Genomic DNA, 129444 nt, shown 5'->3' with positions numbered 1-129444 from the left:
TTTGGTTGTTGTGTATCATTAGTGTTGGTGCTCTGTATTGTGAATGTTATGAAACCTGATTGTGTAGAAATTGACTGCAGGTGATTAATTTAGGTTCTATGTGTAGGTCTGCTCGAAAAATCATCGAGCAGATGTAATTGTGACCTGATGGTTGTGGTATCAGAGATGAAAAATATGTGAATAAAAGTGACAAAATTGAAAAAAGTGACATTAAACACAAAATTAAAAGTGCACATGTGAGAAAACACAAAACAAATGTTTGTGGGTGATAAAGATGTTACCTTGATAGGTAATGTCAAAAAGTGTACCTAGTTGTTGTTCAAAACGGTCTAAAGAGTGTGTATATTCAAATAATAAGAATACTAGTGAGTACAGAATGTGTAAGAATTATAGAAATAAAAATAATGATAATAATAGAACTGGTGAAAAGTGGGGAGGAAAGGGAAAGGACGGTGAGTCAAGGAGGACACCAAGGGGGGAGTAGGTTAAAAATTGGGGTAATAGTTGTATATTGTTGAAATATACTGGTGATTTAATTTGCTATTGCAATTATTATGTTGATACATCTAATGAAAAGTGGCCTGATACACAGCATGTAATGAAAATAGGTCTTGCAGGCCGGGGTAGCACGAATTTGTTGGAGCCTAAGGAAAGGTTGAGTTAAGAAAGGGGAAAGAGAGAAAGAGAGAGAGCGCATACATTGGCGCCATCGAGATCTAAATGGCGTGTCTCAATATCACATGTAAATAATCATCATAGGAACACCGTATAGTTTATGTGTTCGTTGAGACCTGATGGAGCTAAACTTCCCAATAGGTAGGTCCACTGGCTCTCCTTTTTGAGTAGTTCCTGCATTACATCGCCCCCTCTGATTCCAAGTTTGACCTTTTCCAGGCCAAAAGCTTGCATTCGATGGGTGTTGTCATTATGGTGGAGATGAAAATGTCTGGCCACCGTGGTTATTTGTCGGAAGTTCTGCATATCCCTATCCACGTTTCGGATTGTTCCTGCATGTTCCAAAATCCGTTGTTTAAACATCCGTGTGGTTATTCCCACATATCTTTTGCCACACAGGCACTGTAGGCAATACACCACATTGGTTGTTTTGCAGTTGAAGTAATCGGAGATCCTGTGTTGGTTACCAAATTTGTCTGTGATTTCTTGTGTTGGCTTCATATAGTCACAGGCCCTGCAGGTCCCACAAGGGTATGTGCCTCTTACTGAAGGAGAGACGGAAGGGAGTCGTTGGTAATGACTTTGTACCCAATAGTCCTTTAGGTTGGGTGACCTTCTCCAGCTCATCGAGACCTTGTCTCCCAGGCTAGTTGCTAGGTCTGAGTCAGACAACAGAACATGCCAGTGTTTTTGTATACCTTCTTTAAGTTGTCTCCACTCCTGACAGAAGTCTCCCACAAATCTCAGGTCATCTTGATCCTTCACTTTCTTTTCTTGGAAGATGAGGGAATTCCTAGTTGTTTTCAAAAGGGAGTTCCGTGCCTTTTTAATGGATCTATTGCTGTAGCCTCGTTCCTTGAGACGGGCCGCTACCTCCTCACTTTTGTGTCGGTAGGTTGCCTCATCCGAACAGTTCCTCTTTAATCTTAGGAACTCCCCTTTGGGGATGTTCGCCTCCTGTTAGTGCTTCATCTACACGTTATAGCCCTGAATTTTCCAATGCCTAGCTCTTTGCAAAAGAGAGATATTGGCAAGGAAAAGCTGTATTGTACCTTTGCATTTTTCTCCCAAACGAAAGACACTAGAATGAAAATTTTAAAGCCTCCTGTTAGTGCTTCATCTACACGTTATAGCCCTGAATTTTCCAATGCCTATCTCTTTGCAAAAGAGAGATATCGGCAAGGAAAAGCTGTAATGTACCTTTGCATTTTTCTCCCAAACGAAGGACACTAGAATGAAAATTTTAAAGCCTCCTGTTAGTGCTTCATCTACACGTTATAGCCCTGAATTTTCAAATGCCTATCTCTTTGCAAAAGAGAGATATCGGCAAGGAAAAGCTGTATTGTACCTTTGCATTTTTCTCCCAAACGAAAGACACTAGAATGAAAATTTTAAAGCCTCCTGTTAGTGCTTCATCTAAACGTTATAGCCCTGAATTTTCCAATGCCTATCTCTTTGCAAAAGAGAGATATCGGCAAGGAAAAACTGTATTGTACCTTTGCATTTTTCTCCCAAACGAAAGACACTAGAATGAAAATTTTAAAGCCTCCTGTTAGTGCTTCATCTACACGTTATAGCCCTGAATTTTCCAATGCCTAGCTCTTTGCAAAAGAGAGATATTGGCAAGGAAAAGCTGTATTGTACCTTTGCATTTTTCTCCCAAACGAAAGACACTAGAATGAAAATTTTAAAGTCTACTGTTAGTGCTTCATCTACACGTTATAGCCCTGAATTTTCCAATGCCTAGCTCTTTGCAAAAGAGAGATATTGGCAAGGAAAAGCTGTATTGTACCTTTGCATTTTTCTCCCAAACGAAAGACACTAGAATGAAAATTTTAAAGCCTCCTGTTAGTGCTTCATCTACACGATATAGCCCTGAATTTTCCAATGCCTATCTCTTTGCAAAAGAGAGATATCGGCAAGGAAAAGCTGTATTGTACCTTTGCATTTTTCTCCCAAACGAAGGACACTAGAATGAAAATTTTAAAGCCTCCTGTTAGTGCTTCATCTACACGTTATAGCCCTGAATTTTCCAATGCCTATTTCTTTGCAAAAGAGAGATATCGGCAAGGAAAAGCTGTATTGTACCTTTGCATTTTTCTCCCAAACGAAAGACACTAGAATGAAAATTTTAAAGCCTACTGTTAGTGCTTCATCTACACGTTATAGCCCTGAATTTTCCAATGCCTAGCTCTTTGCAAAAGAGAGATATCGGCAAGGAAAAGCTGTATTGTACCTTTGCATTTTTCTCCCAAACGAAAGACACTAGAATGAAAATTTTAAAGCCTCCTGTTAGTGCTTCATCTACACGTTATAGCCCTGAATTTTCCAATGCCTATCTCTTTGCAAAAGAGAGATATCGGCAAGGAAAAGCTGTATTGTACCTTTGTTTTTTTCTCCCAAACGAAAGACACTAGAATGAAAATTTTAAAGCCTCCTATTAGTGCTTCATCTACACGTTATAGCCCTGAATTTTCCAATGCCTATCTCTTTGCAAAAGAGAGATATCGGCAAGGAAAAGCTGCATTGTACTTTTGCATTTTTCTCCCAAACGAAAGACACTAGAATGAAAATTTTAAAGCCTCCTGTTAGTGCTTCATCTACACGTTATAGCCCTGAATTTTCCAATGCCTAGCTCTTTGCAAAAGAGAGATATTGGCAAGGAAAAGCTGTATTGTACCTTTGCATTTTTCTCCCAAACGAAAGACACTAGAATGAAAATTTAAAAGCCTCCTGTTAGTGCTTCATGTACGCGGTATAGCCCTGAATTTTCCAATGCCTAGCTCTTTGCAAAAGAGAGATATCGGCAAGGAAAAGCTGTATTGTACCTTTGCATTTTTCTCCCAAACGAAAGACACTAGAATGAAAATTTTAAAGCCTCCTGTTAGTGCTTCATCTACACGTTATAGCCCTGAATTTTCCAATGCCTATCTCTTTGCAAAAGAGAGATATCGGCAAGGAAATGCTGTATTGTACCTTTGCATTTTTCTCCCAAACGAAAGACACTAGAATGAAAATTTTAAAGCCTCCTGTTAGTGCTTCATCTACACGTTATAGCCCTGCATTTTCCAATGCCTATCTCTTTGCAAAAGAGAGATATCGGCAAGGAAAAGCTGCATTGTACTTTTGCATTTTTCTCCCAAACGAAAGACACTAGAATGAAAATTTTAAAGCCTCCTGTTAGTGCTTCATCTACACGTTATTGCCCTGAATTTTCCAATGCCTAGCTCTTTGCAAAAGAGAGATATTGGCAAGGAAAAGCTGTATTGTACCTTTGCATTTTTCTCCCAAACGAAAGACACTAGAATGAAAATTTTAAAGCCTCCTGTTAGTGCTTCATCTACACGTTATAGCCCTGAATTTTCCAATGCCTATCTCTTTGCAAAAGAGAGATATCGGCAAGGAAAAACTGTATTGTACCTTTGCATTTTTCTCCCAAACGAAAGACACTAGAATGAAAATTTTAAAGCCTCCTGTTAGTGCTTCATCTACACGTTATAGCCCTGAATTTTCCAATGCCTATCTCTTTGCAAAAGAGAGATATCGGCAAGGAAAAGCTGTATTGTACCTTTGCATTTTTCTCCCAAACGAAGGACACTAGAATGAAAATTTTAAAGCCTCCTATTAGTGCTTCATCTACACGTTATAGCCCTGAATTTTCCAATGCCTATCTCTTTGCAAAAGAGAGATATCGGCAAGGAAAAGCTGTATTGTACCTTTGCATTTTTCTCCCAAACGAAGTACACTAGAATGAAAATTTTAAAGCCTCCTGTTAGTGCTTCATCTACACGTTATAGCCCTGAATTTTCCAATGCCTATCTCTTTGCAAAAGAGAGATATCGGCAAGGAAATGCTGTATTGTACCTTTGCATTTTTCTCCCAAACGAAAGACACTAGAATGAAAATTTTAAAGCCTCCTGTTAGTGCTTCATCTACACGTTATAGCCCTGCATTTTCCAATGCCTATCTCTTTGCAAAAGAGAGATATCGGCAAGGAAAAGCTGCATTGTACTTTTGCATTTTTCTCCCAAACGAAAGACACTAGAATGAAAATTTTAAAGCCTCCTGTTAGTGCTTCATCTACACGTTATAGCCCTGAATTTTCCAATGCCTAGCTCTTTGCAAAAGAGAGATATTGGCAAGGAAAAGCTGTATTGTACCTTTGCATTTTTCTCCCAAACGAAAGACACTAGAATGAAAATTTTAAAGCCTACTGTTAGTGCTTCATCTACACGTTATAGCCCTGAATTTTCCAATGCCTAGCTCTTTGCAAAAGAGAGATATCGGCAAGGAAAAGCTGTATTGTACCTTTGCATTTTTCTCCCAAACGAAAGACACTAGAATGAAAATTTTAAAGCCTCCTGTTAGTGCTTCATCTACACGTTATAGCCCTGAATTTTCCAATGCCTATCTCTTTGCAAAAGAGAGATATCGGCAAGGAAAAGCTGTATTGTACCTTTGCTTTTTTCTCCCAAACGAAAGACACTAGAATGAAAATTTTAAAGCCTCCTATTAGTGCTTCATCTACACGTTATAGCCCTGAATTTTCCAATGCCTATCTCTTTGCAAAAGAGAGATATCGGCAAGGAAAAGCTGCATTGTACTTTTGCATTTTTCTCCCAAACGAAAGACACTAGAATGAAAATTTTAAAGCCTCCTGTTAGTGCTTCATCTACACGTTATAGCCCTGAATTTTCCAATGCCTAGCTCTTTGCAAAAGAGAGATATTGGCAAGGAAAAGCTGTATTGTACCTTTGCATTTTTCTCCCAAACGAAAGACACTAGAATGAAAATTTAAAAGCCTCCTGTTAGTGCTTCATCTACACGGTATAGCCCTGAATTTTCCAATGCCTAGCTCTTTGCAAAAGAGAGATATCGGCAAGGAAAAGCTGTATTGTACCTTTGCATTTTTCTCCCAAACGAAAGACACTAGAATGAAAATTTTAAAGCCTCCTGTTAGTGCTTCATCTACACGTTATAGCCCTGAATTTTCCAATGCCTATCTCTTTGCAAAAGAGAGATATCGGCAAGGAAATGCTGTATTGTACCTTTGCATTTTTCTCCCAAACGAAAGACACTAGAATGAAAATTTTAAAGCCTCCTGTTAGTGCTTCATCTACACGTTATAGCCCTGCATTTTCCAATGCCTATCTCTTTGCAAAAGAGAGATATCGGCAAGGAAAAGCTGCATTGTACTTTTGCATTTTTCTCCCAAACGAAAGACACTAGAATGAAAATTTTAAAGCCTCCTGTTAGTGCTTCATCTACACGTTATTGCCCTGAATTTTCCAATGCCTAGCTCTTTGCAAAAGAGAGATATTGGCAAGGAAAAGCTGTATTGTACCTTTGCATTTTTCTCCCAAACGAAAGACACTAGAATGAAAATTTTAAAGCCTCCTGTTAGTGCTTCATCTACACGTTATAGCCCTGAATTTTCCAATGCCTATCTCTTTGCAAAAGAGAGATATCGGCAAGGAAAAACTGTATTGTACCTTTGCATTTTTCTCCCAAACGAAAGACACTAAAATGAAAATTTTAAAGCCTCCTGTTAGTGCTTCATCTACACGTTATAGCCCTGAATTTTCCAATGCCTATCTCTTTGCAAAAGAGAGATATCGGCAAGGAAAAGCTGTATTGTACCTTTGCATTTTTCTCCCAAACGAAGGACACTAGAATGAAAATTTAAAAGCCTCCTGTTAGTGCTTCATCTACACGGTATAGCCCTGAATTTTCCAATGCCTATCTCTTTGCAAAAGAGAGATATCGGCAAGGAAAAGCTGTATTGTACCTTTGCATTTTTCTCCCAAACGAAAGACACTAGAATGAAAATTTTAAAGCCTCCTGTTAGTGCTTCATCTACACGTTATAGCCCTGAATTTTCCAATGCCTAGCTCTTTGCAAAAGAGAGATATTGTGCTTCCTAGCTGTTTTTTATAAAATCACTTAATTAAATCTAACTCTGATTACGTCAGAGAAGGCCAGGTACCCTACACCATAAGAGGGGGTTTGAAATTTTGACTTGTCTACTTAAAGATCACCAAAATCTGATGACAAGGTCAATTACATCCCTGGGTGGGATTGAACCTCCAACCTTTTGGTTAATAGCCCATGTAAGTGCAAGAAATCCTGAAGCACTCACTCATCATGGGGAAAGTACCAATGTGTATCTTGATTATTGACTTTTTAAAGTTTTTCTAGGAAACGTTCTAGATGAATGATTATTAGCCTTTGTCAGTATTGACTTTTGCAAGGTGTCTCTGTGGCGCAATCAGTTAGTGTGTAAGGCTATTAACCAAAAGGTTGGTGGTTCAATCCCACCCAGGGACTTAATTGACCTTGTTATCAGATTTTGGTGATCTTTAAGTAGACAAGTCAAAATTTCAAACCCACTGTTATGGTGTAGGGTACCTGGCCTTCTCTGATGTTTAGATTTGATTCAGTGATTTTATAAAAACAGCTAGGAAGCACAATTTAGCAGTGGGTTGCAGAGAAAAAGAAATATGCTGGCAGAAAAATCCAATTGAGTGATTAAACAGCTCTTCATTTTCTGGCTTTATTTTTATACTAACAAATTTGTTCTCTGAAAAGTGTCCACAAAGCCAAGTCTCTGATTAACACCTTTGTAGGGATGGTTTTTCACCTATTACTAAATTAAACTTGCTTCATTGGAAAGGCAGCAAGATGCATCCTCATTTCAATGTCTACTGAAATAATACAGGTTGACACCAGGAAACATTAACGCCACTGCATCCTTGCTGCTTTCGCATGTGGAAGTCTGTTTAATGTGAAAACAAGGTGATATCTAATTAGCACACAGGTAAGGAATTAAGAAAATCTTTATTTAAGGGTGAAGATGTTTCTCACAAAATCGTTGCCCCAATGCATCATTGAAATTCAAGCTGGAAAGATGATTTTAATATATCACTTGTACATTTTGCATTGCTCTTCTGGTGACAATGTAGTTTGTTTTGTCAATTACCATTTTAATAATCGGGTAAAGAAAATTAATTGGATTTTTGAAAGAAAACAATACTGTCAATATACTATTAAAACAAATTAAAATGGTAAAAGTTATTGTACTTTAAGTAAAAATAAAAGAGCAAAAATATCAATCCCAGTTTTTGATTACTTTAATTAACAAAAAAAAATGCACATAGCAGAGGATAGTTTCGATCAATCAACCTCTGGGTTATGGGCCCAGCATGCTTCCATTGCACTACTCTGCTGCTCATGGAAGTGTAAGAGATCCTGAAGACTAAATTGATTAAAGGCCTAAAAGTACTGGACTATAAGGAAAGACTTACTAGGCTGAATATTTATACACTAGAAAAGAGGTGCCTAAGAGGAGATATTATTAATATCTTCAAATATGTAAAGATACATAACAAAGAGTTATCAGAGGAATTATTTATTAAACGAACACGTGGTCACTCGCTGCGACTGGAGGAAAGTTCAGAACGCAATGGAGGAAAGGTTTCTTCACTGTTAGGGCAATCAGGATGTGGAATTCCCTGCCAGGGAAGGTGGTAATGGCGGACTCTGTAATTGGATTTAAAAAAGGAATGGATACATTTCTGAATGAAAAAGCTATCCAAGGTTATAATACTTAAAATATCAACATGGTTAATCCGGGGGTAACATGAGTTATAGTAGCTAACTAGTCATAAAACATTATTCAGCAAGTATGTAGAATCATCACAACTTAAAACAGGTTGAACACGATGGGCAATTTGCCTCTATTCAACCTCAAAAACTATGTTACTATATTACTATGTTATTGTAGTATACAGAACACCACAATGCAATGAGCAGTGATAGTGAGCACTGATGAGGATACTAGAACTGACACTGAGCAGCAAGATGCAGCACTGGACTATTAGTAATGTACTGTAGTATGCTGAGTACCACAATGCAGCACAAGACAATGAGCAGTGATACTGAGCACTGATGAGGATACTACTGAGAACTGACACTGAGCAGGAGAGACACACTACTAGTATTACTGAGCAGCAATAAGTAACCACTGATACTGAGCACTGATATTGAGATTTCCACTGAGAGAACATAGCCACGTCCTCTCCGCTCTCTCTTCAATGCACGAGTAAAAATGGCAGCAACGCGCAGCTCTTTATATGGAATCCGAATCTCGCGAGAATCCGACAGCGGGATGATGACATTTTCCCTTGTTCAGGTTTTCCGAGTCAGGCGGGAACAACCGAGCCTGCCTCGGACCAGTGTAAACAACGTGGAGTTCGTGGGGAATTCGGTTCTCGGAGAACCGAACCCGCTCCTCTCTACCTTATACCCATCAATTTTTTTATTTTCAATCTAAGCCCCTGCAGTTTTCTGTAAGCATCTGCTTCGCTATGATGATCAACAAGTCACAAGGGCAAACACTCAGGGTTTGAGGCGTAGATCTTAGGACCAGCTGCTACAAGCATGGCAGAGGTGTCACTATCACTGGTGACACCCAGAGAGGTGGCGAGGGAGATTGTAATGCAGTGCGCGCAGATAAGCAGCGCAATGGTAAAAAGGAGGCATGGTTTCATAGGTAGGGGCGTGGCCTGGTGGCCTGAATCTACATTTTGTTGCTCCGGGTGTCCCGGGGGTTGGGGGCTGCACCCGGGGACTAGTGTGTGAGCGGTGCTGGCTCCTGCACAGTGACAGGGCATGGCCACCCAGCATGACGCCTCCCTTCTTGACCATGCTGTAATTGCAGTCGCACTGCAGTTCAGCGTGATCATAAAAAATGGTGTAGGCTCCTGCTGGTGCAGACTGTATGTGCGCGCAGGAAGCCGCCACCATTTTTGTGATCACAGCGGCTGAATGTGATGTCATACAGCCGCTGTGACCACGCCCCCTGTGTCTCCTCCGTTGCAGACCCCATTTTGAAGCCTTGCCCCCGCACCGCTCCATCCCTGACTTGGAAATGGAGTGTTGCTGACCCACCTCTCCCCCCCTTCCCCGCCCCGATTGACAGGCAGAGGCGATCACATTCTCTGCGGGGTGCCGCAGAAAATGCAGGCACATGCGTATGCTCTTAGCAATTTTTGCAGTTGGATCGCTTATTGCGATTGCAATCCAACCTGAATCAGGCCCTATTACCTATCACAATGCGCTGCGGGCAGTACAAAATTGGGTTAATATAGGAGAAAAACCCCCAGACCTGTGCTCCTTAACTGTACCTGGTGGCTAGTGGAGCGGCTGCCCAGTAATCAGTGTCCACCGCAGTGCGCACACGGCCCACCCCCTACGGCCTCGCTCCCCTTCATCAGCAGCCTCGTGATCCGGAAGGGTGGTGTGTGTGTGACTGACCTTAGGATGAAACCGGAGCCTCCGCTGCAGTGACCCAGCAACCAGGGCACGGGAGTATACAGCGCCACTGGGAGTGATGAAGCTGCAGTAAAGATGTCTATTAGACCTAGCCTGCTGCAGCCCTTGTAGATTCTCATAAAACAAGTTCTTCTTTTCTTGTCAAAATTAATAGCTAAGAATAGGCTGCCTGAGGCAGGCCCCTGTTAATTGGCCTGCTACTGAAGGCACCAACTACAAACTGAGCTCCCTGTTCATGGAAGCGGGGTTATAGAGGAGAATGCACTGAGCTTCTTGGGAACAGTCAAAAGCTTTGAGCCGGTTGGTGCCTCAGATCAAGATCCTACTCTACACCCCAATGTGAATCCTTGTGGAGTCCAGTGTACCCCACAGAAGAAATTAATGTGTCACACCCATTGGCAGCAACCTTAGAATAGCTGCTGACGGGCACAATTGAGAAAGGAAGGGGGGGGGGACATTTGAATCCAGCACATAGATGCAATTCAAATATGTAATTTGTACCTTCCTATTTTAAAATATAATGGATGAACCTCACCCTGTGAGAACAATCTTCATGATCAAGAGATCTAATATGTAAAATAAGTATGAGTTGGGATAGGGCTGGGGAGGGTGGCAGCTCGGGCAGCCCCTCCCCCGTCAAGTTAAGGAGATTCAACTGAGGAAGCACAAGGGAACTCTCGTCTGGGGACAACAACTGCAGGGAGACCACATCTTTTCAGATGAACATGGGAGGGCGGAAGGCTGCCTAATACTGAAGCACCATCAAATATCAAACCATATCCAACAACTAGTACAAGCATTCCTGGGGGAAGGTCTGCAGCAGACGGATTTGCATACGGTGATGTCATCCAAGCAGTGGGCCAAAGTTGGCTGGAACCCTCATCTGCATATAAAAAGAGAAAAGGGGCATGCAGGGCATGGCGGCCTTTTGCAGTGCTTGGATGACCCCTAGTTCGCATTAAACACCCCCACCCTCCTTTGGTGTGGGGCTCATGTTGGCCATGCCCCATCCCCTGAAGCATTCATGCTGATTTCTTGCAGCAGCTGGGCACTGTAACAGCTCCAGAGCTGCTCTGTAAGGCAAGTAAAAGGGTGTGGGCCCTGCAGCACCACCTGTAGTTCGCATTGTGCGTTGGAAGGCACAAAGTAAGCAGACGGGAGGAGAAGTCAGGATAGTACACAAGGGCATCCTTTTCTCTTAGTCCGTAGAGGATGCTGGGGTCACATTAAGAACCATGGGGTATAGACGGGATCCGCAAGAGACATGGGCACTTTAAGACTTTCAAAGGGTGTGAACTGGCTCCTCCCTCTATGCCCCTCCTCCAGACTCCAGTTATAGGAACTGTGCCCAGGGAGACGGACATTTCGAGGAAAGGATTTATTGTTAAACTAAGGTGAGCATCTTACCAGCTCACACCTTAAGCATGCCGCAGAACGTGGCATTCAACAGAACACAAGCCAACGGCATGAACAATTGCAGCAAAAAGCTGACCAGAACCGTAACACAACATGTGTATAACCACAAGTAATAACTGCAGACACAGTATGGACTGGGACGGGTGCCCAGCATCCTCTACGTACTAAGAGAAAAGGATTTACCGGTAGGTATTAAAATCCTATTTTCTCATACGACCTAGAGGATGCTGGGGTCACATTAAGAACCATGGGGTTATACCAAAGCTCTTGAACGGGTGGGAGAGTGCGTACGACTCTGCAGCACCGAATGACCCAACTTGAGGTTATCATCAGCCAAGGTATCAAACTTGTAAAACTTAGCAAAAGTGTTTACTAAATAGCTGCTCGGCAAAGTTGCAATGCCGAGACTCCCCGACCAGCTGCCCAGGATGAACCCACCTTTCTAGTAGAATGGGTCTTCACCTAATTCAGTAACGGCAATCCTGCCGTGGAATGAGCATGCTGAATCTTACCACAGATCCAGCGCATAATGGTCTGCATGGAAGCAGGACACCCAATCATGTTGGGAGCATACAGGACAAACAGAGCCTCTGTTTTCCTAATCTGAACCGTTCTGGTGACATAAATTTTCAAAGTTCTGACCACAGCCAGAGACTTTGACTCAACGAAGGTGTCAGTGGCCAAAGGCACCATGTGGAAAGATGAACCACCTTCGGCAGAAATTGTTGACGTGTCCTCAATTCTGCTCTATCTTCATGAAAGATCAAATAAAGGCTCTTGTGATACTGCATGGTTTGTACTGTTTTCCATGTGCTCCCAGATCTTTCAAGCAAGTAGCATGGTCAAGAAAGTTCTGTTTGAAAAGAAACAAACATTTACTGTCATTGTTATGCAAATAAACTTACATTAAAGCTAACAAGAAAGCACACTCGTTCTGTCTTTAAACTGATAAAAGAAACCCCAATAATATGGGGCATGCAAAAATTGAGATAAAACTCAGTTTTGCTCCTCTCCACGGAAATCTTTAATAAAAGGCGAAATATTTGTTAGTTCTGAAGAGAAACCAGAGCATGACCAAGATTCCACCTGTCGCCTGAGTGCCATGCCAGCAGTTCTCATTCAGCTCAAAGTGAGCACCCAATTTGAATGAAAGAAAGCAGATTTCTCACCAGGCTTCCCCTTGCTATAAACATGGTTTGTACTCTTTTCCATGTGCTCCCAGATCTTTCAAACAATTAGTGTGGTCAAGAAAGTTCTGTTTGAAAAGAAACAAACATTTACTGTCATTTCTATGCAAATGAGCTTACATTAAAGCACACTCGTTCTATCTTTAAACCAATAAAATAAAACCCCAATAAGATGGGGCATGCAAAAATTGAGATAAAACTCAGTTTTGCTCCTCTCCACGGAAATCTTTAGTAAAAGGCGAAAGATTTGTTCGTTCTGAAGAGAAACCACAGCATGACCAAGATTCTACCTGTCGCCTGAGTGCCATGCCAGCAGTCCTCATTCAGCTCAAAGTGAGCACCCAATTTGAAAGAAAGAAAGCAGATTTCTCACCAGGCTTCCCCTTGCTATAAACATGGTTTGTACTCTTTTCCATGTGCTCCCAGATCTTTCAAGCAATTAGTATAGTCAAGAAAGTTCTGTTTGAAAAGAAACAAACATTTACTGTCATTTCTACGCAAATGAGCTTACATTAAAGCACACTCGTTCTATCTTTAAACTGATAAAAGAAACCCCAATAAGACGGGGCATGCAAAAATTGAGATAAAACTCAGTTTTGCTCCTCTCCATGGAAATCTTTAGTAAAAGGCGAAAGATTTGTTCGTTCTGAAGAGAAACCAGAGCATGACCAAGATTCCACCTGTCGCCTGAGTGCCGTGCCAGCAGTCCTCATTCAGCTCAAAGTGAGCACCCAATTTGAAAGAAAGAAAGCAGATTTCTCACCAGGCTTCCCCTTGCTATAAGCATGGTTTGTACTCTTTTCCATGTGCTCCCAGATCTTTCAAGCAATTAGTATGGTCAAGAAAGTTCTGCTTGAAAAGAAACAGACATTTATTGTCATTGTTATGCAAATAAACTTACATTAAAGCTAACAAGAAAGCACACTCGTTCTGTCTTTAATCCGATAAAAGAAACCCCAATAATATGGGGCATGCAAAAATTGAGATAAAACTCAGTTTTGCTCCTCTCCACGGAAATCTTTAGTAAAAGGCGAAAGATTTGTTCGTTCTGAAGAGAAACCAGAGCATGACCAAGATTCCACCTGTCGCCTGAGTGCCGTGCCAGCAGTCCTTATTCAGATCAAAGTGAGCGCCCAATTTGAAAGAAAGCAGATTTCTCACCTGTCTTCTCCTTGCTATAAGCATGGTTTGTACTGTATTCCATGTGCTCCCAGATCTTTCAAGCAAGTAGCATGGTCAAGAAAGTTCTGTTTGAAAAGAAACAAACATTTACTGTCATTTCTATGCAAATGAGCTTACATTAAAGCACACTCATTCTATCTTTAAACCGATAAAAGAAACCCCAAAAAGATGGGGCATGCAAAAATTGAGATAAAACTCGGTTTTGCTCCTCTCCACGGAAATCTTTAGTAAAAGGCGAAAGATTTGTTCGTTCTGAAGAGAAACCAGAGCATGACCAAGATTTTTATCTGAAAATATGTGTTCTCCCTGCAGTTGTTGTCCCCAGATGAGAGTTCCCTTGTGCTGCCTCAGTTGAATCTCCTTTACTTGACAGGGGGATGCTCGAGCAGCGACCCTCCCCAGCTCTAGCCCAACTCCTACTTACCTGCCAGGTGAGATACTATGATCATGAAGGTGCTTCTCCCAGGGCAAGGCTCACCCATTGCACTCTGGGTGTGCTGCTTCTGCGATTTCCCCAAATGTGGGAAACTTGACTGCATAATTTGTGTTTCCCCTGGTCGGCTCTCGTATAATTCAGATCTCTTTGTCTCAGGTCTCTCTCCAGCCTAGTTTGCTGTCTGTTTCTACTTCTCTTTTCTTGAGCCGCTCCCTTCTATGCCCTTGCGCACTATCCTGACTTCTCCCGTCTGCTTACTTCGTGCCTTCCAACGCACAATGCAAACTACAGGTAGTGCTGCAGGACCCACACCCTTTTACTTGCCTTACAGAGCGTCTCTGGAGCAGTTACAGTGCCCAGCTGCTGCAAGAAATCAGCTTGAATGCTTCAGGGGCTGGGGAATAGCCAACATGAGCCCCACACCGAAGGAGGGTGGAGGTGTGTAATGCGAACTAGGGGTCATCCAAGCGCCGCAAAAGGCCGCCATGCCCTGCACGCCCCTTGTCTCTTTTCATATGCAGACGAGGGTTGAAGCCAACTTTGACCCACTGTTTGGATGACATCACCATATGCAAATCCATCTGCTGCAGGCCTTCCCCCAGGAATGCTTGCACTAGTTGTTGCATTTGGTTTGTTGTTTGGGGGTGCTTCAGTATTAGGCAGCCTTCTGCCCTCCCATGTTCATCTGAAAATATGTGTTCTCCCTGCAGTTGTTGTCCCCAGATGAGAGTTCCCTTGTGCTGCCTCAGTTGAATCTCCTTTACTTGACAGAGATGTGCCTGAGCAGCGGCCCTCCCCAGCCCTATCCCAAATCATACTTATTTTGCATAGGCGATACCATGGTCATGAAGATTGTTCTCCCAGGGTGAGGTTCATTCATTGCATTCTGGGTATGCTGACCCCTGTGATTTCCCCAAATGTGGGAAACTCGACTGCATTATTTGTGGTAGTGGGGGACTGTGTTTGTGCTTTCCTCTGGTCAGCTCTGGTAAAAATCAGATTTCTTTATCTCAGATCTTCCTCTAGCCTTGTTCTTCTTTCGAGAGTTCCCTTGTGCTGCCTCAGTTGGATCTCTTTCACTTGACAGGGGGGTGCCCGAGCAGCGACCCTCCCCAGCTCTAGCCCAACTCCTACTTACCTGCCAGGTGAGATACTATGATCATGAAGGTGCTTCTCCCAGGGCAAGGCTCACCCATTGCACTCTAGTTGTGCTGCCCCTGTGATTTCCCCAAATGTGGGAAACTTGACTGCATAATTTGTGTTTCCCTTGGTCGGCTCTCGTATAATTCAGATCTCTTTGTCTCAGGTCTCTCTCCAGCCTAGTTTGCTGTCTGTTTCCACTTCTCTTTTCTTGAGCCGCTCCCTTCTATGCCCTTGCGCACTATCCTGACTTCTCCCGTCTGCTTACTTCGTGCCTTCCAACGCACAATGCAAACTACAGGTAGTGCTGCAGGGCCCACACCCTTTTACTTGCCTTACAGAGCAGCTCTGGAGCAGTTACAGTGCCCAGCTGCTGCAAGAAATCAGCTTGAATGCTTCAGGGGCTGGGGCATAGCCAACATGAGCCCCACACCGAAGGAGGGTGGAGGTGTGTAATGCGAACTAGGGGTCATCCAAGCGCCGCAAAAGGCCGCCATGCCCTGCACGCCCCTTTTCTCTTTTCATATGCAGACGAGGGTTGAAGCCAACTTTGACCCACTGCTTGGATGGCATCACCATATGCAAATCCATCTGCTGCAGGCCTTCCCCCAGGAATGCTTGCACTAGTTGTTGCATTTGGTTTGTTGTTTGGGGGTGCTTCAGTATTAGGCAGCCTTCTGCCCTCCCATGTTCATCTGAAAATATGTGTTCTCCCTGCAGTTGTTGTCCCCAGATGAGAGTTCCCTTGTGCTGCCTCAGTTGAATCTCCTTTACTTGACAGAGATGTGCCTGAGCAGCGGCCCTCCCCAGCCCTATCCCAAATCATACTTATTTTGCATAGGAGAGACCATGGTCTTGAAGATTGTTCTCCCAGGGTGAGGTTCATTCATTGCATTCTGGGTATGCTGACCCATGTGATTTCCCCAAATGTGGGAAACTCAACTGCATTATTTGTGGTAGTGGGGGACTGTGTTTGTGCTTTCCTCTGGTCAGCTCTAGTAAAAGTCAGATTTCTTTGTTTCAGTTCTTCCTCTAGCCTTGTTCTTCTTTCGAGAGTTCCCTTGTGCTGCCTCAGTGTGTATGGTTATTAATCAAAAGGTTGGTGGTTCAATCCCACTAAGGGACGTAATTGACCTTGTTATCAGATTTTGGTGATATTTAAGTAGACAAGTCAAAATTTCAAACCCCCTGTTATGGTGTAGGGTACCTGGCCTTCTCTGATGTAATCAGAGTTAGATTTGATTCAGTGATTTTATAAAAACAGCTAGGAAGCACAATTTAGCAGTGGGTTGCAGAGAAAAAGAAATATGCTGGCAAAAAAATCCAATTGAGTGATTAAACAGCTCTTCATTTTCTGGCTTTATTTTTATGCTAACAAATTTGTACTCTGAAAAGTGTCCACAAAGCCAAGTCTCTGATTAACACCTTTGTAGGGATGGTTTTTCACCTATTACTAAATTAAACTTGCTTAATTGGAAAGGCAGCAAGATGCATCCTCATTTCAATGTCTACTGAAATAATACAGGTTGACACCAGGAAACATTAACGCCACTGCATCCTTGCTGCTTTCGCATGTGGAAGTCTGTTTAATGTGAAAACAAGGTGATATCTAATTAGCACACAGGTAAGGAATTAAGAAAATCTTTATTTAAGGGTGAAGGTGTTTCTCACAAAATCGTTGCCCCAATGCATCATTGAAATTCAAGCTGGAAAGATGATTTTAATATATCACTTGTACATTTTGTATTGCTCTTCTGGTGACAATGTAGTTTGTTTTTGTCAATTACCATTTTAATAATAGGGTAAAGAAAATTAAGTGGATTTTTGAAAGAAAACAATACTGTCAATATACTATTAAAACAAATTAAAATGGTAAAAGTTAGTGTACTTTAAGTAAAAATAAAAGAGCAAAAATATCAATCCCAGTTTTGGATTACTTTAATTAACAAAAAAAATGCATATAGCAGAGGATAGTTTCAATCTGCCTACCTCTGGGTTATGGGCCCAGCATTTTTCCATTGCAGTACTCTGCTGCACATGTAAGTGCAAGAGATCCTGAAGCACTCACTCATCATGGGAAAGTACCAATGTGTTTCTTCGTTGGTTGATGGAAGAAACATCTTACAAAAACTCTCCAGATTATTGACTTTTTAAAGTTTTTCTAGGAAACGTTCTAGATGAATGCTTATTAGCCTTTGTCAGTACGTACGTTTGTAAAGTGTCTCTGTGGCGCAATCTGTTAGTGTGTTTGGTTATTAATCAAAGGGTTGGTGGTTCAATCCCACCCAGGGATGTAATTGACCTTGTTATCAGATTTTGGTGATCTTTAAGTAGACAAGTCAAAATTTCAAACCCCCTTCTTATGGTGTAGGGTACCTGGCCTACTCTGATGTAATCAGAGTTAGATTTGAATCAGTGATTTTATAAAAAAAAACAGCTAGGAAGCACAATTTAGCAGTGGGTTGCAGAGAAAAAGAAATATGCTGGCAGAAAAATCCAATTGAGTGATTAAACAGCTCTTCATTTTCTGGCTTTATTTTTATGCTAACAAATTTGTTCTCTGAAAAGTGTCCACAAAGCTAAGTCTCTGATTAACACCTTTGTAGGGATGGTTTTTCACCTATTACTAAATTAAACTTGCTTCATTGGAAAGGCAGCAAGATGCATCCTCATTTCAATGTCTACTGAAATAATACAGGTTGACACCAGGAAACATTAACGCCACTGCATCCTTGCTGCTTTCGCATGTGGAAGTCTGTTTAATGTGAAAACAAGGTGATATCTAATTAGCACACAGGTAAGGAATTAAGAAAATCTTTATTTAAGGGTGAAGATGTTTCTCACAAAATCGTTGTCCCAATGCATCATTGAAATTCAAGCTGGAAAGATGATTTTAATATATCACTTGTACATTTTGTATTGCTCTTCTGGTGACAATGTAGTTTGTTTTTGTCAATTACCATTTTAATAATCGGGTAAAGAAAATTAATTGGATTTTTGAAAGAAAACAATACTGTCAATATACTATTAAAACAAATTAAAATGGTAAAAGTTATTGTACTTTAAGTAAAAATAAAAGAGCAAAAATATCAATCCCAGTTTTGGATTACTTTAATTAACAAAAAAAAAATGCATATAGCAGAGGATAGTTTCAATCTGCCTACCTCTGGGTTATGGACCCAGCATGCTTCCATTACAGTACTCTGCTGCACATGTAAGTGCAAGAGGTCCTGAAGCACTCACTTATCATGGGAAAGTACCAATGTGTTTCTTCATTGGTTGATGGAAGAAACATCTTACAAAAACTCTCCACATTATTGACTTTTTAAAATGTTTCTAGGAAACGTTCTAGATGAATGCTTATTAGCCTTTGTCAGTATGTACTTTTGCAAAGTGTCGCTGTGGCGCAATCAGTTAGTGTGTATGGTTATTAACCAAAAGGTTGGTGGTTCAATCCCACCCAGGGACGTAATTGACCTTGTTATCAGATTTTGGTGATCTTTAAGTAGACAAGTCAAAATTTCAAACCCCCTGTTATGGTGTAGGGTACCTGGCCTTCTCTGATGTAATCAGAGTTAGATTTGATTCAGTGATTTTATAAAAACAGCTAGGAAGCACAATTTAGCAGTGGGTTGCAGAGAAAAAGAAATATGCTGGCAAAAAAATCAAATTGAGTGATTAAACAGCTCTTCATTTTCTGGCTTTATTTTTATGCTAACAAATTTGTTCTCTGAAAAGTGTCCACAAAGCCAAGTCTCTGATTAACACCTTTGTAGGGATGGTTTTTCACCTATTACTAAATTAAACTTGCTTCATTGGAAAGGCAGCAAGATGCATCCTCATTTCAATGTCTACTGAAATAATACAGGTTGACACCAGGAAACATTAACGCCACTGCATCCTTGCTGCTTTCGCATGTGGAAGTCTGTTTAATGTGAAAACAAGGTGATATCTAATTAGCACACAGGTAAGGAATTAAGAAAATCTTTATTTAAGGGTGAAGGTGTTTCTCACAAAATCGTTGCCCCAATGCATCATTGAAATTCAAGCTGGAAAGATGATTTTAATATATCACTTGTACATTTTGTATTGCTCTTCTGGTGACAATGTAGTTTGTTTTTGTCAATTACCATTTTAATAATAGGGTAAAGAAAATTAAGTGGATTTTTGAAAGAAAACAATACTGTCAATATACTATTAAAACAAATTAAAATGGTAAAAGTTATTGTACTTTAAGTAAAAATAAAAGAGCAAAAATATCAATCCCAGTTTTGGATTACTTTAATTAACAAAAAAAAATGCATATAGCAGAGGATAGTTTCAATCTGCCTACCTCTGGGTTATGGGCCCAGCATTTTTCCATTGCAGTACTCTGCTGCACATGTAAGTGCAAGAGATCCTGAAGCACTCACTCATCATGGGAAAGTACCAATGTGTTTCTTCGTTGGTTGATGGAAGAAACATCTTACAAAAACTCTCCAGATTATTGACTTTTTAAAGTTTTTCTAGGAAACGTTCTAGATGAATGCTTATTAGCCTTTGTCAGTATGTACGTTTGTAAAGTGTCTCTGTGGCGCAATCTGTTAGTGTGTTTGGTTATTAATCAAAGGGTTGGTGGTTCAATCCCACCCAGGGATGTAATTGACCTTGTTATCAGATTTTGGTGATCTTTAAGTAGACAAGTCAAAATTTCAAACCCCCTTCTTATGGTGTAGGGTACCTGGCCTACTCTGATGTAATCAGAGTTAGATTTGAATCAGTGATTTTATAAAAAAAACAGCTAGGAAGCACAATTTAGCAGTGGGTTGCAGAGAAAAAGAAATATGCTGGCAGAAAAATCCAATTGAGTGATTAAACAGCTCTTCATTTTCTGGCTTTATTTTTATGCTAACGAATTTGTTCTCTGAAAAGTGTCCACAAAGCCAAGTATCTGATTAACATATTTGTAGGGATGGTTTTTCACCTATTACTAAATTAAACTTGCTTCATTGGAAAGGCAGCAAGATGCATCCTCATTTCAATATCTACTGAAATAATACAGGTTGACACCCGGAAACATTAACGCCACTGCATCCTTGCTGCTTTCTCATGTGGAAGTCTGTTTAATGTGAAAACAAGGTGATATCTAATTAGCACACAGGTAAGGAATTAAGAAAATCTTTATTTAAGGGTGAAGATGTTTCTCACAAAATCGTTGCCCCAATGCATCATTGAAATTCAAGCTGGAAAGATGATTTTAATATATCACTTGTACATTTTGTATTGCTCTTCTGGTGACACTGTAGTTTGTTTTTGTCAATTACCATTTTAATAATCGGGTAAAGAAAATTAATTGGATTTTTGAAAGAAAACAATACTGTCAATATACTATTAAAACAAATTAAAATGGTAAAAGTTATTGTACTTTAAGTAAAAAAAAAAGCTAAAATATCAATCCCAGTTTTGGATTATTTTAATGAACAAAAAAAAAATGCATATAGCAAAGGATAGTTTCAATCTGCCTACCTCTGGGTTATGGGCCCAGCATGCTTCCATTGCAGTACTCTGCTGCACATGTAAGTGCAAGAGATCCTGAAGCACTCACTCATCATGCGAAAGTAACAATGTGTTTCTTCATTGGTTGCTGGAAGAAACATCTTACAAAAACTCTCCAGATTATTGACTTTTTAAAGTTTTTCTAGGAAACGTTCTAGATGAATGCTTATTAGTCTTTGTCAGTATGTACTTTTCGCAAAGTGTCTCTGTGGCGCGATCGGTTAGTGTGTTCAGCTATTAATCAAAAGGTTGGTGGTTCAATCCCATCCAGGGACGTAATTGACCTTGTGATCAGATTTTGGTAATATTTAAGTAGACAAGTCAAAATTGCAAACCCCCTCTTATGGTGTAGGGTACCTGGCCTTCTCTGATGTAATCAGAGTTAGATTTGATTAAGTGATTTTATAAAAAAAACAGCTAGGAAGCACAATTTAGCAGTGGGTTGCAGAGAAAAAGAAAAATGCTGGCAGAAAAATCCAATTGAGTGATTAAACAGCTCTTCATTTTCTGGCTTTATTTTTATGATTACAAATTTGTTCTCTGAAAAGTGTCCACAAAGCCAAGTATCTGATTAACATCTTTGTAGGGATGGTTTTTCACCTATTACTAAATTAAACTTGCTTCATTGGAAAGGCAGCAAGATGCATCCTCATTTCAATATCTACGGAAATAATACAGGTTGACACCAGGAAACATTAACGCCACTGCATCTTTGCTGTTTTCTCATGTGGAAGTCTGTTTAATGTGAAAACAAGGTGATATCTAATTAGCACACAGGTAAGGAATTAAGAACATCTTTATTTAAGGGTGAAGATGTTTCTCACAAAATCGTTGCCCCAATGCATCATTGAAATTCAAGCTGGAAAGATGATTTTAATATATCACTTGTACATTTTGTATTGCTCTTCTGGTGACAATGTAGTTTGTTTTTGTCAATTACCATTTTAATAATCGGGTAAAGAAAATTAATAGGATTTTTGAAAGAAAACAATACTATTAAAACAAATTAAAATGGTAAAAGTTATTGTACTTTAAGTAAAAATAAAAGAGCAAAAATATCAATCCCAGTTTTGGATTACTTTAATTAACAAAAAAAATGCATATAGCAGAGGATAGTTTCAATCTGCCTACCTCTGGGTTATGGACCCAGCATGCTTCCATTACAGTACTCTGCTGCACATGTAAGTGCAAGAGATCCTGAAGCACTCACTCATCATGGGAAAGTACCAATGTGTTTCTTCATTGGTTGATGGAAGAAACATCTTACAAAAACTCTCCACATTATTGACTTTTTAAAATGTTTCTAGGAATCATTCTAGATGAATGCTTATTAGCCTTTGTCAGTAAGTACTTTTGCAAAGTGTCGCTGTGGCGCAATCAGTTAGTGTGTAAGGCTATTAACCAAAAGGTTGGTGGTTCAATCCCACCCAGGGACTTAATTGACTTTGTTATCAGATTTTGGTGATCTTTAAGTAGACAAGTCAAAATTTCAAACCCACTGTTATGGTGTAGGGTACCTGGCCTTCTCTGATGTTTAGATTTGATTCAGTGATTTTATAAAAACAGCTAGGAAGCACAATTTAGCAGTGGGTTGCAGAGAAAAAGAAATATGCTGGCAGAAAAATCCAATTGAGTGATTAAACAGCTCTTCATTTTCTGGCTTTATTTTTATACTAACAAATTTGTTCTCTGAAAAGTGTCCACAAAGCCAAGTCTCTGATTAACACCTTTGTAGGGATGGTTTTTCACCTATTACTAAATTAAACTTGCTTCATTGGAAAGGCAGCAAGATGCATCCTCATTTCAATGTCTACTGAAATAATACAGGTTGACACCAGGAAACATTAACGCCACTGCATCCTTGCTGCTTTCGCATGTGGAAGTCTGTTTAATGTGAAAACAAGGTGATATCTAATTAGCACACAGGTAAGGAATTAAGAAAATCTTTATTTAAGGGTGAAGATGTTTCTCACAAAATCGTTGCCCCAATGCATCATTGAAATTCAAGCTGGAAAGATGATTTTAATATATCACTTGTACATTTTGTATTGCTCTTCTGGTGACAATGTAGTTTGTTTTTGTCAATTACCATTTTAATAATCGGGTAAAGAAAATTAATTGGATTTTTGAAAGAAAACAATACTGTCAATATACTATTAAAACAAATTAAAATGGTAAAAGTTATTGTACTTTAAGTAAAAATAAAAGAGCAAAAATATCAATCCCAGTTTTGGATTACTTTAATTAACAAAAAAAAATGCATATAGCAGAGGATAGTTTCAATCTGCCTACCTCTGGGTTATGGACCCAGCATGCTTCCATTACAGTACTCTGTTGCACATGTAAGTGCAAGAGGTCCTGAAGCACTCACTTATCATGGGAAAGTACCAATGTGTTTCTTCATTGGTTGATGGAAGAAACATCTTACAAAAACTCTCCACATTATTGACTTTTTAAAATGTTTCTAGGAATCGTTCTAGATGAATGCTTATTAGCCTTTGTCAGTATGTTCTTTTGCAAAGTGTTGTTTTGGCGCAATCAGTTAGTGTGTAAGGCTATTAACCAAAAGGTTGGTGGTTCAATCCCACCCAGGGACTTAATTGACCTTGTTATCAGATTTTGGTGATCTTTAAGTAGACAAGTCAAAATTTCAAACCCCCTGTTATGGTGTAGGGTACCTGGCCTTCTCTAATGTAATCAGAGTTAGATTTGATTCAGTGATTTTATAAAAACAGCTAGGAAGAACAATTTAGCAGTGGGTTGCAGAGAAAAAGAAATATGCTGGCAGAAAAATCCAATTGAGTGATTAAACAGCTCTTCATTTTCTGGCTTTATTTTTATACTAACAAATTTGTTCTCTGAAAAGTGTCCACAAAGACAAGTCTCTGATTAACACCTTTGTAGGGATGGTTTTTCACCTATTACTAAATTAAACTTGCTTCATTGGAAAGGCAGCAAGATGCATCTTCATTTCAATGTCTACTGAAATAATACAGGTTGACACCAGGAAACATTAACGCCACTGCATCCTTGCTGCTTTTGCATGTGGAAGTCTGTTTAATGTGAAAACAAGGTGATATCTAATTAGCACACAGGTAAGGAATTAAGAAAATCTTTATTTAAGGGTGAAGATGTTTCTCACAAAATCGTTGCCCCAATGCATCATTGAAATTCAAGCTGGAAAGATGATTTTAATATATCACTTGTACATTTTGTATTGCTCTTCTGGTGACAATGTAGTTTGTTTTTGTCAATTACCATTTTAATAATCGGGTAAAGAAAATTAAGTGGATTTTTGAAAGAAAACAATACTGTCAATATACTATTAAAACAAATTAAAATGGTAAAAGTTATTGTACTTTAAGTAAAAATAAAAGAGCAAAAATATCAATCCCAGTTTTGGATTACTTTAATTAACAAAAAAAAATGCATATAGCAGAGGATAGTTTCAATTTGCCTACCTCTGGGTTATGGACCCAGCATGCTTCCATTACAGTACTCTGCTGCACATGTAAGTGCAAGAGGTCCTGAAGCACTCACTTATCATGGGAAAGTACCAATGTGTTTCTTCATTGGTTGATGGAAGAAACATCTTACAAAAACTCTCCACATTATTGACTTTTTAAAATGTTTCTAGGAATCGTTCTAGATGAATGCTTATTAGCCTTTGTCAGTATGTACTTTTGCTAAGTGTAGCTGTGGCGCAATCAGTTAGTGTGTAAGGCTATTAACCAAAAGGTTGGTTGTTCAATCCCACCCAGGGATTTAATTGACCTTGTTATCAGATTTTGGTGATCTTTAAGTAGACAAGTCAAAATTTCAAACCCCCTGTTATGGTGTAGGGTACCTGGCCTTCTCTGATGTAATCAGAGTTAGATTTGATTCAGTGATTTTATAAAAACAGCTAGGAAGCACAATTTGGCAGTGGGTTGCAGAGAAAAAGAAATATGCTGGCACAAAAATCCAATTGAGTGTTTAAACAGCTCTTCATTTTCTGGCTTTATTTTTATGCTAACTAATTTGTTCTCTGAAAAGTGTCCACAAAGCCAAGTATCTGATTAACATATTTGTAGGGATGGTTTTTCACCTATTACTAAATTAAACTTGCTTCATTGGAAAGGCAGCAAGATGTATCCTCATTTCAATATCTACTGAAATAATACAGGTTGACACCAGGAAACATTAACGCCACTGCATCCTTGCTGCTTTCTCATGTGGAAGTCTGTTTAATGTGAAAACAAGGTGATATCTAATTAGCACACAGGTAAGGAATTAAGAAAATCTTTATTTAAGGGTGAAGATGTTTCTCACAAAATCGTTGCCCCAATGCATCATTGAAATTCAAGCTGGAAAGATGATTTTAATATATCACTTGTACATTTTGTATTGCTCTTATGGTGACAATGTAGTTTGTTTTTGTCAATTACCATTTTAATAATAGGGTAAAGAAAATTAAGTGGATTTTTGAAAGAAAACAATACTGTCAATATACTATTAAAACAAATTAAAATGGTAAAAGTTATTGTACTTTAAGTAAAAATAAAAGCGAAAATATCAATCCCAGTTTTGGATTACTTTAATGAACAAAAAAAAAAATTCATATAGCAAAGGATAGTTTCAATCTGCCTACCTCTGGGTTATGGGCCCAGCATGCTTCCATTGCAGTACTCTGCTGCACATGTAAGTGCAAGAGATCCTGAAGCACTCACTCATCATGCGAAAGTACTAATGTGTTTCTTCATTGGTTGCTGGAAGAAACATCTTACAAAAACTCTCCAGATTATTGACTTTTTAAAGTTTTTCTAGGAAACGTTCTAGATGAATGCTTATTAGTCTTTGTCAGTATGTGCTTTTTGCAAAGTGTCGCTGTGGCGCAATCAGTTAGTGTGTATGGTTATTAACCAAAAGGTTGGTGGTTCAATCCCACCCAGGGACGTAATTGACCTTGTTATCAGATTTTGGTGATCTTTAAGTAGACAAGTCAAAATTTCAAACCCCCTGTTATGGTGTAGGGTACCTGGCCTTCTCTGATGTAATCAGAGTTAGATTTGATTCAGTGATTTTATAAAAACAGCTAGGAAGCACAATTTAGCAGTGGGTTGCAGAGAAAAAGAAATATGCTGGCAAAAAAATCCAATTGAGTGATTAAACAGCTCTTCATTTTCTGGCTTTATTTTTATGCTAACAAATTTGTTCTCTGAAAAGTGTCCACAAAGCCAAGTCTCTGATTAACACCTTTGTAGGGATGGTTTTTCACCTATTACTAAATTAAACTTGCTTCATTGGAAAGGCAGCAAGATGCATCCTCATTTCAATGTCTACTGAAATAATACAGGTTGACACCAGGAAACATTAACGCCACTGCATCCTTGCTGCTTTCGCATGTGGAAGTCTGTTTAATGTGAAAACAAGGTGATATCTAATTAGCACACAGGTAAGGAATTAAGAAAATCTTTATTTAAGGGTGAAGGTGTTTCTCACAAAATCGTTGCCCCAATGCATCATTGAAATTCAAGCTGGAAAGATGATTTTAATATATCACTTGTACATTTTGTATTGCTCTTCTGGTGACAATGTAGTTTGTTTTTGTCAATTACCATTTTAATAATAGGGTAAAGAAAATTAAGTGGATTTTTGAAAGAAAACAATACTGTCAATATACTATTAAAACAAATTAAAATGGTAAAAGTTATTGTACTTTAAGTAAAAATAAAAGAGCAAAAATATCAATCCCAGTTTTGGATTACTTTAATTAACAAAAAAAATGCATATAGCAGAGGATAGTTTCAATCTGCCTACCTCTGGGTTATGGGCCCAGCATTTTTCCATTGCAGTACTCTGCTGCACATGTAAGTGCAAGAGATCCTGAAGCACTCACTCATCATGGGAAAGTACCAATGTGTTTCTTCGTTGGTTGATGGAAGAAACATCTTACAAAAACTCTCCAGATTATTGACTTTTTAAAGTTTTTCTAGGAAACGTTCTAGATGAATGCTTATTAGCCTTTGTCAGTATGTACGTTTGTAAAGTGTCTCTGTGGCGCAATCTGTTAGTGTGTTTGGTTATTAATCAAAGGGTTGGTGGTTCAATCCCACCCAGGGATGTAATTGACCTTGTTATCAGATTTTGGTGATCTTTAAGTAGACAAGTCAAAATTTCAAACCCCCTTCTTATGGTGTAGGGTACCAGGCCTACTCTGATGTAATCAGAGTTAGATTTGAATCAGTGATTTTATAAAAAAAACAGCTAGGAAGCACAATTTAGCAGTGGGTTGCAGAGAAAAAGAAATATGCTGGCAGAAAAATCCAATTGAGTGATTAAACAGCTCTTCATTTTCTGGCTTTATTTTTATGCTAACGAATTTGTTCTCTGAAAAGTGTCCACAAAGCCAAGTATCTGATTAACATATTTGTAGGGATGGTTTTTCACCTATTACTAAATTAAACTTGCTTCATTGGAAAGGCAGCAAGATGCATCCTCATTTCAATATCTACTGAAATAATACAGGTTGACACCAGGAAACATTAACGCCACTGCATCCTTGCTGCTTTCTCATGTGGAAGTCTGTTTAATGTGAAAACAAGGTGATATCTAATTAGCACACAGGTAAGGAATTAAGAAAATCTTTATTTAAGGGTGAAGATGTTTCTCACAAAATCGTTGCCCCAATGCATCATTGAAATTCAAGCTGGAAAGATGATTTTAATATATCACTTGTACATTTTGTATTGCTCTTCTGGTGACAATGTAGTTTGTTTTTGTCAATTACCATTTTAATAATCGGATAAAGAAAATTAATTGGATTTTTGAAAGAAAACAATACTGTCAATATACTATTAAAACAAATTAAAATGGTAAAAGTTATTGTACTTTAAGTAAAAATAAAAGCTAAAATATCAATCCCAGTTTTGGATTACTTTAATGAACAAAAAAAAAATGCATATAGCAAAGGATAGTTTCAATCTGCCTACCTCTGGGTTATGGGCCCAGCATGCTTCCATTGCAGTACTCTGCTGCACATGTAAGTGCAAGAGATCCTGAAGCACTCACTCATCATGCGAAAGTACTAATGTGTTTCTTCATTGGTTGCTGGTGAAACATCTTACAAAAACTCTCCAGATTATTGACTTTTTAAAGTTTTTCTAGGAAACGTTCTAGATGAATGCTTATTAGTCTTTGTCAGTATGTGCTTTTTGCAAAGTGTCTCTGTGGCGCAATCGGTTAGTGTGTTCAGCTATTTATCAAAAGGTTGGTGGTTCAATCCCACCCAGGGACGTAATTGACCTTGTGATCACATTTTGGTGATATTTAAGTAGACAAGTCAAAATTGCAAACCCCCTCTTATGGTATAGGGTACCTGGCCTTCTCTGATGTAATCAGAGTTAGATTTGATTAAGTGATTTTATAAAAAAACAGCTAGGAAGCACAATTTAGCAGTGGGTTGCAGAGAAAAAGAAAAATGCTGGCAGAAAAATCCAATTGAGTGATTAAACAGCTCTTCATTTTCTGGCTTTATTTTTATGATTACAAATTTGTTCTCTGAAAAGTGTCCACAAAGCCAAGTATCTGATTAACATCTTTGTAGGGATGGTTTTTCACCTATTACTAAATTAAACTTGCTTCATTGGAAAGGCAGCAAGATGCATCCTCATTTCAATATCTACGGAAATAATACAGGTTGACACCAGGAAACATTAACGCCACTGCATCTTTGCTGTTTTCTCATGTGGAAGTCTGTTTAATGTGAAAACAAGGTGATATCTAATTAGCACACAGGTAAGGAATTAAGAACATCTTTATTTAAGGGTGAAGATGTTTCTCACAAAATCGTTGCCCCAATGCATCATTGAAATTCAAGCTGGAAAGATGATTTTAATATATCACTTGTACATTTTGTATTGCTCTTCTGGTGACAATGTAGTTTGTTTTTGTCAATTACCATTTTAATAATCGGGTAAAGAAAATTAATTGGATTTTTGAAAGAAAACAATACTGTCAATATACTATTAAAACAAATTAAAATGGTAAAAGTTATTGTACTTTAAGTAAAAATAAAAGAGCAAAAATATCAATCCCAGTTTTGGATTACTTTAATTAACAAAAAAAAATGCATATAGCAGAGGATAGTTTCAATATGCCTACCTCTGGGTTATGGACCCAGCATGCTTCCATTACAGTACTCTGCTGCACATGTAAGTGCAAAAGATCCTGAAGCACTCACTCATCATGGGAAAGTACCAATGTGTTTCTTCATTGGTTGATGGAAGAAACATCTTACAAAAACTCTCCACATTATTGACTTTTTAAAATGTTTCTAGGAATCGTTCTAGATGAATGCTTATTAGCCTTTGTCAGTATGTACTTTTGCAAAGTGTCGCTGTGGCGCAATCACTTAGTGTGTAAGGCTATTAACCAAAAGGTTGGTGGTTCAATCCCACCCAGGGACTTAATTGACCTTGTTATCAGATTTTGGTGATCTTTAAGTAGACAAGTCAAAATTTCAAACCCCCTGTTATGGTGTAGGGTACCTGGCCTTCTCTGATGTAATCAGAGTTAGATTTGATTCAGTGATTTTATAAAAACAGCTAGGAAGCACAATTTAGCAGTGGGTTGCAGAGAAAAAGAAATATGCTGGCAGAAAAATCCAATTGAGTGATTAAACAGCTCTTCATTTTCTGGCTTTATTTTTATGCTAACAAATTTGTGCTCTGAAAAGTGTCCACAAAGCCAAGTATCTGATTAACACCTTTGTAGGGATGGTTTTTCACCTATTATTAAATTAAACTTGCTTCATTGGAAAGGCAGCAAGTGATGTCATCCAAGCATTGGGTCAAAGTTGGCTTCAAACCTCGTCTGCTTATGAAAAGAGAAAAGGGGTATGCAGGGCATGGCGGCCTTTTGCGGTGCTTGGATGACCCCTAGTTCGCATTAAATAATGCAGTCGAGTTTCCCACATTTGGGGAAATCACAGAGGTCAGCATACCCAGAATGCAATGAATGAACCGCACCCTGGGAGAACAGTCTTCATGACCATGGTATCTCCTATGCAAAATAAGTATGATTTGGGATAGGGCTGGGGAGGGCCGCTGCTCAGGCACATCTCTGTCAAGTAAAGGAGATTCAACTGAGGCAGCACAAGGGAACTCTCATCTGGGGACAACAACTGCAGGGAGAACACATATTTTCAGATGAACATGGGAGGGCAGAAGGCTGCCTAATACTGAAGCACCCCCAAACAACAAACCAAATGCAACAACTAGTGCAAGCATTCCTGGGGGAAGGCCTGCAGCAGATGGATTTGCATATGGCGATGTCATCCAAGCAGTGGGTCAAAGTTGGCTTCAACCCTCGTCTGCATATGAAAAGAGAAAAGGGGTGTGCAGGGCATGGCGGCCTTTTGCGGCACTTGGATGACCCCTAGTTCGCATTAAACACCTCCACCCTCCGTCGGTGTGGGGCTCATGTTGGCTATGCCCCAGCCCCTGAAGGATTCAAGCTGATTTCTTGCAGCAGCTGGGCACTGTAACAGCTCCAGAGCTGCTCTGTAAGGCAAGTAAAAGGGTGTGGGCCCTGCAGCAATACCTGTAGTTCGCATTGTGCGAGACCCCTAGTTCGCATTAAACACCCCCACCCTCCTTCGGTGTGGGGCTCATGTTGGCCATGCCCCAGCCCCTGAAGCATTCACGCTGATTTCTTGCAGCAGCTGGGCACTGTAACAGCTCAAGAGCTGCTCTGTAAGGCAAGTAAAAGGGTGTGGGCCCTGCAGCACTACCTGTAGTTTGCATTGTGCATTGGAAGGCACAAAGTAAGCAGACGGGAGGAGAAGTCAGGATAGTGCACAAGGGTATAGACGGGAGGGGCTCAAGAAAAAAGAAGTGGAAACAGACAGCAAACTAGGCTTCCAATGCACAATGCAAACTACAGGTAGTGCTGCAGGGCCCACACCCTTTTACTTGCCTTACAGAGCAGCTCTGGAGCTGTTTAATCACTCAATTGGATTTTTCTGCCAGCATATTTTTTCTCTTACGTCCTAGAGGATGCTGGGGATTCCGTAAGGACCATGGGGGATAGACGGGCTCCGCAGGAGACATGGGCACTTTAAGAAAGACTTTAGATCTGGGTGTGCACTGGCTCCTCCCTCTATGCCCCTCCTCCAGACCTCAGTTTACTACTGTGCCCAGAGGAGACTGGGTGCTTTTCAGGGAGCTCTCCTGAGTTTCCTGACAGAAAGTATATTTGTTAGATTTTTTTATTTTCAGGGAGCCTGCTGGCAACAGACTCCCTGCATCGAGGGGCGGAGGGGAGAGATGCACACCTACTTCTGTGAGTTGATAGGCTCTGCTTCTTAGGCTACTGTACAGCATTAGCTCCAGAGGGATCGGTACGCAGGTCTCACCCTCGCCGTCCGTCCCAGAGCCGCGCCGCCGTCCCCCTCGCAGAGCCGGAAGATAGAAGCCGGGTGAGTATGAGAAGAAAAGAAGACTTCAGAGGCGGCGGAAGACTTCATGATCTTCACTGAGGTAACGCACAGCAGTAAAGCTGTGCTCCATTGCTCCAATACACCTCACACATGGCAGTCAGTGTAAGGGTGAAGGGCGCAGGGGGGACGCCCTGGGCAGCAATATAGACCTCTCTTTGGCAAAATAAATATATATGCAGCTAGGCACTGTATATATATATATAAGAGCCCCCGCCATTTTTTTACTATATTTGAGCGGGACAGAAGCCCGTCGCTGAGGGGGTGGGGCTTCTCCCTCAGCACTCACCAGCGCCATTTTCTCCACAGCACCGCTGAGGGGAAGCTCCACGGACTCTCCCCTGCTTATACCACGGTAGAAAGAGGGTCTTAAAGAAGAGGGGGGCACATAATTAGGCGCATATATATATGGAAATACAGCGCTACTGGGTAAACATAAAATTATTGTGTTTTTTTCCTGGGTCATATAGCGCTGGGGTGTGTGCTGGCATACTCTCTCTCTCTGTCTCTCCAAAGGGCCTTGTTGGGGAACTGTCCTCAGATAAGAGGATTCCCTGAGTGTATGGTGTGTCGGTACACGTGTGTCGACATGTCTGAGGTAGAAGGCTCTCCTAGAGAGGAGCAGGAGCAAATTAATGTGGTGTCTCCATCGACAACGCCGACACCTGACTGGATGGATATGTGGAATGTTTTAAGTGCTAATGTAAACTTATTACACAAGAGATTAGACAAAGCTGAAGCTAGGGAACAGTCAGGGAGTCAACCCATGCCTGTCCCTATGTCGCAGGGACCTTCGGGGTCTCAAAAGCGCCCACTATCCCAAATAGTTGACACAGATACCGACACAGATTCTGACTCCAGTGTCGACTACGATGATGCAAAGTTACAGCCAAAATTGGCTAAATGTATTCGATATATGATTATTGCAATAAAAGATGTTTTGCACATCACAGAGTCCCCTGTCCCTGACACGAGGGTACACATGTATAAGGGAAAGAAACCTGAGATAACCTTTCCCTCCTCACATGAGTTGAACGAATTATGTGAAAAAGCTTGGGAATCTCCAGACAAAAAGCTGCAGATTCCCAAAAGGATTCTTATGGCGTATCCTTTCCCGCCAATGGACAGGATACGGTGGGAATCCTCCCCTAGGGTGGATAAAGCATTGACACGCTTATCCAAAAAGGTAGCGCTGCCATCCCAGGATACGGCTACCATCAGGGACCCTGCTGACCGCAAGCAGGAGGTTACCCTAAAGTCCATTTACACACATTCTGGTACCTTACTCAGACCGGCAATTGCGTCGGCCGGGGTTGTAGCGCGGTGGCAGCATGGACAGATACCTTATCAGCAGAGATTGAGACCCTAGATAAGGATGCTATGTTATTGACCATAGGGCATATAAAAGATGCTGTCCTATATATGAGAGATGCTCAAAGTGACATTAGTCTACTGGGTTCTAGAATAAACGCTATGTCGATTTCTGCTAGACGAGTCCTATGGACCCGGTAATGGACAGGTGATGCCGACTCAAAAAGGCATATGGAGGTTTTACCTTACAGGGGTGAGGAATTGTTTGGGGAAGGTCTCTCGGACCTAGTCTCCACAGCTACAGCTGGTAAATCAAATTTTTTGCCTTATATTCCCTCACAGCCTAAGAAAGCACCACATTATCAAATACAGTCCTTTCGATCACAGAGAAACAAGAAAGTACGAGGTGCGTCCTTTCTTGCCAGAGGTAAGGGCAGAGGGAAGAAGCTGCACAACACAGCTAGTTCCCAGGAACAGAAGTCCTCCCCGGCCTCTACAAAATCCACCGCATGACGCTGGGGCTCCGCTAAAGGAGTCCGCCCAGTTGGGGGCACGTCTTCGAGTTTTCAGCCACATCTGGGTTCATTCGCAGGTGGATCCCTAGGCAATAGAAATTGTTTCTCAGGGTTACAAGCTGAAATTCGAAGAGGTGCCTCCTCGCCGGTTTTTCAAATCGGCCCTACCATCTTCTCCCCAGGAAAGGGAGATAGTGTTAAATGCAATTCACAAATTGTATCTTCAACATATGCAGATGAGGGTTCCAGCCAACTTTGGCCCACTGCTTGGATGACATCACCGTATGCAAATCCGTCTTCTGCAGACCTTCTCCCAGGAATGCTTGTACTAGTTGTTGCATTTGGTTTGTTGTTTGGGCGTGCTTCAGTATTAGGCAGCCTTCTGCCCTCCCATGTTCATCTGAAAATATGTGTTCTCCCGGCAGTTGTTGTCCCCAGATGAGAGTTCCCTTGTGCTGCCTCAGTTGAATCTCCTTTACTTGACAGAGATGTGCATGAGCAGCGGCCCTCCCCAGCCCTATCTCAAATCATACTTATTTTGCATAGGAGATACCATGGTCATAAAGATTGTTCTCCCAGGGTGAGGTTCATTCATTGCATTCTGGGTATGCTGACCCCTGTGATTTCCCCAAATGTGGGAAACTCAACTGCATTATTTGTGGTAGTGGGGGACTGTGTTTGTGTTTTCCTCTGGTCAGCTCTGGTAAAAGTCAGATTTCTTTGTCTCAGATCTTCCTCTAGCCTTGTTCTTCTTTCGAGAGTTCCATTGTGCTGCCTCAGTTTGACCTCCTTCACTTGACAGGGGGGTACCCGAGCAGCGACCCTCCCCAGCTCTAGCCCAACTCCTACATACCTGCCAGGTGAGATACTATGATCATGAAGGTGCTTCTCCCAGGGCAAGGCTCACCCATTGCACTCTGGGTGTGCTGCTCCTGCGATTTCCCCAAATGTGGGAAACTTGACTGCATAATTTGTGTTTCCCCTGGTCGGCTCTCGTATAATTCAGATCTCTTTGTCTCAGGTCTCTCTCCAGCCTAGTTTGCTGTCTGTTTCCACTTCTGTTTTCTTGAGCCGCTCCCTTCTATGCCCTTGCGCACTATCCTGACTTCTCCCGTCTGCTTACTTTGTGCCTTCCAACGCACAATGCGAACTACAGGTAGTGCTGCAGGGCCCACACCCTTTTACTTGCCGTACAGAGCAGCTCTGGAGCTGTTACAGTGCCCAGCTGCTGCAAGAAATCAGCTTGAATGCTTCAGGGGCTGGGGCATAGCCAACATGAGCCCCACACCGAAGGAGGGTGGAGGTATTTAATGCGAACTAGGGGGTCATCCAAGCACCGCAAAAGGCCGCCATGCCCTGCATAACCCTTTTCTCTTTTCATATGCAGATGAGGGTTCCAGCCAACTTTGGCCCACTGCTTGGATGACATCACCGTATGCAAATCCGTCTTCTGCAGACCTTCTCCCAGGAATGCTTTTACTAGTTGTTACATTTGGTTTGTTGTTTGGGGGTGCTTCAGTATTAGGCAGCCTTCTGCCCTCCCATGTTCATCTGAAAATATGTGTTCTCCCTGCAGTTGTTGTCCCCAGATGAGAGTTCCCTTGTGCTGCCTCAGTTGAATCTCCTTTACTTGACAGAGATGTGCCTGAGCAGCGGCCCTCCCCAGCCCTATCCCAAATCATACTTATTTTGCATAGAAGTTTCCATGGTCATGAAGATTGTTCTCCCAGGGTGAGGTTCATTCATTGCATTCTGGGTATGCTGACCCCTGTGATTTCCCCAAATGTGGGAAACTCGACTGCATTAATTGTGGTAGTGGGGGACTGTGTTTGTGCTTTCCTCTGGTCAGCTCTGGTAAAAGACAGATTTCTTTGTCTCAGATCTTCCTCTAGCCTTGTTCTTTTTTCGAGAGTTTCCTTGTGCTGCCTCAGTTGGATCTCCTTCACTTGACAGGGGGGTGCCCGAGCAGCGACCCTCCCCATCTCTAGCCCAACTCCTACTTACCTGCCAGGTGAGATACTATGATCAGGAAGGTGCTTCTCCCAGGGCAAGGCTCACCCATTGCACTCTGGGTGTGCTGCTACTACGATTTCCCCAAATGTGGGACACTTGACTGCATAATTTGTGTTTCCTCTAGTCGGCTACTCGTATAATTCAGATCTCTTTGTCTCAGGTCTCTCTCCAGCCTAGTTTGCTGTCTGTTTCCACTTCTCTTTTCTTGAGCCGCTGCCTTCTATGCCCTTATGCACTCTCCTGACTTCTCCTGTCTGCTTACTTTGTGCCTTCCAACGCACAATGCAAACTACAGGTAGTGCTGCAGGGCCCACACCCTTTTACTTGCCTTTCAGAGCAGCTCTGGAGCTGTTACAGTGCCCAGCTGCTGCAAGAAATCAGCTTGAATGCTTCAGGGGCTGGGGCATAGCCAACATGAGCCCCACACCGACGGAGGGTGGAGGTGTTTAATGCGAACTAAGGGTCATCCAAGCGCCGCAAAAGGCCGCCATGCCCTGCATACCCCTTTTCTCTTTTCATATGCAGATGAGGGTTCCAGCCAACTTTGGCCCACTGCTTGGATGACATCACCGTATGCAAATCCGTCTTCTGCAGACCTTCCCCCAGGAATGCTTGTACTAGTTGTTGCATTTGGTTTGTTGTTTGGGGTGCTTCAGTATTAGGCAGCCTTCAGCTCTCCCATGTTCATCTGAAAATATGTGTTCTCCCTGCAGTTGTTGTCCCCAGATGAGAGTTCCCTTGTGCTGCCTCAGTTGAATCTCCTTTACTTGAAAGAGATGTGCCTGAGCAGCGGCCCTCCCCAGCCCTATCCCAAATCATACTTATTTTGCATAGGAGATACCATGGTCATGAAGATTGTTCTCCCAGGGTGAGGTTCATTCATTGCATTCTGGGTATGCTGACCCCTGTGATTTCCCCAAATGTGGGAAACTCGACTGCATTATTTGTGGTAGTGGGGGACTGTGTTTGTGCTTTCCTCTGGTCAGCTCTGGTAAAAGTCAGATTTCTTTGTCTCAGATCTTCCTCTAGCCTTGTTCTTTTTTTGAGAGTTTCCTTGTGCTGCCTCAGTTGGATCTCCTTCACTTGACAGGGGGGTGCCCGAGCAGCGACCCTCCCCAGCTCAAGCCCAACTCCTACTTACCTGCCAAGTGAGATACTATGATCAGGAAGGTGCTTCTACCAGGGCAAGGCTCACCCATTGCACTCTGGGTGTGCTGCTCCTACGATTTCCCCAAATGTGGGACACTTGACTGCATAATTTGTGTTTCCTCTGGTCGGCTACTCGTATAATTCAGATCTCTTTGTCTCAGGTCTCTCTCCAGCCTAGTTTGCTGTCTGTTTCCACTTCTCTTTTCTTGAGCCCCTGCCTTCTATGCCCTTGTGCACTCTCCTGACTTCTCCTGTCTGCTTACTTTGTGCCTTCCAACGCACAATGCAAACTACAGGTAGTGCTGCAGGGCCAACACCCTTTTACTTGCCTTACAGAGCAGCTCTGGAGCTGTTACAGTGCCCAGCTGCTGCAAGAAATCAGCTTGAATGCTTCAGGGGCTGGGGCATAGCCAACATGAGCAGCAAGATGCAGCACTGGACTATTAGTAATGTACTGTTGTATGCTGAGCACCACAATGCAGCACAAGACAATGAGCAGTGATACTGAGCACTGATGAGGATACTACTGAGAACTGACACTGAGCAGGAGAGACACACTACTAGTATTACTGAGCAGCAATAAGTAACCACTGATACTGGGCACTGATATTGAGATTTCCACTGAGAGAACATAGCCACGTCCTCTCCGCTCTCTCTTCAATGCACGAGTAAAAATGGCGGCAACGCGCAGCTCTTTATATGGAATCCGAATCTCGCGAGAATCTGACAGCGGGATGATGACATTTTCCCTTGTTCAGGTTTTCATAGTCAGGCGGGAACAACCGAGCCTGCCACGGACCAGTGTAAACCACGTGGAGTTCGTCGGGAATTCGGTTCTCGGAGAACCGAACCCGCTCCTCTATATATACTATATTACTATGTTACTGTAGTATACAGAACACCACAATGCAATGAGCAGTGATAGTGAGCACTGATGAGGATACTAGAACTGACACTGAGCAGCAAGATGCAGCACTGGACTATTAGTAATGTACTGTAGTATGCTGAGCACCACAATGCAGCACAAGACAATGAGCAGTGATACTGAGCACTGATGAGGATACTACTGAGAACTGACACTGAGCAGGAGAGACACACTACTAGTATTACTGAGCAGCAATAAGTAACCACTGATACTGAGCACTGATATTGAGATTTCCACTGAGAGAACATAGCCACGTCCTCTCCGCTCTCTCTTCAATGCACGAGTAAAAATGGCAGCAACGCGCAGCTCTTTATATGGAATCCGAATCTCGCAAGAATCCGACAGCGGGATGATGACATTTTCCCTTGTTCAGGTTTTCCGAGTCAGGCGGGAACAACCGAGCCTGCCTCGGACCAGTGTAAACCACGTGGAGTTCGTGGGGAATTCGGTTCTCGGAGAACCGAACCCGCTCCTCTCTACCTTATACCCATCAATTTTTTTATTTTCAATCTAAGCCCCTGCAGTTTTCTGTAAGCATCTGCTTCGCTATGATGATCAACAAGTCACAAGGGCAAACACTCAGGGCTTGAGGCGTAGATCTTAGGACCAGCTGCTACAAGCATGGCAGAGGTGTCACTATCACTGGTGACACCCAGAAAGGTAGCGAGGGAGATTGTAATGCAGTGCGCGCAGATAAACAGCGCAATGGTAAAAAGGAGGCATGGTTTCATAGGTAGGGGCGTGGCCTGGTGGCCTGAATCTACATTTTGTTGCTCCGGGTGTCCCGGGGGTTGGGGGCTGCACCCGGGGACTAGTGTGTGAGCTGTGCTGGCTCCTGCACAGTGACAGGGCATGGCCACCCAGCATGACGCCTCCCTTCTTGACCATGCTGTAATTGCAGTCGCACTGCAGTTCAGCGTGATCATAAAAAATGGTGTAGGCTCCTGCTGGTGCAGGCTGTAGAGAAAAGCTGCTGTGACCACGCCCCCTGTGTCTCCTCCGTTGCAGACCCCATTTTGAAGCCTTGCCCCCGGACTAAGAGAAAAGTATGCCCTTGCGCACTATCCTGACTTCTCCTCCCGTCTGCTTAATTTGTGCCTTCCAACGCACAATGCGAACAACAGGTGGTGCTGCAGGGCCCACACCCTTTTACTTGCCTTACAGAACAGCTCTGGAGCTGTTACAGTGCCCAGCTGCTGCAAGAAATCAGCTTGAATGCTTCAGGGGATGGGGCATGGCCAACATGAGCCCCACACCAAAGGAGGGTGGGGGTGTTTAATGCGAACTAGGGGTCATCCAAGCACTGCAAAAGGCCGCCATGCCCTGCATGCCCCTTTTCTCTTTTCATATGCAGATGAGGGTTCCAGTCAACTTTGGCCCACTGCTTGGATAACATCACCGTATGCAAATCCGTCTGCTGCAGACCTTCCCCAAGGAGTGCTTGTACTAGTTGTTGCATATGGTTTGATATTTGATGGTGCTTCAGTATTAGGCAGCCTTCCGCCCTCCCATGTTCATCTGAAAAGATGTGGTCTCCCTGCAGTTGTTGTCCCCAGATGAGAGTTCCCTTGTGCTGCCTCAGTTGAATCTCCTTTACTTGACAGAGATGTGCCTGAGCAGCGGCCCTCACCAGCCCTATCCCAAATCATACTTATTTTGCATAGGAGATACCATGGTCATGAAGATTGTTCTCCCAGGGTGAGGTTCATTCATTGCATTCTGGGTATGCTGACCCCTGTGATTTTCCCAAATGTGGGAAACTCGACTGCATTATTTGTGGTAGTGGGGGACTGTGTTTGTGCTTTCCTCTGGTCAGCTCTGGTAAAAGTCAGATTTCTTTGTCTCAGATCTTCCTCTAGCCTTGTTCTTCTTTCGAGAGTTCCCTTGTGCTGCCTCAGTTGGATCTCTTTCACTTGACAGGGGGGTGCCCGAACAGCGACCCTCCCCAGCTCTAGCCCAACTCCTACTTACCTGCCAGGTGAGATACTATGATCATGAAGGTGCTTCTCCCAGGGCAAGGCTCACCCATTGCACTCTGGGTGTGCTGCCCCTGCGATTTCCCCAAATGTGGGAAACTTGACTGCATAATTTGTGTTTCCCCTGGTCGGCTCTCGTATAATTCAGATCTCTTTGTCTCAGGTCTCTCTCCAGCCTAGTTTGCTGTCTGTTTCCACTTCTCTTTTCTTCAACCGCTCCCTTCTATACCCTTGTGCACTATCCTGACTTCTCCTCCCGTCTGCTTACTTTGTGCCTTCCAATGCACAATGCAAACTACAGGTAGTGCTGCAGGGCCCACACCCTTTTACTTGCCTTACAGAGCAGCTCTGGAGCTGTTACAGTGCCCAGCTGCTGCAAGAAATCAGCTTGAATGCTTCAGGGGATGGGGCATGGCCAACATGAGCCCCACACCAAAGGAGGGTGGAGGTGTTTAATGCGAACTAGGGGTCATCCAAGCACCACAAAAGGCCGCCATGCCCTGCACGCCCCTTTTCTCTTTTCATATGCAGATGAGGGTTGAAGCCAACTTTGACCCACTGCTTGGATGACATCACCGTATGCAAATCCGTCTTCTGCAGAACTTCCCCCAGGAATGCTTGCACTAGTTGTTGCATTTGGTTTGTTGTTTGGGGGTGCTTCAGTATTAGGCAGCCTTCTGCCCTCCCATGTTCATCTGAAAATATGTGTTCTCCCTGCAGTTGTTGTCCCCAGATGAGAGTTCCCTTGTGCTGCCTCAGTTGAATCTCCTTTACTTGACAGAGATGTGCATGAGCAGCGGCCCTCCCCAGCCCTATTCCAAATCATACTTATTTTGCATAGGAGATACCATGGTCATGAAGATTGTTCTCCCAGGGTGAGGTTCATTCATTGCATTTTGGGTATGCTGACCCCTGTGATTTCCCCAAATGTGGGAAACTTGACTGCATTATTTGTGGTAGTGGGGGACTGTGTTTGTGCTTTCCTCTGGTCAGCTCTGGTAAAAGTCAGATTTCTTTGTCTCAGATTTTCCTCTAGCCTTGTTCTTCTTTCGAGAGTTCCATTGTGCTGCCTCAGTTGGATCTCCTTCACTTGACAGGGGGGTACCCGAGCAGCGACCCTCCCCAGCTCTAGCCCAACTCCTACTTACCTGCCAGGTGAGATACTATGATCATGAAGGTGCTTCTCCCAGGGCAAGGCTCACCCATTGCACTCTGGGTGTGCTGCCCCTGCGATTTCCCCAAATGTGGGAAACTTGACTGCATAATTTGTGTTTCCCCTGGTCGGCTCTCGTATAATTCAGATCTATTTGTCTCAGGTCTCTCTCCAGCCTAGTTTGCTGTCTGTTTCCACTTCTCTTTTCTTCAGCCGCTCCCTTCTATACCCTTGTGCACTATCCTGACTTCTCCTCCCGTCTGCTTACTTTGTGCCTTCCAATGCACAATGCAAACTACAGGTAGTGCTGCAGGGCCCACACCCTTTTACTTGCCTTACAGAGCAGCTCTGGAGCTGTTACAGTGCCCAGCTGCTGCAAGAAATCAGCTTGAATGCTTCAGGGGATGGGGCATGGCCAACATGAGCCCCACACCAAAGGAGGGGGGAGGTGTTTAATGCGAACTAGGGGTCATCCAAGCACTGCAAAAGGCCACCATGCCCTGCATGCCCCTTTTCTCTTTTCATATGCAGATGAGGGTTCCAGTCAACTTTGGCCCACTGCTTGGATAACATCACCGTATGCAAATCCGTCTGCTGCAGACCTTCCCCCAGGAGTGCTTGTACTAGTTGTTGCATATGGTTTGATATTTGATGGTGCTTCAGTATTAGGCAGCCTTCCGCCCTCCCATGTTCATCTGAAAAGATGTGGTCTCCCTGCAGTTGTTGTCCCCAGATGAGAGTTCACTTGTGCTGCCTCAGTTGAATCTCCTTTACTTGACAGAGATGTGCCTGAGCAGCTGCCCTCACCAGCCCTATCCCAAATCATACTTATTTTGCATAGGAGATACCATGGTCATGAAGATTGTTCTCCCAGGGTGAGGTTCATTCATTGCATTCTGGGTATGCTGACCCCTGTGATTTTCCCAAATGTGGGAAACTCGACTGCATTATTTGTGGTAGTGGGGGACTGTGTTTGTGCTTTCCTCTGGTCAGCTCTGGTAAAAGTCAGATTTCTTTGTCTCAGATCTTCCTCTAGCCTTGTTCTTCTTTCGAGAGTTCCCTTGTGCTGCCTCAGTTGGATCTCTTTCACTTGACAGGGGGGTGCCCGAACAGCGACCCTCCCCAGCTCTAGCCCAACTCCTACTTACCTGCCAGGTGAGATACTATGATCATGAAGGTGCTTCTCCCAGGGCAAGGCTCACCCATTGCACTCTGGGTGTGCTGCCCCTGCGATTTCCCCAAATGTGGGAAACTTGACTGCATAATTTGTGTTTCCCCTGGTCGGCTCTCGTATAATTCAGATCTCTTTGTCTCAGGTCTCTCTCCAGCCTAGTTTGCTGTCTGTTTCCACTTCTCTTTTCTTCAACCGCTCCCTTCTATACCCTTGTGCACTATCCTGACTTCTCCTCCCGTCTGCTTACTTTGTGCCTTCCAATGCACAATGCAAACTACAGGTAGTGCTGCAGGGCCCACACCCTTTTACTTGCCTTACAGAGCAGCTCTGGAGCTGTTACAGTGCCCAGCTGCTGCAAGAAATCAGCTTGAATGCTTCAGGGGATGGGGCATGGCCAACATGAGCCCCACACCAAAGGAGGGTGGAGGTGTTTAATGCGAACTAGGGGTCATCCAAGCACCGCAAAAGGCCGCCATGCCCTGCACGCCCCTTTTCTCTTTTCAAATGCAGATGAGGGTTGAAGCCAACTTTGACCCACTGCTTGGATGACATCACCGTATGCAAATCCGTCTTCTGCAGAACTTCCCCCAGGAATGCTTGCACTAGTTGTTGCATTTGGTTTGTTGTTTGGGGGTGCTTCAGTATTAGGCAGCCTTCTGCCCTCCCATGTTCATCTGAAAATATGTGTTCTCCCTGCAGTTGTTGTCCCCAGATGAGAGTTCCCTTGTGCTGCCTCAGTTGAATCTCCTTTACTTGACAGAGATGTGCATGAGCAGCGGCCCTCCCCAGCCCTATTCCAAATCATACTTATTTTGCATAGGAGATACCATGGTCATGAAGATTGTTCTCCCAGGGTGAGGTTCATTCATTGCATTTTGGGTATGCTGACCCCTGTGATTTCCCCAAATGTGGGAAACTTGACTGCATTATTTGTGGTAGTGGGGGACTGTGTTTGTGCTTTCCTCTGGTCAGCTCTGGTAAAAGTCAGATTTCTTTGTCTCAGATTTTCCTCTAGCCTTGTTCTTCTTTCGAGAGTTCCATTGTGCTGCCTCAGTTGGATCTCCTTCACTTGACAGGGGGGTACCCGAGCAGCGACCCTCCCCAGCTCTAGCCCAACTCCTACTTACCTGCCAGGTGAGATACTATGATCATGAAGGTGCTTCTCCCAGGGCAAGGCTCACCCATTGCACTCTGGGTGTGCTGCCCCTGCGATTTCCCCAAATGTGGGAAACTTGACTGCATAATTTGTGTTTCCCCTGGTCGGCTCTCGTATAATTCAGATCTATTTGTCTCAGGTCTCTCTCCAGCCTAGTTTGCTGTCTGTTTCCACTTCTCTTTTCTTCAGCCGCTCCCTTCTATACCCTTGTGCACTATCCTGACTTCTCCTCCCGTCTGCTTACTTTGTGCCTTCCAATGCACAATGCAAACTACAGGTAGTGCTGCAGGGCCCACACCCTTTTACTTGCCTTACAGAGCAGCTCTGGAGCTGTTACAGTGCCCAGCTGCTGCAAGAAATCAGCTTGAATGCTTCAGGGGATGGGGCATGGCCAACATGAGCCCCACACCAAAGGAGGGGGGAGGTGTTTAATGCGAACTAGGGGTCATCCAAGCACTGCAAAAGGCCACCATGCCCTGCATGCCCCTTTTCTCTTTTCATATGCAGATGAGGGTTCCAGTCAACTTTGGCCCACTGCTTGGATAACATCACCGTATGCAAATCCGTCTGCTGCAGACCTTCCCCCAGGAGTGCTTGTACTAGTTGTTGCATATGGTTTGATATTTGATGGTGCTTCAGTATTAGGCAGCCTTCCGCCCTCCCATGTTCATCTGAAAAGATGTGGTCTCCCTGCAGTTGTTGTCCCCAGATGAGAGTTCACTTGTGCTGCCTCAGTTGAATCTCCTTTACTTGACAGAGATGTGCCTGAGCAGCTGCCCTCACCAGCCCTATCCCAAATCATACTTATTTTGCATAGGAGATACCATGGTCATGAAGATTGTTCTCCCAGGGTGAGGTTCATTCATTGCATTCTGGGCATGCTGACCCCTGTGATTTTCCCAAATGTGGGAAACTCGACTGCATTATTTGTGGTAGTGGGGGACTGTGTTTGTGCTTTCCTCTGGTCAGCTCTGGTAAAAGTCAGATTTCTTTGTCTCAGATCTTCCTCTAGCCTTGTTCTTCTTTCGAGAGTTCCCTTGTGCTGCCTCAGTTGGATCTCTTTCACTTGACAGGGGGGTGCCCGAACAGCGACCCTCCCCAGCTCTAGCCCAACTCCTACTTACCTGCCAGGTGAGATACTATGATCATGAAGGTGCTTCTCCCAGGGCAAGGCTCACCCATTGCACTCTGGGTGTGCTGCCCCTGCGATTTCCCCAAATGTGGGAAACTTGACTGCATAATTTGTGTTTCCCCTGGTCGGCTCTCGTATAATTCAGATCTCTTTGTCTCAGGTCTCTCTCCAGCCTAGTTTGCTGTCTGTTTCCACTTCTCTTTTCTTCAACCGCTCCCTTCTATACCCTTGTGCACTATCCTGACTTCTCCTCCCGTCTGCTTACTTTGTGCCTTCCAATGCACAATGCAAACTACAGGTAGTGCTGCAGGGCCCACACCCTTTTACTTGCCTTACAGAGCAGCTCTGGAGCTGTTACAGTGCCCAGCTGCTGCAAGAAATCAGCTTGAATGCTTCAGGGGATGGGGCATGGCCAACATGAGCCCCACACCAAAGGAGGGTGGAGGTGTTTAATGCGAACTAGGGGTCATCCAAGCACCGCAAAAGGCCGCCATGCCCTGCACGCCCCTTTTCTCTTTTCAAATGCAGATGAGGGTTGAAGCCAACTTTGACCCACTGCTTGGATGACATCACCGTATGCAAATCCGTCTTCTGCAGAACTTCCCCCAGGAATGCTTGCACTAGTTGTTGCATTTGGTTTGTTGTTTGGGGGTGCTTCAGTATTAGGCAGCCTTCTGCCCTCCCATGTTCATCTGAAAATATGTGTTCTCCCTGCAGTTGTTGTCCCCAGATGAGAGTTCCCTTGTGCTGCCTCAGTTGAATCTCCTTTACTTGACAGAGATGTGCATGAGCAGCGGCCCTCCCCAGCCCTATTCCAAATCATACTTATTTTGCATAGGAGATACCATGGTCATGAAGATTGTTCTCCCAGGGTGAGGTTCATTCATTGCATTTTGGGTATGCTGACCCCTGTGATTTCCCCAAATGTGGGAAACTTGACTGCATTATTTGTGGTAGTGGGGGACTGTGTTTGTGCTTTCCTCTGGTCAGCTCTGGTAAAAGTCAGATTTCTTTGTCTCAGATTTTCCTCTAGCCTTGTTCTTCTTTCGAGAGTTCCATTGTGCTGCCTCAGTTGGATCTCCTTCACTTGACAGGGGGGTACCCGAGCAGCGACCCTCCCCAGCTCTAGCCCAACTCCTACTTACCTGCCAGGTGAGATACTATGATCATGAAGGTGCTTCTCCCAGGGCAAGGCTCACCCATTGCACTCTGGGTGTGCTGCCCCTGCGATTTCCCCAAATGTGGGAAACTTGACTGCATAATTTGTGTTTCCCCTGGTCGGCTCTCGTATAATTCAGATCTATTTGTCTCAGGTCTCTCTCCAGCCTAGTTTGCTGTCTGTTTCCACTTCTCTTTTCTTCAGCCGCTCCCTTCTATACCCTTGTGCACTATCCTGACTTCTCCTCCCGTCTGCTTACTTTGTGCCTTCCAATGCACAATGCAAACTACAGGTAGTGCTGCAGGGCCCACACCCTTTTACTTGCCTTACAGAGCAGCTCTGGAGCTGTTACAGTGCCCAGCTGCTGCAAGAAATCAGCTTGAATGCTTCAGGGGATGGGGCATGGCCAACATGAGCCCCACACCAAAGGAGGGGGGAGGTGTTTAATGCGAACTAGGGGTCATCCAAGCACTGCAAAAGGCCGCCATGCCCTGCATGCCCCTTTTCTCTTTTCATATGCAGATGAGGGTTCCAGTCAACTTTGGCCCACTGCTTGGATAACATCACCGTATGCAAATCCGTCTGCTGCAGACCTTCCCCCAGGAGTGCTTGTACTAGTTGTTGCATATGGTTTGATATTTGATGGTGCTTCAGTATTAGGCAGCCTTCCGCCCTCCCATGTTCATCTGAAAAGATGTGGTCTCCCTGCAGTTGTTGTCCCCAGATGAGAGTTCACTTGTGCTGCCTCAGTTGAATCTCCTTTACTTGACAGAGATGTGCCTGAGCAGCTGCCCTCACCAGCCCTATCCCAAATCATACTTATTTTGCATAGGAGATACCATGGTCATGAAGATTGTTCTCCCAGGGTGAGGTTCATTCATTGCATTCTGGGTATGCTGACCCCTGTGATTTTCCCAAATGTGGGAAACTCGACTGCATTATTTGTGGTAGTGGGGGACTGTGTTTGTGCTTTCCTCTGGTCAGCTCTGGTAAAAGTCAGATTTCTTTGTCTCAGATCTTCCTCTAGCCTTGTTCTTCTTTCGAGAGTTCCCTGGTGCTGCCTCAGTTGGATCTCCTTCACTTCACAGGGGGGAACCCGAGCAGCGACCCTCCCCAGCTCTAGCCCAACTCCTACTTACCTGCCAGGTGAGATACTATGATCATGAAGGTGCTTCTCCCAGGGCAAGGCTCAACCATTGCACTCTGGGTGTGCTGCTCCTGCGATTTCCCCAAATGTGGGAAACTTGACTGCATAATTTGTGTTTCCCCTCGTCGGCTCTCGTATAATTCAGATCTCTTTGTCTCAGGTCTCTCTCCAGCCTAGTTTGCTGTCTGTTTCCACTTCTCTTTTCTTCAGCCGCTCCCTTCTATACCCTTGTGCACTATCCTGACTTCTCCTCCCGTCTGCTTACTTTGTGCCTTCCAATGCACAATGCAAACTACAGGTAGTGCTGCAGGGCCCACACCCTTTTACTTGCCTTACAGAGCAGCTCTGGAGCTGTTACAGTGCCCAGCTGCTGCAAGAAATCAGCTTGAATGCTTCAGGGGCTGGGGCATAGCCAACATGAGCCCCACACCAAAGGAGGGTGGAGGTGTTTAATGCAAACTAGGGGTCAGCCAAGCGCCGCAAAAGGCCACCATGCCCTGCACGCCCCTTTTCTCTTTTCATATGCAGACGAGGGTTGAAGCCAACTTTGACCCACTGCTTGGATGACATCACCATATGCAAATCCATCTGCGGCAGGCCTTCCCCCAGGAATGCTTGCACTAGTTGTTGCATTTGGTTTGTTGTTTGGGGGTGCTTCAGTATTAGGCAGCCTTCTGCCCTCCCATGTTCATCTTCAGGGGATGGGGCATGGCCAACATGAGCCCCACACCAAAGGAGGGTGGAGGTGTTTAATGCGAACTAGGGGTCATCCAAGCACCGCAAAAGGCCGCCATGCCCTGCACGCCCCTTTTCTCTTTTCATATGCAGATGAGGGTTGAAGCCAACTTTGACCCACTGCTTGGATGACATCACCGTATGCAAATCCGTCTTCTGCAGAACTTCACTTGACAGGGGGGTGCCCGAGCAGCGACCCTCCCCATCTCTAGCCCAACTCCTACTTACCTGCCAGGTGAGATACTATGATCAGGAAGGTGCTTCTCCCAGGGCAAGGCTCACCCATTGCACTCTGGGTGTGCTGCTCCTACGATTTCCCCAAATGTGGGACACTTGACTGCATAATTTGTGTTTCCTCTAGTCGGCTACTCGTATAATTCAGATCTCTTTGTCTCAGGTCTCTCTCCAGCCTAGTTTGCTGTCTGTTTCCACTTCTCTTTTCTTGAGCCGCTGCCTTCTATGCCCTTGTGCACTCTCCTGACTTCTCCTGTCTGCTTACTTTGTGCCTTCCAACGCACAATGCAAACTACAGGTAGTGCTGCAGGGCCCACACCCTTTTACTTGCCTTTCAGAGCAGCTCTGGAGCTGTTACAGTGCCCAGCTGCTGCAAGAAATCAGCTTGAATGCTTCAGGGGCTGGGGCATAGCCAACATGAGCCCCACACCGACGGAGGGTGGAGGTGTTTAATGCGAACTAAGGGTCATCCAAGCGCCGCAAAAGGCCGCCATGCCCTGCATACCCCTTTTCTCTTTTCATATGCAGATGAGGGTTCCAGCCAACTTTGGCCCACTGCTTGGATGACATCACCGTATGCAAATCCGTCTTCTGCAGACCTTCCCCCAGGAATGCTTGTACTAGTTGTTGCATTTGGTTTGTTGTTTGGGGTGCTTCAGTATTAGGCAGCCTTCAGCTCTCCCATGTTCATCTGAAAATATGTGTTCTCCCTGCAGTTGTTGTCCCCAGATGAGAGTACCCTTGTGCTGCCTCAGTTGAATCTCCTTTACTTGAAAGAGATGTGCCTGAGCAGCGGCCCTCCCCAGCCCTATCCCAAATCATACTTATTTTGCATAGGAGATACCATGGTCATGAAGATTGTTCTCCCAGGGTGAGGTTCATTCATTGCATTCTGGGTATGCTGACCCCTGTGATTTCCCCAAATGTGGGAAACTCGACTGCATTATTTGTGGTAGTGGGGGACTGTGTTTGTGCTTTCCTCTGGTCAGCTCTGGTAAAAGTCAGATTTCTTTGTCTCAGATCTTCCTCTAGCCTTGTTCTTTTTTTGAGAGTTTCCTTGTGCTGCCTCAGTTGGATCTCCTTCACTTGACAGGGGGGTGCCCGAGCAGCGACCCTCCCCAGCTCAAGCCCAACTCCTACTTACCTGCCAAGTGAGATACTATGATCAGGAAGGTGCTTCTACCAGGGCAAGGCTCACCCATTGCACTCTGGGTGTGCTGCTCCTACGATTTCCCCAAATGTGGGACACTTGACTGCATAATTTGTGTTTCCTCTGGTCGGCTACTCGTATAATTCAGATCTCTTTGTCTCAGGTCTCTCTCCAGCCTAGTTTGCTGTCTGTTTCCACTTCTCTTTTCTTGAGCCCCTGCCTTCTATGCCCTTGTGCACTCTCCTGACTTCTCCTGTCTGCTTACTTTGTGCCTTCCAACGCACAATGCAAACTACAGGTAGTGCTGCAGGGCCAACACCCTTTTACTTGCCTTACAGAGCAGCTCTGGAGCTGTTACAGTGCCCAGCTGCTGCAAGAAATCAGCTTGAATGCTTCAGGGGCTGGGGCATAGCCAACATGAGCAGCAAGATGCAGCACTGGACTATTAGTAATGTACTGTTGTATGCTGAGCACCACAATGCAGCACAAGACAATGAGCAGTGATACTGAGCACTGATGAGGATACTACTGAGAACTGACACTGAGCAGGAGAGACACACTACTAGTATTACTGAGCAGCAATAAGTAACCACTGATACTGGGCACTGATATTGAGATTTCCACTGAGAGAACATAGCCACGTCCTCTCCGCTCTCTCTTCAATGCACGAGTAAAAATGGCGGCAACGCGCAGCTCTTTATATGGAATCCGAATCTCGCGAGAATCCGACAGCGGGATGATGACATTTTCCCTTGTTCAGGTTTTCCGAGTCAGGCGGGAACAACCGAGCCTGCCACGGACCAGTGTAAACCACGTGGAGTTCGTCGGGAATTCGGTTCTCGGAGAACCGAACCCGCTCCTCTATATATACTATATTACTATGTTACTGTAGTATACAGAACACCACAATGCAATGAGCAGTGATAGTGAGCACTGATGAGGATACTAGAACTGACACTGAGCAGCAAGATGCAGCACTGGACTATTAGTAATGTACTGTAGTATGCTGAGCACCACAATGCAGCACAAGACAATGAGCAGTGATACTGAGCACTGATGAGGATACTACTGAGAACTGACACTGAGCAGGAGAGACACACTACTAGTATTACTGAGCAGCAATAAGTAACCACTGATACTGAGCACTGATATTGAGATTTCCACTGAGAGAACACTGCCACGTCCTCTCCGCTCTCTCTTCAATGCACGAGTAAAAATGGCAGCAACGCGCAGCTCTTTATATGGAATCCGAATCTCGCAAGAATCCGACAGCGGGATGATGACATTTTCCCTTGTTCAGGTTTTCCGAGTCAGGCGGGAACAACCGAGCCTGCCTCGGACCAGTGTAAACCACGTGGAGTTCGTGGGGAATTCGGTTCTCGGAGAACCGAACCCGCTCCTCTCTACCTTATACCCATCAATTTTTTTATTTTCAATCTAAGCCCCTGCAGTTTTCTGTAAGCATCTGCTTCGCTATGATGATCAACAAGTCACAAGGGCAAACACTCAGGGCTTGAGGCGTAGATCTTAGGACCAGCTGCTACAAGCATGGCAGAGGTGTCACTATCACTGGTGACACCCAGAAAGGTGGCGAGGGAGATTGTAATGCAGTGCGCGCAGATAAACAGCGCAATGGTAAAAAGGAGGCATGGTTTCATAGGTAGGGGCGTGGCCTGGTGGCCTGAATCTACATTTTGTTGCTCCGGGTGTCCCGGGGGTTGGGGGCTGCACCCGGGGACTAGTGTGTGAGCTGTGCTGGCTCCTGCACAGTGACAGGGCATGGCCACCCAGCATGACGCCTCCCTTCTTGACCATGCTGTAATTGCAGTCGCACTGCAGTTCAGCGTGATCATAAAAAATGGTGTAGGCTCCTGCTGGTGCAGGCTGTAGAGAAAAGCTGCTGTGACCACGCCCCCTGTGTCTCCTCCGTTGCAGACCCCATTTTGAAGCCTTGCCCCCGGACTAAGAGAAAAGTATGCCCTTGCGCACTATCCTGACTTCTCCTCCCGTCTGCTTAATTTGTGCCTTCCAACGCACAATGCGAACAACAGGTGGTGCTGCAGGGCCCACACCCTTTTACTTGCCTTACAGAACAGCTCTGGAGCTGTTACAGTGCCCAGCTGCTGCAAGAAATCAGCTTGAATGCTTCAGGGGATGGGGCATGGCCAACATGAGCCCCACACCAAAGGAGGGTGGGGGTGTTTAATGCGAACTAGGGGTCATCCAAGCACTGCAAAAGGCCGCCATGCCCTGCATGCCCCTTTTCTCTTTTCATATGCAGATGAGGGTTCCAGTCAACTTTGGCCCACTGCTTGGATAACATCACCGTATGCAAATCCGTCTGCTGCAGACCTTCCCCAAGGAGTGCTTGTACTAGTTGTTGCATATGGTTTGATATTTGATGGTGCTTCAGTATTAGGCAGCCTTCCGCCCTCCCATGTTCATCTGAAAAGATGTGGTCTCCCTGCAGTTGTTGTCCCCAGATGAGAGTTCCCTTGTGCTGCCTCAGTTGAATCTCCTTTACTTGACAGAGATGTGCCTGAGCAGCGGCCCTCACCAGCCCTATCCCAAATCATACTTATTTTGCATAGGAGATACCATGGTCATGAAGATTGTTCTCCCAGGGTGAGGTTCATTCATTGCATTCTGGGTATGCTGACCCCTGTGATTTTCCCAAATGTGGGAAACTCGACTGCATTATTTGTGGTAGTGGGGGACTGTGTTTGTGCTTTCCTCTGGTCAGCTCTGGTAAAAGTCAGATTTCTTTGTCTCAGATCTTCCTCTAGCCTTGTTCTTCTTTCGAGAGTTCCCTTGTGCTGCCTCAGTTGGATCTCTTTCACTTGACAGGGGGGTGCCCGAACAGCGACCCTCCCCAGCTCTAGCCCAACTCCTACTTACCTGCCAGGTGAGATACTATGATCATGAAGGTGCTTCTCCCAGGGCAAGGCTCACCCATTGCACTCTGGGTGTGCTGCCCCTGCGATTTCCCCAAATGTGGGAAACTTGACTGCATAATTTGTGTTTCCCCTGGTCGGCTCTCGTATAATTCAGATCTCTTTGTCTCAGGTCTCTCTCCAGCCTAGTTTGCTGTCTGTTTCCACTTCTCTTTTCTTCAACCGCTCCCTTCTATACCCTTGTGCACTATCCTGACTTCTCCTCCCGTCTGCTTACTTTGTGCCTTCCAATGCACAATGCAAACTACAGGTAGTGCTGCAGGGCCCACACCCTTTTACTTGCCTTACAGAGCAGCTCTGGAGCTGTTACAGTGCCCAGCTGCTGCAAGAAATCAGCTTGAATGCTTCAGGGGATGGGGCATGGCCAACATGAGCCCCACACCAAAGGAGGGTGGAGGTGTTTAATGCGAACTAGGGGTCATCCAAGCACCGCAAAAGGCCGCCATGCCCTGCACGCCCCTTTTCTCTTTTCATATGCAGATGAGGGTTGAAGCCAACTTTGACCCACTGCTTGGATGACATCACCGTATGCAAATCCGTCTTCTGCAGAACTTCCCCCAGGAATGCTTGCACTAGTTGTTGCATTTGGTTTGTTGTTTGGGGGTGCTTCAGTATTAGGCAGCCTTCTGCCCTCCCATGTTCATCTGAAAATATGTGTTCTCCCTGCAGTTGTTGTCCCCAGATGAGAGTTCCCTTGTGCTGCCTCAGTTGAATCTCCTTTACTTGACAGAGATGTGCATGAGCAGCGGCCCTCCCCAGCCCTATTCCAAATCATACTTATTTTGCATAGGAGATACCATGGTCATGAAGATTGTTCTCCCAGGGTGAGGTTCATTCATTGCATTTTGGGTATGCTGACCCCTGTGATTTCCCCAAATGTGGGAAACTTGACTGCATTATTTGTGGTAGTGGGGGACTGTGTTTGTGCTTTCCTCTGGTCAGCTCTGGTAAAAGTCAGATTTCTTTGTCTCAGATTTTCCTCTAGCCTTGTTCTTCTTTCGAGAGTTCCATTGTGCTGCCTCAGTTGGATCTCCTTCACTTGACAGGGGGGTACCCGAGCAGCGACCCTCCCCAGCTCTAGCCCAACTCCTACTTACCTGCCAGGTGAGATACTATGATCATGAAGGTGCTTCTCCCAGGGCAAGGCTCACCCATTGCACTCTGGGTGTGCTGCCCCTGCGATTTCCCCAAATGTGGGAAACTTGACTGCATAATTTGTGTTTCCCCTGGTCGGCTCTCGTATAATTCAGATCTATTTGTCTCAGGTCTCTCTCCAGCCTAGTTTGCTGTCTGTTTCCACTTCTCTTTTCTTCAGCCGCTCCCTTCTATACCCTTGTGCACTATCCTGACTTCTCCTCCCGTCTGCTTACTTTGTGCCTTCCAATGCACAATGCAAACTACAGGTAGTGCTGCAGGGCCCACACCCTTTTACTTGCCTTACAGAGCAGCTCTGGAGCTGTTACAGTGCCCAGCTGCTGCAAGAAATCAGCTTGAATGCTTCAGGGGATGGGGCATGGCCAACATGAGCCCCACACCAAAGGAGGGGGGAGGTGTTTAATGCGAACTAGGGGTCATCCAAGCACTGCGAAAGGCCGCCATGCCCTGCATGCCCCTTTTCTCTTTTCATATGCAGATGAGGGTTCCAGTCAACTTTGGCCCACTGCTTGGATAACATCACCGTATGCAAATCCGTCTGCTGCAGACCTTCCCCCAGGAGTGCTTGTACTAGTTGTTGCATATGGTTTGATATTTGATGGTGCTTCAGTATTAGGCAGCCTTCCGCCCTCCCATGTTCATCTGAAAAGATGTGGTCTCCCTGCAGTTGTTGTCCCCAGATGAGAGTTCACTTGTGCTGCCTCAGTTGAATCTCCTTTACTTGACAGAGATGTGCCTGAGCAGCTGCCCTCACCAGCCCTATCCCAAATCATACTTATTTTGCATAGGAGATACCATGGTCATGAAGATTGTTCTCCCAGGGTGAGGTTCATTCATTGCATTCTGGGTATGCTGACCCCTGTGATTTTCCCAAATGTGGGAAACTCGACTGCATTATTTGTGGTAGTGGGGGACTGTGTTTGTGCTTTCCTCTGGTCAGCTCTGGTAAAAGTCAGATTTCTTTGTCTCAGATCTTCCTCTAGCCTTGTTCTTCTTTCGAGAGTTCCCTGGTGCTGCCTCAGTTGGATCTCCTTCACTTCACAGGGGGGAACCCGAGCAGCGACCCTCCCCAGCTCTAGCCCAACTCCTACTTACCTGCCAGGTGAGATACTATGATCATGAAGGTGCTTCTCCCAGGGCAAGGCTCAACCATTGCACTCTGGGTGTGCTGCTCCTGCGATTTCCCCAAATGTGGGAAACTTGACTGCATAATTTGTGTTTCCCCTCGTCGGCTCTCGTATAATTCAGATCTCTTTGTCTCAGGTCTCTCTCCAGCCTAGTTTGCTGTCTGTTTCCACTTCTCTTTTCTTCAGCCGCTCCCTTCTATACCCTTGTGCACTATCCTGACTTCTCCTCCCGTCTGCTTACTTTGTGCCTTCCAATGCACAATGCAAACTACAGGTAGTGCTGCAGGGCCCACACCCTTTTACTTGCCTTACAGAGCAGCTCTGGAGCTGTTACAGTGCCCAGCTGCTGCAAGAAATCAGCTTGAATGCTTCAGGGGCTGGGGCATAGCCAACATGAGCCCCACACCAAAGGAGGGTGGAGGTGTTTAATGCAAACTAGGGGTCAGCCAAGCGCCGCAAAAGGCCACCATGCCCTGCACGCCCCTTTTCTCTTTTCATATGCAGACGAGGGTTGAAGCCAACTTTGACCCACTGCTTGGATGACATCACCATATGCAAATCCATCTGCGGCAGGCCTTCCCCCAGGAATGCTTGCACTAGTTGTTGCATTTGGTTTGTTGTTTGGGGGTGCTTCAGTATTAGGCAGCCTTCTGCCCTCCCATGTTCATCTGAAAATATATGTTCTCCCTGCAGTTGTTGTCCCAAGATGAGAGTTCCCTAGTGCTGCCTCAGTTGAATCTCCTTTACTTGACAGAGATGTGCATGAGCAGCGGCCCTCCCCAGCCCTATTCCAAATCATACTTATTTTGCATAGGAGATACCATGGTCATGAAGATTTTTCTCCCAGGGTGAGGTTCATTCATTGCATTTTGGGTATGCTGACCCCTGTGATTTCCCCAAATGTGGGAAACTTGACTGCATTATTTGTGGTAGTGGGAGACTGTGTTTGTGCTTTCCTCTGGTCAGCTCTGGTAAAAGTCAGATTTCTTTGTCTCAGATTTTCCTTTAGCCTTGTTCTTTTTTCGAGAGTTCCCTTGTGCTGCCTCAGTTGGATCTCCTTCACTTTACAGGGGGGTACCCGAGCAGCGACCCTCCCCAGCTCTAGCCCAACTCCTACTTACCTGCCAGGTGAGATACTATGATCATGAAGGTGCTTCTCCCAGGGCAAGGCTCACCCATTGTACTCTGGGTGTGCTGCTCCTGCGATTTCCCCAAATGTGGGAAACTTGACTGCATAATTTGTGTTTCCCCTGGTCGGCTCTCGTATAATTCAGATCTCTTTGTCTCAGGTCTCTCTCCAGCCTAGTTTGCTGTCTGTTTCCACTTCTCTTTTCTTCAGCCGCTCCCTTTTATACCCTTGTGCACTATCCTGACTTCTCCTCCCGTCTGCTTACTTTGTGCCTTCCAATGCACAATGCAAACTACAGGTAGTGCTGCAGGGCCCACACCCTTTTACTTGCCTTACAGAGCAGCTCTGGAGCTGTTACAGTGCCCAGCTGCTGCAAGAAATCAGCTTGAATGCTTCAGGGGATGGGGCATGGCCAACATGAGCCCCACACCAAAGGAGGGTGGAGGTGTTTAATGCGAACTAGGGGTCATCCAAGCACCGCAAAAGGCCGCCATGCCCTGCACGCCCCTTTTCTCTTTTCATATGCAGATGAGGGTTGAAGCCAACTTTGACCCACTGCTTGGATGACATCACCGTATGCAAATCCGTCTTCTGCAGAACTTCCCCCAGGAATGCTTGCACTAGTTGTTGCATTTGGTTTGTTGTTTGGGGGTGCTTCAGTATTAGGCAGCCTTCTGCCCTCCCATGTTCATCTGAAAATATGTGTTCTCCCTGCAGTTGTTGTCCCCAGATGAGAGTTCCCTTGTGCTGCCTCAGTTGAATCTCCTTTACTTGACAGAGATGTGCCTGAGCAGCGGCCCTCCCCAGCTCTATCCCAAATCATACTTATTTTGCATAGGAGATACCATGGTCATGAAGATTATTCTCCCAGGGTGAGGTTCATTCATTGCATTATGGGTATGCTGACCCCTGTGATTTCCCCAAATGTGGGAAACTCGACTGCTTTATTTGTGGTAGTGGGGGACTGTGTTTGTGTTTTCCTCTGGTCAGCTCTGGTAAAAGTCAGATTTCTTTGTTCAGATCTTCCTCTAGCCTTGTTCTTCTTTCGAGAGTTCCCTTGTGCTGCCTCAGTTGGATCTCCTTCACTTGACAGGGGGGTGCCCAAGCAGAGACCCTCCCCAGCTCTAGCCCAACTCCTACTTACCTGCCAGGTGAGATACTATGATCATGAAGGTGCTTCTCCCAGGGCAAGGCTCACCCATTGCACTCTGGGTGTGCTGCCCCTGCGATTTCCCCAAATGTGGGAAACTTGACTGCATAATTTGTGTTTCCCCTGGTCGGCTCTCGTGTAATTCAGATCTCTTTGTCTCAGGTCTCTCTCCAACCTAGTTTGCTGTCTGTTTCCACTTCTCTTTTCTTCAGCCGCTCCCTTCTATACCCTTGTGCACTATCCTGACTTCTCCTCCCGTCTGCTTACTTTGTGCCTTCCAATGCACAATGCAAACTACAGGTAGTGCTGCAGGGCCCACACCCTTTTACTTGCCTTACAGAGCAGCTCTGGAGATGTTACAGTGCCCAGCTGCTGCAAGAAATCAGCTTGAATGCTTCAGGGGATGGGGCATGGCCAACATGAGCCCCACACCAAAGGAGGGTGGAGGTGTTTAATGCGAACTAGGGGTCATCCAAGCACCGCAAAAGGCCGCCATGCCCTGCACGCTCCTTTTCTCTTTTCATATGCAGATGAGGGTTGAAGCCAACTTTGACCCACTGCTTGGATGACATCACCGTATGCAAATCCGTCTTCTGCAGAACTTCCCCCAGGAATGCTTGCACTAGTTGTTGCATTTGGTTTGTTGTTTGGGGGTGCTTCAGTATTAGGCAGCCTTCTGCCCTCCCATGTTCATCTGAAAATATGTGTTCTCCCTGCAGTTGTTGTCCCCAGATGAGAGTTCCCTTGTGCTGCCTCAGTTGAATCTCCTTTACTTGACAGAGATGTGCATGAGCAGCGGCCCTCCCCAGCCCTATTCCAAATCATACTTATTTTGCATAGGAGATACCATGGTCATGAAGATTGTTCTCCCAGGGTGAGGTTCATTCATTGCATTTTGGGTATGCTGACCCCTGTGATTTCCCCAAATGTGGGAAACTTGACTGCATTATTTGTGGTAGTGGGGGACTGTGTTTGTGCTTTCCTCTGGTCAGCTCTGGTAAAAGTCAGATTTCTTTGTCTCAGATTTTCCTCTAGCCTTGTTCTTCTTTCGAGAGTTCCCTTGTGCTGCCTCAGTTGGATCTCCTTCAGTTTACAGGGGGGTACCCGAGCAGCGATCCTCCCCAGCTCTAGCCCAACTCCTACTTACCTGCCAGGTGAGATACTATGATCATGAAGGTGCTTCTCCCAGGGCAAGGCTCACCCATTGCACTCTAGGTGTGCTGCTCCTGCGATTTCCCCAAATGTGGGAAACTTGACTGCATAATTTGTGTTTCCCCTGGTCGGCTCTCGTATAATTCAGATCTCTTTGTCTCAGGTCTCTCTCCAGCCTAGTTTGCTGTCTGTTTCCACTTCTCTTTTCTTGAGCCGCTCCCTTCTATGCCCTTGCGCACTATCCTGACTTCTCCTCCTGTCTGCTTACTTTGTGCCTTCCAACGCACAATGCGAACTACAGGTAGTGCTGCAGGGCCCACACCCTTTTACTTGCCTTACAGAGCAGCTCTGGAGCTGTTACAGTGCCCAGCTGCTGCAAGAAATCAGCTTGAATGCTTCAGGGGCTGGGGCATAGCCAACATGAGCCCCACACCAAAGGAGGGTGGAGGTGTTTAATGCAAACTAGGGGTCAGCCAAGTGCCGCAAAAGGCCACCATGCCCTGCACGCCCCTTTTCTCTTTTCATATGCAGACGAGGGTTGAAGCCAACTTTGACCCACTGCTTGGATGACATCACCATATGCAAATCCATCTGCGGCAGGCCTTCCCCCAGGAATGCTTGCACTAGTTGTTGCATTTGGTTTGTTGTTTGGGGGTGCTTCAGTATTAGGCAGCTTTCTGCCCTCCCATGTTCATCTGAAAATATATGTTCTCCCTGCAGTTGTTGTCCCCAGATGAGAGTTCCCTTGTGCTGCCTCAGTTGAATCTCCTTTACTTGACAGAGATGTGCATGAGCAGCGGCCCTCCCCAGCCCTATTCCAAATCATACTTATTTTGCATAGGAGATACCATGGTCATGAAGATTTTTCTCCCAGGGTGAGGTTCATTCATTGCATTTTGGGTATGCTGACCCCTGTGATTTCCCCAAATGTGGGAAACTCAACTGCATTATTTGTGGTAGTGGGGGACTGTGTTTGTGCTTTCCTCTGGTCAGCTCTAGTAAAAGTCAGATTTCTTTGTCTCACATTTTCCTCTAGCCTTGTTCTTCTTTCGAGAGTTCCCTTGTGCTGCCTTTGTTGGATCTCCTTCACTTTACAGGGGGGTACCCGAGCAGCGACCCTCCCCAGCTCTAGCCCAACTCCTACTTACCTGCCAGGTGAGATACTATGATCATTAAGGTGCTTCTCCCAGGGCAAGGCTCACCCATTGTACTCTGGGTGTGCTGCTCCTGCGATTTCCCCAAATGTGGGAAACTTGACTGCATAATTTGTGTTTCCCCTCGTCGGCTCTCGTATAATTCAGATCTCTTTGTCTCAGGTCTCTCTCCAGCCTAGTTTGCTGTCTGTTTCCACTTCTCTTTTCTTCAGCCGCTCCCTTCTATACCCTTGTGCACTATCCTGACTTCTCCTCCCGTCTGCTTACTTTGTGCCTTCCAATGCACAATGCAAACTACAGGTAGTGCTGCAGGGCCCACACCCTTTTACTTGCCTTACAGAGCAGCTCTGGAGCTGTTACAGTGCCCAGCTGCTGCAAGAAATCTGCTTGAATGCTTCAGGGGATGGGACATGGCCAACATGAGCCCCACACCAAAGGAGGGTGGAGCAGAAGGCTGACTAATACTGAAGCACCCCCAAACAACAAACCAAATGCAACAACTAGTGCAAGCATTCCTGGGGGAAGGCCTGCCGCAGATGGATTTGCATATGGTGATGTCATCCAAGCAGTGGGTCAAAGTTGGCTTCAACCCTCGTCTGCATATGAAAACAGAAAAGGGGCGTGCAGGGCATGGTGGCCTTTTGCGGCGCTTGACCGACCCCTAGTTTGCATTAAACACCTCCACCCTCCTTCGGTGTGGGGCTCATGTTGGCTATGCCCCAGCCCCTGAAGCATTCAAGCTGATTTCTTGCAGCAGCTGGGCACTGTAACAGCTCCAGAGCTGCTCTGTAAGGCAAGTAAAAGGGTGTGGGCCCTGCAGCACTACCTGTAGTTTGCATTGTGCATTGGAAGGCACAAAGTAAGCAGACGGGAGGAGAAGTCAGGATAGTGCACAAGGGTATAGAAGGGAGCGGCTGAAGAAAAGAGAAGTGGAAACAGACAGCAAACTAGGCTGGAGAGAGACAAAGAGATCTGAATTATACGAGAGCCGACCAGGGGAAACACAAATTATGCAGTCAAGTTTCCCACATTTGGGGAAATCGCAGGAGCAGCACACCCAGAGTGCAATGGGTGAGCCTTGCCCTGGGAGAAGCACCTTCATGATCATAGTATCTCACCTGGCAGGTAAGTAGGAGTTGGGCTAGAGCTGGGGAGGGTCGCTGCTCGGGTACCCCCCTGTCAAGTGAAGGAGATCCAACTGAGGCAGCACAAGGGAACTCTCGAAAGAAGAACAAGGCAAGAGGAAAATCTGAGACAAAGAAATCTGACTTTTACCAGAGCTGACCAGAGGAAAGCACAAACACAGTCCCCCACTACCACAAATAATGCAGTTGAGTTTCCCACATTTGGGGAAATCACAGGGGTCAGCATACCCAAAATGCAATGAATGAACCTCACCCTGGGAGAACAATCTTCATGACCATGGTATCTCCTATGCAAAATAAGTATGATTTGGAATAGGGCTGGGGAGGGCCGCTGCTCTGGCACATCTCTGTCAAGTAAAGGAGATTCAACTGAGGCAGCACAAGGGAACTCTCATCTGGGGACAACAACTGCAGGGAGAACACATATTTTCAGATGAACATGGGAGGGCAGAAGGCTGCCTAATACTGAAGCACCCCCAAACAACAAACCAAATGCAACAACTAGTGCAAGCATTCCTGGGGGAAGTTCTGCAGAAGACGGATTTGCATACGGTGATGTCATACAAGCAGTGGGTCAAAGTTGGCTTCAACCCTCATCTGCATATGAAAAGAGAAAAGGGGCGTGCAGGGCATGGCGGCCTTTTGCGGTGCTTGGATGACCCCTAGTTCGCATTAAACACCTCCACCCTCCTTTGGTGTGGGGCTCATGTTGGCCATGCCCCATCCCCTGAAGCATTCAAGCAGATTTCTTGCAGCAGCTGGGCACTGTAACAGCTCCAGAGCTGCTCTGTAAGGCAAGTAAAAGGGTGTGGGCCCTGCAGCACTACCTGTAGTTTGCATTGTGCATTGGAAGGCACAAAGTAAGCAGACGGGAGGAGAAGTCAGGATAGTGCACAAGGGTATAGAAGGGAGCGGCTGAAGAAAAGAGAAGTGGAAACAGACAGCAAACTAGGCTGGAGAGAGACCTGAGACAAAGAGATCTGAATTATACGAGAGCCGACCAGGGGAAACACAAATTATGCAGTCAAGTTTCCCACATTTGGGGAAATCGCAGGGGCAGCACACCCAGAGTGCAATGGGTGAGCCTTGCCCTGGGAGAAGCACCTTCATGATCATAGTATCTCACCTGGCAGGTAAGTAGGAGTTGGGCTAGAGCTGGGGAGGGTCTCTGCTCGGGCACCCCCCTGTCAAGTGAAGGAGATCCAACTGAGGCAGCACAAGGGAACTCTCAAAAGAAGAACAAGGCTCTGAAACAAAGAAATCTGACTTTTACCAGAGCTGACCAGAGGAAAACACAAACACAGTCCCCCACTACCACAAATAAAGCAGTCGAGTTTCCCACATTTGGGGAAATCACAGGGGTCAGCATACCCAGAATGCAATGAATGAACCTCACCCTGGGAGAATAATCTTCATGACCATGGTATCTCCTATGCAAAATAAGTATGATTTGGGATAGAGCTGGGGAGGGCCGCTGCTCAGGCACATCTCTGTCAAGTTAAGGAGATTCAACTGAGGCAGCACAAGGGAACTCTCATCTAGGGACAACAACTGCAGGGAGAACACATATTTTCAGATGAACATGGGAGGGCAGACGGCTGCCTAATACTGAAGCACCCCCAAACAACAAACCAAATGCAACAACTAGTGCAAGCATTCCTGGGGGAAGGCCTGCCGCAGATGGATTTGCATATGGTGATGTCATCCAAGCAGTGGGTCAAAGTTGGCTTCAACCCTCGTCTGCATATGAAAACAGAAAAGGGGCGTGCAGGGCATGGTGGCCTTTTCCTGCGCTTGTCTGACCCCTAGTTTGCATTAAACACCTCCACCCTTCTTCGGTGTGGGGCTCATGTTGGCTATGCCCCAGCCCCTGAAGCATTCAAGCTGATTTCTTGCAGCAGCTTGGCACTGCAACAGCTCCAGAGCTGCTCTGTAAGGCAAGTAAAAGGGTGTGGGCCCTGCAGCACTACCTGTAGTTTGCATTGTGCATTGGAAGGCACAAAGTAAGCAGACGGGAGGAGAAGTCAGGATAGTGCACAAGGGTATAGAAGGGAGCGGCTGAAGAAAAGAGAAGTGGAAACAGACAGCAAACTAGGCTGGAGAGAGACCTGAGACAAAGAGATCTGAATTATACGAGAGCCGACCAGGGGAAACACAAATTATGCAGTCAAGTTTCCCACATTTGGGGAAATCGCAGGAGCAGCACACCCAGAGTACAATGGGTGAGCCTTGCCCTGGGAGAAGCACCTTCATGATCATAGTATCTCACCTGGCAGGTAAGTAGGAGTTGGGCTAGAGCTGGGGAGGGTCGCTGCTCGGGTACCCCCCTGTAAAGTGAAGGAGATCCAACTGAGGCAGCACAAGGGAACTCTCGAAAGAAGAACAAGGCTAAAGGAAAATCTGAGACAAAGAAATCTGACTTTTACCAGAGCTGACCAGAGGAAAGCACAAACACAGTCTCCCACTACCACAAATAATGCAGTCAAGTTTCCCACATTTGGGGAAATCACAGGGGTCAGCATACCCAAAATGCAATGAATGAACCTCACCCTGGGAGAAAAATCTTCATGACCATGGTATCTCCTATGCAAAATAAGTATGATTTGGAATAGGGCTGGGGAGGGCCGCTGCTCATGCACATCTCTGTCAAGTAAAGGAGATTCAACTGAGGCAGCACAAGGGAACTCTCATCTTGGGACAACAACTGCAGGGAGAACATATATTTTCAGATGAACATGGGAGGGCAGAAGGCTGCCTAATACTGAAGCACCCCCAAACAACAAACCAAATGCAACAACTAGTGCAAGCATTCCTGGGGGAAGGCCTGCCGCAGATGGATTTGCATATGGTGATGTCATCCAAGCAGTGGGTCAAAGTTGGCTTCAACCCTCGTCTGCATATGAAAAGAGAAAAGGGGCGTGCAGGGCATGGTGGCCTTTTGCGGCGCTTGGCTGACCCCTAGTTTGCATTAAACACCTCCACCCTCCTTTGGTGTGGGGCTCATGTTGGCTATGCCCCAGCCCCTGAAGCATTCAAGCTGATTTCTTGCAGCAGCTGGGCACTGTAACAGCTCCAGAGCTGCTCTGTAAGGCAAGTAAAAGGGTCTGGGCCCTGCAGCACTACCTGTAGATCGCATTGTGCGTTGGAAGGCACAAAGTAAGCAGACAGGAGGAGAAGTCAGGATAGTGCGCAAGGGCATAGAAGGGAGCGGCTCAAGAAAAGAGAAGTGGAAACAGACAGCAAACTAGGCTGGAGAGAGACCTGAGACAAAGAGATCTGAATTATACGAGAGCCGACCAGGGGAAACACAAATTATGCAGTCAAGTTTCCCACATTTGGGGAAATCGCAGGGGCAGCACACCCAGAGTGCAATGGGTGAGCCTTGCCCTGGGAGAAGCACCTTCATGATCATAGTATCTCACCTGGCAGGTAAGTAGGAGTTGGGCTAGAGCTGGGGAGGGTCGCTGTTCGGGCACCCCCCTGTCAAGTGAAAGAGATCCAACTGAGGCAGCACAAGGGAACTCTCGAAAGAAGAACAAGGCTAGAGGAAGATCTGAGACAAAGAAATCTGACTTTTTCCAGAGCTGACCAGAGGAAAGCACAAACACAGTCCCCCACTACCACAAATAATGCAGTCGAGTTTCCCACATTTGGGGAAATCACAGGGGTCAGCATACCCAGAATGCAATGAATGAACCTCACCTTGGGAGAACAATCTTCATGACCATGGTATCGCCTATGCAAAATAAGTATGATTTGGGATAGGGCTGGGGAGGGCCGCTGCTCAGGCACATCTCTGTCAAGTAAAGGAGATTCAACTGAGGCAGCACAAGGGAACTCTCATCTGGGGACAACAACTGCAGGGAGAACACATATTTTCAGATGAACATGTGAGGGCAGAAGGCTGCCTAATACTGAAGCACCCCCAAACAACAAACCAAATGCAACAACTAGTGCAAGCATTCCTGGGGGAAGGCCTGCAGCAGATGGATTTGCATATGGTGATGTCATCCAAGCAGTGGGTCAAAGTTGGCTTCAACCCTCGTCTGCATATGAAAAGAGAAAAGGGGCGTGCAGGGCATGGCGGCCTTTTGCAGCGCTTGGATGACCCCTAGTTCGCATTACACACCTCCACCCTCCTTCGGTGTGGGGCTCATGTTGGCTATGCCCCAGCCCCTGAAGCATTCAAGCTGATTTCTTGCAGCAGCTGGGCACTGTAACTGCTCCAGAGCTACTCTGTAAAGCAAGTAAAAGGGTGTGGGCCCTGCAGCACTACCTGTAGTTCGCATTGTGCGTTGGAAGGCACGAAGTAAGCAGACGGGAGAAGTCAGGATAGTGCGCAAGGGCATAGAAGGGAGCGGCTCAAGAAAAGAGAAGTGGAAACAGACAGCAAACTAGGCTGGAGAGAGACCTGAGACAAAGAGATCTGAATTATACGAGAGCCGACGAGGGGAAACACAAATTATGCAGTCACGTTTCCCACATTTGGGGAAATCGCAGGAGCAGCACACCCAGAGTGCAATGGTTGAGCCTTGCCCTGGGAGAAGCACCTTCATGATCATAGTATCTCACCTGGCAGGTAAGTAGGAGTTGGGCTAGAGCTGGGGAGGGTCGCTGCTCGGGTTCCCCCCTGTGAAGTGAAGGAGATCCAACTGAGGCAGCACCAGGGAACTCTCAAAAGAAGAACAAGGCTAGAGGAAGATCTGAGACAAAGAAATCTGACTTTTACCAGAGCTGACCAGAGGAAAGCACAAACACAGTCTCCCACTACCACAAATAATGCAGTCAAGTTTCCCACATTTGGGGAAATCACAGGGGTCAGCATACCCAAAATGCAATGAATGAACCTCACCCTGGGAGAAAAATCTTCATGACCATGGTATCTCCTATGCAAAATAAGTATGATTTGGAATAGGGCTGGGGAGGGCCGCTGCTCATGCACATCTCTGTCAAGTAAAGGAGATTCAACTGAGGCAGCACAAGGGAACTCTCATCTTGGGACAACAACTGCAGGGAGAACATATATTTTCAGATGAACATGGGAGGGCAGAGGACTGCCTAATACTGAAGCACCCCCAAACAACAAACCAAATGCAACAACTAGTGCAAGCATTCCTGGGGGAAGGCCTGCCGCAGATGGATTTGCATATGGTGATGTCATCCAAGCAGTGGGTCAAAGTTGGCTTCAACCCTCGTCTGCATATGAAAAGAGAAAAGGGGCGTGCAGGGCATGGTGGCCTTTTGCGGCGCTTGGCTGACCCCTAGTTTGCATTAAACACCTCCACCCTCCTTTGGTGTGGGGCTCATGTTGGCTATGCCCCAGCCCCTGAAGCATTCAAGCTGATTTCTTGCAGCAGCTGGGCACTGTAACAGCTCCAGAGCTGCTCTGTAAGGCAAGTAAAAGGGTGTGGGCCCTGCAGCACTACCTGTAGTTCGCATTGTGCGTTGGAAGGCACAAAGTAAGCAGACAGGAGGAGAAGTCAGGATAGTGCGCAAGGGCATAGAAGTAAGCGGCTCAAGAAAAGAGAAGTGGAAACAGACAGCAAACTAGGCTGGAGAGAGATCTGAGACAAAGAGATCTGAATTATACGAGAGCCGACCAGGGGAAACACAAATTATACAGTCAAGTTTCCCACATTTGGGGAAATCGCAGGAGCAGCACACCCAGAGTGCAATGGGTTAGCCTTGCCCTGGGAGAAGCACCTTCATGATCATAGTATCTCACCTGGCAGGTAAGTAGGAGTTGGGCTAGAGCTGGGGAGGGTCGCTGCTAGGGTACCCCCCTGTAAAGTGAAGGAGATCCAATTAAGGCAGCACAAGGGAACTCTCGAAAGAAGAACAAGGCTAGAGGAAAATCTGAGACAAAGAAATCTGACTTTTACCAGAGCTGACCAGAGGAAAGCACAAACACAGTCCCCCACTACCACAAATAATGCAGTCGAGTTTCCCACATTTGGGGAAATCACAGGGGTCAGCATACCCAGAATGCAATGAATGAACCTAACCCTGGGAGAACAATCTTCATGACCATGGTATCTCCTATGCAAAATAAGTATGATTTGGGATAGGGCTGGTGAGGGCCGCTGCTCAGGCACATCTCTGTCAAGTAAAGGAGATTCAACTGAGGCAGCACAAGGGAACTCTCATCTGGGGACAACAACTGCAGGGAGACCACATCTTTTCAGATGAACATGGGAGGGCGGAAGGCTGCCTAATACTGAAGCACCATCAAATATCAAACCATGGCCCTCATTCCGAGTTGATCGCTCGCAAGGCGATTTTAGCAGAGTTACACACGCTAAGCCGCCGCCTACTGGGAGTGAATCTTAGCTTCTTAAAATTGCGACCGATGTATTCGCAATATTGCGATTACAAACTACTTAGCAGTTTCAGAGTAGCTTCAGACTTACTCTGCATCTGCGATCAGTTCAGTGCTTGTCGTTCCTGGTTTGACGTCACAAACACTCCCAGAGTTCGCCCAGACACTCCCCCGTTTCTCCGGCCACTCCTGCGTTTTTTCCGGAAACTGTAGCGTTTTTTCCCACACGCCCATAAAACGGCCTGTTTCCGCCCAGTAACACCCATTTCCTGTCAATCACATTACGATCGCCGGAGCGAAGAAAAAGCCGTGAGTAAAAATACTTTCTTCATTGTAAAATTACTTGGCGCAGTCGCAGTGCGAATATTGCGCATGCGTACTAAGCAGAATTTCACTGCGATGCGATGAAATTTACAGAGCGAACGACTCGGAATGAGGGCCCATATGCAACAACTAGTACAAGCACTCCTGGGGGAAGGTCTGCAGCAGACGGATTTGCATACGGTGATGTAAATCCAAGCAGTGGGCCAAAGTTGACTGGAACCCTCATCTGCATATGAAAAGAGAAAAGGGGCATGCAGGGCATGGCGGCCTTTTGCAGTGCTTGGATGACCCCTAGTTCGCATTAAACACCCCCACCCTCCTTTGGTGTGGGGCTCATGTTGGCCATGCCCCATCCCCTGATGCATTCAAGCTGATTTCTTGCAGCAGCTGGGCACTGTAACAGCTCCAGAGCTGTTCTGTAAGGCAAGTAAAAGTGTGTGGGCCCTGCAGCACCACCTGTTGTTCGCATTGTGCGTTGGAAGGCACAAATTAAGCAGACGGGAGGAGAAGTCAGGATAGTGCGCAAGGGCATTCTTTTCTCTTAGTCCGGGGGCAAGGCTTCCACTTCTCTTTTCTTCAGCCGCTCCCTTCTATACCCTTGTGCACTATCCTGACTTCTCCTCCCGTCTGCTTACTTTGTGCCTTCCAATGCACAATGCAAACTACAGGTAGTGCTGCAGGGCCCACACCCTTTTACTTGCCTTACAGAGCAGCTCTGGAGCTGTTACAGTGCCCAGCTGCTGCAAGAAATCAGCTTGAATGCTCCAGGGGATGGGGCATGGCCAACATGAGCCCCACACCAAAGGAGGGTGGAGGTGTTTAATGCGAACTAGGGGTCATCCAAGCACCGCAAAAGGCCGCCATGCCCTGCACGCCCCTTTTCTCTTTTCATATGCAGATGAGGGTTGAAGCCAACTTTGACCCACTGCTTGGATGACATCACCGTATGCAAATCCGTCTTCTGCAGAACTTCCCCCAGGAATGCTTGCACTAGTTGTTGCATTTGGTTTGTTGTTTGGGGGTGCTTCAGTATTAGGCAGCCTTCTGCCCTCCCATGTTCATCTGAAAATATGTGTTCTCCCTGCAGTTGTTGTCCCCAGATGAGAGTTCCCTTGTGCTGCCTCAGTTAAATCTCCTTTACTTGACAGAGATGTGCATGAGCAGCGGCCCTCCCCAGCCCTATTCCAAATCATACTTATTTTGCATAGGAGATACCATGGTCATGAAGATTTTTCTCCCAGGGTGAGGTTCATTCATTGCATTTTGGGTATGCTGACCCCTGTGATTTCCCCAAATGTGGGAAACTCAACTGCATTATTTGTGGTAGTGGGGGACTGTGTTTGTGCTTTCCTCTGGTCAGCTCTGGTAAAAGTCAGATTTCTTTGTCTCAGATTTTCCTCTAGCCTTGTTCTTCTTTCGAGAGTTCCCTTGTGCTGCCTTAATTGGATCTCCTTCACTTTACAGGGGGGTACCCTAGCAGCGACCCTCCCCAGCTCTAGCCCAACTCCTACTTACCTGCCAGGTGAGATACTATGATCATGAAGGTGCTTCTCCCAGGGCAAGGCAAACCCATTGCACTCTGGGTGTGCTGCTCCTGCGATTTCCCCAAATGTGGGAAACTTGACTGTATAATTTGTGTTTCCCCTGGTCGGCTCTCGTATAATTCAGATCTCTTTGTCTCAGATCTCTCTCCAGCCTAGTTTGCTGTCTGTTTCCACTTCTCTTTTCTTGAGCCGCTTACTTCTATGCCCTTGCGCACTATCCTGACTTCTCCTCCTGTCTGCTTACTTTGTGCCTTCCAACGCACAATGCGAACTACAGGTAGTGCTGCAGGGCCCACACCCTTTTACTTGCCTTACAGAGCAGCTCTGGAGCTGTTACAGTGCCCAGCTGCTGCAAGAAATCAGCTTGAATGCTTCAGGGGCTGGGGCATAGCCAACATGAGCCCCACACCAAAGGAGGGTGGAGGTGTTTAATGCAAACTAGGGGTCAGCCAAGCGCCGCAAAAGGCCACCATGCCCTGCACGCCCCTTTTCTCTTTTCATATGCAGACGAGGGTTGAAGCCAACTTTGACCCACTGCTTGGATGACATCACCATATGCAAATCCATCTGCGGCAGGCCTTCCCCCAGGAATGCTTGCACTAGTTGTTGCATTTGGTTTGTTGTTTGGGGGTGCTTCAGTATTAGGCAGTCCTCTGCCCTCCCATGTTCATCTGAAAATATATGTTCTCCCTGCAGTTGTTGTCCCAAGATGAGAGTTCCCTTGTGCTGCCTCAGTTGAATCTCCTTTACTTGACAGAGATGTGCATGAGCAGCGGCCCTCCCCAGCCCTATTCCAAATCATACTTATTTTGCATAGGAGATACCATGGTCATGAAGATTTTTCTCCCAGGGTGAGGTTCATTCATTGCATTTTGGGTATGCTGACCCCTGTGATTTCCCCAAATGTGGGAAACTTGACTGCATTATTTGTGGTAGTGGGAGACTGTGTTTGTGCTTTCCTCTGGTCAGCTCTGGTAAAAGTCAGATTTCTTTGTCTCAGATCTTCCTCTAGCCTTGTTCTTCTTTCGAGAGTTCCCTGGTGCTGCCTCAGTTGGATCTCCTTCACTTCACAGGGGGGAACCCGAGCAGCGACCCTCCCCAGCTCTAGCCCAACTCCTACTTACCTGCCAGGTGAGATACTATGATCATGAAGGTGCTTCTCCCAGGGCAAGGTTCAACCATTGCACTCTGGGTGTGCTGCTCCTGCGATTTCCCCAAATGTGGGAAACGTGACTGCATAATTTGTGTTTCCCCTAGTCGGCTCTCGTATAATTCAGATCTCTTTGTCTCAGGTCTCTCTCCAGCCTAGTTTGCTGTCTGTTTCCACTTCTCTTTTCTTGAGCCGCTCCCTTCTATGCCCTTGCGCACTATCCTGACTTCTCCCGTCTGCTTACTTCGTGCCTTCCAACGCACAATGCGAACTACAGGTAGTGCTGCAGGGCCCACACCCTTTTACTTGCCTTACAGAGTAGCTCTGGAGCAGTTACAGTGCCCAGCTGCTGCAAGAAATCAGCTTGAATGCTTCAGGGGCTGGGGCATAGCCAACATGAGCCCCACACCGAAGGAGGGTGGAGGTGTGTAATGCGAACTAGGGGTCATCCAAGCGCTGCAAAAGGCCGCCATGCCCTGCACGCCCCTTTTCTCTTTTCATATGCAGACGAGGGTTGAAGCCAACTTTGACCCACTGCTTGGATGACATCACCATATGCAAATCCATCTGCTGCAGGCCTTCCCCCAGGAATGCTTGCACTAGTTGTTGCATTTGGTTTGTTGTTTGGGGGTGCTTCAGTATTAGGCAGCCTTCTGCCCTCACATGTTCATCTGAAAATATGTGTTCTCCCTGCAGTTGTTGTCCCCAGATGAGAGTTCCCTTGTGCTGCCTCAGTTGAATCTCCTTTACTTGACAGAGATGTGCCTGAGCAGCGGCCCTCCCCAGCCCTATCCCAAATCATACTTATTTTGCATAGGCGATACCATGGTCATGAAGATTGTTCTCCCAAGGTGAGGTTCATTCATTGCATTCTGGGTATGCTGACCCCTGTGATTTCCCCAAATGTGGGAAACTCGACTGCATTATTTGTGGTAGTGGGGGACTGTGTTTGTGCTTTCCTCTGGTCAGCTCTGGAAAAAGTCAGATTTCTTTGTCTCAGATCTTCCTCTAGCCTTGTTCTTCTTTCGAGAGTTCCCTTGTGCTGCCTCAGTTGGATCTCTTTCACTTGACAGGGGGGTGCCCGAACAGCGACCCTCCCCAGCTCTAGCCCAACTCCTACTTACCTGCCAGGTGAGATACTATGATCATGAAGGTGCTTCTCCCAGGGCAAGGCTCACCCATTGCACTCTGGGTGTGCTGCCCCTGCGATTTCCCCAAATGTGGGAAACTTGACTGCATAATTTGTGTTTCCCCTGGTCGGCTCTCGTATAATTCAGATCTCTTTGTCTCAGGTCTCTCTCCAGCCTAGTTTGCTGTCTGTTTCCACTTCTCTTTTCTTGAGCCGCTCCCTTCTATGCCCTTGCGCACTATCCTGACTTCTCCTCCTGTCTGCTTACTTTGTGCCTTCCAACGCACAATGCGATCTACAGGTAGTGCTGCAGGGCCCAGACCCTTTTACTTGCCTTACAGAGCAGCTCTGGAGCTGTTACAGTGCCCAGCTGCTGCAAGAAATCAGCTTGAATGCTTCAGGGGCTGGGGCATAGCCAACATGAGCCCCACACCAAAGGAGGGTGGAGGTGTTTAATGCAAACTAGGGGTCAGCCAAGCGCCGCAAAAGGCCACCATGCCCTGCACGCCCCTTTTCTCTTTTCATATGCAGACGAGGGTTGAAGCCAACTTTGACCCACTGCTTGGATGACATCACCATATGCAAATCCATCTGCGGCAGGCCTTCCCCCAGGAATGCTTGCACTAGTTGTTGCATTTGGTTTGTTGTTTGGGGGTGCTTCAGTATTAGGCAGCCTTCTGCCCTCCCATGTTCATCTGAAAATATATGTTCTCCCTGCAGTTGTTGTCCCAAGATGAGAGTTCCCTTGTGCTGCCTCAGTTGAATCTCCTTTACTTGACAGAGATGTGCATGAGCAGCGGCCCTCCCCAGCCCTATTCCAAATCATACTTATTTTGCATAGGAGATACCATGGTCATGAAGATTTTTCTCCCAGGGTGAGGTTCATTCATTGCATTTTGGGTATGCTGACCCCTGTGATTTCCCCAAATGTGGGAAACTTGACTGCATTATTTGTGGTAGTGGGAGACTGTGTTTGTGCTTTCCTCTGGTCAGCTCTGGTAAAAGTCAGATTTCTTTGTCTCAGATTTTCCTTTAGCCTTGTTCTTCTTTCGAGAGTTCCCTTGTGCTGCCTCAGTTGGATCTCCTTCACTTTACAGGGGGGTACCCGAGCAGCGACCCTCCCCAGCTCTAGCCCAACTCCTACTTACCTGCCAGGTGAGATACTATGATCATGAAGGTGCTTCTCCCAGGGCAAGGCTCACCCATTGTACTCTGGGTGTGCTGCTCCTGCGATTTCCCCAAATGTGGGAAACTTGACTGCATAATTTGTGTTTCCCCTGGTCGGCTCTCGTATAATTCAGATCTCTTTGTCTCAGGTCTCTCTCCAGCCTAGTTTGCTGTCTGTTTCCACTTCTCTTTTCTTCAGCCGCTCCCTTCTATACCCTTGTGCACTATCCTGACTTCTCCTCCCGTCTGCTTACTTTGTGCCTTCCAATGCACAATGCAAACTACAGGTAGTGCTGCAGGGCCCACACCCTTTTACTTGCCTTACAGAGCAGCTCTGGAGCTGTTGCAGTGCCAAGCTGCTGCAAGAAATCAGCTTGAATGCTTCAGGGGCTGGGGCATAGCCAACATGAGCCCCACACCGAAGAAGGGTGGAGGTGTTTAATGCAAACTAGGGGTCAGACAAGCGCAGCAAAAGGCCACCATGCCCTGCACGCCCCTTTTCTGTTTTCATATGCAGACGAGGGTTGAAGCCAACTTTGACCCACTGCTTGGATGACATCACCATATGCAAATCCATCTGCGGCAGGCCTTCCCCCAGGAATGCTTGCACTAGTTGTTGCATTTGGTTTGTTGTTTGGGGGTGCTTCAGTATTAGGCAGCCGTCTGCCCTCCCATGTTCATCTGAAAATATGTGTTCTCCCTGCAGTTGTTGTCCCTAGATGAGAGTTCCCTTGTGCTGCCTCAGTTGAATCTCCTTAACTTGACAGAGATGTGCCTGAGCAGCGGCCCTCCCCAGCTCTATCCCAAATCATACTTATTTTGCATAGGAGATACCATGGTCATGAAGATTATTCTCCCAGGGTGAGGTTCATTCATTGCATTCTGGGTATGCTGACCCCTGTGATTTCCCCAAATGTGGGAAACTCGACTGCTTTATTTGTGGTAGTGGGGGACTGTGTTTGTGTTTTCCTCTGGTCAGCTCTGGTAAAAGTCAGATTTCTTTGTTTCAGAGCCTTGTTCTTCTTTTGAGAGTTCCCTTGTGCTGCCTCAGTTGGATCTCCTTCACTTGACAGGGGGGTGCCCGAGCAGAGACCCTCCCCAGCTCTAGCCCAACTCCTACTTACCTGCCAGGTGAGATACTATGATCATGAAGGTGCTTCTCCCAGGGCAAGGCTCACCCATTGCACTCTGGGTGTGCTGCCCCTGCGATTTCCCCAAATGTGGGAAACTTGACTGCATAATTTGTGTTTCCCCTGGTCGGCTCTCGTATAATTCAGATCTCTTTGTCTCAGGTCTCTCTCCAGCCTAGTTTGCTGTCTGTTTCCACTTCTCTTTTCTTCAGCCGCTCCCTTCTATACCCTTGTGCACTATCCTGACTTCTCCTCCCGTCTGCTTACTTTGTGCCTTCCAATGCACAATGCAAACTACAGGTAGTGCTGCAGGGCCCACACCCTTTTACTTGCCTTACAGAGCAGCTCTGGAGCTGTTACAGTGCCCAGCTGCTGCAAGAAATCTGCTTGAATGCTTCAGGGGATGGGGCATGGCCAACATGAGCCCCACACCAAAGGAGGGTGGAGGTGTTTAATGCGAACTAGGGGTCATCCAAGCACCGCAAAAGGCCGCCATGCCCTGCACGCCCCTTTTCTCTTTTCATATGCAGATGAGGGTTGAAGCCAACTTTGACCCACTGCTTGTATGACATCACCGTATGCAAATCCGTCTTCTGCAGAACTTCCCCCAGGAATGCTTGCACTAGTTGTTGCATTTGGTTTGTTGTTTGGGGGTGCTTCAGTATTAGGCAGCCTTCTGCCCTCCCATGTTCATCTGAAAATATGTGTTCTCCCTGCAGTTGTTGTCCCCAGATGAGAGTTCCCTTGTGCTGCCTCAGTTGAATCTCCTTTACTTGACAGAGATGTGCCAGAGCAGCGGCCCTCCCCAGCCCTATTCCAAATCATACTTATTTTGCATAGGAGATACCATGGTCATGAAGATTGTTCTCCCAGGGTGAGGTTCATTCATTGCATTTTGGGTATGCTGACCCCTGTGATTTCCCCAAATGTGGGAAACTCAACTGCATTATTTGTGGTAGTGGGGGACTGTGTTTGTGCTTTCCTCTGGTCAGCTCTGGTAAAAGTCAGATTTCTTTGTCTCAGATTTTCCTCTTGCCTTGTTCTTCTTTCGAGAGTTCCCTTGTGCTGCCTCAGTTGGATCTCCTTCACTTGACAGGGGGGTACCCGAGCAGCGACCCTCCCCAGCTCTAGCCCAACTCCTACTTACCTGCCAGGTGAGATACTATGATCATGAAGGTGCTTCTCCCAGGGCAAGGCTCACCCATTGCACTCTGGGTGTGCTGCTCCTGCGATTTCCCCAAATGTGGGAAACTTGACTGCATAATTTGTGTTTCCCCTGGTCGGCTCTCGTATAATTCAGATCTCTTTGTCTCTCTCCAGCCTAGTTTGCTGTCTGTTTCCACTTCTCTTTTCTTCAGCCGCTCCCTTCTATACCCTTGTGCACTATCCTGACTTCTCCTCCCGTCTGCTTACTTTGTGCCTTCCAATGCACAATGCAAACTACAGGTAGTGCTGCAGGGCCCACACCCTTTTACTTGCCTTACAGAGCAGCTCTGGAGCTGTTACAGTGCCCAGCTGCTGCAAGAAATCAGCTTGAATGCTTCAGGGGCTGGGGCATAGCCAACATGAGCCCCACACCGAAGGAGGGTGGAGGTGTTTAATGCAAACTAGGGGTCGGTCAAGCGCCGCAAAAGGCCACCATGCCCTGCACGCCCCTTTTCTGTTTTCATATGCAGACGAGGGTTGAAGCCAACTTTGACCCACTGCTTGGATGACATCACCATATGCAAATCCATCTGCGGCAGGCCTTCCCCCAGGAATGCTTGCACTAGTTGTTGCATTTGGTTTGTTGTTTGGGGGTGCTTCAGTATTATTCAGCCTTCTGCTCCACCCTCCTTTGGTGTGGGGCTCATGTTGGCCATGTCCCATCCCCTGAAGCATTCAAGCAGATTTCTTGCAGCAGCTGGGCACTGTAACAGCTCCAGAGCTGCTCTGTAAGGCAAGTAAAAGGGTGTGGGCCCTGCAGCACTACCTGTAGTTTGCATTGTGCATTGGAAGGCACAAAGTAAGCAGACGGGAGGAGAAGTCAGGATAGTGCACAAGGGTATAGAAGGGAGCGGCTGAAGAAAAGAGAAGTGGAAACAGACAGCAAACTAGGCTGGAGAGAGACCTGAGACAAAGAGATCTGAATTATACGAGAGCCGACGAGGGGAAACACAAATTATGCAGTCAAGTTTCCCACATTTGGGGAAATCGCAGGAGCAGCACACCCAGAGTACAATGGGTGAGCCTTGCCCTGGGAGAAGCACCTTCATGATCATAGTATCTCACCTGGCAGGTAAGTAGGAGTTGGGCTAGAGCTGGGGAGGGTCGCTGCTCGGGTACCCCCCTGTAAAGTGAAGGAGATCCAACAAAGGCAGCACAAGGGAACTCTCGAAAGAAGAACAAGGCTAGAGGAAAATGTGAGACAAAGAAATCTGACTTTTACTAGAGCTGACCAGAGGAAAGCACAAACACAGTCCCCCACTACCACAAATAATGCAGTTGAGTTTCCCACATTTGGGGAAATCACAGGGGTCAGCATACCCAAAATGCAATGAATGAACCTCACCCTGGGAGAAAAATCTTCATGACCATGGTATCTCCTATGCAAAATAAGTATGATTTGGAATAGGCTGGGGAGGGCCGCTGCTCATGCACATCTCTGTCAAGTAAAGGAGATTCAACTGAGGCAGCACAAGGGAACTCTCATCTGGGGACAACAACTGCAGGGAGAACATATATTTTCAGATGAACATGGGAGTCCAGAAAGCTGCCTAATACTGAAGCACCCCCAAACAACAAACCAAATGCAACAACTAGTGCAAGCATTCCTGGGGGAAGGCCTGCCGCAGATGGATTTGCATATGGTGATGTCATCCAAGCAGTGGGTCAAAGTTGGCTTCAACCCTCGTCTGCATATGAAAAGAGAAAAGGGGCGTGCAGGGCATGGTGGCCTTTTGCGGCACTTGGCTGACCCCTAGTTTGCATTAAACACCTCCACCCTCCTTTGGTGTGGGGCTCATGTTGGCTATGCCCCAGCCCCTGAAGCATTCAAGCTGATTTCTTGCAGCAGCTGGGCACTGTAACAGCTCCAGAGCTGCTCTGTAAGGCAAGTAAAAGGGTGTGGGCCCTGCAGCACTACCTGTAGTTCGCATTGTGCGTTGGAAGGCACAAAGTAAGCAGACAGGAGGAGAAGTCAGGATAGTGCGCAAGGGCATAGAAGGGAGCGGCTCAAGAAAAGAGAAGTGGAAACAGACAGCAAACTAGGCTGGAGAGAGACCTGAGACAAAGAGATCTGAATTATACGAGAGCCGACCAGGGGAAACACATATTATGCAGTCAAGTTTCCCACATTTGGGGAAATCGCAGGAGCAGCACACCTAGAGTGCAATGGGTGAGCCTTGCCCTGGGAGAAGCACCTTCATGATCATAGTATCTCACCTGGCAGGTAAGTAGGAGTTGGGCTAGAGCTGGGGAGGATCGCTGCTCGGGTACCCCCCTGTAAACTGAAGGAGATCCAACTGAGGCAGCACAAGGGAACTCTCGAAAGAAGAACAAGGCTAGAGGAAAATCTGAGACAAAGAAATCTGACTTTTACCAGAGCTGACCAGAGGAAAGCACAAACACAGTCCCCCACTACCACAAATAATGCAGTCAAGTTTCCCACATTTGGGGAAATCACAGGGGTCAGCATACCCAAAATGCAATGAATGAACCTCACCCTGGGAGAACAATCTTCATGACCATGGTATCTCCTATGCAAAATAAGTATGATTTGGAATAGGGCTGGGGAGGGCCGCTGCTCATGCACATCTCTGTCAAGTAAAGGAGATTCAACTGAGGCAGCACAAGGGAACTCTCATCTGGGGACAACAACTGCAGGGAGAACACATATTTTCAGATGAACATGGGAGGGCAGAATGCTGCCTAATACTGAAGCACCCCCAAACAACAAACCAAATGCAACAACTAGTGCAAGCATTCCTGGGGGAAGTTCTGCAGAAGACGGATTTGCATACGGTGATGTCATCCAAGCAGTGGGTCAAAGTTGGCTTCAACCCTCATCTGCATATGAAAAGAGAAAAGGAGCGTGCAGGGCATGGCGGCCTTTTGCAGTGCTTGGATGACCCCTAGTTCGCATTAAACACCTCCACCCTCCTTTGGTGTGGGGCTCATGTTGGCCATGCCCCATCCCCTGAAGCATTCAAGCTGATTTCTTGCAGCAGCTGGGCACTGTAACATCTCCAGAGCTGCTCTGTAAGGCAAGTAAAAGGGTGTGGGCCTTGCAGCACTACCTGTAGTTTGCATTGTGCATTGGAAGGCACAAAGTAAGCAGACGGGAGGAGAAGTCAGGATAGTGCACAAGGGTATAGAAGGGAGCGGCTGAAGAAAAGAGAAGTGGAAACAGACAGCAAACTAGGTTGGAGAGAGACCTGAGACAAAGAGATCTGAATTACACGAGAGCCGACCAGGGGAAACACAAATTATGCAGTCAAGTTTCCCACATTTGGGGAAATCGCAGGGGCAGCACACCCAGAGTGCAATGGGTGAGCCTTGCCCTGGGAGAAGCACCTTCATGATCATAGTATCTCACCTGGCAGGTAAGTAGGAGTTGGGCTAGAGCTGGGGAGGGTCTCTGCTTGGGCACCCCCCTGTCAAGTGAAGGAGATCCAACTGAGGCAGCACAAGGGAACTCTCGAAAGAAGAACAAGGCTAGAGGAAGATCTGAACAAAGAAATCTGACTTTTACCAGAGCTGACCAGAGGAAAACACAAACACAGTCCCCCACTACCACAAATAAAGCAGTCGAGTTTCCCACATTTGGGGAAATCACAGGGGTCAGCATACCCATAATGCAATGAATGAACCTCACCCTGGGAGAATAATCTTCATGACCATGGTATCTCCTATGCAAAATAAGTATGATTTGGGATAGAGCTGGGGAGGGCCGCTGCTCAGGCACATCTCTGTCAAGTAAAGGAGATTCAACTGAGGCAGCACAAGGGAACTCTCATCTGGGGACAACAACTGCAGGGAGAACACATATTTTCAGATGAACATGGGAGGGCAGAAGGCTGCCTAATACTGAAGCACCCCCAAACAACAAACCAAATGCAACAACTAGTGCAAGCATTCCTGGGGGAAGTTCTGCAGAAGACGGATTTGCATACGGTGATGTCATCCAAGCAGTGGGTCAAAGTTGGCTTCAACCCTCATCTGCATATGAAAAGAGAAAAGGGGCGTGCAGGGCATGGTGGCCTTTTGCGGCGCTTGGCTGACCCCTAGTTTGCATTAAACACCTCCACCCTCCTTTGGTGTGGGGCTCATGTTGGCTATGCCCCAGCCCCTGAAGCATTCAAGCTGATTTCTTGCAGCAGCTGGGCACTGTAACAGCTCCAGAGCTGCTCTGTAAGGCAAGTAAAAGGGTGTGGGCCCTGCAGCACTACCTGTAGTTTGCATTGTGCATTGGAAGGCACAAAGTAAGCAGACGGGAGGAGAAGTCAGGATAGTGCACAAGGGTATAGAAGGGAGCGGCTGAAGAAAAGAGAAGTGGAAACAGACAGCAAACTAGGCTGGAGAGAGACCTGAGACAAAGAGATCTGAATTATACGAGAGCCGACGAGGGGAAACACAAATTATGCAGTCAAGTTTCCCACATTTGGGGAAATCGCAGGAGCAGCACACCCAGAGTGCAATGGTTGAGCCTTGCCCTGGGAGAAGCACCTTCATGATCATAGTATCTCACCTGGCAGGTAAGTAGGAGTTGGGCTAGAGCTGGGGAGGGTCGCTGCTCGGGTTCCCCCCTGTGAAGTGAAGGAGATCCAACTGAGGCAGCACCAGGGAACTCTCGAAAGAAGAACAAGGCTAGAGGAAGATCTGAGACAAAGAAATCTGACTTTTACCAGAGCTGACCAGAGGAAAGCACAAACACAGTCCCCCACTACCACAAATAATGCAGTCGAGTTTCCCACATTTGGGAAAATCACAGGGGTCAGCATACCCAGAATGCAATGAATGAACCTCACCCTGGGAGAACAATCTTCATGACCATGGTATCTCCTATGCAAAATAAGTATGATTTGGGATAGGGCTGGTGAGGGCAGCTGCTCAGGCACATCTCTGTCAAGTAAAGGAGATTCAACTGAGGCAGCACAAGTGAACTCTCATCTGGGGACAACAACTGCAGGGAGACCACATCTTTTCAGATGAACATGGGAGGGCGGAAGGCTGCCTAATACTGAAGCACCATCAAATATCAAACCATATGCAACAACTAGTACAAGCACTCCTGGGGGAAGGTCTGCAGCAGACGGATTTGCATACGGTGATGTTATCCAAGCAGTGGGCCAAAGTTGACTGGAACCCTCATCTGCATATGAAAAGAGAAAAGGGGCATGCAGGGCATGGCGGCCTTTCGCAGTGCTTGGATGACCCCTAGTTCGCATTAAACACCTCCCCCCTCCTTTGGTGTGGGGCTCATGTTGGCCATGCCCCATCCCCTGAAGCATTCAAGCTGATTTCTTGCAGCAGCTGGGCACTGTAACAGCTCCAGAGCTGCTCTGTAAGGCAAGTAAAAGGGTGTGGGCCCTGCAGCACTACCTGTAGTTTGCATTGTGCATTGGAAGGCACAAAGTAAGCAGACGGGAGGAGAAGTCAGGATAGTGCACAAGGGTATAGAAGGGAGCGGCTGAAGAAAAGAGAAGTGGAAACAGACAGCAAACTAGGCTGGAGAGAGACCTGAGACAAATAGATCTGAATTATACGAGAGCCGACCAGGGGAAACACAAATTATGCAGTCAAGTTTCCCACATTTGGGGAAATCGCAGGGGCAGCACACCCAGAGTGCAATGGGTGAGCCTTGCCCTGGGAGAAGCACCTTCATGATCATAGTATCTCACCTGGCAGGTAAGTAGGAGTTGGGATAGAGCTGGGGAGGGTCGCTGCTCGGGTACCCCCCTGTCAAGTGAAGGAGATCCAACTGAGGCAGCACAATGGAACTCTCGAAAGAAGAACAAGGCTAGAGGAAAATCTGAGACAAAGAAATCTGACTTTTACCAGAGCTGACCAGAGGAAAGCACAAACACAGTCCCCCACTACCACAAATAATGCAGTCAAGTTTCCCACATTTGGGGAAATCACAGGGGTCAGCATACCCAAAATGCAATGAATGAACCTCACCCTGGGAGAACAATCTTCATGACCATGGTATCTCCTATGCAAAATAAGTATGATTTGGAATAGGGCTGGGGAGGGCCGCTGCTCATGCACATCTCTGTCAAGTAAAGGAGATTCAACTGAGGCAGCACAAGGGAACTCTCATCTGGGGACAACAACTGCAGGGAGAACACATATTTTCAGATGAACATGGGAGGGCAGAAGGCTGCCTAATACTGAAGCACCCCCAAACAACAAACCAAATGCAACAACTAGTGCAAGCATTCCTGGGGGAAGTTCTGCAGAAGACGGATTTGCATACGGTGATGTCATCCAAGCAGTGGGTCAAAGTTGGCTTCAACCCTCATCTGCATATGAAAAGAGAAAAGGGGCGTGCAGGGCATGGCGGCCTTTTGCGGTGCTTGGATGACCCCTAGTTCGCATTAAACACCTCCACCCTCCTTTGGTGTGGGGCTCATGTTGGCCATGCCCCATCCCCTGAAGCATTCAAGCTGATTTCTTGCAGCAGCTGGGCACTGTAACAGCTCCAGAGCTGCTCTGTAAGGCAAGTAAAAGGGTGTGGGCCCTGCAGCACTACCTGTAGTTTGCATTGTGCATTGGAAGGCACAAAGTAAGCAGACGGGAGGAGAAGTCAGGATAGTGCACAAGGGTATAGAAGGGAGCGGTTGAAGAAAAGAGAAGTGGAAACAGACAGCAAACTAGGCTGGAGAGAGACCTGAGACAAAGAGATCTGAATTATACGAGAGCCGACCAGGGGAAACACAAATTATGCAGTCAAGTTTCCCACATTTGGGGAAATCGCAGGGGCAGCACACCCAGAGTGCAATGGGTGAGCCTTGCCCTGGGAGAAGCACCTTCATGATCATAGTATCTCACCTGGCAGGTAAGTAGGAGTTGGGCTAGAGCTGGGGAGGGTCGCTGTTCGGGCACCCCCCTGTCAAGTGAAAGAGATCCAACTGAGGCAGCACAAGGGAACTCTCGAAAGAAGAACAAGGCTAGAGGAAGATCTGAGACAAAGAAATCTGACTTTTACCAGAGCTGACCAGAGGAAAGCACAAACACAGTCCCCCACTACCACAAATAATGCAGTCGAGTTTCCCACATTTGGGAAAATCACAGGGGTCAGCATACCCAGAATGCAATGAATGAACCTCACCCTGGGAGAACAATCTTCATGACCATGGTATCTCCTATGCAAAATAAGTATGATTTGGGATAGGGCTGGTGAGGGCCGCTGCTCAGGCACATCTCTGTCAAGTAAAGGAGATTCAACTGAGGCAGCACAAGGGAACTCTCATCTGGGGACAACAACTGCAGGGAGACCACATCTTTTCAGATGAACATGGGAGGGCGGAAGGCTGCCTAATACTGAAGCACCATCAAATATCAAACCATATGCAACAACTAGTACAAGCACTCCTTGGGGAAGGTCTGCAGCAGACGGATTTGCATACGGTGATGTTATCCAAGCAGTGGGCCAAAGTTGACTGGAACCCTCATCTGCATATGAAAAGAGAAAAGGGGCATGCAGGGCATGGCGGCCTTTTGCAGTGCTTGGATGACCCCTAGTTCGCATTAAACACCCCCACCCTCCTTTGGTGTGGGGCTCATGTTGGCCATGCCCCATCCCCTGAAGCATTCAAGCTGATTTCTTGCAGCAGCTGGGCACTGTAACAGCTCCAGAGCTGTTCTGTAAGGCAAGTAAAAGGGTGTGGGCCCTGCAGCACCACCTGTTGTTCGCATTGTGCGTTGGAAGGCACAAATTAAGCAGACGGGAGGAGAAGTCAGGATAGTGCGCAAGGGCATACTTTTCTCTTAGTCCGGGGGCAAGGCTTCAAAATGGGGTCTGCAACGGAGGAGACACAGGGGGCGTGGTCACAGCAGCTTTTCTCTACAGCCTGCACTAGCAGGAGCCTACACCATTTTTTATGATCACGCTGAACTGCAGTGCGACTGCAATTACAGCATGGTCAAGAAGGGAGGCGTCATGCTGGGTGGCCATGCCCTGTCACTGTGCAGGAGCCAGCACAGCTCACACACTAGTCCCCGGGTGCAGCCCCCAACCCCCGGGACACCCGGAGCAACAAAATGTAGATTCAGGCCACCAGGCCACGCCCCTACCTATGAAACCATGCCTCCTTTTTACCATTGCGCTGTTTATCTGCGCGCACTGCATTACTATCTCCCTCGCCACCTTTCTGGGTGTCACCAGTGATAGTGACACCTCTGCCATGCTTGTAGCAGCTGGTCCTAAGATCTACGCCTCAAGCCCTGAGTGTTTGCCCTTGTGACTTGTTGATCATCATAGCGAAGCAGATGCTTACAGAAAACTGCAGGGGCTTAGATTGAAAATAAAAAAATTGATGGGTATAAGGTAGAGAGGAGCGGGTTCGGTTCTCCGAGAACCGAATTCCCCACGAACTCCACGTGGTTTACACTGGTCCGAGGCAGGCTCGGTTGTTCCCGCCTGACTCGGAAAACCTGAACAAGGGAAAATGTCATCATCCCGCTGTCGGATTCTTGCGAGATTCGGATTCCATATAAAGAGCTGCGCGTTGCTGCCATTTTTACTCGTGCATTGAAGAGAGAGCGGAGAGGACGTGGCTATGTTCTCTCAGTGGAAATCTCAATATCAGTGCTCAGTATCAGTGGTTACTTATTGCTGCTCAGTAATACTAGTAGTGTGTCTCTCCTGCTCAGTGTCAGTTCTCAGTAGTATCCTCATCAGTGCTCAGTATCACTGCTCATTGTCTTGTGCTGCATTGTGGTGCTCAGCATACTACAGTACATTACTAATAGTCCAGTGCTGCATCTTGCTGCTCAGTGTCAGTTCTAGTATCCTCATCAGTGCTCACTATCACTGCTCATTGCATTGTGGTGTTCTGTATACTACAGTAACATAGTAATATAGTATATATAGAGGAGCGGGTTCGGTTCTCCGAGAACCGAATTCCCGACGAACTCCACGTGGTTTACACTGGTCCGTGGCAGGCTCGGTTGTTCCCGCCTGACTCGGAAAACCTAAACAAGGGAAAATGTCATCATCCCGCTGTCGGATTCTCGCGAGATTCGGATTCCATATAAAGAGCTGCGCGTTGCCGCCATTTTTACTCGTGCATTGAAGAGAGAGCGGAGAGGACGTGGCTATGTTCTCTCAGTGGAAATCTCAATATCAGTGCCCAGTATCAGTGGTTACTTATTGCTGCTCAGTAATACTAGTAGTGTGTCTCTCCTGCTCAGTGTCAGTTCTCAGTAGTATCCTCATCAGTGCTCAGTATCACTGCTCATTGTCTTGTGCTGCATTGTGGTGCTCAGCATACAACAGTACATTACTAATAGTCCAGTGCTGCATCTTGCTGCTCATGTTGGCTATGCCCCAGCCCCTGAAGCATTCAAGCTGATTTCTTGCAGCAGCTGGGCACTGTAACAGCTCCAGAGCTGCTCTGTAAGGCAAGTAAAAGGGTGTTGGCCCTGCAGCACTACCTGTAGTTTGCATTGTGCGTTGGAAGGCACAAAGTAAGCAGACAGGAGAAGTCAGGAGAGTGCACAAGGGCATAGAAGGCAGGGGCTCAAGAAAAGAGAAGTGGAAACAGACAGCAAACTAGGCTGGAGAGAGACCTGAGACAAAGAGATCTGAATTATACGAGTAGCCGACCAGAGGAAACACAAATTATGCAGTCAAGTGTCCCACATTTGGGGAAATCGTAGGAGCAGCACACCCAGAGTGCAATGGGTGAGCCTTGCCCTGGTAGAAGCACCTTCCTGATCATAGTATCTCACTTGGCAGGTAAGTAGGAGTTGGGCTTGAGCTGGGGAGGGTCGCTGCTCGGGCACCCCCCTGTCAAGTGAAGGAGATCCAACTGAGGCAGCACAAGGAAACTCTCAAAAAAAGAACAAGGCTAGAGGAAGATCTGAGACAAAGAAATCTGACTTTTACCAGAGCTGACCAGAGGAAAGCACAAACACAGTCCCCCACTACCACAAATAATGCAGTCGAGTTTCCCACATTTGGGGAAATCACAGGGGTCAGCATACCCAGAATGCAATGAATGAACCTCACCCTGGGAGAACAATCTTCATGACCATGGTATCTCCTATGCAAAATAAGTATGATTTGGGATAGGGCTGGGGAGGGCCGCTGCTCAGGCACATCTCTTTCAAGTAAAGGAGATTCAACTGAGGCAGCACAAGGGTACTCTCATCTGGGGACAACAACTGCAGGGAGAACACATATTTTCAGATGAACATGGGAGAGCTGAAGGCTGCCTAATACTGAAGCACCCCAAACAACAAACCAAATGCAACAACTAGTACAAGCATTCCTGGGGGAAGGTCTGCAGAAGACGGATTTGCATACGGTGATGTCATCCAAGCAGTGGGCCAAAGTTGGCTGGAACCCTCATCTGCATATGAAAAGAGAAAAGGGGTATGCAGGGCATGGCGGCCTTTTGCGGCGCTTGGATGACCCTTAGTTCGCATTAAACACCTCCACCCTCCGTCGGTGTGGGGCTCATGTTGGCTATGCCCCAGCCCCTGAAGCATTCAAGCTGATTTCTTGCAGCAGCTGGGCACTGTAACAGCTCCAGAGCTGCTCTGAAAGGCAAGTAAAAGGGTGTGGGCCCTGCAGCACTACCTGTAGTTTGCATTGTGCGTTGGAAGGCACAAAGTAAGCAGACAGGAGAAGTCAGGAGAGTGCACAAGGGCATAGAAGGCAGCGGCTCAAGAAAAGAGAAGTGGAAACAGACAGCAAACTAGGCTGGAGAGAGACCTGAGACAAAGAGATCTGAATTATACGAGTAGCCGACTAGAGGAAACACAAATTATGCAGTCAAGTGTCCCACATTTGGGGAAATCGTAGGAGCAGCACACCCAGAGTGCAATGGGTGAGCCTTGCCCTGGGAGAAGCACCTTCCTGATCATAGTATCTCACCTGGCAGGTAAGTAGGAGTTGGGCTAGAGATGGGGAGGGTCGCTGCTCGGGCACCCCCCTGTCAAGTGAAGTTCTGCAGAAGACGGATTTGCATACGGTGATGTCATCCAAGCAGTGGGTCAAAGTTGGCTTCAACCCTCATCTGCATATGAAAAGAGAAAAGGGGCGTGCAGGGCATGGCGGCCTTTTGCGGTGCTTGGATGACCCCTAGTTCGCATTAAACACCTCCACCCTCCTTTGGTGTGGGGCTCATGTTGGCCATGCCCCATCCCCTGAAGATGAACATGGGAGGGCAGAAGGCTGCCTAATACTGAAGCACCCCCAAACAACAAACCAAATGCAACAACTAGTGCAAGCATTCCTGGGGGAAGGCCTGCCGCAGATGGATTTGCATATGGTGATGTCATCCAAGCAGTGGGTCAAAGTTGGCTTCAACCCTCGTCTGCATATGAAAAGAGAAAAGGGGCGTGCAGGGCATGGTGGCCTTTTGCGGCGCTTGGCTGACCCCTAGTTTGCATTAAACACCTCCACCCTCCTTTGGTGTGGGGCTCATGTTGGCTATGCCCCAGCCCCTGAAGCATTCAAGCTGATTTCTTGCAGCAGCTGGGCACTGTAACAGCTCCAGAGCTGCTCTGTAAGGCAAGTAAAAGGGTGTGGGCCCTGCAGCACTACCTGTAGTTTGCATTGTGCATTGGAAGGCACAAAGTAAGCAGACGGGAGGAGAAGTCAGGATAGTGCACAAGGGTATAGAAGGGAGCGGCTGAAGAAAAGAGAAGTGGAAACAGACAGCAAACTAGGCTGGAGAGAGACCTGAGACAAAGAGATCTGAATTATACGAGAGCCGACGAGGGGAAACACAAATTATGCAGTCAAGTTTCCCACATTTGGGGAAATCGCAGGAGCAGCACACCCAGAGTGCAATGGTTGAGCCTTGCCCTGGGAGAAGCACCTTCATGATCATAGTATCTCACCTGGCAGGTAAGTAGGAGTTGGGCTAGAGCTGGGGAGGGTCGCTGCTCGGGTTCCCCCCTGTGAAGTGAAGGAGATCCAACTGAGGCAGCACCAGGGAACTCTCGAAAGAAGAACAAGGCTAGAGGAAGATCTGAGACAAAGAAATCTGACTTTTACCAGAGCTGACCAGAGGAAAGCACAAACACAGTCCCCCACTACCACAAATAATGCAGTCGAGTTTCCCACATTTGGGAAAATCACAGGGGTCAGCATACCCAGAATGCAATGAATGAACCTCACCCTGGGAGAACAATCTTCATGACCATGGTATCTCCTATGCAAAATAAGTATGATTTGGGATAGGGCTGGTGAGGGCAGCTGCTCAGGCACATCTCTGTCAAGTAAAGGAGATTCAACTGAGGCAGCACAAGTGAACTCTCATCTGGGGACAACAACTGCAGGGAGACCACATCTTTTCAGATGAACATGGGAGGGCGGAAGGCTGCCTAATACTGAAGCACCATCAAATATCAAACCATATGCAACAACTAGTACAAGCACTCCTGGGGGAAGGTCTGCAGCAGACGGATTTGCATACGGTGATGTTATCCAAGCAGTGGGCCAAAGTTGACTGGAACCCTCATCTGCATATGAAAAGAGAAAAGGGGCATGCAGGGCATGGCGGCCTTTTGCAGTGCTTGGATGACCCCTAGTTCGCATTAAACACCTCCCCCCTCCTTTGGTGTGGGGCTCATGTTGGCCATGCCCCATCCCCTGAAGCATTCAAACTGATTTCTTGCAGCAGCTGGGCACTGTAACAGCTCCAGAGCTGCTCTGTAAGGCAAGTAAAAGGGTGTGGGCTCTGCAGCACTACCTGTAGTTTGCATTGTGCATTGGAAGGCACAAAGTAAGCAGACGGGAGGAGAAGTCAGGATAGTGCACAAGGGTATAGAAGGGAGCGGCTGAAGAAAAGAGAAGTGGAAACAGACAGCAAACTAGGCTGGAGAGAGACCTGAGACAAATAGATCTGAATTATACGAGAGCCGACCAGGGGAAACACAAATTATGCAGTCAAGTTTCCCACATTTGGGGAAATCGCAGGGGCAGCACACCCAGAGTGCAATGGGTGAGCCTTGCCCTGGGAGAAGCACCTTCATGATCATAGTATCTCACCTGGCAGGTAAGTAGGAGTTGGGCTAGAGCTGGGGAGGGTCGCTGCTCGGGTACCCCCCTGTCAAGTGAAGGAGATCCAACTGAGGCAGCACAATGGAACTCTCGAAAGAAGAACAAGGCTAGAGGAAAATCTGAGACAAAGAAATCTGACTTTTACCAGAGCTGACCAGAGGAAAGCACAAACACAGTCCCCCACTACCACAAATAATGCAGTCAAGTTTCCCACATTTGGGGAAATCACAGGGGTCAGCATACCCAAAATGCAATGAATGAACCTCACCCTGGGAGAACAATCTTCATGACCATGGTATCTCCTATGCAAAATAAGTATGATTTGGAATAGGGCTGGGGAGGGCCGCTGCTCATGCACATCTCTGTCAAGTAAAGGAGATTCAACTGAGGCAGCACAAGGGAACTCTCATCTGGGGACAACAACTGCAGGGAGAACACATATTTTCAGAAGAACATGGGAGGGCAGAAGGCTGCCTAATACTGAAGCACCCCCAAACAACAAACCAAATGCAACAACTAGTGCAAGCATTCCTGGGGGAAGTTCTGCAGAAGACGGATTTGCATACGGTGATGTCATCCAAGCAGTGGGTCAAAGTTGGCTTCAACCCTCATCTGCATTTGAAAAGAGAAAAGGGGCGTGCAGGGCATGGCGGCCTTTTGCGGTGCTTGGATGACCCCTAGTTCGCATTAAACACCTCCACCCTCCTTTGGTGTGGGGCTCATGTTGGCCATGCCCCATCCCCTGAAGCATTCAAGCTGATTTCTTGCAGCAGCTGGGCACTGTAACAGCTCCAGAGCTGCTCTGTAAGGCAAGTAAAAGGGTGTGGGCCCTGCAGCACTACCTGTAGTTTGCATTGTGCATTGGAAGGCACAAAGTAAGCAGACGGGAGAAGTCAGGATAGTGCACAAGGGTATAGAAGGGAGCGGTTGAAGAAAAGAGAAGTGGAAACAGACAGCAAACTAGGCTGGAGAGAGACCTGAGACAAAGAGATCTGAATTATACGAGAGCCGACCAGGGGAAACACAAATTATGCAGTCAAGTTTCCCACATTTGGGGAAATCGCAGGGGCAGCACACCCAGAGTGCAATGGGTGAGCCTTGCCCTGGGAGAAGCACCTTCATGATCATAGTATCTCACCTGGCAGGTAAGTAGGAGTTGGGCTAGAGCTGGGGAGGGTCGCTGTTCGGGCACCCCCCTGTCAAGTGAAAGAGATCCAACTGAGGCAGCACAAGGGAACTCTCGAAAGAAGAACAAGGCTAGAGGAAGATCTGAGACAAAGAAATCTGACTTTTACCAGAGCTGACCAGAGGAAAGCACAAACACAGTCCCCCACTACCACAAATAATGCAGTCGAGTTTCCCACATTTGGGAAAATCACAGGGGTCAGCATACCCAGAATGCAATGAATGAACCTCACCCTGGGAGAACAATCTTCATGACCATGGTATCTCCTATGCAAAATAAGTATGATTTGGGATAGGGCTGGTGAGGGCAGCTGCTCAGGCACATCTCTGTCAAGTAAAGGAGATTCAACTGAGGCAGCACAAGTGAACTCTCATCTGGGGACAACAACTGCAGGGAGACCACATCTTTTCAGATGAACATGGGAGGGCGGAAGGCTGCCTAATACTGAAGCACCATCAAATATCAAACCATATGCAACAACTAGTACAAGCACTCCTGGGGGAAGGTCTGCAGCAGACGGATTTGCATACGGTGATGTTATCCAAGCAGTGGGCCAAAGTTGACTGGAACCCTCATCTGCATATGAAAAGAGAAAAGGGGCATGCAGGGCATGGCGGCCTTTTGCAGTGCTTGGATGACCCCTAGTTCGCATTAAACACCTCCCCCCTCCTTTGGTGTGGGGCTCATGTTGGCCATGCCCCATCCCCTGAAGCATTCAAGCTGATTTCTTGCAGCAGCTGGGCACTGTAACAGCTCCAGAGCTGCTCTGTAAGGCAAGTAAAAGGGTGTGGGCCCTGCAGCACTACCTGTAGTTTGCATTGTGCATTGGAAGGCACAAAGTAAGCAGACGGGAGGAGAAGTCAGGATAGTGCACAAGGGTATAGAAGGGAGCGGCTGAAGAAAAGAGAAGTGGAAACAGACAGCAAACTAGGCTGGAGAGAGACCTGAGACAAATAGATCTGAATTATACGAGAGCCGACCAGGGGAAACACAAATTATGCAGTCAAGTTTCCCACATTTGGGGAAATCGCAGGGGCAGCACACCCAGAGTGCAATGGGTGAGCCTTGCCCTGGGAGAAGCACCTTCATGATCATAGTATCTCACCTGGCAGGTAAGTAGGAGTTGGGCTAGAGCTGGGGAGGGTCGCTGCTCGGGTACCCCCCTGTCAAGTGAAGGAGATCCAACTGAGGCAGCACAATGGAACTCTCGAAAGAAGAACAAGGCTAGAGGAAAATCTGAGACAAAGAAATCTGACTTTTACCAGAGCTGACCAGAGGAAAGCACAAACACAGTCCCCCACTACCACAAATAATGCAGTCAAGTTTCCCACATTTGGGGAAATCACAGGGGTCAGCATACCCAAAATGCAATGAATGAACCTCACCCTGGGAGAACAATCTTCATGACCATGGTATCTCCTATGCAAAATAAGTATGATTTGGAATAGGGCTGGGGAGGGCCGCTGCTCATGCACATCTCTGTCAAGTAAAGGAGATTCAACTGAGGCAGCACAAGGGAACTCTCATCTGGGGACAACAACTGCAGGGAGAACACATATTTTCAGATGAACATGGGAGGGCAGAAGGCTGCCTAATACTGAAGCACCCCCAAACAACAAACCAAATGCAACAACTAGTGCAAGCATTCCTGGGGGAAGTTCTGCAGAAGACGGATTTGCATACGGTGATGTCATCCAAGCAGTGGGTCAAAGTTGGCTTCAACCCTCATCTGCATATGAAAAGAGAAAAGGGGCGTGCAGGGCATGGCGGCCTTTTGTGGTGCTTGGATGACCCCTAGTTCGCATTAAACACCTCCACCCTCCTTTGGTGTGGGGCTCATGTTGGCCATGCCCCATCCCCTGAAGCATTCAAGCTGATTTCTTGCAGCAGCTGGGCACTGTAACAGCTCCAGAGCTGCTCTGTAAGGCAAGTAAAAGGGTGTGGGCCCTGCAGCACTACCTGTAGTTTGCATTGTGCATTGGAAGGCACAAAGTAAGCAGACGGGAGGAGAAGTCAGGATAGTGCACAAGGGTATAGAAGGGAGCGGTTGAAGAAAAGAGAAGTGGAAACAGACAGCAAACTAGGCTGGAGAGAGACCTGAGACAAAGAGATCTGAATTATACGAGAGCCGACCAGGGGAAACACAAATTATGCAGTCAAGTTTCCCACATTTGGGGAAATCGCAGGGGCAGCACACCCAGAGTGCAATGGGTGAGCCTTGCCCTGGGAGAAGCACCTTCATGATCATAGTATCTCACCTGGCAGGTAAGTAGGAGTTGGGCTAGAGCTGGGGAGGGTCGCTGTTCGGGCACCCCCCTGTCAAGTGAAAGAGATCCAACTGAGGCAGCACAAGGGAACTCTCGAAAGAAGAACAAGGCTAGAGGAAGATCTGAGACAAAGAAATCTGACTTTTACCAGAGCTGACCAGAGGAAAGCACAAACACAGTCCCCCACTACCACAAATAATGCAGTCGAGTTTCCCACATTTGGGAAAATCACAGGGGTCAGCATACCCAGAATGCAATGAATGAACCTCACCCTGGGAGAACAATCTTCATGACCATGGTATCTCCTATGCAAAATAAGTATGATTTGGGATAGGGCTGGTGAGGGCCGCTGCTCAGGCACATCTCTGTCAAGTAAAGGAGATTCAACTGAGGCAGCACAAGGGAACTCTCATCTGGGGACAACAACTGCAGGGAGACCACATCTTTTCAGATGAACATGGGAGGGCGGAAGGCTGCCTAATACTGAAGCACCATCAAATATCAAACCATATGCAACAACTAGTACAAGCACTCCTTGGGGAAGGTCTGCAGCAGACGGATTTGCATACGGTGATGTTATCCAAGCAGTGGGCCAAAGTTGACTGGAACCCTCATCTGCATATGAAAAGAGAAAAGGGGCATGCAGGGCATGGCGGCCTTTTGCAGTGCTTGGATGACCCCTAGTTCGCATTAAACACCCCCACCCTCCTTTGGTGTGGGGCTCATGTTGGCCATGCCCCATCCCCTGAAGCATTCAAGCTGATTTCTTGCAGCAGCTGGGCACTGTAACAGCTCCAGAGCTGTTCTGTAAGGCAAGTAAAAGGGTGTGGGCCCTGCAGCACCACCTGTTGTTCGCATTGTGCGTTGGAAGGCACAAATTAAGCAGACGGGAGGAGAAGTCAGGATAGTGCGCAAGGGCATACTTTTCTCTTAGTCCGGGGGCAAGGCTTCAAAATGGGGTCTGCAACGGAGGAGACACAGGGGGCGTGGTCACAGCAGCTTTTCTCTACAGCCTGCACCAGCAGGAGCCTACACCATTTTTTATGATCACGCTGAACTGCAGTGCGACTGCAATTACAGCATGGTCAAGAAGGGAGGCGTCATGCTGGGTGGCCATGCCCTGTCACTGTGCAGGAGCCAGCACAGCTCACACACTAGTCCCCGGGTGCAGCCCCCAACCCCCGGGACACCCGGAGCAACAAAATGTAGATTCAGGCCACCAGGCCACGCCCCTACCTATGAAACCATGCCTCCTTTTTACCATTGCGCTGTTTATCTGCGCGCACTGCATTACAATCTCCCTCGCTACCTTTCTGGGTGTCACCAGTGATAGTGACACCTCTGCCATGCTTGTAGCAGCTGGTCCTAAGATCTACGCCTCAAGCCCTGAGTGTTTGCCCTTGTGACTTGTTGATCATCATAGCGAAGCAGATGCTTACAGAAAACTGCAGGGGCTTAGATTGAAAATAAAAAAATTGATGGGTATAAGGTAGAGAGGAGCGGGTTCGGTTCTCCGAGAACCGAATTCCCCACGAACTCCACGTGGTTTACACTGGTCCGAGGCAGGCTCGGTTGTTCCCGCCTGACTCGGAAAACCTGAACAAGGGAAAATGTCATCATCCCGCTGTCGGATTCTTGCGAGATTCGGATTCCATATAAAGAGCTGCGCGTTGCTGCCATTTTTACTCGTGCATTGAAGAGAGAGCGGAGAGGACGTGGCTATGTTCTCTCAGTGGAAATCTCAATATCAGTGCTCAGTATCAGTGGTTACGTATTGCTGCTCAGTAATACTAGTAGTGTGTCTCTCCTGCTCAGTGTCAGTTCTCAGTAGTATCCTCATCAGTGCTCAGTATCACTGCTCATTGTCTTGTGCTGCATTGTGGTGCTCAGCATACTACAGTACATTACTAATAGTCCAGTGCTGCATCTTGCTGCTCAGTGTCAGTTCTAGTATCCTCATCAGTGCTCACTATCACTGCTCATTGCATTGTGGTGTTCTGTATACTACAGTAACATAGTAATATAGTATATATAGAGGAGCGGGTTCGGTTCTCCGAGAACCGAATTCCCGACGAACTCCACGTGGTTTACACTGGTCCGTGGCAGGCTCGGTTGTTCCCGCCTGACTATGAAAACCTGAACAAGGGAAAATGTCATCATCCCGCTGTCAGATTCTCGCGAGATTCGGATTCCATATAAAGAGCTGCGCGTTGCCGCCATTTTTACTCGTGCATTGAAGAGAGAGCGGAGAGGACGTGGCTATGTTCTCTCAGTGGAAATCTCAATATCAGTGCCCAGTATCAGTGGTTACTTATTGCTGCTCAGTAATACTAGTAGTGTGTCTCTCCTGCTCAGTGTCAGTTCTCAGTAGTATCCTCATCAGTGCTCAGTATCACTGCTCATTGTCTTGTGCTGCATTGTGGTGCTCAGCATACAACAGTACATTACTAATAGTCCAGTGCTGCATCTTGCTGCTCATGTTGGCTATGCCCCAGCCCCTGAAGCATTCAAGCTGATTTCTTGCAGCAGCTGGGCACTGTAACAGCTCCAGAGCTGCTCTGTAAGGCAAGTAAAAGGGTGTTGGCCCTGCAGCACTACCTGTAGTTTGCATTGTGCGTTGGAAGGCACAAAGTAAGCAGACAGGAGAAGTCAGGAGAGTGCACAAGGGCATAGAAGGCAGGGGCTCAAGAAAAGAGAAGTGGAAACAGACAGCAAACTAGGCTGGAGAGAGACCTGAGACAAAGAGATCTGAATTATACGAGTAGCCGACCAGAGGAAACACAAATTATGCAGTCAAGTGTCCCACATTTGGGGAAATCGTAGGAGCAGCACACCCAGAGTGCAATGGGTGAGCCTTGCCCTGGTAGAAGCACCTTCCTGATCATAGTATCTCACTTGGCAGGTAAGTAGGAGTTGGGCTTGAGCTGGGGAGGGTCGCTGCTCGGGCACCCCCCTGTCAAGTGATGGAGATCCAACTGAGGCAGCACAAGGAAACTCTCAAAAAAAGAACAAGGCTAGAGGAAGATCTGAGACAAAGAAATCTGACTTTTACCAGAGCTGACCAGAGGAAAGCACAAACACAGTCCCCCACTACCACAAATAATGCAGTCGAGTTTCCCACATTTGGGGAAATCACAGGGGTCAGCATACCCAGAATGCAATGAATGAACCTCACCCTGGGAGAACAATCTTCATGACCATGGTATCTCCTATGCAAAATAAGTATGATTTGGGATAGGGCTGGGGAGGGCCGCTGCTCAGGCACATCTCTTTCAAGTAAAGGAGATTCAACTGAGGCAGCACAAGGGAACTCTCATCTGGGGACAACAACTGCAGGGAGAACACATATTTTCAGATGAACATGGGAGAGCTGAAGGCTGCCTAATACTGAAGCACCCCAAACAACAAACCAAATGCAACAACTAGTACAAGCATTCCTGGGGGAAGGTCTGCAGAAGACGGATTTGCATACGGTGATGTCATCCAAGCAGTGGGCCAAAGTTGGCTGGAACCCTCATCTGCATATGAAAAGAGAAAAGGGGTATGCAGGGCATGGCGGCCTTTTGCGGCGCTTGGATGACCCTTAGTTCGCATTAAACACCTCCACCCTCCGTCGGTGTGGGGCTCATGTTGGCTATGCCCCAGCCCCTGAAGCATTCAAGCTGATTTCTTGCAGCAGCTGGGCACTGTAACAGCTCCAGAGCTGCTCTGAAAGGCAAGTAAAAGGGTGTGGGCCCTGCAGCACTACCTGTAGTTTGCATTGTGCGTTGGAAGGCACAAAGTAAGCAGACAGGAGAAGTCAGGAGAGTGCACAAGGGCATAGAAGGCAGCGGCTCAAGAAAAGAGAAGTGGAAACAGACAGCAAACTAGGCTGGAGAGAGACCTGAGACAAAGAGATCTGAATTATACGAGTAGCCGACTAGAGGAAACACAAATTATGCAGTCAAGTGTCCCACATTTGGGGAAATCGTAGGAGCAGCACACCCAGAGTGCAATGGGTGAGCCTTGCCCTGGGAGAAGCACCTTCCTGATCATAGTATCTCACCTGGCAGGTAAGTAGGAGTTGGGCTAGAGATGGGGAGGGTCGCTGCTCGGGCACCCCCCTGTCAAGTGAAGGAGATCCAACTGAGGCAGCACAAGGAAACTCTCGAAAAAAGAACAAGGCTAGAGGAAGATCTGAGACAAAGAAATCTGTCTTTTACCAGAGCTGACCAGAGGAAAGCACAAACACAGTCCCCCACTACCACAATTAATGCAGTCGAGTTTCCCACATTTGGGGAAATCACAGGGGTCAGCATACCCAGAATGCAATGAATGAACCTCACCCTGGGAGAACAATCTTCATGACCATGGAAACTTCTATGCAAAATAAGTATGATTTGGGATAGGGCTGGGGAGGGCCGCTGCTCATGCACATCTCTGTCAAGTAAAGGAGATTCAACTGAGGCAGCACAAGGGAACTCTCATCTGGGGACAACAACTGCAGGGAGAACACATATTTTCAGATGAACATGGGAGGGCAGAAGGCTGCCTAATACTGAAGCACCCCCAAACAACAAACCAAATGTAACAACTAGTAAAAGCATTCCTGGGAGAAGGTCTGCAGAAGACGGATTTGCATACGGTGATGTCATCCAAGCAGTGGGCCAAAGTTGGCTGGAACCCTCATCTGCATATGAAAAGAGAAAAGGGTTATGCAGGGCATGGCGGCCTTTTGCGGTGCTTGGATGACCCCTAGTTCGCATTAAATACCTCCACCCTCCTTCGGTGTGGGGCTCATGTTGGCTATGCCCCAGCCCCTGAAGCATTCAAGCTGATTTCTTGCAGCAGCTGGGCACTGTAACAGCTCCAGAGCTGCTCTGTACGGCAAGTAAAAGGGTGTGGGCCCTGCAGCACTACCTGTAGTTCGCATTGTGCGTTGGAAGGCACAAAGTAAGCAGACGGGAGAAGTCAGGATAGTGCGCAAGGGCATAGAAGGGAGCGGCTCAAGAAAACAGAAGTGGAAACAGACAGCAAACTAGGCTGGAGAGAGACCTGAGACAAAGAGATCTGAATTATACGAGAGCCGACCAGGGGAAACACAAATTATGCAGTCAAGTTTCCCACATTTGGGGAAATCGCAGGAGCAGCACACCCAGAGTGCAATGGGTGAGCCTTGCCCTGGGAGAAGCACCTTCATGATCATAGTATCTCACCTGGCAGGTAAGTAGGAGTTGGGCTAGAGCTGGGGAGGGTCGCTGCTCGGGTACCCCCCTGTCAAGTGAAGGAGGTCAAACTGAGGCAGCACAATGGAACTCTCGAAAGAAGAACAAGGCTAGAGGAAGATCTGAGACAAAGAAATCTGACTTTTACCAGAGCTGACCAGAGGAAAACACAAACACAGTCCCCCACTACCACAAATAATGCAGTTGAGTTTCCCACATTTGGGGAAATCACAGGGGTCAGCATACCCAGAATGCAATGAATGAACCTCACCCTGGGAGAACAATCTTTATGACCATGGTATCTCCTATGCAAAATAAGTATGATTTGAGATAGGGCTGGGGAGGGCCGCTGCTCAGGCACATCTCTGTCAAGTAAAGGAGATTCAACTGAGGCAGCACAAGGGAACTCTCATCTGGGGACAACAACTGCCGGGAGAACACATATTTTCAGATGAACATGGGAGGGCAGAAGGCTGCCTAATACTGAAGCACGCCCAAACAACAAACCAAATGCAACAACTAGTACAAGCATTCCTGGGAGAAGGTCTGCAGAAGACGGATTTGCATACGGTGATGTCATCCAAGCAGTGGGCCAAAGTTGGCTGGAACCCTCATCTGCATATGTTGAAGATACAATTTGTGAATTGCATTTAACACTATCTCCCTTTCCTGGGGAGAAGATGGTAGGGCCGATTTGAAAAACCGGCGAGGAGGCACCTCTTCGAATTTCAGCTTGTAACCCTGAGAAACAATTTCTATTGCCTAGGGATCCACCTGCGAATGAACCCAGATGTGGCTGAAAACTCGAAGACGTGCCCCCAACTGGGCGGACTCCTTTAGCGGAGCCCCAGCGTCATGCGGTGGATTTTGTAGAGGCCGGGGAGGACTTCTGTTCCTGGGAACTAGCTGTGTTGTGCAGCTTCTTCCCTCTGCCCTTACCTCTGGCAAGAAAGGACGCACCTCGTACTTTCTTGTTTCTCTGTGATCGAAAGGACTGTATTTGATAATGTGGTGCTTTCTTAGGCTGTGAGGGAATATAAGGCAAAAAATTTGATTTACCAGCTGTAGCTGTGGAGACTAGGTCCGAGAGACCTTCCCCAAACAATTCCTCACCCCTGTAAGGTAAAACCTCCATATGCCTTTTTGAGTCGGCATCACCTGTCCATTGCCGGGTCCATAGGACTCGTCTAGCAGAAATCGACATAGCGTTTATTCTAGAACCCAGTAGACTAATGTCACTTTGAGCATCTCTCATATATAGGACAGCATCTTTTATATGCCCTATGGTCAATAACATAGCATCCTTATCTAGGGTCTCAATCTCTGCTGATAAGGTATCTGTCCATGCTGCCACCGCGCTACAACCCCGGCCGACGCAATTGCCGGTCTGAGTAAGGTACCAGAATGTGTGTAAATGGACTTTAGGGTAACCTCCTGCTTGCGGTCAGCAGGGTCCCTGATGGTAGCTGTATCCTGGGATGGCAGCGCTACCTTTTTGGATAAGCGTGTCAATGCTTTATCCACCCTAGGGGAGGATTCCCACCGTATCCTGTCCATTGGCGGGAAAGGATACGCCATAAGAATCCTTTTGGGAATCTGCAGCTTTTTGTCTGGAGATTCCCAAGCTTTTTCACATAATTCGTTCAACTCATGTGAGGAGGGAAAGGTTATCTCAGGTTTCTTTCCCTTATACATGTGTACCCTCGTGTCAGGGACAGGGGACTCTGTGATGTGCAAAACATCTTTTATTGCAATAATCATATATCGAATACATTTAGCCAATTTTGGCTGTAACTTTGCATCATCGTAGTCGACACTGGAGTCAGAATCTGTGTCGGTATCTGTGTCAACTATTTGGGATAGTGGGCGCTTTTGAGACCCCGAAGGTCCCTGCGACATAGGGACAGGCATGGGTTGACTCCCTGACTGTTCCCTAGCTTCAGCTTTGTCTAATCTCTTGTGTAATAAGTTTACATTAGCACTTAAAACATTCCACATATCCATCCAGTCAGGTGTCGGCGTTGTCGATGGAGACACCACATTAATTTGCTCCTGCTCCTCTCTAGGAGAGCCTTCTACCTCAGACATGTCGACACACGTGTACCGACACACCATACACTCAGGGAATCCTCTTATCTGAGGACAGTTCCCCAACAAGGCCCTTTGGAGAGACAGAGAGAGAGAGTATGCCAGCACACACCCCAGCGCTATATGACCCAGGAAAAAAACACAATAATTTTATGTTTACCCAGTAGCGCTGTATTTCCATATATATATGCGCCTAATTATGTGCCCCCCTCTTCTTTAAGACCCTCTTTCTACCGTGGTATAAGCAGGGGAGAGTCCGTGGAGCTTCCCCTCAGCGGTGCTGTGGAGAAAATGGCGCTGGTGAGTGCTGAGGGAGAAGCCCCACCCCCTCAGCGACGGGCTTCTGTCCCGCTCAAATATAGTAAAAAAATGGCGGGGGCTCTTATATATATATATACAGTGCCTAGCTGCATATATATTTATTTTGCCAAAGAGAGGTCTATATTGCTGCCCAGGGCGTCCCCCCTGCGCCCTTCACCCTTACACTGACTGCCGTGTGTGAGGTGTATTGGAGCAATGGAGCACAGCTTTACTGCTGTGCGTTACCTCAGTGAAGATCATGAAGTCTTCCGCCGCCTCTGAAGTCTTCTTTTCTTCTCATACTCACCCGGCTTCTATCTTCCGGCTCTGCGAGGGGGACGGCGGCGCGGCTCTGGGACGGACGGCGAGGGTGAGACCTGCGTACCGATCCCTCTGGAGCTAATGCTGTACAGTAGCCTAAGAAGCAGAGCCTATCAACTCACAGAAGTAGGTGTGCATCTCTCCCCTCCGCCCCTCGATGCAGGGAGTCTGTTGCCAGCAGGCTCCCTGAAAATAAAAAAATCTAACAAATATACTTTCTGTCAGGAAACTCAGGAGAGCTCCCTGAAAAGCACCCAGTCTCCTCTGGGCACAGTAGTAAACTGAGGTCTGGAGGAGGGGCATAGAGGGAGGAGCCAGTGCACACCCAGATCTAAAGTCTTTCTTAAAGTGCCCATGTCTCCTGCGGAGCCCGTCTATCCCCCATGGTCCTTACGGAATCCCCAGCATCCTCTAGGACGTAAGAGAAAAATTATGCTGGCAGAAAAATCCAATTGAGTGATTAAACAGCTCCAGAGCTGCTCTGTAAGGCAAGTAAAAGGGTGTGGGCCCTGCAGCACTACCTGTAGTTTGCATTGTGCATTGGAAGCCTAGTTTGCTGTCTGTTTCCACTTCTTTTTTCTTGAGCCCCTCCCGTCTATACCCTTGTGCACTATCCTGACTTCTCCTCCCGTCTGCTTACTTTGTGCCTTCCAATGCACAATGCAAACTACAGGTAGTGCTGCAGGGCCCACACCCTTTTACTTGCCTTACAGAGCAGCTCTTGAGCTGTTACAGTGCCCAGCTGCTGCAAGAAATCAGCGTGAATGCTTCAGGGGCTGGGGCATGGCCAACATGAGCCCCACACCGAAGGAGGGTGGGGGTGTTTAATGCGAACTAGGGGTCTCGCACAATGCGAACTACAGGTATTGCTGCAGGGCCCACACCCTTTTACTTGCCTTACAGAGCAGCTCTGGAGCTGTTACAGTGCCCAGCTGCTGCAAGAAATCAGCTTGAATCCTTCAGGGGCTGGGGCATAGCCAACATGAGCCCCACACCGACGGAGGGTGGAGGTGTTTAATGCGAACTAGGGGTCATCCAAGTGCCGCAAAAGGCCGCCATGCCCTGCACACCCCTTTTCTCTTTTCATATGCAGACGAGGGTTGAAGCCAACTTTTACCCACTGCTTGGATGACATCGCCATATGCAAATCCATCTGCTGCAGGCCTTCCCCCAGGAATGCTTGCACTAGTTGTTGCATTTGGTTTGTTGTTTGGGGGTGTTTCAGTATTAGGCAGCCTTCTGCCCTCCCATGTTCATCTGAAAATATGTGTTCTCCCTGCAGTTGTTGTCCCCAGATGAGAGTTCCCTTGTGCTGCCTCAGTTGAATCTCCTTTACTTGACAGAGATGTGCCTGAGCAGCGGCCCTCCCCAGCCCTATCCCAAATCATACTTATTTTGCATAGGAGATACCATGGTCATGAAGACTGTTCTCCCAGGGTGCGGTTCATTCATTGCATTCTGGGTATGCTGACCTCTGTGATTTCCCCAAATGTGGGAAACTCGACTGCATTATTTAATGCGAACTAGGGGTCATCCAAGCACCGCAAAAGGCCGCCATGCCCTGCATACCCCTTTTCTCTTTTCATAAGCAGACGAGGTTTGAAGCCAACTTTGACCCAATGCTTGGATGACATCACTTGCTGCCTTTCCAATGAAGCAAGTTTAATTTAATAATAGGTGAAAAACCATCCCTACAAAGGTGTTAATCAGATACTTGGCTTTGTGGACACTTTTCAGAGCACAAATTTGTTAGCATAAAAATAAAGCCAGAAAATGAAGAGCTGTTTAATCACTCAATTGGATTTTTCTGCCAGCATATTTCTTTTTCTCTGCAACCCACTGCTAAATTGTGCTTCCTAGCTGTTTTTATAAAATCACTGAATCAAATCTAACTCTGATTACATCAGAGAAGGCCAGGTACCCTACACCATAACAGGGGGTTTGAAATTTTGACTTGTCTACTTAAAGATCACCAAAATCTGATAACAAGGTCAATTAAGTCCCTGGGTGGGATTGAACCACCAACCTTTTGATTAATAGCCTTACACACTAACTGATTGCGCCACAGCGACACTTTGCAAAAGTACATACTGACAAAGGCTAATAAGCATTCATCTAGAACGATTCCTAGAAACATTTTAAAAAGTCAATAATGTGGAGAGTTTTTGTAAGATGTTTCTTCCATCAACCAATGAAGAAACACATTGGTACTTTCCCATGATGAGTGAGTGCTTCAGGATCTTTTGCACTTACATGTGCAGCAGAGTACTGTAATGGAAGCATGCTGGGTCCATAACCCAGAGGTAGGCATATTGAAACTATCCTCTGCTATATGCATTTTTTTTTGTTAATTAAAGTAATCCAAAACTGGGATTGATATTTTTGCTCTTTTATTTTTACTTAAAGTACAATAACTTTTACCATTTTAATTTGTTTTAATAGTATATTGACAGTATTGTTTTCTTTCAAAAATCCAATTAATTTTCTTTACCCGATTATTAAAATGGTAATTGACAAAAACAAACTACATTGTCACCAGAAGAGCAATACAAAATGTACAAGTGATATATTAAAATCATCTTTCCAGCTTGAATTTCAATGATGCATTGGGGCAACGATTTTGTGAGAAACATCTTCACCCTTAAATAAAGATTTTCTTAATTCCTTACCTGTGTGCTAATTAGATATCACCTTGTTTTCACATTAAACAGACTTCCACATGAGAAAACAGCAAAGATGCAGTGGCGTTAATGTTTCCTGGTGTCAACCTGTATTATTTCCGTAGATATTGAAATGAGGATGCATCTTGCTGCCTTTCCAATGAAGCAAGTTTAATTTAGTAATAGGTGAAAAACCATCCCTACAAAGATGTTAATCAGATACTTGGCTTTGTGGACACTTTTCAGAGAACAAATTTGTAATCATAAAAATAAAGCCAGAAAATGAAGAGCTGTTTAATCACTCAATTGGATTTTTCTGCCAGCATTTTTCTTTTTCTCTGCAACCCACTGCTAAATTGTGCTTCCTAGCTGTTTTTTTATAAAATCACTTAATCAAATCTAACTCTGATTACATCAGAGAAGGCCAGGTACCCTATACCATAAGAGGGGGTTTGCAATTTTGACTTGTCTACTTAAATATCACCAAAATGTGATCACAAGGTCAATTACGTCCCTGGGTGGGATTGAACCACCAACCTTTTGATAAATAGCTGAACACACTAACCGATTGCGCCACAGAGACACTTTGCAAAAAGCACATACTGACAAAGACTAATAAGCATTCATCTAGAACGTTTCCTAGAAAAACTTTAAAAAGTCAATAATCTGGAGAGTTTTTGTAAGATGTTTCACCAGCAACCAATGAAGAAACACATTAGTACTTTCGCATGATGAGTGAGTGCTTCAGGATCTCTTGCACTTACATGTGCAGCAGAGTACTGCAATGGAAGCATGCTGGGCCCATAACCCAGAGGTAGGCAGATTGAAACTATCCTTTGCTATATGCATTTTTTTTTTGTTCATTAAAGTAATCCAAAACTGGGATTGATATTTTAGCTTTTATTTTTACTTAAAATACAATAACTTTTACCATTTTAATTTGTTTTAATAGTATATTGACAGTATTGTTTTCTTTCAAAAATCCAATTAATTTTCTTTATCCGATTATTAAAATGGTAATTGACAAAAACAAACTACATTGTCACCAGAAGAGCAATACAAAATGTACAAGTGATATATTAAAATCATCTTTCCAGCTTGAATTTCAATGATGCATTGGGGCAACGATTTTGTGAGAAACATCTTCACCCTTAAATAAAGATTTTCTTAATTCCTTACCTGTGTGCTAATTAGATATCACCTTGTTTTCACATTAAACAGACTTCCACATGAGAAAGCAGCAAGGATGCAGTGGCGTTAATGTTTCCTGGTGTCAACCTGTATTATTTCAGTAGATATTGAAATGAGGATGCATCTTGCTGCCTTTCCAATGAAGCAAGTTTAATTTAGTAATAGGTGAAAAACCATCCCTACAAATATGTTAATCAGATACTTGGCTTTGTGGACACTTTTCAGAGAACAAATTCGTTAGCATAAAAATAAAGCCAGAAAATGAAGAGCTGTTTAATCACTCAATTGGATTTTTCTGCCAGCATATTTCTTTTTCTCTGCAACCCACTGCTAAATTGTGCTTCCTAGCTGTTTTTTTTATAAAATCACTGATTCAAATCTAACTCTGATTACATCAGAGTAGGCCAGGTACCCTACACCATAAGAAGGGGGTTTGAAATTTTGACTTGTCTACTTAAAGATCACCAAAATCTGATAACAAGGTCAATTACATCCCTGGGTGGGATTGAACCACCAACCCTTTGATTAATAACCAAACACACTAACAGATTGCGCCACAGAGACACTTTACAAACGTACATACTGACAAAGGCTAATAAGCATTCATCTAGAACGTTTCCTAGAAAAACTTTAAAAAGTCAATAATCTGGAGAGTTTTTGTAAGATGTTTCTTCCATCAACCAACGAAGAAACACATTGGTACTTTCCCATGATGAGTGAGTGCTTCAGGATCTCTTGCACTTACATGTGCAGCAGAGTACTGCAATGGAAAAATGCTGGGCCCATAACCCAGAGGTAGGCAGATTGAAACTATCCTCTGCTATATGCATTTTTTTTGTTAATTAAAGTAATCCAAAACTGGGATTGATATTTTTGCTCTTTTATTTTTACTTAAAGTACAATAACTTTTACCATTTTAATTTGTTTTAATAGTATATTGACAGTATTGTTTTCTTTCAAAAATCCACTTAATTTTCTTTACCCTATTATTAAAATGGTAATTGACAAAAACAAACTACATTGTCACCAGAAGAGCAATACAAAATGTACAAGTGATATATTAAAATCATCTTTCCAGCTTGAATTTCAATGATGCATTGGGGCAACGATTTTGTGAGAAACACCTTCACCCTTAAATAAAGATTTTCTTAATTCCTTACCTGTGTGCTAATTAGATATCACCTTGTTTTCACATTAAACAGACTTCCACATGCGAAAGCAGCAAGGATGCAGTGGCGTTAATGTTTCCTGGTGTCAACCTGTATTATTTCAGTAGACATTGAAATGAGGATGCATCTTGCTGCCTTTCCAATGAAGCAAGTTTAATTTAGTAATAGGTGAAAAACCATCCCTACAAAGGTGTTAATCAGAGACTTGGCTTTGTGGACACTTTTCAGAGAACAAATTTGTTAGCATAAAAATAAAGCCAGAAAATGAAGAGCTGTTTAATCACTCAATTGGATTTTTTTGCCAGCATATTTCTTTTTCTCTGCAACCCACTGCTAAATTGTGCTTCCTAGCTGTTTTTATAAAATCACTGAATCAAATCTAACTCTGATTACATCAGAGAAGGCCAGGTACCCTACACCATAACAGGGGGTTTGAAATTTTGACTTGTCTACTTAAAGATCACCAAAATCTGATAACAAGGTCAATTACGTCCCTGGGTGGGATTGAACCACCAACCTTTTGGTTAATAACCATACACACTAACTGATTGCGCCACAGCGACACTTTGCAAAAAGCACATACTGACAAAGACTAATAAGCATTCATCTAGAACGTTTCCTAGAAAAACTTTAAAAAGTCAATAATGTGGAGAGTTTTTGTAAGATGTTTCTTCCAGCAACCAATGAAGAAACACATTAGTACTTTCGCATGATGAGTGAGTGCTTCAGGATCTCTTGCACTTACATGTGCAGCAGAGTACTGCAATGGAAGCATGCTGGGCCCATAACCCAGAGGTAGGCAGATTGAAACTATCCTTTGCTATATGAATTTTTTTTTTTGTTCATTAAAGTAATCCAAAACTGGGATTGATATTTTCGCTTTTATTTTTACTTAAAGTACAATAACTTTTACCATTTTAATTTGTTTTAATAGTATATTGACAGTATTGTTTTCTTTCAAAAATCCACTTAATTTTCTTTACCCTATTATTAAAATGGTAATTGACAAAAACAAACTACATTGTCACCATAAGAGCAATACAAAATGTACAAGTGATATATTAAAATCATCTTTCCAGCTTGAATTTCAATGATGCATTGGGGCAACGATTTTGTGAGAAACATCTTCACCCTTAAATAAAGATTTTCTTAATTCCTTACCTGTGTGCTAATTAGATATCACCTTGTTTTCACATTAAACAGACTTCCACATGAGAAAGCAGCAAGGATGCAGTGGCGTTAATGTTTCCTGGTGTCAACCTGTATTATTTCAGTAGATATTGAAATGAGGATACATCTTGCTGCCTTTCCAATGAAGCAAGTTTAATTTAGTAATAGGTGAAAAACCATCCCTACAAATATGTTAATCAGATACTTGGCTTTGTGGACACTTTTCAGAGAACAAATTAGTTAGCATAAAAATAAAGCCAGAAAATGAAGAGCTGTTTAAACACTCAATTGGATTTTTGTGCCAGCATATTTCTTTTTCTCTGCAACCCACTGCCAAATTGTGCTTCCTAGCTGTTTTTATAAAATCACTGAATCAAATCTAACTCTGATTACATCAGAGAAGGCCAGGTACCCTACACCATAACAGGGGGTTTGAAATTTTGACTTGTCTACTTAAAGATCACCAAAATCTGATAACAAGGTCAATTAAATCCCTGGGTGGGATTGAACAACCAACCTTTTGGTTAATAGCCTTACACACTAACTGATTGCGCCACAGCTACACTTAGCAAAAGTACATACTGACAAAGGCTAATAAGCATTCATCTAGAACGATTCCTAGAAACATTTTAAAAAGTCAATAATGTGGAGAGTTTTTGTAAGATGTTTCTTCCATCAACCAATGAAGAAACACATTGGTACTTTCCCATGATAAGTGAGTGCTTCAGGACCTCTTGCACTTACATGTGCAGCAGAGTACTGTAATGGAAGCATGCTGGGTCCATAACCCAGAGGTAGGCAAATTGAAACTATCCTCTGCTATATGCATTTTTTTTTGTTAATTAAAGTAATCCAAAACTGGGATTGATATTTTTGCTCTTTTATTTTTACTTAAAGTACAATAACTTTTACCATTTTAATTTGTTTTAATAGTATATTGACAGTATTGTTTTCTTTCAAAAATCCACTTAATTTTCTTTACCCGATTATTAAAATGGTAATTGACAAAAACAAACTACATTGTCACCAGAAGAGCAATACAAAATGTACAAGTGATATATTAAAATCATCTTTCCAGCTTGAATTTCAATGATGCATTGGGGCAACGATTTTGTGAGAAACATCTTCACCCTTAAATAAAGATTTTCTTAATTCCTTACCTGTGTGCTAATTAGATATCACCTTGTTTTCACATTAAACAGACTTCCACATGCGAAAGCAGCAAGGATGCAGTGGCGTTAATGTTTCCTGGTGTCAACCTGTATTATTTCAGTAGACATTGAAATGAAGATGCATCTTGCTGCCTTTCCAATGAAGCAAGTTTAATTTAGTAATAGGTGAAAAACCATCCCTACAAAGGTGTTAATCAGAGACTTGTCTTTGTGGACACTTTTCAGAGAACAAATTTGTTAGTATAAAAATAAAGCCAGAAAATGAAGAGCTGTTTAATCACTCAATTGGATTTTTCTGCCAGCATATTTCTTTTTCTCTGCAACCCACTGCTAAATTGTTCTTCCTAGCTGTTTTTATAAAATCACTGAATCAAATCTAACTCTGATTACATTAGAGAAGGCCAGGTACCCTACACCATAACAGGGGGTTTGAAATTTTGACTTGTCTACTTAAAGATCACCAAAATCTGATAACAAGGTCAATTAAGTCCCTGGGTGGGATTGAACCACCAACCTTTTGGTTAATAGCCTTACACACTAACTGATTGCGCCAAAACAACACTTTGCAAAAGAACATACTGACAAAGGCTAATAAGCATTCATCTAGAACGATTCCTAGAAACATTTTAAAAAGTCAATAATGTGGAGAGTTTTTGTAAGATGTTTCTTCCATCAACCAATGAAGAAACACATTGGTACTTTCCCATGATAAGTGAGTGCTTCAGGACCTCTTGCACTTACATGTGCAACAGAGTACTGTAATGGAAGCATGCTGGGTCCATAACCCAGAGGTAGGCAGATTGAAACTATCCTCTGCTATATGCATTTTTTTTTGTTAATTAAAGTAATCCAAAACTGGGATTGATATTTTTGCTCTTTTATTTTTACTTAAAGTACAATAACTTTTACCATTTTAATTTGTTTTAATAGTATATTGACAGTATTGTTTTCTTTCAAAAATCCAATTAATTTTCTTTACCCGATTATTAAAATGGTAATTGACAAAAACAAACTACATTGTCACCAGAAGAGCAATACAAAATGTACAAGTGATATATTAAAATCATCTTTCCAGCTTGAATTTCAATGATGCATTGGGGCAACGATTTTGTGAGAAACATCTTCACCCTTAAATAAAGATTTTCTTAATTCCTTACCTGTGTGCTAATTAGATATCACCTTGTTTTCACATTAAACAGACTTCCACATGCGAAAGCAGCAAGGATGCAGTGGCGTTAATGTTTCCTGGTGTCAACCTGTATTATTTCAGTAGACATTGAAATGAGGATGCATCTTGCTGCCTTTCCAATGAAGCAAGTTTAATTTAGTAATAGGTGAAAAACCATCCCTACAAAGGTGTTAATCAGAGACTTGGCTTTGTGGACACTTTTCAGAGAACAAATTTGTTAGTATAAAAATAAAGCCAGAAAATGAAGAGCTGTTTAATCACTCAATTGGATTTTTCTGCCAGCATATTTCTTTTTCTCTGCAACCCACTGCTAAATTGTGCTTCCTAGCTGTTTTTATAAAATCACTGAATCAAATCTAAACATCAGAGAAGGCCAGGTACCCTACACCATAACAGTGGGTTTGAAATTTTGACTTGTCTACTTAAAGATCACCAAAATCTGATAACAAGGTCAATTAAGTCCCTGGGTGGGATTGAACCACCAACCTTTTGGTTAATAGCCTTACACACTAACTGATTGCGCCACAGCGACACTTTGCAAAAGTACTTACTGACAAAGGCTAATAAGCATTCATCTAGAATGATTCCTAGAAACATTTTAAAAAGTCAATAATGTGGAGAGTTTTTGTAAGATGTTTCTTCCATCAACCAATGAAGAAACACATTGGTACTTTCCCATGATGAGTGAGTGCTTCAGGATCTCTTGCACTTACATGTGCAGCAGAGTACTGTAATGGAAGCATGCTGGGTCCATAACCCAGAGGTAGGCAGATTGAAACTATCCTCTGCTATATGCATTTTTTTTGTTAATTAAAGTAATCCAAAACTGGGATTGATATTTTTGCTCTTTTATTTTTACTTAAAGTACAATAACTTTTACCATTTTAATTTGTTTTAATAGTATTGTTTTCTTTCAAAAATCCTATTAATTTTCTTTACCCGATTATTAAAATGGTAATTGACAAAAACAAACTACATTGTCACCAGAAGAGCAATACAAAATGTACAAGTGATATATTAAAATCATCTTTCCAGCTTGAATTTCAATGATGCATTGGGGCAACGATTTTGTGAGAAACATCTTCACCCTTAAATAAAGATGTTCTTAATTCCTTACCTGTGTGCTAATTAGATATCACCTTGTTTTCACATTAAACAGACTTCCACATGAGAAAACAGCAAAGATGCAGTGGCGTTAATGTTTCCTGGTGTCAACCTGTATTATTTCCGTAGATATTGAAATGAGGATGCATCTTGCTGCCTTTCCAATGAAGCAAGTTTAATTTAGTAATAGGTGAAAAACCATCCCTACAAAGATGTTAATCAGATACTTGGCTTTGTGGACACTTTTCAGAGAACAAATTTGTTATCATAAAAATAAAGCCAGAAAATGAAGAGCTGTTTAATCACTCAATTGGATTTTTCTGCCAGCATTTTTCTTTTTCTCTGCAACCCACTGCTAAATTGTGCTTCCTAGCTGTTTTTTTTATAAAATCACTTAATCAAATCTAACTCTGGATACATCAGAGAAGGCCAGGTACCCTACACCATAAGAGGGGGTTTGCAATTTTGACTTGTCTACTTAAATATTACCAAAATCTGATCACAAGGTCAATTACGTCCCTGGATGGGATTGAACCACCAACCTTTTGATTAATAGCTGAACACACTAACCGATCGCGCCACAGAGACACTTTGCGAAAAGTACATACTGACAAAGACTAATAAGCATTCATCTAGAACGTTTCCTAGAAAAACTTTAAAAAGTCAATAATCTGGAGAGTTTTTGTAAGATGTTTCTTCCAGCAACCAATGAAGAAACACATTGTTACTTTCGCATGATGAGTGAGTGCTTCAGGATCTCTTGCACTTACATGTGCAGCAGAGTACTGCAATGGAAGCATGCTGGGCCCATAACCCAGAGGTAGGCAGATTGAAACTATCCTTTGCTATATGCATTTTTTTTTGTTCATTAAAATAATCCAAAACTGGGATTGATATTTTAGCTTTTTTTTTTACTTAAAGTACAATAACTTTTACCATTTTAATTTGTTTTAATAGTATATTGACAGTATTGTTTTCTTTCAAAAATCCAATTAATTTTCTTTACCCGATTATTAAAATGGTAATTGACAAAAACAAACTACATTGTCACCAGAAGAGCAATACAAAATGTACAAGTGATATATTAAAATCATCTTTCCAGCTTGAATTTCAATGATGCATTGGGGCAACGATTTTGTGAGAAACATCTTCACCCTTAAATAAAGATTTTCTTAATTCCTTACCTGTGTGCTAATTAGATATCACCTTGTTTTCACATTAAACAGACTTCCACATGCGAAAGCAGCAAGGATGCAGTGGCGTTAATGTTTCCTGGTGTCAACCTGTATTATTTCAGTAGACATTGAAATGAGGATGCATCTTGCTGCCTTTCCAATGAAGCAAGTTTAATTTAGTAATAGGTGAAAAACCATCCCTACAAAGGTGTTAATCAGAGACTTAGCTTTGTGGACACTTTTCAGAGAACAAATTTGTTAGCATAAAAATAAAGCCAGAAAATGAAGAGCTGTTTAATCACTCAATTGGATTTTTCTGCCAGCATATTTCTTTTTCTCTGCAACCCACTGCTAAATTGTGCTTCCTAGCTGTTTTTTTTTATAAAATCACTGATTCAAATCTAACTCTGATTACATCAGAGTAGGCCAGGTACCCTACACCATAAGAAGGGGGTTTGAAATTTTGACTTGTCTACTTAAAGATCACCAAAATCTGATAACAAGGTCAATTACATCCCTGGGTGGGATTGAACCACCAACCCTTTGATTAATAACCAAACACACTAACAGATTGCGCCACAGAGACACTTTACAAACGTACGTACTGACAAAGGCTAATAAGCATTCATCTAGAACGTTTCCTAGAAAAACTTTAAAAAGTCAATAATCTGGAGAGTTTTTGTAAGATGTTTCTTCCATCAACCAACGAAGAAACACATTGGTACTTTCCCATGATGAGTGAGTGCTTCAGGATCTCTTGCACTTACATGTGCAGCAGAGTACTGCAATGGAAAAATGCTGGGCCCATAACCCAGAGGTAGGCAGATTGAAACTATCCTCTGCTATATGCATTTTTTTTGTTAATTAAAGTAATCCAAAACTGGGATTGATATTTTTGCTCTTTTATTTTTACTTAAAGTACACTAACTTTTACCATTTTAATTTGTTTTAATAGTATATTGACAGTATTGTTTTCTTTCAAAAATCCACTTAATTTTCTTTACCCTATTATTAAAATGGTAATTGACACAAACAAACTACATTGTCACCAGAAGAGCAATACAAAATGTACAAGTGATATATTAAAATCATCTTTCCAGCTTGAATTTCAATGATGCATTGGGGCAACGATTTTGTGAGAAACACCTTCACCCTTAAATAAAGATTTTCTTAATTCCTTACCTGTGTGCTAATTAGATATCACCTTGTTTTCACATTAAACAGACTTCCACATGCGAAAGCAGCAAGGATGCAGTGGCGTTAATGTTTCCTGGTGTCAACCTGTATTATTTCAGTAGACATTGAAATGAGGATGCATCTTGCTGCCTTTCCAATGAAGCAAGTTTAATTTAGTAATAGGTGAAAAACCATCCCTACAAAGGTGTTAATCAGAGACTTGGCTTTGTGGACACTTTTCAGAGAACAAATTTGTTAGCATAAAAATAAAGCCAGAAAATGAAGAGCTGTTTAATCACTCAATTGGATTTTTTTGCCAGCATATTTCTTTTTCTCTGCAACCCACTGCTAAATTGTGCTTCCTAGCTGTTTTTATAAAATCACTGAATCAAATCTAACTCTGATTACATCAGAGAAGGCCAGGTACCCTACACCATAACAGGGGGTTTGAAATTTTGACTTGTCTACTTAAAGATCACCAAAATCTGATAACAAGGTCAATTACGTCCCTTAGTGGGATTGAACCACCAACCTTTTGATTAATAACCATACACACTGAGGCAGCACAAGGGAACTCTCGAAAGAAGAACAAGGCTAGAGGACGAACTGAAACAAAGAAATCTGACTTTTACTAGAGCTGACCAGAGGAAAGCACAAACACAGTCCCCCACTACCACAAATAATGCAGTTGAGTTTCCCACATTTGGGGAAATCACATGGGTCAGCATACCCAGAATGCAATGAATGAACCTCACCCTGGGAGAACAATCTTCAAGACCATGGTCTCTCCTATGCAAAATAAGTATGATTTGGGATAGGGCTGGGGAGGGCCGCTGCTCAGGCACATCTCTGTCAAGTAAAGGAGATTCAACTGAGGCAGCACAAGGGAACTCTCATCTGGGGACAACAACTGCAGGGAGAACACATATTTTCAGATGAACATGGGAGGGCAGAAGGCTGCCTAATACTGAAGCACCCCCAAACAACAAACCAAATGCAACAACTAGTGCAAGCATTCCTGGGGGAAGGCCTGCAGCAGATGGATTTGCATATGGTGATGCCATCCAAGCAGTGGGTCAAAGTTGGCTTCAACCCTCGTCTGCATATGAAAAGAGACAAGGGGCGTGCAGGGCATGGCGGCCTTTTGCGGCGCTTGGATGACCCCTAGTTCGCATTACACACCTCCACCCTCCTTCGGTGTGGGGCTCATGTTGGCTATGCCCCAGCCCCTGAAGCATTCAAGCTGATTTCTTGCAGCAGCTGGGCACTGTAACTGCTCCAGAGCTGCTCTGTAAGGCAAGTAAAAGGGTGTGGGCACTGCAGCACTACCTGTAGTTTGCATTGTGCGTTGGAAGGCACGAAGTAAGCAGACGGGAGAAGTCAGGATAGTGCGCAAGGGCATAGAAGGGAGCGGCTCAAGAAAAGAGAAGTGGAAACAGACAGCAAACTAGGCTGGAGAGAGACCTGAGACAAAGAGATCTGAATTATACGAGAGCCGACCAAGGGAAACACAAATTATGCAGTCAAGTTTCCCACATTTGGGGAAATCACAGGGGCAGCACAACTAGAGTGCAATGGGTGAGCCTTGCCCTGGGAGAAGCACCTTCATGATCATAGTATCTCACCTGGCAGGTAAGTAGGAGTTGGGCTAGAGCTGGGGAGGGTCGCTGCTCGGGCACCCCCCTGTCAAGTGAAAGAGATCCAACTGAGGCAGCACAAGGGAACTCTCGAAAGAAGAACAAGGCTAGAGGAAGATCTGAGATAAAGAAATCTGATTTTTACCAGAGCTGACCAGAGGAAAGCACAAACACAGTCCCCCACTACCACAAATAATGCAGTCGAGTTTCCCACATTTGGGGAAATCACAGGGGTCAGCATACCCAGAATGCAATGAATGAACCTCACCCTGGGAGAACAATCTTCATGACCATGGTATCGCCTATGCAAAATAAGTATGATTTGGGATAGGGCTGGGGAGGGCCGCTGCTCAGGCACATCTCTGTCAAGTAAAGGAGATTCAACTGAGGCAGCACAAGGGAACTCTCATCTGGGGACAACAACTGCAGGGAGAACACATATTTTCAGATGAACATGGGAGGGCAGAAGGCTGCCTAATACTGAAGCACCCCCAAACAACAAACCAAATGCAACAACTAGTGCAAGCATTCCTGGGGGAAGGCCTGCAGCAGATGGATTTGCATATGGTGATGTCATCCAAACAGTGGGTCAAAGTTGGCTTCAACCCTCGTCTGCATATGAAAAGAGACAAGGGGCGTGCAGGGCATGGCGGCCTTTTGCGGCGCTTGGATGACCCCTAGTTCGCATTACACACCTCCACCCTCCTTCGGTGTGGGGCTCATGTTGGCTATGCCCCAGCCCCTGAAGCATTCAAGCTGATTTCTTGCAGCAGCTGGGCACTGTAACTGCTCCAGAGACGCTCTGTAAGGCAAGTAAAAGGGTGTGGGTCCTGCAGCACTACCTGTAGTTTGCATTGTGCGTTGGAAGGCACGAAGTAAGCAGACGGGAGAAGTCAGGATAGTGCGCAAGGGCATAGAAGGGAGCGGCTCAAGAAAAGAGAAGTAGAAACAGACAGCAAACTAGGCTGGAGAGAGACCTGAGACAAAGAGATCTGAATTATACGAGAGCCGACCAGGGGAAACACAAATTATGCAGTCAAGTTTCCCACATTTGGGGAAATCGCAGAAGCAGCACACCCAGAGTGCAATGGGTGAGCCTTGCCCTGGGAGAAGCACCTTCATGATCATAGTATCTCACCTGGCAGGTAAGTAGGAGTTGGGCTAGAGCTGGGGAGGGTCGCTGCTCGAGCATCCCCCTGTCAAGTAAAGGAGATTCAACTGAGGCAGCACAAGGGAACTCTCATCTGGGGACAACAACTGCAGGGAGAACACATATTTTCAGATAAAAATCTTGGTCATGCTCTGGTTTCTCTTCAGAACGAACAAATCTTTCGCCTTTTACTAAAGATTTCCGTGGAGAGGAGCAAAACCGAGTTTTATCTCAATTTTTGCATGCCCCATCTTTTTGGGGTTTCTTTTATCGGTTTAAAGATAGAATGAGTGTGCTTTAATGTAAGCTCATTTGCATAGAAATGACAGTAAATGTTTGTTTCTTTTCAAACAGAACTTTCTTGACCATGCTACTTGCTTGAAAGATCTGGGAGCACATGGAATACAGTACAAACCATGCTTATAGCAAGGAGAAGACAGGTGAGAAATCTGCTTTCTTTCAAATTGGGCGCTCACTTTGATCTGAATAAGGATTGCTGGCACGGCACTCAGGCGACAGGTGGAATCTTGGTCATGCTCTGGTTTCTCTTCAGAACGAACAAATCTTTCGCCTTTTACTAAAGATTTCCGTGGAGAGGAGCAAAACTGAGTTTTATCTCAATTTTTGCATGCCCCATATTATTGGGGTTTCTTTTATCGGATTAAAGACAGAACGAGTGTGCTTTCTTGTTAGCTTTAATGTAAGTTTATTTGCATAACAATGACAATAAATGTCTGTTTCTTTTCAAGCAGAACTTTCTTGACCATACTAATTGCTTGAAAGATCTGGGAGCACATGGAAAAGAGTACAAACCATGCTTATAGCAAGGGGAAGCCTGGTGAGAAATCTGCTTTCTTTCTTTCAAATTGGGTGCTCACTTTGAGCTGAATGAGGACTGCTGGCACGGCACTCAGGCGACAGGTGGAATCTTGGTCATGCTCTGGTTTCTCTTCAGAACGAACAAATCTTTCGCCTTTTACTAAAGATTTCCATGGAGAGGAGCAAAACTGAGTTTTATCTCAATTTTTGCATGCCCCGTCTTATTGGGGTTTCTTTTATCAGTTTAAAGATAGAACGAGTGTGCTTTAATGTAAGCTCATTTGCGTAGAAATGACAGTAAATGTTTGTTTCTTTTCAAACAGAACTTTCTTGACTATACTAATTGCTTGAAAGATCTGGGAGCACATGGAAAAGAGTACAAACCATGTTTATAGCAAGGGGAAGCCTGGTGAGAAATCTGCTTTCTTTCTTTCAAATTGGGTGCTCACTTTGAGCTGAATGAGGACTGCTGGCATGGCACTCAGGCGACAGGTAGAATCTTGGTCATGCTGTGGTTTCTCTTCAGAACGAACAAATCTTTCGCCTTTTACTAAAGATTTCCGTGGAGAGGAGCAAAACTGAGTTTTATCTCAATTTTTGCATGCCCCATCTTATTGGGGTTTTATTTTATTGGTTTAAAGATAGAACGAGTGTGCTTTAATGTAAGCTCATTTGCATAGAAATGACAGTAAATGTTTGTTTCTTTTCAAACAGAACTTTCTTGACCACACTAATTGTTTGAAAGATCTGGGAGCACATGGAAAAGAGTACAAACCATGTTTATAGCAAGGGGAAGCCTGGTGAGAAATCTGCTTTCTTTCATTCAAATTGGGTGCTCACTTTGAGCTGAATGAGAACTGCTGGCATGGCACTCAGGCGACAGGTGGAATCTTGGTCATGCTCTGGTTTCTCTTCAGAACTAACAAATATTTCGCCTTTTATTAAAGATTTCCGTGGAGAGGAGCAAAACTGAGTTTTATCTCAATTTTTGCATGCCCCATATTATTGGGGTTTCTTTTATCAGTTTAAAGACAGAACGAGTGTGCTTTCTTGTTAGCTTTAATGTAAGTTTATTTGCATAACAATGACAGTAAATGTTTGTTTCTTTTCAAACAGAACTTTCTTGACCATGCTACTTGCTTGAAAGATCTGGGAGCACATGGAAAACAGTACAAACCATGCAGTATCACAAGAGCCTTTATTTGATCTTTCATGAAGATAGAGCAGAATTGAGGACACGTCAACAATTTCTGCCGAAGGTGGTTCATCTTTCCACATGGTGCCTTTGGCCACTGACACCTTCGTTGAGTCAAAGTCTCTGGCTGTGGTCAGAACTTTGAAAATTTATGTCACCAGAACGGTTCAGATTAGGAAAACAGAGGCTCTGTTTGTCCTGTATGCTCCCAACATGATTGGGTGTCCTGCTTCCATGCAGACCATTATGCGCTGGATCTGTGGTAAGATTCAGCATGCTCATTCCACGGCAGGATTGCCGTTACTGAATTAGGTGAAGACCCATTCTACTAGAAAGGTGGGTTCATCCTGGGCAGCTGGTCGGGGAGTCTCGGCATTGCAACTTTGCCGAGCAGCTATTTAGTAAACACTTTTGCTAAGTTTTACAAGTTTGATACCTTGGCTGATGATAACCTCAAGTTGGGTCATTCGGTGCTGCAGAGTCGTACGCACTCTCCCACCCGTTCAAGAGCTTTGGTATAACCCCATGGTTCTTAATGTGACCCCAGCATCCTCTAGGTCGTATGAGAAAATAGGATTTTAATACCTACCGGTAAATCCTTTTCTCTTAGTACGTAGAGGATGCTGGGCACCCGTCCCAGTCCATACTGTGTCTGCAGTTATTACTTGTGGTTATACACATGTTGTGTTACGGTTCTGGTCAGCTTTTTGCTGCAATTGTTCATGCCGTTGGCTTGTGTTCTGTTGAATGCCACGTTCTGCGGCATGCTTAAGGTGTGAGCTGGTAAGATGCTCACCTTAGTTTAACAATAAATCCTTTCCTCGAAATGTCCGTCTCCCTGGGCACAGTTCCTATAACTGGAGTCTGGAGGAGGGGCATAGAGGGAGGAGCCAGTTCACACCCTTTGAAAGTCTTAAAGTGCCCATGTCTCTTGCGGATCCCGTCTATACCCCATGGTTCTTAATGTGACCCCAGCATCCTCTACGGACTAAGAGAAAAGGATGCCCTTGTGTACTATCCTGACTTCTCCTCCCGTCTGCTTACTTTGTGCCTTCCAACGCACAATGCGAACTACAGGTGGTGCTGCAGGGCCCACACCCTTTTACTTGCCTTACAGAGCAGCTCTGGAGCTGTTACAGTGCCCAGCTGCTGCAAGAAATCAGCATGAATGCTTCAGGGGATGGGGCATGGCCAACATGAGCCCCACACCAAAGGAGGGTGGGGGTGTTTAATGCGAACTAGGGGTCATCCAAGCACTGCAAAAGGCCGCCATGCCCTGCATGCCCCTTTTCTCTTTTTATATGCAGATGAGGGTTCCAGCCAACTTTGGCCCACTGCTTGGATGACATCACCGTATGCAAATCCGTCTGCTGCAGACCTTCCCCCAGGAATGCTTGTACTAGTTGTTGGATATGGTTTGATATTTGATGGTGCTTCAGTATTAGGCAGCCTTCCGCCCTCCCATGTTCATCTGAAAAGATGTGGTCTCCCTGCAGTTGTTGTCCCCAGACGAGAGTTCCCTTGTGCTTCCTCAGTTGAATCTCCTTAACTTGACGGGGGAGGGGCTGCCCGAGCTGCCACCCTCCCCAGCCCTATCCCAACTCATACTTATTTTACATATTAGATCTCTTGATCATGAAGATTGTTCTCACAGGGTGAGGTTCATCCATTATATTTTAAAATAGGAAGGTACAAATTACATATTTGAATTGCATCTATGTGCTGGATTCAAATGTCCCCCCCCCCCTTCCTTTCTCAATTGTGCCCGTCAGCAGCTATTCTAAGGTTGCTGCCAATGGGTGTGACACATTAATTTCTTCTGTGGGGTACACTGGACTCCACAAGGATTCACATTGGGGTGTAGAGTAGGATCTTGATCTGAGGCACCAACCGGCTCAAAGCTTTTGACTGTTCCCAAGAAGCTCAGTGCATTCTCCTCTATAACCCCGCTTCCATGAACAGGGAGCTCAGTTTGTAGTTGGTGCCTTCAGTAGCAGGCCAATTAACAGGGGCCTGCCTCAGGCAGCCTATTCTTAGCTATTAATTTTGACAAGAAAAGAAGAACTTGTTTTATGAGAATCTACAAGGGCTGCAGCAGGCTAGGTCTAATAGACATCTTTACTGCAGCTTCATCACTCCCAGCGGCGCTGTATACTCCCGTGCCCTGGTTGCTGGGTCACTGCAGCGGAGGCTCCGGTTTCATCCTAAGGTCAGTCACACACACACCACCCTTCCGGATCACGAGGCCGCTGATGAAGGGGAGCGAGGCCGTAGGGGGTGGGCCGTGTGCGCACTGCGGTGGACACTGATTACTGGGCAGCCGCTCCACTAGCCACCAGGTACAGTTAAGGAGCACAGGTCTGGGGGTTTTTCTCCTATATTAACCCAATTTTGTACTGCCCGCAGCGCATTGTGATAGGTAATAGGGCCTGATTCAGGTTGGATTGCAATCGCAATAAGCGATCCAACTGCAAAAATTGCTAAGAGCATACGCATGTGCCTGCATTTTCTGCGGCACCCCGCAGAGAATGTGATCGCCTCTGCCTGTCAATCGGGGCGGGGAAGGGGGGGAGAGGTGGGTCAGCAACACTCCATTTCCAAGTCAGGGATGGAGCGGTGCGGGGGCAAGGCTTCAAAATGGGGTCTGCAACGGAGGAGACACAGGGGGCGTGGTCACAGCGGCTGTATGACATCACATTCAGCCGCTGTGATCACAAAAATGGTGGCGGCTTCCTGCGCGCACATACAGTCTGCACCAGCAGGAGCCTACACCATTTTTTATGATCACGCTGAACTGCAGTGCGACTGCAATTACAGCATGGTCAAGAAGGGAGGCGTCATGCTGGGTGGCCATGCCCTGTCACTGTGCAGGAGCCAGCACCGCTCACACACTAGTCCCCGGGTGCAGCCCCCAACCCCCGGGACACCCGGAGCAACAAAATGTAGATTCAGGCCACCAGGCCACGCCCCTACCTATGAAACCATGCCTCCTTTTTACCATTGCGCTGCTTATCTGCGCGCACTGCATTACAATCTCCCTCGCCACCTCTCTGGGTGTCACCAGTGATAGTGACACCTCTGCCATGCTTGTAGCAGCTGGTCCTAAGATCTACGCCTCAAACCCTGAGTGTTTGCCCTTGTGACTTGTTGATCATCATAGCGAAGCAGATGCTTACAGAAAACTGCAGGGGCTTAGATTGAAAATAAAAAAATTGATGGGTATAAGGTAGAGAGGAGCGGGTTCGGTTCTCCGAGAACCGAATTCCCCACGAACTCCACATTGTTTACACTGGTCCGAGGCAGGCTCGGTTGTTCCCGCCTGACTCGGAAAACCTGAACAAGGGAAAATGTCATCATCCCGCTGTCGGATTCTCGCGAGATTCGGATTCCATATAAAGAGCTGCGCGTTGCTGCCATTTTTACTCGTGCATTGAAGAGAGAGCGGAGAGGACGTGGCTATGTTCTCTCAGTGGAAATCTCAATATCAGTGCTCAGTATCAGTGGTTACTTATTGCTGCTCAGTAATACTAGTAGTGTGTCTCTCCTGCTCAGTGTCAGTTCTCAGTAGTATCCTCATCAGTGCTCAGTATCACTGCTCATTGTCTTGTGCTGCATTGTGGTGCTCAGCATACTACAGTACATTACTAATAGTCCAGTGCTGCATCTTGCTGCTCAGTGTCAGTTCTAGTATCCTCATCAGTGCTCACTATCACTGCTCATTGCATTGTGGTGTTCTGTATACTACAATAACATAGTAATATAGTAACATAGTTTTTGAGGTTGAATAGAGGCAAATTGCCCATCGTGTTCAACCTGTTTTAAGTTGTGATGATTCTACATACTTGCTGAATAATGTTTTATGACTAGTTAGCTACTATAACTCATGTTACCCCCGGATTAACCATGTTGATATTTTAAGTATTATAACCTTGGATAGCTTTTTCATTCAGAAATGTATCCATTCCTTTTTTAAATCCAATTACAGAGTCCGCCATTACCACCTTCCCTGGCAGGGAATTCCACATCCTGATTGCCCTAACAGTGAAGAAACCTTTCCTCCATTGCGTTCTGAACTTTCCTCCAGTCGCAGCGAGTGACCACGTGTTCGTTTAATAAATAATTCCTCTGATAACTCTTTGTTATGTATCTTTACATATTTGAAGATATTAATAATATCTCCTCTTAGGCACCTCTTTTCTAGTGTATAAATATTCAGCCTAGTAAGTCTTTCCTTATAGTCCAGTACTTTTAGGCCTTTAATCAATTTAGTCTTCAGGATCTCTTACACTTCCATGAGCAGCAGAGTAGTGCAATGGAAGCATGCTGGGCCCATAACCCAGAGGTTGATTGGTCGAAACTATCCTCTGCTATGTGCATTTTTTTTTGTTAATTAAAGTAATCAAAAACTGGGATTGATATTTTTGCTCTTTTATTTTTACTTAAAGTACAATAACTTTTACCATTTTAATTTGTTTTAATAGTATATTGACAGTATTGTTTTCTTTCAAAAATCCAATTAATTTTCTTTACCCGATTATTAAAATGGTAATTGACAAAACAAACTACATTGTCACCAGAAGAGCAATGCAAAATGTACAAGTGATATATTAAAATCATCTTTCCAGCTTGAATTTCAATGATGCATTGGGGCAACGATTTTGTGAGAAACATCTTCACCCTTAAATAAAGATTTTCTTAATTCCTTACCTGTGTGCTAATTAGATATCACCTTGTTTTCACATTAAACAGACTTCCACATGCGAAAGCAGCAAGGATGCAGTGGCGTTAATGTTTCCTGGTGTCAACCTGTATTATTTCAGTAGACATTGAAATGAGGATGCATCTTGCTGCCTTTCCAATGAAGCAAGTTTAATTTAGTAATAGGTGAAAAACCATCCCTACAAAGGTGTTAATCAGAGACTTGGCTTTGTGGACACTTTTCAGAGAACAAATTTGTTAGTATAAAAATAAAGCCAGAAAATGAAGAGCTGTTTAATCACTCAATTGGATTTTTCTGCCAGCATATTTCTTTTTCTCTGCAACCCACTGCTAAATTGTGCTTCCTAGCTGTTTTTATAAAATCACTGAATCAAATCTAAACATCAGAGAAGGCCAGGTACCCTACACCATAACAGTGGGTTTGAAATTTTGACTTGTCTACTTAAAGATCACCAAAATCTGATAACAAGGTCAATTAAGTCCCTGGGTGGGATTGAACCACCAACCTTTTGGTTAATAGCCTTACACACTAACTGATTGCGCCACAGAGACACCTTGCAAAAGTCAATACTGACAAAGGCTAATAATCATTCATCTAGAACGTTTCCTAGAAAAACTTTAAAAAGTCAATAATCAAGATACACATTGGTACTTTCCCATGATGAGTGAGTGCTTCAGGATTTCTTGCACTTACATGGGCTATTAACCAAAAGGTTGGAGGTTCAATCCCACCCAGGGATGTAATTGACCTTGTCATCAGATTTTGGTGATCTTTAAGTAGACAAGTCAAAATTTCAAACCCCCTCTTATGGTGTAGGGTACCTGGCCTTCTCTGACGTAATCAGAGTTAGATTTAATTAAGTGATTTTATAAAAAACAGCTAGGAAGCACAATATCTCTCTTTTGCAAAGAGCTAGGCATTGGAAAATTCAGGGCTATAACGTGTAGATGAAGCACTAACAGGAGGCTTTAAAATTTTCATTCTAGTGTCTTTCGTTTGGGAGAAAAATGCAAAGGTACAATACAGCTTTTCCTTGCCGATATCTCTCTTTTGCAAAGAGATAGGCATTGGAAAATTCAGGGCTATACCGTGTAGATGAAGCACTAACAGGAGGCTTTTAAATTTTCATTCTAGTGTCCTTCGTTTGGGAGAAAAATGCAAAGGTACAATACAGCTTTTCCTTGCCGATATCTCTCTTTTGCAAAGAGATAGGCATTGGAAAATTCAGGGCTATAACGTGTAGATGAAGCACTAACAGGAGGCTTTAAAATTTTCATTTTAGTGTCTTTCGTTTGGGAGAAAAATGCAAAGGTACAATACAGTTTTTCCTTGCCGATATCTCTCTTTTGCAAAGAGATAGGCATTGGAAAATTCAGGGCTATAACGTGTAGATGAAGCACTAACAGGAGGCTTTAAAATTTTCATTCTAGTGTCTTTCGTTTGGGAGAAAAATGCAAAGGTACAATACAGCTTTTCCTTGCCAATATCTCTCTTTTGCAAAGAGCTAGGCATTGGAAAATTCAGGGCAATAACGTGTAGATGAAGCACTAACAGGAGGCTTTAAAATTTTCATTCTAGTGTCTTTCGTTTGGGAGAAAAATGCAAAAGTACAATGCAGCTTTTCCTTGCCGATATCTCTCTTTTGCAAAGAGATAGGCATTGGAAAATGCAGGGCTATAACGTGTAGATGAAGCACTAACAGGAGGCTTTAAAATGTTCATTCTAGTGTCTTTCGTTTGGGAGAAAAATGCAAAGGTACAATACAGCATTTCCTTGCCGATATCTCTCTTTTGCAAAGAGATAGGCATTGGAAAATTCAGGGCTATAACGTGTAGATGAAGCACTAACAGGAGGCTTTAAAATTTTCATTCTAGTGTCTTTCGTTTGGGAGAAAAATGCAAAGGTACAATACAGCTTTTCCTTGCCGATATCTCTCTTTTGCAAAGAGCTAGGCATTGGAAAATTCAGGGCTATACCGTGTAGATGAAGCACTAACAGGAGGCTTTTAAATTTTCATTCTAGTGTCTTTCGTTTGGGAGAAAAATGCAAAGGTACAATACAGCTTTTCCTTGCCAATATCTCTCTTTTGCAAAGAGCTAGGCATTGGAAAATTCAGGGCTATAACGTGTAGATGAAGCACTAACAGGAGGCTTTAAAATTTTCATTCTAGTGTCTTTCGTTTGGGAGAAAAATGCAAAAGTACAATACAGCTTTTCCTTGCCGATATCTCTCTTTTGCAAAGAGATAGGCATTGGAAAATTCAGGGCTATAACGTGTAGATGAAGCACTAATAGGAGGCTTTAAAATTTTCATTCTAGTGTCTTTCGTTTGGGAGAAAAAAGCAAAGGTACAATACAGCTTTTCCTTGCCGATATCTCTCTTTTGCAAAGAGATAGGCATTGGAAAATTCAGGGCTATAACGTGTAGATGAAGCACTAACAGGAGGCTTTAAAATTTTCATTCTAGTGTCTTTCGTTTGGGAGAAAAATGCAAAAGTACAATGCAGCTTTTCCTTGCCGATATCTCTCTTTTGCAAAGAGATAGGCATTGGAAAATGCAGGGCTATAACGTGTAGATGAAGCACTAACAGGAGGCTTTAAAATTTTCATTCTAGTGTCTTTCGTTTGGGAGAAAAATGCAAAGGTACAATACAGCATTTCCTTGCCGATATCTCTCTTTTGCAAAGAGATAGGCATTGGAAAATTCAGGGCTATAACGTGTAGATGAAGCACTAACAGGAGGCTTTAAAATTTTCATTCTAGTGTCTTTCGTTTGGGAGAAAAATGCAAAAGTACAATGCAGCTTTTCCTTGCCGATATCTCTCTTTTGCAAAGAGATAGGCATTGGAAAATTCAGGGCTATAACGTGTAGATGAAGCACTAATAGGAGGCTTTAAAATTTTCATTCTAGTGTCTTTCGTTTGGGAGAAAAAAACAAAGGTACAATCACAGCTTTTCCTTGCCGATATCTCTCTTTTGCAAAGAGATAGGCATTGGAAAATTCAGGGCTATAACGTGTAGATGAAGCACTAACAGGAGGCTTTAAAATTTTCATTCTAGTGTCTTTCGTTTGGGAGAAAAATGCAAAGGTACAATACAGCTTTTCCTTGCCGATATCTCTCTTTTGCAAAGAGCTAGGCATTGGAAAATTCAGGGCTATAACGTGTAGATGAAGCACTAACAGTAGGCTTTAAAATTTTCATTCTAGTGTCTTTCGTTTGGGAGAAAAATGCAAAGGTACAATACAGCTTTTCCTTGCCGATATCTCTCTTTTGCAAAGAAATAGGCATTGGAAAATTCAGGGCTATAACGTGTAGATGAAGCACTAACAGGAGGCTTTAAAATTTTCATTCTAGTGTCCTTCGTTTGGGAGAAAAATGCAAAGGTACAATACAGCTTTTCCTTGCCGATATCTCTCTTTTGCAAAGAGATAGGCATTGGAAAATTCAGGGCTATATCGTGTAGATGAAGCACTAACAGGAGGCTTTAAAATTTTCATTCTAGTGTCTTTCGTTTGGGAGAAAAATGCAAAGGTACAATACAGCTTTTCCTTGCCAATATCTCTCTTTTGCAAAGAGCTAGGCATTGGAAAATTCAGGGCTATAACGTGTAGATGAAGCACTAACAGGAGGCTTTAAAATTTTCATTCTAGTGTCTTTCGTTTGGGAGAAAAATGCAAAAGTACAATGCAGCTTTTCCTTGCCGATATCTCTCTTTTGCAAAGAGATAGGCATTGGAAAATGCAGGGCTATAACGTGTAGATGAAGCACTAACAGGAGGCTTTAAAATTTTCATTCTAGTGTCTTTCGTTTGGGAGAAAAATGCAAAGGTACAATACAGCATTTCCTTGCCGATATCTCTCTTTTGCAAAGAGATAGGCATTGGAAAATTCAGGGCTATAACGTGTAGATGAAGCACTAACAGGAGGCTTTAAAATTTTCATTCTAGTGTACTTCGTTTGGGAGAAAAATGCAAAGGTACAATACAGCTTTTCCTTGCCGATATCTCTCTTTTGCAAAGAGATAGGCATTGGAAAATTCAGGGCTATAACGTGTAGATGAAGCACTAATAGGAGGCTTTAAAATTTTCATTCTAGTGTCCTTCGTTTGGGAGAAAAATGTAAAGGTACAATACAGCTTTTCCTTGCCGATATCTCTCTTTTGCAAAGAGATAGGCATTGGAAAATTCAGGGCTATAACGTGTAGATGAAGCACTAACAGGAGGCTTTAAAATTTTCATTCTAGTGTCTTTCGTTTGGGAGAAAAATGCAAAGGTACAATACAGCTTTTCCTTGCCGATATCTCTCTTTTGCAAAGAGCTAGGCATTGGAAAATTCAGGGCTATAACGTGTAGATGAAGCACTAACAGGAGGCTTTAAAATTTTCATTCTAGTGTCTTTCGTTTGGGAGAAAAATGCAAAAGTACAATGCAGCTTTTCCTTGCCGATATCTCTCTTTTGCAAAGAGATAGGCATTGGAAAATTCAGGGCTATAACGTGTAGATGAAGCACTAATAGGAGGCTTTAAAATTTTCATTCTAGTGTCTTTCGTTTGGGAGAAAAAAGCAAAGGTACAATACAGCTTTTCCTTGCCGATATCTCTCTTTTGCAAAGAGATAGGCATTGGAAAATTCAGGGCTATAACGTGTAGATGAAGCACTAACAGGAGGCTTTAAAATTTTCATTCTAGTGTCTTTCGTTTGGGAGAAAAATGCAAAGGTACAATACAGTTTTTCCTTGCCGATATCTCTCTTTTGCAAAGAGATAGGCATTGGAAAATTCAGGGCTATAACGTGTAGATGAAGCACTAACAGGAGGCTTTAAAATTTTCATTCTAGTGTCTTTCGTTTGGGAGAAAAATGCAAAGGTACAATACAGCTTTTCCTTGCCAATATCTCTCTTTTGCAAAGAGCTAGGCATTGGAAAATTCAGGGCAATAACGTGTAGATGAAGCACTAACAGGAGGCTTTAAAATTTTCATTCTAGTGTCTTTCGTTTGGGAGAAAAATGCAAAAGTACAATGCAGCTTTTCCTTGCCGATATCTCTCTTTTGCAAAGAGATAGGCATTGGAAAATTCAGGGCTATAACGTGTAGATGAAGCACTAATAGGAGGCTTTAAAATTTTCATTCTAGTGTCTTTCGTTTGGGAGAAAAAAACAAAGGTACAATACAGCTTTTCCTTGCCGATATCTCTCTTTTGCAAAGAGATAGGCATTGGAAAATTCAGGGCTATAACGTGTAGATGAAGCACTAACAGGAGGCTTTAAAATTTTCATTCTAGTGTCTTTCGTTTGGGAGAAAAATGCAAAGGTACAATACAGCTTTTCCTTGCCGATATCTCTCTTTTGCAAAGAGCTAGGCATTGGAAAATTCAGGGCTATAACGTGTAGATGAAGCACTAACAGTAGGCTTTAAAATTTTCATTCTAGTGTCTTTCGTTTGGGAGAAAAATGCAAAGGTACAATACAGCTTTTCCTTGCCGATATCTCTCTTTTGCAAAGAAATAGGCATTGGAAAATTCAGGGCTATAACGTGTAGATGAAGCACTAACAGGAGGCTTTAAAATTTTCATTCTAGTGTCCTTCGTTTGGGAGAAAAATGCAAAGGTACAATACAGCTTTTCCTTGCCGATATCTCTCTTTTGCAAAGAGATAGGCATTGGAAAATTCAGGGCTATATCGTGTAGATGAAGCACTAACAGGAGGCTTTAAAATTTTCATTCTAGTGTCTTTCGTTTGGGAGAAAAATGCAAAGGTACAATACAGCTTTTCCTTGCCAATATCTCTCTTTTGCAAAGAACTAGGCATTGGAAAATTCAGGGCTATAACGTGTAGATGAAGCACTAACAGGAGGCTTTAAAATTTTCATTCTAGTGTCTTTCGTTTGGGAGAAAAATGCAAAAGTACAATGCAGCTTTTCCTTGCCGATATCTCTCTTTTGCAAAGAGATAGGCATTGGAAAATGCAGGGCTATAACGTGTAGATGAAGCACTAACAGGAGGCTTTAAAATTTTCATTCTAGTGTCTTTCGTTTGGGAGAAAAATGCAAAGGTACAATACAGCATTTCCTTGCCGATATCTCTCTTTTGCAAAGAGATAGGCATTGGAAAATTCAGGGCTATAACGTGTAGATGAAGCACTAACAGGAGGCTTTAAAATTTTCATTCTAGTGTACTTCGTTTGGGAGAAAAATGCAAAGGTACAATACAGCTTTTCCTTGCCGATATCTCTCTTTTGCAAAGAGATAGGCATTGGAAAATTCAGGGCTATAACGTGTAGATGAAGCACTAATAGGAGGCTTTAAAATTTTCATTCTAGTGTCCTTCGTTTGGGAGAAAAATGCAAAGGTACAATACAGCTTTTCCTTGCCGATATCTCTCTTTTGCAAAGAGATAGGCATTGGAAAATTCAGGGCTATAACGTGTAGATGAAGCACTAACAGGAGGCTTTAAAATTTTCATTCTAGTGTCTTTCGTTTGGGAGAAAAATGCAAAGGTACAATACAGCTTTTCCTTGCCGATATCTCTCTTTTGCAAAGAGATAGGCATTGGAAAATTCAGGGCTATTACGTGTAGATGAAGCACTAACAGGAGGCTTTAAAATTTTCATTCTAGTGTCTTTCGTTTGGGAGAAAAATGCAAAGGTACAATACAGCTTTTCCTTGCCAATATCTCTCTTTTGCAAAGAGCTAGGCATTGGAAAATTCAGGGCTATAACGTGTAGATGAAGCACTAACAGGAGGCTTTAAAATTTTCATTCTAGTGTCTTTCGTTTGGGAGAAAAATGCAAAAGTACAATGCAGCTTTTCCTTGCCGATATCTCTCTTTTGCAAAGAGATAGGCATTGGAAAATGCAGGGCTATAACGTGTAGATGAAGCACTAACAGGAGGCTTTAAAATTTTCATTCTAGTGTCTTTCGTTTGGGAGAAAAATGCAAAGGTACAATACAGCATTTCCTTGCCGATATCTCTCTTTTGCAAAGAGATAGGCATTGGAAAATTCAGGGCTATAACGTGTAGATGAAGCACTAACAGGAGGCTTTAAAATTTTCATTCTAGTGTACTTCGTTTGGGAGAAAAATGCAAAGGTACAATACAGCTTTTCCTTGCCGATATCTCTCTTTTGCAAAGAGATAGGCATTGGAAAATTCAGGGCTATAACGTGTAGATGAAGCACTAATAGGAGGCTTTAAAATTTTCATTCTAGTGTCCTTCGTTTGGGAGAAAAATGCAAAGGTACAATACAGCTTTTCCTTGCCGATATCTCTCTTTTGCAAAGAGATAGGCATTGGAAAATTCAGGGCTATAACGTGTAGATGAAGCACTAACAGGAGGCTTTAAAATTTTCATTCTAGTGTCTTTCGTTTGGGAGAAAAATGCAAAGGTACAATACAGCTTTTCCTTGCCGATATCTCTCTTTTGCAAAGAGCTAGGCATTGGAAAATTCAGGGCTATAACGTGTAGATGAAGCACTAACAGGAGGCTTTAAAATTTTCATTCTAGTGTCTTTCGTTTGGGAGAAAAATGCAAAGGTACAATACAGCTTTTCCTTGCCGATATCTCTCTTTTGCAAAGAGATAGGCATTGGAAAATTCAGGGCTATAACGTGTAGATGAAGCACTAACAGTAGGCTTTAACATTTTCATTCTAGTGTCTTTCGTTTGGGAGAAAAATGCAAAGGTACAATACAGCTTTTCCTTGCCGATATCTCTCTTTTGCAAAGAGATAGGCATTGGAAAATGCAGGGCTATAACGTGTAGATGAAGCACTAACAGGAGGCTTTACAATTTTCATTCTAGTGTCTTTCGTTTGGGAGAAAAATGCAAAGGTACAATACAGCATTTCCTTGCCGATATCTCTCTTTTGCAAAGAGATAGGCATTGGAAAATTCAGGGCTATTACGTGTAGATGAAGCACTAACAGGAGGCTTTAAAATTTTCATTCTAGTGTCCTTCGTTTGGGAGAAAAATGCAAAGGTACAATACAGCTTTTCCTTGCCGATATCTCTCTTTTGCAAAGAGATAGGCATTGGAAAATTCAGGGCTATAACGTGTAGATGAAGCACTAACAGGAGGCTTTAAAATTTTCATTCTAGTGTCTTTCGTTTGGGAGAAAAATGCAAAGGTACAATACAGCTTTTCCTTGTCGATATCTCTCTTTTGCAAAGAGCTAGGCATTGGAAAATTCAGGGCTATAACGTGTAGATGAAGCACTAACAGGAGGCTTTAAAATTTTCATTCTAGTGTCTTTCGTTTGGGAGAAAAATGCAAAGGTACAATACAGCTTTTCCTTGCCGATATCTCTCTTTTGCAAAGAGATAGGCATTGGAAAATTCAGGGCTATAACGTGTAGATGAAGCACTAACAGTAGGCTTTAACATTTTCATTCTAGTGTCTTTCGTTTGGGAGAAAAATGCAAAGGTACAATACAGCTTTTCCTTGCCGATATCTCTCTTTTGCAAAGAGATAGGCATTGGAAAATGCAGGGCTATAACGTGTAGATGAAGCACTAACAGGAGGCTTTACAATTTTCATTCTAGTGTCTTTCGTTTGGGAGAAAAATGCAAAAGTACAATGCAACTTTTCCTTGCCGATATCTCTCTTTTGCAAAGAGATAGGCATTGGAAAATGCAGGGCTATAACGTGTAGATGAAGCACTAACAGGAGGCTTTAAAATTTTCATTCTAGTGTCTTTCGTTTGGGAGAAAAATGCAAAGGTACAATACAGCATTTCCTTGCCGATATCTCTCTTTTGCAAAGAGATAGGCATTGGAAAATTCAGGGCTATTACGTGTAGATGAAGCACTAACAGGAGGCTTTAAAATTTTCATTCTAGTGTCCTTCGTTTGGGAGAAAAATGCAAAGGTACAATACAGCTTTTCCTTGCCGATATCTCTCTTTTGCAAAGAGATAGGCATTGGAAAATTCAGGGCTATAACGTGTAGATGAAGCACTAACAGGAGGCTTTAAAATTTTCATTCTAGTGTCTTTCGTTTGGGAGAAAAATGCAAAGGTACAATACAGCTTTTCCTTGTCGATATCTCTCTTTTGCAAAGAGCTAGGCATTGGAAAATTCAGGGCTATGACGTGTAGATGAAGCACTAACAGTAGGATTTAAAATTTTCATTCTAGTGTCTTTCGTTTGGGAGAAAAATGCAAAGGTACAATACAGCTTTTCCTTGCCGATATCTCTCTTTTGCAAAGAGATAGGCATTGGAAAATTCAGGGCTATAACGTGTAGATGAAGCACTAACAGGAGGCTTTAAAATTTTCATTCTAGTGTCTTTCGTTTGGGAGAAAAATGCAAAGGTACAATACAGTTTTTCCTTGCCGATATCTCTCTTTTGCAAAGAGATAGGCATTGGAAAATTCAGGGCTATAACGTGTAGATGAAGCACTAATAGGAGGCTTTAAAATTTTCATTCTAGTGTCCTTCGTTTGGGAGAAAAATGCAAAGGTACAATACAGCTTTTCCTTGCCGATATCTCTCTTTTGCAAAGAGATAGGCATTGGAAAATTCAGGGCTATAACGTGTAGATGAAGCACTAACAGGAGGCTTTAAAATTTTCATTCTAGTGTCTTTCGTTTGGGAGAAAAATGCAAAGGTACAATACAGCTTTTCCTTGCCGATATCTCTCTTTTGCAAAGAGCTAGGCATTGGAAAATTCAGGGCTATAACGTGTAGATGAAGCACTAACAGTAGGCTTTAACATTTTCATTCTAGTGTCTTTCGTTTGGGAGAAAAATGCAAAGGCACAATACAGCTTTTCCTTGCCGATATCTCTCTTTTGCAAAGAGATAGGCATTGGAAAATTCAGGGCTATAACGTGTAGATGAAGCACTAACAGGAGGCTTTAAAATTTTCATTCTAGTGTCTTTCGTTTGGGAGAAAAATGCAAAAGTACAATGCAGCTTTTCCTTGCCGATATCTCTCTTTTGCAAAGAGATAGGCATTGGAAAATGCAGGGCTATAACGTGTAGATGAAGCACTAACAGGAGGCTTTAAAATTTTCATTCTAGTGTCTTTCGTTTGGGAAAAATGCAAAAGTACAATACACTTTTCCTTGCCGATATCTCTCTTTTGCAAAGAGATAGGCATTGGAAAATTCAGGGCTATAACGTGTAGATGAAGCACTAACAGGAGGCTTTAAAATTTTCATTCTAGTGTCTTTCGTTTGGGAGAAAAATGCAAAGGTACAATACAGCTTTTCCTTGCCAATATCTCTCTTTTGCAAAGAGCTAGGCATTGGAAAATTCAGGGCTATAACGTGTAGATGAAGCACTAATAGGAGG

At 45.0% G+C, this 129444-nt stretch overlaps 102 non-coding genes and 10 pseudogenes across 102 annotated transcripts; 59 read left to right on the top strand and 53 right to left on the bottom strand.

Moving 5' to 3' along the window:
* Window positions 1-12380: 12380 nt before the first annotated feature.
* LOC135028418 (U5 spliceosomal RNA) lies at window positions 12381-12496 on the bottom strand. The gene has a single exon (XR_010224729.1). It is a non-coding gene; the product is annotated as a U5 spliceosomal RNA (small nuclear RNA).
* Window positions 12497-12771: 275 nt separating this feature from the next.
* LOC135028409 (U5 spliceosomal RNA) lies at window positions 12772-12887 on the bottom strand. The gene has a single exon (XR_010224720.1). It is a non-coding gene; the product is annotated as a U5 spliceosomal RNA (small nuclear RNA).
* A 274-nt stretch (window positions 12888-13161) lies between these two features.
* Window positions 13162-13277, bottom strand: LOC135028412 (U5 spliceosomal RNA). Its single transcript, XR_010224723.1, has one exon. It is a non-coding gene; the product is annotated as a U5 spliceosomal RNA (small nuclear RNA).
* Window positions 13278-13563: 286 nt separating this feature from the next.
* LOC135028398 (U5 spliceosomal RNA) lies at window positions 13564-13679 on the bottom strand. The gene has a single exon (XR_010224709.1). It is a non-coding gene; the product is annotated as a U5 spliceosomal RNA (small nuclear RNA).
* Window positions 13680-13949: 270 nt separating this feature from the next.
* Window positions 13950-14065, bottom strand: LOC135028402 (U5 spliceosomal RNA). The gene has a single exon (XR_010224713.1). It is a non-coding gene; the product is annotated as a U5 spliceosomal RNA (small nuclear RNA).
* A 144-nt stretch (window positions 14066-14209) lies between these two features.
* LOC135028307 (U1 spliceosomal RNA) lies at window positions 14210-14372 on the top strand. The gene has a single exon (XR_010224655.1). It is a non-coding gene; the product is annotated as a U1 spliceosomal RNA (small nuclear RNA).
* Window positions 14373-15043: 671 nt separating this feature from the next.
* On the top strand, window positions 15044-15207 carry LOC135028172 (U1 spliceosomal RNA). The gene has a single exon (XR_010224523.1). It is a non-coding gene; the product is annotated as a U1 spliceosomal RNA (small nuclear RNA).
* A 152-nt stretch (window positions 15208-15359) lies between these two features.
* On the top strand, window positions 15360-15522 carry LOC135028382 (U1 spliceosomal RNA). Its single transcript, XR_010224702.1, has one exon. It is a non-coding gene; the product is annotated as a U1 spliceosomal RNA (small nuclear RNA).
* A 671-nt stretch (window positions 15523-16193) lies between these two features.
* On the top strand, window positions 16194-16357 carry LOC135028183 (U1 spliceosomal RNA). Its single transcript, XR_010224533.1, has one exon. It is a non-coding gene; the product is annotated as a U1 spliceosomal RNA (small nuclear RNA).
* A 13427-nt stretch (window positions 16358-29784) lies between these two features.
* LOC135028394 (U1 spliceosomal RNA) lies at window positions 29785-29963 on the bottom strand (annotated as a pseudogene).
* A 3773-nt stretch (window positions 29964-33736) lies between these two features.
* LOC135028159 (U1 spliceosomal RNA) lies at window positions 33737-33900 on the top strand. Its single transcript, XR_010224511.1, has one exon. It is a non-coding gene; the product is annotated as a U1 spliceosomal RNA (small nuclear RNA).
* A 152-nt stretch (window positions 33901-34052) lies between these two features.
* LOC135028314 (U1 spliceosomal RNA) lies at window positions 34053-34215 on the top strand. Its single transcript, XR_010224661.1, has one exon. It is a non-coding gene; the product is annotated as a U1 spliceosomal RNA (small nuclear RNA).
* Window positions 34216-34887: 672 nt separating this feature from the next.
* Window positions 34888-35051, top strand: LOC135028228 (U1 spliceosomal RNA). Its single transcript, XR_010224578.1, has one exon. It is a non-coding gene; the product is annotated as a U1 spliceosomal RNA (small nuclear RNA).
* A 152-nt stretch (window positions 35052-35203) lies between these two features.
* LOC135028365 (U1 spliceosomal RNA) lies at window positions 35204-35367 on the top strand. The gene has a single exon (XR_010224689.1). It is a non-coding gene; the product is annotated as a U1 spliceosomal RNA (small nuclear RNA).
* A 670-nt stretch (window positions 35368-36037) lies between these two features.
* LOC135028254 (U1 spliceosomal RNA) lies at window positions 36038-36201 on the top strand. Its single transcript, XR_010224603.1, has one exon. It is a non-coding gene; the product is annotated as a U1 spliceosomal RNA (small nuclear RNA).
* A 152-nt stretch (window positions 36202-36353) lies between these two features.
* Window positions 36354-36517, top strand: LOC135028378 (U1 spliceosomal RNA). The gene has a single exon (XR_010224699.1). It is a non-coding gene; the product is annotated as a U1 spliceosomal RNA (small nuclear RNA).
* A 2424-nt stretch (window positions 36518-38941) lies between these two features.
* On the top strand, window positions 38942-39105 carry LOC135028417 (U1 spliceosomal RNA). Its single transcript, XR_010224728.1, has one exon. It is a non-coding gene; the product is annotated as a U1 spliceosomal RNA (small nuclear RNA).
* A 152-nt stretch (window positions 39106-39257) lies between these two features.
* Window positions 39258-39420, top strand: LOC135028261 (U1 spliceosomal RNA). Its single transcript, XR_010224611.1, has one exon. It is a non-coding gene; the product is annotated as a U1 spliceosomal RNA (small nuclear RNA).
* Window positions 39421-40094: 674 nt separating this feature from the next.
* On the top strand, window positions 40095-40258 carry LOC135028155 (U1 spliceosomal RNA). The gene has a single exon (XR_010224507.1). It is a non-coding gene; the product is annotated as a U1 spliceosomal RNA (small nuclear RNA).
* Window positions 40259-40410: 152 nt separating this feature from the next.
* On the top strand, window positions 40411-40573 carry LOC135028275 (U1 spliceosomal RNA). The gene has a single exon (XR_010224624.1). It is a non-coding gene; the product is annotated as a U1 spliceosomal RNA (small nuclear RNA).
* A 674-nt stretch (window positions 40574-41247) lies between these two features.
* LOC135028406 (U1 spliceosomal RNA) lies at window positions 41248-41411 on the top strand. The gene has a single exon (XR_010224717.1). It is a non-coding gene; the product is annotated as a U1 spliceosomal RNA (small nuclear RNA).
* A 152-nt stretch (window positions 41412-41563) lies between these two features.
* LOC135028259 (U1 spliceosomal RNA) lies at window positions 41564-41726 on the top strand. Its single transcript, XR_010224609.1, has one exon. It is a non-coding gene; the product is annotated as a U1 spliceosomal RNA (small nuclear RNA).
* A 674-nt stretch (window positions 41727-42400) lies between these two features.
* On the top strand, window positions 42401-42564 carry LOC135028154 (U1 spliceosomal RNA). Its single transcript, XR_010224506.1, has one exon. It is a non-coding gene; the product is annotated as a U1 spliceosomal RNA (small nuclear RNA).
* Window positions 42565-42716: 152 nt separating this feature from the next.
* Window positions 42717-42879, top strand: LOC135028274 (U1 spliceosomal RNA). Its single transcript, XR_010224623.1, has one exon. It is a non-coding gene; the product is annotated as a U1 spliceosomal RNA (small nuclear RNA).
* Window positions 42880-43553: 674 nt separating this feature from the next.
* On the top strand, window positions 43554-43717 carry LOC135028165 (U1 spliceosomal RNA). Its single transcript, XR_010224516.1, has one exon. It is a non-coding gene; the product is annotated as a U1 spliceosomal RNA (small nuclear RNA).
* Window positions 43718-43869: 152 nt separating this feature from the next.
* LOC135028258 (U1 spliceosomal RNA) lies at window positions 43870-44032 on the top strand. The gene has a single exon (XR_010224608.1). It is a non-coding gene; the product is annotated as a U1 spliceosomal RNA (small nuclear RNA).
* Window positions 44033-44706: 674 nt separating this feature from the next.
* On the top strand, window positions 44707-44870 carry LOC135028153 (U1 spliceosomal RNA). The gene has a single exon (XR_010224505.1). It is a non-coding gene; the product is annotated as a U1 spliceosomal RNA (small nuclear RNA).
* Window positions 44871-45022: 152 nt separating this feature from the next.
* Window positions 45023-45185, top strand: LOC135028272 (U1 spliceosomal RNA). The gene has a single exon (XR_010224622.1). It is a non-coding gene; the product is annotated as a U1 spliceosomal RNA (small nuclear RNA).
* Window positions 45186-45859: 674 nt separating this feature from the next.
* LOC135028395 (U1 spliceosomal RNA) lies at window positions 45860-46023 on the top strand. The gene has a single exon (XR_010224707.1). It is a non-coding gene; the product is annotated as a U1 spliceosomal RNA (small nuclear RNA).
* A 152-nt stretch (window positions 46024-46175) lies between these two features.
* On the top strand, window positions 46176-46311 carry LOC135028344 (U1 spliceosomal RNA; annotated as a pseudogene).
* Window positions 46312-47146: 835 nt separating this feature from the next.
* LOC135028334 (U1 spliceosomal RNA) lies at window positions 47147-47310 on the top strand. The gene has a single exon (XR_010224677.1). It is a non-coding gene; the product is annotated as a U1 spliceosomal RNA (small nuclear RNA).
* A 670-nt stretch (window positions 47311-47980) lies between these two features.
* LOC135028242 (U1 spliceosomal RNA) lies at window positions 47981-48144 on the top strand. The gene has a single exon (XR_010224591.1). It is a non-coding gene; the product is annotated as a U1 spliceosomal RNA (small nuclear RNA).
* Window positions 48145-48296: 152 nt separating this feature from the next.
* LOC135028376 (U1 spliceosomal RNA) lies at window positions 48297-48460 on the top strand. Its single transcript, XR_010224697.1, has one exon. It is a non-coding gene; the product is annotated as a U1 spliceosomal RNA (small nuclear RNA).
* A 2424-nt stretch (window positions 48461-50884) lies between these two features.
* On the top strand, window positions 50885-51048 carry LOC135028384 (U1 spliceosomal RNA). Its single transcript, XR_010224703.1, has one exon. It is a non-coding gene; the product is annotated as a U1 spliceosomal RNA (small nuclear RNA).
* Window positions 51049-51200: 152 nt separating this feature from the next.
* On the top strand, window positions 51201-51363 carry LOC135028257 (U1 spliceosomal RNA). Its single transcript, XR_010224607.1, has one exon. It is a non-coding gene; the product is annotated as a U1 spliceosomal RNA (small nuclear RNA).
* A 674-nt stretch (window positions 51364-52037) lies between these two features.
* Window positions 52038-52201, top strand: LOC135028152 (U1 spliceosomal RNA). The gene has a single exon (XR_010224504.1). It is a non-coding gene; the product is annotated as a U1 spliceosomal RNA (small nuclear RNA).
* Window positions 52202-52353: 152 nt separating this feature from the next.
* On the top strand, window positions 52354-52516 carry LOC135028271 (U1 spliceosomal RNA). The gene has a single exon (XR_010224621.1). It is a non-coding gene; the product is annotated as a U1 spliceosomal RNA (small nuclear RNA).
* Window positions 52517-53190: 674 nt separating this feature from the next.
* Window positions 53191-53354, top strand: LOC135028371 (U1 spliceosomal RNA). The gene has a single exon (XR_010224693.1). It is a non-coding gene; the product is annotated as a U1 spliceosomal RNA (small nuclear RNA).
* A 152-nt stretch (window positions 53355-53506) lies between these two features.
* LOC135028343 (U1 spliceosomal RNA) lies at window positions 53507-53642 on the top strand (annotated as a pseudogene).
* A 701-nt stretch (window positions 53643-54343) lies between these two features.
* Window positions 54344-54507, top strand: LOC135028215 (U1 spliceosomal RNA). The gene has a single exon (XR_010224565.1). It is a non-coding gene; the product is annotated as a U1 spliceosomal RNA (small nuclear RNA).
* Window positions 54508-54659: 152 nt separating this feature from the next.
* Window positions 54660-54822, top strand: LOC135028302 (U1 spliceosomal RNA). The gene has a single exon (XR_010224650.1). It is a non-coding gene; the product is annotated as a U1 spliceosomal RNA (small nuclear RNA).
* Window positions 54823-55496: 674 nt separating this feature from the next.
* On the top strand, window positions 55497-55660 carry LOC135028195 (U1 spliceosomal RNA). The gene has a single exon (XR_010224544.1). It is a non-coding gene; the product is annotated as a U1 spliceosomal RNA (small nuclear RNA).
* Window positions 55661-55811: 151 nt separating this feature from the next.
* Window positions 55812-55974, top strand: LOC135028233 (U1 spliceosomal RNA). The gene has a single exon (XR_010224582.1). It is a non-coding gene; the product is annotated as a U1 spliceosomal RNA (small nuclear RNA).
* Window positions 55975-56648: 674 nt separating this feature from the next.
* Window positions 56649-56812, top strand: LOC135028151 (U1 spliceosomal RNA). The gene has a single exon (XR_010224503.1). It is a non-coding gene; the product is annotated as a U1 spliceosomal RNA (small nuclear RNA).
* Window positions 56813-56964: 152 nt separating this feature from the next.
* Window positions 56965-57127, top strand: LOC135028359 (U1 spliceosomal RNA). The gene has a single exon (XR_010224687.1). It is a non-coding gene; the product is annotated as a U1 spliceosomal RNA (small nuclear RNA).
* Window positions 57128-57801: 674 nt separating this feature from the next.
* Window positions 57802-57965, top strand: LOC135028430 (U1 spliceosomal RNA). Its single transcript, XR_010224740.1, has one exon. It is a non-coding gene; the product is annotated as a U1 spliceosomal RNA (small nuclear RNA).
* A 152-nt stretch (window positions 57966-58117) lies between these two features.
* On the top strand, window positions 58118-58253 carry LOC135028351 (U1 spliceosomal RNA; annotated as a pseudogene).
* An 848-nt stretch (window positions 58254-59101) lies between these two features.
* On the bottom strand, window positions 59102-59264 carry LOC135028277 (U1 spliceosomal RNA). The gene has a single exon (XR_010224626.1). It is a non-coding gene; the product is annotated as a U1 spliceosomal RNA (small nuclear RNA).
* A 152-nt stretch (window positions 59265-59416) lies between these two features.
* Window positions 59417-59580, bottom strand: LOC135028150 (U1 spliceosomal RNA). Its single transcript, XR_010224502.1, has one exon. It is a non-coding gene; the product is annotated as a U1 spliceosomal RNA (small nuclear RNA).
* A 674-nt stretch (window positions 59581-60254) lies between these two features.
* Window positions 60255-60417, bottom strand: LOC135028256 (U1 spliceosomal RNA). The gene has a single exon (XR_010224605.1). It is a non-coding gene; the product is annotated as a U1 spliceosomal RNA (small nuclear RNA).
* A 142-nt stretch (window positions 60418-60559) lies between these two features.
* Window positions 60560-60723, bottom strand: LOC135028190 (U1 spliceosomal RNA). The gene has a single exon (XR_010224540.1). It is a non-coding gene; the product is annotated as a U1 spliceosomal RNA (small nuclear RNA).
* A 674-nt stretch (window positions 60724-61397) lies between these two features.
* On the bottom strand, window positions 61398-61560 carry LOC135028300 (U1 spliceosomal RNA). Its single transcript, XR_010224648.1, has one exon. It is a non-coding gene; the product is annotated as a U1 spliceosomal RNA (small nuclear RNA).
* A 152-nt stretch (window positions 61561-61712) lies between these two features.
* On the bottom strand, window positions 61713-61876 carry LOC135028214 (U1 spliceosomal RNA). The gene has a single exon (XR_010224564.1). It is a non-coding gene; the product is annotated as a U1 spliceosomal RNA (small nuclear RNA).
* A 674-nt stretch (window positions 61877-62550) lies between these two features.
* On the bottom strand, window positions 62551-62713 carry LOC135028255 (U1 spliceosomal RNA). Its single transcript, XR_010224604.1, has one exon. It is a non-coding gene; the product is annotated as a U1 spliceosomal RNA (small nuclear RNA).
* Window positions 62714-62865: 152 nt separating this feature from the next.
* LOC135028199 (U1 spliceosomal RNA) lies at window positions 62866-63029 on the bottom strand. Its single transcript, XR_010224548.1, has one exon. It is a non-coding gene; the product is annotated as a U1 spliceosomal RNA (small nuclear RNA).
* Window positions 63030-63727: 698 nt separating this feature from the next.
* LOC135028370 (U1 spliceosomal RNA) lies at window positions 63728-63863 on the bottom strand (annotated as a pseudogene).
* A 152-nt stretch (window positions 63864-64015) lies between these two features.
* Window positions 64016-64179, bottom strand: LOC135028213 (U1 spliceosomal RNA). The gene has a single exon (XR_010224563.1). It is a non-coding gene; the product is annotated as a U1 spliceosomal RNA (small nuclear RNA).
* A 674-nt stretch (window positions 64180-64853) lies between these two features.
* Window positions 64854-65016, bottom strand: LOC135028326 (U1 spliceosomal RNA). Its single transcript, XR_010224669.1, has one exon. It is a non-coding gene; the product is annotated as a U1 spliceosomal RNA (small nuclear RNA).
* Window positions 65017-65168: 152 nt separating this feature from the next.
* LOC135028160 (U1 spliceosomal RNA) lies at window positions 65169-65332 on the bottom strand. Its single transcript, XR_010224512.1, has one exon. It is a non-coding gene; the product is annotated as a U1 spliceosomal RNA (small nuclear RNA).
* Window positions 65333-67110: 1778 nt separating this feature from the next.
* On the top strand, window positions 67111-67274 carry LOC135028428 (U1 spliceosomal RNA). The gene has a single exon (XR_010224738.1). It is a non-coding gene; the product is annotated as a U1 spliceosomal RNA (small nuclear RNA).
* A 152-nt stretch (window positions 67275-67426) lies between these two features.
* Window positions 67427-67589, top strand: LOC135028347 (U1 spliceosomal RNA). The gene has a single exon (XR_010224679.1). It is a non-coding gene; the product is annotated as a U1 spliceosomal RNA (small nuclear RNA).
* A 674-nt stretch (window positions 67590-68263) lies between these two features.
* Window positions 68264-68427, top strand: LOC135028212 (U1 spliceosomal RNA). The gene has a single exon (XR_010224562.1). It is a non-coding gene; the product is annotated as a U1 spliceosomal RNA (small nuclear RNA).
* A 152-nt stretch (window positions 68428-68579) lies between these two features.
* Window positions 68580-68714, top strand: LOC135028379 (U1 spliceosomal RNA; annotated as a pseudogene).
* Window positions 68715-69413: 699 nt separating this feature from the next.
* LOC135028198 (U1 spliceosomal RNA) lies at window positions 69414-69577 on the top strand. Its single transcript, XR_010224547.1, has one exon. It is a non-coding gene; the product is annotated as a U1 spliceosomal RNA (small nuclear RNA).
* A 152-nt stretch (window positions 69578-69729) lies between these two features.
* Window positions 69730-69892, top strand: LOC135028253 (U1 spliceosomal RNA). The gene has a single exon (XR_010224602.1). It is a non-coding gene; the product is annotated as a U1 spliceosomal RNA (small nuclear RNA).
* Window positions 69893-70566: 674 nt separating this feature from the next.
* On the top strand, window positions 70567-70730 carry LOC135028211 (U1 spliceosomal RNA). The gene has a single exon (XR_010224561.1). It is a non-coding gene; the product is annotated as a U1 spliceosomal RNA (small nuclear RNA).
* Window positions 70731-70882: 152 nt separating this feature from the next.
* Window positions 70883-71045, top strand: LOC135028299 (U1 spliceosomal RNA). Its single transcript, XR_010224647.1, has one exon. It is a non-coding gene; the product is annotated as a U1 spliceosomal RNA (small nuclear RNA).
* Window positions 71046-71719: 674 nt separating this feature from the next.
* Window positions 71720-71883, top strand: LOC135028189 (U1 spliceosomal RNA). Its single transcript, XR_010224539.1, has one exon. It is a non-coding gene; the product is annotated as a U1 spliceosomal RNA (small nuclear RNA).
* A 142-nt stretch (window positions 71884-72025) lies between these two features.
* Window positions 72026-72188, top strand: LOC135028252 (U1 spliceosomal RNA). The gene has a single exon (XR_010224601.1). It is a non-coding gene; the product is annotated as a U1 spliceosomal RNA (small nuclear RNA).
* A 674-nt stretch (window positions 72189-72862) lies between these two features.
* On the top strand, window positions 72863-73026 carry LOC135028440 (U1 spliceosomal RNA). The gene has a single exon (XR_010224750.1). It is a non-coding gene; the product is annotated as a U1 spliceosomal RNA (small nuclear RNA).
* A 152-nt stretch (window positions 73027-73178) lies between these two features.
* LOC135028276 (U1 spliceosomal RNA) lies at window positions 73179-73341 on the top strand. The gene has a single exon (XR_010224625.1). It is a non-coding gene; the product is annotated as a U1 spliceosomal RNA (small nuclear RNA).
* An 848-nt stretch (window positions 73342-74189) lies between these two features.
* LOC135028319 (U1 spliceosomal RNA) lies at window positions 74190-74325 on the bottom strand (annotated as a pseudogene).
* A 152-nt stretch (window positions 74326-74477) lies between these two features.
* On the bottom strand, window positions 74478-74641 carry LOC135028427 (U1 spliceosomal RNA). The gene has a single exon (XR_010224737.1). It is a non-coding gene; the product is annotated as a U1 spliceosomal RNA (small nuclear RNA).
* A 673-nt stretch (window positions 74642-75314) lies between these two features.
* On the bottom strand, window positions 75315-75477 carry LOC135028373 (U1 spliceosomal RNA). Its single transcript, XR_010224694.1, has one exon. It is a non-coding gene; the product is annotated as a U1 spliceosomal RNA (small nuclear RNA).
* A 152-nt stretch (window positions 75478-75629) lies between these two features.
* Window positions 75630-75793, bottom strand: LOC135028149 (U1 spliceosomal RNA). The gene has a single exon (XR_010224501.1). It is a non-coding gene; the product is annotated as a U1 spliceosomal RNA (small nuclear RNA).
* A 674-nt stretch (window positions 75794-76467) lies between these two features.
* LOC135028232 (U1 spliceosomal RNA) lies at window positions 76468-76630 on the bottom strand. The gene has a single exon (XR_010224581.1). It is a non-coding gene; the product is annotated as a U1 spliceosomal RNA (small nuclear RNA).
* Window positions 76631-76781: 151 nt separating this feature from the next.
* Window positions 76782-76945, bottom strand: LOC135028193 (U1 spliceosomal RNA). The gene has a single exon (XR_010224543.1). It is a non-coding gene; the product is annotated as a U1 spliceosomal RNA (small nuclear RNA).
* Window positions 76946-77646: 701 nt separating this feature from the next.
* On the bottom strand, window positions 77647-77782 carry LOC135028342 (U1 spliceosomal RNA; annotated as a pseudogene).
* Window positions 77783-77934: 152 nt separating this feature from the next.
* On the bottom strand, window positions 77935-78098 carry LOC135028360 (U1 spliceosomal RNA). Its single transcript, XR_010224688.1, has one exon. It is a non-coding gene; the product is annotated as a U1 spliceosomal RNA (small nuclear RNA).
* A 674-nt stretch (window positions 78099-78772) lies between these two features.
* LOC135028270 (U1 spliceosomal RNA) lies at window positions 78773-78935 on the bottom strand. Its single transcript, XR_010224620.1, has one exon. It is a non-coding gene; the product is annotated as a U1 spliceosomal RNA (small nuclear RNA).
* Window positions 78936-79087: 152 nt separating this feature from the next.
* On the bottom strand, window positions 79088-79251 carry LOC135028148 (U1 spliceosomal RNA). Its single transcript, XR_010224500.1, has one exon. It is a non-coding gene; the product is annotated as a U1 spliceosomal RNA (small nuclear RNA).
* Window positions 79252-79925: 674 nt separating this feature from the next.
* Window positions 79926-80088, bottom strand: LOC135028251 (U1 spliceosomal RNA). Its single transcript, XR_010224599.1, has one exon. It is a non-coding gene; the product is annotated as a U1 spliceosomal RNA (small nuclear RNA).
* A 152-nt stretch (window positions 80089-80240) lies between these two features.
* On the bottom strand, window positions 80241-80404 carry LOC135028348 (U1 spliceosomal RNA). Its single transcript, XR_010224680.1, has one exon. It is a non-coding gene; the product is annotated as a U1 spliceosomal RNA (small nuclear RNA).
* A 2424-nt stretch (window positions 80405-82828) lies between these two features.
* On the bottom strand, window positions 82829-82992 carry LOC135028375 (U1 spliceosomal RNA). The gene has a single exon (XR_010224696.1). It is a non-coding gene; the product is annotated as a U1 spliceosomal RNA (small nuclear RNA).
* A 152-nt stretch (window positions 82993-83144) lies between these two features.
* Window positions 83145-83308, bottom strand: LOC135028231 (U1 spliceosomal RNA). The gene has a single exon (XR_010224580.1). It is a non-coding gene; the product is annotated as a U1 spliceosomal RNA (small nuclear RNA).
* Window positions 83309-83978: 670 nt separating this feature from the next.
* On the bottom strand, window positions 83979-84142 carry LOC135028333 (U1 spliceosomal RNA). The gene has a single exon (XR_010224676.1). It is a non-coding gene; the product is annotated as a U1 spliceosomal RNA (small nuclear RNA).
* An 835-nt stretch (window positions 84143-84977) lies between these two features.
* On the bottom strand, window positions 84978-85113 carry LOC135028341 (U1 spliceosomal RNA; annotated as a pseudogene).
* Window positions 85114-85265: 152 nt separating this feature from the next.
* On the bottom strand, window positions 85266-85429 carry LOC135028337 (U1 spliceosomal RNA). The gene has a single exon (XR_010224678.1). It is a non-coding gene; the product is annotated as a U1 spliceosomal RNA (small nuclear RNA).
* Window positions 85430-86103: 674 nt separating this feature from the next.
* LOC135028269 (U1 spliceosomal RNA) lies at window positions 86104-86266 on the bottom strand. The gene has a single exon (XR_010224619.1). It is a non-coding gene; the product is annotated as a U1 spliceosomal RNA (small nuclear RNA).
* A 152-nt stretch (window positions 86267-86418) lies between these two features.
* On the bottom strand, window positions 86419-86582 carry LOC135028147 (U1 spliceosomal RNA). The gene has a single exon (XR_010224499.1). It is a non-coding gene; the product is annotated as a U1 spliceosomal RNA (small nuclear RNA).
* Window positions 86583-87253: 671 nt separating this feature from the next.
* LOC135028250 (U1 spliceosomal RNA) lies at window positions 87254-87416 on the bottom strand. The gene has a single exon (XR_010224598.1). It is a non-coding gene; the product is annotated as a U1 spliceosomal RNA (small nuclear RNA).
* Window positions 87417-87568: 152 nt separating this feature from the next.
* On the bottom strand, window positions 87569-87732 carry LOC135028325 (U1 spliceosomal RNA). The gene has a single exon (XR_010224668.1). It is a non-coding gene; the product is annotated as a U1 spliceosomal RNA (small nuclear RNA).
* A 674-nt stretch (window positions 87733-88406) lies between these two features.
* On the bottom strand, window positions 88407-88569 carry LOC135028268 (U1 spliceosomal RNA). Its single transcript, XR_010224618.1, has one exon. It is a non-coding gene; the product is annotated as a U1 spliceosomal RNA (small nuclear RNA).
* Window positions 88570-88721: 152 nt separating this feature from the next.
* LOC135028146 (U1 spliceosomal RNA) lies at window positions 88722-88885 on the bottom strand. The gene has a single exon (XR_010224498.1). It is a non-coding gene; the product is annotated as a U1 spliceosomal RNA (small nuclear RNA).
* A 674-nt stretch (window positions 88886-89559) lies between these two features.
* Window positions 89560-89722, bottom strand: LOC135028249 (U1 spliceosomal RNA). Its single transcript, XR_010224597.1, has one exon. It is a non-coding gene; the product is annotated as a U1 spliceosomal RNA (small nuclear RNA).
* Window positions 89723-89874: 152 nt separating this feature from the next.
* On the bottom strand, window positions 89875-90038 carry LOC135028313 (U1 spliceosomal RNA). The gene has a single exon (XR_010224660.1). It is a non-coding gene; the product is annotated as a U1 spliceosomal RNA (small nuclear RNA).
* A 2424-nt stretch (window positions 90039-92462) lies between these two features.
* LOC135028374 (U1 spliceosomal RNA) lies at window positions 92463-92626 on the bottom strand. Its single transcript, XR_010224695.1, has one exon. It is a non-coding gene; the product is annotated as a U1 spliceosomal RNA (small nuclear RNA).
* A 152-nt stretch (window positions 92627-92778) lies between these two features.
* Window positions 92779-92942, bottom strand: LOC135028219 (U1 spliceosomal RNA). The gene has a single exon (XR_010224569.1). It is a non-coding gene; the product is annotated as a U1 spliceosomal RNA (small nuclear RNA).
* A 670-nt stretch (window positions 92943-93612) lies between these two features.
* Window positions 93613-93776, bottom strand: LOC135028332 (U1 spliceosomal RNA). Its single transcript, XR_010224675.1, has one exon. It is a non-coding gene; the product is annotated as a U1 spliceosomal RNA (small nuclear RNA).
* Window positions 93777-93928: 152 nt separating this feature from the next.
* Window positions 93929-94092, bottom strand: LOC135028227 (U1 spliceosomal RNA). The gene has a single exon (XR_010224577.1). It is a non-coding gene; the product is annotated as a U1 spliceosomal RNA (small nuclear RNA).
* Window positions 94093-94763: 671 nt separating this feature from the next.
* Window positions 94764-94926, bottom strand: LOC135028282 (U1 spliceosomal RNA). Its single transcript, XR_010224631.1, has one exon. It is a non-coding gene; the product is annotated as a U1 spliceosomal RNA (small nuclear RNA).
* A 152-nt stretch (window positions 94927-95078) lies between these two features.
* On the bottom strand, window positions 95079-95242 carry LOC135028158 (U1 spliceosomal RNA). The gene has a single exon (XR_010224510.1). It is a non-coding gene; the product is annotated as a U1 spliceosomal RNA (small nuclear RNA).
* A 3773-nt stretch (window positions 95243-99015) lies between these two features.
* Window positions 99016-99194, top strand: LOC135028393 (U1 spliceosomal RNA; annotated as a pseudogene).
* An 11083-nt stretch (window positions 99195-110277) lies between these two features.
* LOC135028182 (U1 spliceosomal RNA) lies at window positions 110278-110441 on the bottom strand. The gene has a single exon (XR_010224532.1). It is a non-coding gene; the product is annotated as a U1 spliceosomal RNA (small nuclear RNA).
* Window positions 110442-111112: 671 nt separating this feature from the next.
* LOC135028381 (U1 spliceosomal RNA) lies at window positions 111113-111275 on the bottom strand. Its single transcript, XR_010224701.1, has one exon. It is a non-coding gene; the product is annotated as a U1 spliceosomal RNA (small nuclear RNA).
* Window positions 111276-111427: 152 nt separating this feature from the next.
* Window positions 111428-111591, bottom strand: LOC135028171 (U1 spliceosomal RNA). Its single transcript, XR_010224522.1, has one exon. It is a non-coding gene; the product is annotated as a U1 spliceosomal RNA (small nuclear RNA).
* Window positions 111592-112262: 671 nt separating this feature from the next.
* Window positions 112263-112425, bottom strand: LOC135028306 (U1 spliceosomal RNA). The gene has a single exon (XR_010224654.1). It is a non-coding gene; the product is annotated as a U1 spliceosomal RNA (small nuclear RNA).
* A 144-nt stretch (window positions 112426-112569) lies between these two features.
* Window positions 112570-112685, top strand: LOC135028401 (U5 spliceosomal RNA). Its single transcript, XR_010224712.1, has one exon. It is a non-coding gene; the product is annotated as a U5 spliceosomal RNA (small nuclear RNA).
* A 270-nt stretch (window positions 112686-112955) lies between these two features.
* LOC135028397 (U5 spliceosomal RNA) lies at window positions 112956-113071 on the top strand. The gene has a single exon (XR_010224708.1). It is a non-coding gene; the product is annotated as a U5 spliceosomal RNA (small nuclear RNA).
* A 286-nt stretch (window positions 113072-113357) lies between these two features.
* LOC135028411 (U5 spliceosomal RNA) lies at window positions 113358-113473 on the top strand. Its single transcript, XR_010224722.1, has one exon. It is a non-coding gene; the product is annotated as a U5 spliceosomal RNA (small nuclear RNA).
* A 274-nt stretch (window positions 113474-113747) lies between these two features.
* LOC135028408 (U5 spliceosomal RNA) lies at window positions 113748-113863 on the top strand. Its single transcript, XR_010224719.1, has one exon. It is a non-coding gene; the product is annotated as a U5 spliceosomal RNA (small nuclear RNA).
* A 275-nt stretch (window positions 113864-114138) lies between these two features.
* LOC135028416 (U5 spliceosomal RNA) lies at window positions 114139-114254 on the top strand. Its single transcript, XR_010224727.1, has one exon. It is a non-coding gene; the product is annotated as a U5 spliceosomal RNA (small nuclear RNA).
* The last annotated feature ends 15190 nt before the right edge of the window (window positions 114255-129444 follow it).

The sequence above is a fragment of the Pseudophryne corroboree genome, unplaced genomic scaffold, assembly GCF_028390025.1.
Source record: "Pseudophryne corroboree isolate aPseCor3 unplaced genomic scaffold, aPseCor3.hap2 scaffold_475, whole genome shotgun sequence".
NCBI classification, from domain to species: domain Eukaryota; kingdom Metazoa; phylum Chordata; class Amphibia; order Anura; family Myobatrachidae; genus Pseudophryne; species Pseudophryne corroboree.
Note: the sequence above shows the minus strand (reverse complement) of the source record. Positions and strands in the feature narration are given on the sequence as shown.